This window comes from Eubalaena glacialis, chromosome 3, assembly GCF_028564815.1.
Source record: "Eubalaena glacialis isolate mEubGla1 chromosome 3, mEubGla1.1.hap2.+ XY, whole genome shotgun sequence".
Taxonomy (NCBI): Eukaryota; Metazoa; Chordata; class Mammalia; order Artiodactyla; family Balaenidae; genus Eubalaena; species Eubalaena glacialis.
The window spans coordinates 173,572,327-173,694,095 of record NC_083718.1 but is presented as its reverse complement, the minus strand read 5'-3'; the positions used below and the strand labels follow the sequence as shown (position 1 = coordinate 173,694,095).

At 55.5% G+C, this 121,769-nt stretch overlaps 2 protein-coding genes across 8 annotated transcripts; both read right to left on the bottom strand.

Annotated features, from left to right (window-relative positions):
- Positions 1 to 25,484: 25,484 nt before the first annotated feature.
- AHDC1 (AT-hook DNA binding motif containing 1) lies at positions 25,485 to 90,231 on the bottom strand. Of its 5 annotated transcripts, none has more exons than XM_061184665.1 (7): positions 90,207 to 90,231; positions 89,439 to 89,536; positions 46,936 to 47,113; positions 41,794 to 41,905; positions 41,611 to 41,648; positions 36,307 to 41,214; positions 25,485 to 26,092 (listed from the first exon to the last, which is right to left on the bottom strand). In XM_061184665.1, exon 6 carries the CDS (start codon positions 41,138 to 41,140, stop codon positions 36,350 to 36,352), a length of 4,791 nt encoding a protein of 1,596 aa, XP_061040648.1. In that variant the 5' UTR covers positions 41,141 to 41,214; positions 41,611 to 41,648; positions 41,794 to 41,905; positions 46,936 to 47,113; positions 89,439 to 89,536; positions 90,207 to 90,231; the 3' UTR covers positions 25,485 to 26,092; positions 36,307 to 36,349. The 5 variants fall into 5 exon arrangements, with proteins under 5 accessions (XP_061040648.1, XP_061040647.1, XP_061040646.1 ...); XM_061184664.1 differs by lacking the exon at positions 90,207 to 90,231 and adding an exon at positions 89,768 to 89,973 and having other exon boundaries at positions 41,794 to 42,024; XM_061184663.1 differs by lacking the exon at positions 90,207 to 90,231 and adding an exon at positions 89,768 to 89,973 and having other exon boundaries at positions 41,794 to 42,010.
- An 8,105-nt stretch (positions 90,232 to 98,336) lies between these two features.
- On the bottom strand, positions 98,337 to 115,917 carry FGR (FGR proto-oncogene, Src family tyrosine kinase). Of its 3 annotated transcripts, none has more exons than XM_061186916.1 (13): positions 115,730 to 115,917; positions 108,722 to 108,784; positions 107,479 to 107,711; positions 106,904 to 107,006; positions 105,986 to 106,084; positions 102,727 to 102,830; positions 102,333 to 102,482; positions 101,491 to 101,646; positions 101,215 to 101,394; positions 100,540 to 100,616; positions 100,150 to 100,303; positions 99,242 to 99,373; positions 98,337 to 99,133 (listed from the first exon to the last, which is right to left on the bottom strand). In XM_061186916.1, the coding sequence occupies exons 3-13, from the start codon at positions 107,696 to 107,698 to the stop codon at positions 98,925 to 98,927; spliced, it is 1,584 nt and encodes a 527-aa protein (XP_061042899.1). In that variant the 5' UTR covers positions 107,699 to 107,711; positions 108,722 to 108,784; positions 115,730 to 115,917; the 3' UTR covers positions 98,337 to 98,924. The 3 variants fall into 3 exon arrangements, with proteins under 3 accessions (XP_061042899.1, XP_061042901.1, XP_061042900.1); XM_061186918.1 differs by having other exon boundaries at positions 107,479 to 107,708; XM_061186917.1 differs by lacking the exon at positions 115,730 to 115,917 and adding an exon at positions 115,534 to 115,579.
- Between the last annotated feature and the right edge of the window lie 5,852 nt (positions 115,918 to 121,769).

The window sequence follows — 121,769 nt, the reverse complement described above, 5'->3', positions numbered from 1 at the left end:
GAGACATAGAATATGATGTATAGTGCAGACCCTGCAAGGGAGACTGAGTCAATAAAGGCTAGAGAATAACATGCTGGGGTCAGTTCTATGCCAGGTCTTGTACTGGGCGCTGCAGATACAGAGGTGGAAAGAAATTAACTGGGCCCCCAGGGAGCTTACAGACTTGGCGTCAGGGGATGGAAAGCAACAAGTAAAGCAAAAATAGCAATATTAAAGAAAAATCCAGAGGGGCTTTGGGACTACCAAAAAAGAGACCTAAACTTGTCAGTGGGTCAGTGAAGGCTTCCTGAAGGAGTAGTTGATGTCTAGGCTGAGATTTAAAGATCAGAGCCAGATTATGTCACCTACCACCACCCCAGCCCATACGTAAACTCAACATAAAAACAAAACCAACTGTAAAATGAGAGTAAGGAACTCCAATAAACTTCAGATTTTCCCCATGAATACTATTTAAATGTTTTTTAAATTATCAAACATCAAATTATTTTTTTTAAATAATGTTTTTAGTGCCCCTCCTTTGCTGGTGTTCTAAATACATGTTGCTCTCTCTGCTCATTGGGTAATCTGACGGGGTGACAGGCCAGAGGGAGTCAGCCAGGGGAGAGTTGGGGAGGGTGTGGCAGGCAGGGGGAATTTCGTGTAAGTACAAAGGCCCAGAGGCAAGAGAAAAGATGGCATGTTGGGGAAAAGAGGAAATCCTTTGATGAGAGCTGGCAAATGGGACGAGGTAGGGACGGAGAATCGGACTGGATTCTAAGGGTGCTGGCGAGGCACGGAAGGGTTTTAGCTGGATGTGCCATGATCAAATGTCCCTTTTGCAAGATCATTCTGAGTATTGCTAGAGACCTTTTTGTGGTTTGAATTCATTCATGCAAGAGACACCAAGTACCCACTATGTTTCAAGCACTGACCCAGATGCTGGGGCTGCAAGAGATAATTAATTAAGGGTTCTGCAGACAGAGCAAGATGTGGCAGGGACATTGAGTGCCGCTTCTACAGAGCAGTCTGAGTGTGAAAGGGTATGGCTTTCACAAAAAGAAAGCCAAGCCCTGTGCTGGACAACGAAGCAGTGAGATGGGAGATGGCACTCAGGGAACCTGCAGGGTACTTGCAGTGGAGAGACCGACGACTCCTAGGAGAGAAGAAGGAAGGAATGAAAGCAGGAGTAGAGGCAATGGGTTAGGGGTGGAAAATCCTGATCCTGTAACCTCCCTAGAAGGTGGCCAAGTGGGCAGAGGGGCAGAGGCCCTGGCCAACCCCGTCAGCACCCCCATGCTTTCTTAGCCCTGCTGAGCCTTGCAGCTTGTCTCCTCCTGGCTCCAGAAGTCAGACCAAACCCTGAAGGAGAACAGAGGCGAGTGAGGAGGGGGCGGGCGGGAAACAAGCCCAGGCCTCTCACCCCAGCAGGGCCTTCCTTCCCAGTGGCTGGAGCCAACCCTGCTGAGGAGCCAGAGGTTACAGGGGAGGATTAAGGAGTTGGTTGCTTTTTTACCCAAATTGTGGCTGCATTTCTCTCTCTTTCTTTCTCTCTCTCTCTCTTTTTTTTTTTTTTCAAGAAAGAAAAATGTTCCTGTACACGCACCCGGAGGCTTTTGCAGGAGGCGGCTATTGGAGAACCAGGAAAACAAGCCAAGAAACAAGAGAGAGGAAAAAGACCACGCCTCGCTTGGCAGATTCCTAATGGCCCAGGAGACCTGAGGCTTTACAGTGGGAGGCCGGTGGGGGCTGGCTCGGGTGGGAGGGAAGGGCAGGCCGAAGGACAGCCACTTGCTGGCCAGTGACCTTGGGCGGGATGCTGCCTGCTTCCCTCTGGTGAGAATGGGGAGGAGGGGGCAGGGGCAGGGCTGGCTGGCTGAGGTCACAGGAAGGCCTCTTCCAGCCTGAAACGCGATCTCGGGATGTGGGGCCTGCCAACCTGCAGCGACCCTGGGCCAGCAGAGATGAAAGGCTGCCTGTCCCCAGCTTCCGGACCCCCGAGGCCCCAGTGCCTCCAACTTGAAGGGCAGCAAAGCTGCTGCAGCTGGCTGAAGCCAGTTGCTGGGCTCTCCCCCCCCCCACCCCACCTGATGTCATCCAACCCTCCCTTCCCTGTTTTGCAGAGGACACTCAGGCCCAGAGAGGGCTGGTGGCCTGCCTGAGGTCACACAGCAAGTTGGAGGCTGAGCCAGGACTCGCCACAAAGTCTTTGGACTCCAAGTCCAGGCCTCATTCCCTTTCCCCGAAACTTGGCTGCCTGGGGGCTTACCCTGAGGAGTTGGAGAGACCCAGGGTTAGGGAGGACAGTTGGGAGCTGTGTCTGTTTGAAGTCACGACTTAATGTTGATTAAAGTGCCTTTTTTTTTTTTTTTAAAAAACAAAAAGAACGTTCCCAGCCCTTGCCATGAGCCTGGACTTGCTCTGCTGGCAGGGGAAGGAATGCAGCTCTGGCCGCCACAGCTGCTGGTGGCCAGCTGCGGCCTCAGCTCCTGCCGCTCCCACCCCAGCAGGCAAGGGGACAAAGGCCTCTTCTCAGCCTGTCCCCTCCAGCGCCCTGGATCAGTGGGGGCAGAGCAACAATCAGGAGGCTCTGTCACTGACCAGCTAAGTCACTGTTCCTCTCTGGGCCTTAGTGCCCTTTCTGGAAAATGGGGGCAGAGTATCTGCCTGACCTACTTCTCAGCACCATTTTGAGGTTTCAGAGAGGTAACGTTATAGAAATACAGACCTCTCAGCACCTTCTTCTGCCTGAGGGTCAGCCTACTCAGAGACCCCTCTGCCTCAAATGCCCCTCCCTACCTCACGCTTCACCTGGCCAGCCCCAGCTTGCTCAGCTCAGCTCAGCCGGACCATCCCTCGCTCTGGGGAGCCCTCCCTCACCTCCAGACCATGATGCTCCTTCAAGGTATTTATCACTGTTGTAATTAAATAATTAATTGTGTAATTGGATCTGTCTCCCCACTAAAATGCGAATTCTGTAATAACAATAGCTGACACAAAAGGCTTACCCAGTGCCGGAGACTTTCCATGTATTAACCCATTTAATCCCTGCGCCAGGTACGATTAGTTTTCCCATTTTACAGATGAGGAAACTAAGACAATGAGAGATTTAGTAAATAACCTGAAGTCACAGCAAGCTGGAGGCTGAGCCAGGACTCAAGACAAAGAAGTTGCAGAACCAGGATTCAAATCCAGACCCCAGGCTGCCCCACTAGTCAGGCAGATTCAGCTTGTTCCTTGTCCATCCCAGCTCCCAGAACATCTGGCATACAGTAAGTGCTCCATATACATTGGGTGAATGAGGACACAAATGGGTTATGAATATACACATGAGTATTTGGAGAAGACTAAAGCACCTTCCAAGAGAGAGTTTTGCAGGTGCCATGTGTAGAGCCATGGTGATGGGAGGGGGTACCCAATATATTGTTATAGACCAGTTATTGGGCTTCTTTCTCGAACATACAGGCCAAACACCTGAGACATCATCTCTGATTCCTCCTTCCCCTTCATCTGCCAGAGCCATTCAGTCCCCCGGTTCTGCTCGATGTCTCCCAGTGTACCCCTTCTTCTCCATCCTTCAACCCCCATCTTTTCCTTGGATTTTTATAGCAACTCTTACACAGGTCTCTAATTTCTCCTCCTTCAAGGTGGGTCTCTAAAAACAGAAAGCTAATTGTGGCTGCTACCCCTCTTTACCACCTCCCTCACTAATGAACCTTCCGTGGCTCCCCTTTGCTCTCTGGATAAAGCCCACCCTCCTCACCAAGGCTTCTACCACCCAACTCCTGCCTCCACCTGTCCAGTCTCACTTCCTGCCCCTCTCCTCCACGTGTCCTTTGCCCAAGCCACTCTATGCAGTAGAAGTTAAGAGCATGGAAGAGGACAGACCTGGGTTCGAGTCTGGATTTTGCCACTTACTAGATGTGGAAGTTTGTAAAGAAATCAGTTCCCTTCTATAAGCCTCAGTTCCCACATCTGGGAAAATGGGCATAATTATGATACCTCTTCATAGAGTCAGTGTAAGGATTAAATGAATACGTACAGTGCTGAGCACAGCACCCGACATGCCCAATAGTTCCTGTAATTCTTATCCTTTCCTCTGCTACAAAGAGCATTTCTTTTATTTTTTATTATTTGTTTATTTATTTATTTTTATTTATTTTTAATTTTTGGCTGCGTTGGGTCTTCGTTGCTGCACACGGGCTTTCTCTGGTTGCGGCGAGTGGGGGCTACTCTTCGTTTCGGTGCGCAGGCTTCTCACTGCGGTGGCTTCTCTTGTTGCGGAGCACGGGCTCTAGGCGTGCGGGCTTCAGTAGTTGTGGCACGTGGGCTCAGTAGTTGTGGCTTGTGGGCTCTAGAGCGCAGGCTCAGTAGTTGTGGTGCACAGGCTTAGTTGCTCCGCGGCATGTGGGATCTTCCCGGACCAGGGCTCAAACCCGTGTCCCCTTCATTAGCAGGCGGATTCTTAACCACTGTGCCACCAGGGAAGCCCAAGAGCATTTCTTACTGTCAGTCTTACTATTCTTTATGACCCAGCTCAAATGTCACCTCTCGGAGGAAATTTTTCTTGATATTCACACTCTGTTCCCTAAGTGAAATCAGTCGCACTTTCCAGACTCGCTTGCACTTTGCACCTCTGTAAAGCACTTGTAATATTGTTGTTGCACTCTTTCCCCCATTACCCCAAGAGTTCCAGGAGAGCAGGAACAATACATTCTTTTTTTTTTTTTTTATAAATTTATTTATTTTTATTTATTTATTTTTGGCTGCATTGGGTCTTCGTTGCTGTGCGCCGGCTTTCTCTAGTTGCGGCGAGCGGGGGCTACTCTTTGTTGCGGTGCACGAGCTTCTCATTGCGGTGGCTTCTCTTGTTGCAGAGCACGGGCTCTAGGTGCGCAGGCTTCAACATTTGTGGCTCACAGGCTCTAGAGCAAAGGCTCAGTAGTTGTGGCGCACGGGCTTAGTTGCTCCGTGGCATGTGGGATCTTCCCGGACCAGGGCTCGAACCCGTGTCCCGTGCATTTGCAGGCGGGTTCTTAACCACTGCGCCACCAGGGAAGCCCGGAACAATACATTCTTAACTCTAGCCCATGCCTGGCATGCAGCAGGTGCTCAAACAGTGTTGGTAGAATTGAATGGAGTCACCACTTTCAGTGCTTTTCTTGAGCGCCTTGCAGGGAGGAGGCCTGAGGGATGCTGGGACCTGGTTGCCTGAGTCCCACTCCAGCTCTGGTGTGGAGTGTGTTGGTATGTGTGTGGGAGTGGAAGTGGGTAGAAGAAACCCCTGACCTCTGGGCTCTTTCTTCTGGCCGGGACTCTTCAGTCCTCTGAGGGAGGAAGAGAAGGGAGAGGAGGTGAGGAGGTCCAGGTGCTGAGCAGGGGTGAGGTAGGGCTATAACAGGAGCTGGCGCGTGGGTGGGAGCTGGGAGACTCCAGCTGCTCTAAGACCAGGGCTGGGCCCGCCAGGACAGGGCCTCATAGCCCAAGTTGCCGCCTGCCATGCCCCGCCTCATCCTGGCACCTGGATTAAGTGACTTTTCAGGTTGTAAAACTACATCTTGATTTGCAAGGAAGCAGAATCCAAGCCTGGCCTTGTCTGGTTGCTGAGCAGGGAGGAAGGGGAGTGTTCCCTTTTATTCTCCTTTTTGTGTTGGCAACCCCTTGCAATCCTGGGCACATCGAAGAAGGTAGTACTCTTTGTAAACCCAGGTTAAGGTCACATTATCCCCAACTGTTGCTTCAGTTGCTGCTCCTGTCACTACCCCTATTTAAAACGCTTCTCTCACTGCTTAGTACCCTCAGGATAAAGTCCCGACTCCTAACACAACCCAGAAAGTCCTGGGTAGTCTGGGCCCTGCCTCCTCGTGGACTTTCTCTCGCTTCCCTCTCCCCCTGCCTCCACATCTTCTGGCCCTTTCTCAGTTTTCTCAAGCACACCTTGCCCCTTTCTCTGGGTCTTCACACACTGTTTTCTCTGTCTCAAATGCTTTTCCCCGTCACCTGATAATTATGTTTTATGTTGAGTGCTTTTGATGCCTAAGAAATCTTTGCCTATCCCAAGATCATGAAGATATTGCCATATGTGTTCTTCTAGAAGTTTATAGTGTTAGCTTTCACATTTAGGTCCATGATTCATCGTGGATTAATTTTTGTGCGTTGTCAGATAGAGGCTGAGACTCATTCCCGCTTTAATTCCTACTCATTCTTGACAGTTCAGCTTATCCCTCACCTCCTTTGAGAAGCCTTCCTTGACTGCTCCCAGACTAGATCAGTTCCTCCCACTCCACAGCCCATAGCACCCTGTACTTTATTGTAGCACTTGTCACAATTGTAATTAAACAATTATTTGTGTAATTAGTTGTTTAACATCTCATCTCCTCTTGTATACTGTAGCTCTCTGAACTTGTGACGGTCTCCTTAAAAAACTTTGTACTGAAATATACATTCAGAAAACTGCACATATCAAAATATATAGCTTGATGGATTTTCACAAACTGAACACACTATATAACTGGTACCCAGATCAAGATGCAGACCGTTATGATGCTAAACATTTACTGTACCCAGGAGTCCCCTCATGTCCCTTCCAGCTATGGCTGTCTTTTTTTACCCTTATATTCTTAGCACCCAGCACAGAGCTAGGCATTATTAAGCTCTCAGAAAAACCAAAAAATCCCAACTCTTTGTTGAATGAATGAATTAGTTGATGATGCTTAATTCTTCTTCAAAGAACTAGACATGGAATCCAATTTTGGCTCTAGGTCTAGCTCAGTGTGACCTTGAGGAGGTCCCTCTGCTTTCTGGGTCTCAGGTTGCTTGTTTACAAAATGGGTGGGGGGGGTGATGGAGGGAGTTTGGATAATAATCCCTTTGGGCCTTTTCCAGATATGGCATTTGGGGCAGAATTGGCCCCCTTAGGTTCTGACAATACATTGTCAGGAACTATTTTGGTTTCCTGCCTGGAAATGAGGACCTGGTAGGATTAGAAACTATATCCACGTAGAGCATCAGGAGCCTGGGCCTAAGAGTCAGAGGGCGTAGGTTTGAGTCTTGGCCTGGCCTCTGGGTGACCTTGGGCAAGTCCCTTCCCTTCCCTGGGTCTCCTTGGTTTCTTCCCTTAAAGTGCGGGGTAGGTTGACCTCAAAACATTGACGAACAGTGATGCTGGCTCCAGGCCTCTGAGCACCGAGTTTCTGTTCCTGGAGCACGGGAAACTGGCTCTGGGCTCCTCCCTGCCAGGCACTGTGCGGGGAGAGGAAAGCGCTCGATGTGATAACCACCCTGCAAAGGGAACTCGCAGTCGGGCCAGGGGGACCCAATGTTCAGCCAGGAACCGAATGGAAAATGGGCTGATGGTCCAAGTGATTCTCTACGTGTGGGGCTGAAGGGAGAGGAGCTGGAGTGTTCCAAGTAGGGGTAGGAGACCTGGCAGTGGGGGTTGGGAGAAGACAGAGATGGCTTCCTGGGGGAGAAGCCTTTGGAAATTGGCAGGGCAGCCCAGGGGCGCTTCCCAGAGATGGGAGGAGGCAGGAAGGAGGAAATTGGGTCCAGGTGACCACAGAGCAGCAACTTGGCCAGGGAGTAGGAGAGGCGGGAGCTTGGGCAGCCGCTGCACAGCTGAGCCTTGAAGGGGAAGCGGGGGCTGCTGCCTCTGCCTTGGCCTTGGGAAAGCGCCATCTTCTCAGGCCACAGGCTAGGAAGGAGGGCATTGTTGTGAGCTCAGGCTAGAGGGGCCTCTCTTGGAGCAGCCCCCCAGGGCCCTGCCCAGCTATTCTGAGGCTGCAGGACAGAGGGTGAGAAGCAGAGTCAAGCCCCAGCCCCCAGTTCCTTCCACAGGGCCCTCCCTTCAGCTTGGATCACATTTCTGACTCTTCCTGGCTTTACAACCAGGGGGCACTCAGAGCATCTTTACTGCATCCCATTCTTCAGACCGATGACTGAGGCAGAGTGGTCAGTGGCCAAGTTAAGGAGCTGAGTTACAACTATGCAGATGGTAATAGACAGCAGAGCCTAGAGTTAAGAGCTTGACTGCCAGGGTTCAACTCCCAGCTCTGCCACTTACGAGCTGTGTGACCTTAGGCAAATCCCCTAACCTTTCCGTGCCTCAGCTTCCTCACCTGTAAAGTAGGATGATAATATTACTTATATCATAGGGTTGTTGTGAGGATTAAATGAGGCAATAGATGTAAAGCATTAAGATATAAAGCATTGCCACCTCAGAGGCAGCAAAACGGACAGGCTTTGGAGTCACTCCTCTAGTCCAAGCCTTAGTTTCTTTATCTCTAAAATGGTGCTAATAATTCCTGCCTCTTGGGGCGTATGTGAAGATTACTAAGGACAAGCTGGCCCCTAATAGGAGTCCACTGGAGGCCTCTCTCTCGCATCCCTTCCCTGCCTCATCATTAGCATGTTCAAGCTCTATTCACCTGTCCCCAGCAAACAGCTGCCCCTTGGCAACCTTGCAGGCCTAGGAATCTACCCTGGCAGTGGGGTTTGGATTAGACAAGGGTCATTCAGGCTCTGGGACCTAGCTCAAGGGATTCTAGGATCTGGGTACCCAGAGGTGGTCTAGAGGGGGTGGAGGTGGGCTCCAGGTGGGCACGGCCTCTTGGCCTCTCTCTGACTCCTCATTCCATGGGGAAGGGTCCAGTAGAGGAAGCCTAGAGTGGGCCCTCTGAAAGGGGGGGTTCCTACCTCCCTGGTGGCCTGGGCCTAAGGGCCAAACTAATTAAGAATAAATGATAGTGAATTCCCTGGCGGTCCAGTGGTCAGGATTGCACGCTTCCACTGCAGGGGGCACAGGTTTGATCCCTGGTTGGGGAACTAAGATCCCACAAAAAACAACAACAACAAAAACTCTAAAAAACAAAAGAATAAATGACAAAGTGCATAGTAGACCCTTGGGAAATAGTAAGAATGGCTGCCATCCATTATCTTCACAACATTCCTGAAAAGCAGGCACTATTGAGCCCATTTTGAAGATGAAGAAACTGAGGCTCCGAGAGGTAAAGTCACTTGCTTGGGGGTCACACAGCTATATCTAAGAGCAGAGCTGAGATTCAAAGCTGGATCTGTCTGATACCAAAGGGGCTGCCAGCCAAAGGCTAGGAATCCCAAGGTCACCAGCAGACTCTTGTTAGGGCTGGACCAGAAGCCAGGTGCTGGACTGGGCATGGTGTGGTCCCAGGATGATGAGCAGATCCACTCAGGACAGAGGGGTTTAATGTACCCTCAGAAACCTGCCTGTGAACCCAGCTCCCAACCCTCTAGTAGCGTTCTTACTAAAGTTATTTATTCACTCTATACACATTTGCACACCCCTTCCCTAAGTGTAGCCATATGCTGGGCCCTGGGGACCCTGGATAAGTCAGACTTGGACATTGCCCTCTGAGTGCTGCTAGTCTGCTAGGGGAGACAGAGGCATGGCTAGAAACTGTACTATAGGGTGAGATGGACTAGAGAGTAAGCACATGAGCTGTGGCAACCAACTCCCTGGGCCCCAGCTCTATCACTTATTACCTTTAGAAATGGGGCCAGTTACTAAACCTTTCTGAGCCTCAGTTTCATGTGTGTAAAATGGGGATGATGATAAGATATTTTCTTTATTTTCTTTATTTTTTTTTTGGCCGTGCCACACGGCATGCAGCATCTTAGTTCCGGGACCAGGGATCTAACCCGTGCCCCCCTGCCATGGAAGCACGGAGCCCTAACCACTGGACCGCCAGGGAATTCCAAGATATTTTCTTTTAAGATAGCCATGAGGATTAAATAATATCATGAACATGAAATGCTTATATAAAGTCTAGCACATAGAAAGAAGCATCCAGGGGACTTCCCTGGTGGTCCAGTGGGTAAGACTCCACTCTCCCAATGCAGGGGGCCCAGGTGGGTTTGATCCCTGGTTGGGGAACTAGATCCCGCACGCATGCCGCAACTGAGAGTTTGCATGCCGCAACTAAGAGTCCGCATGCCGCAACTAAGAGTCCACATGCTGCAACTAAAAGATCCTGCATGCCGCAACTAAGACCCAGTGCAGCCAAAATAGATAAATAAATAAATATTAAAAAAAAAAGAAAGAAAGAAGTATCCAATGAGTATTAGCTGTCTGTAATTAAGTGTAATGGGGGCATAGAGGAGAAACCTATTTTTTGTTGGGCAACAGGGGTCAGGAGAGGCTTCTTGGAGGAAGGGACATCTGGATTGGGCCCTGAAGGATGAAGACTTCACCTGGAGAAGTGGGGGAGGGCACTCCAGGAGGATGTACCACAGGGACAAGGGCCCAGAGACCGGGAGGATATGACCTGTTTGGGTGTGGCTGAGCAGAGTCAGCTGGGAGGAGTGACTGGAAATGAGGCTGGAAAGCGGTTTCAAGGACCTCGAGTGCCTTGCTGCCCAGTCTGGACTTTAAAGGGCTGGGGACGGAGCAGGCCTTTAAGAGCTGGGAAGGGACATGATTGTGCCTATTTTAGGAAGATGACTCTCACTGTAGTGTGGAGAGTGAACCGGAAGGGGAGAGACTGGATGTCAGGGAGCGGATCTGAGTGTGTGCCCCCATGGGTTAAAGTCCCCCAGGGGCTCCCCAGCAGCCTGCAGATCAGGCTCTGACCTCTTACTTCCCACCTGCCCACAGGCTCTCTCCTTTGCATGTGACATCGACATCTTCCCCCTCGGTTCACCCACTAATTCCTGGTCCTCCCTCTGGTCTCCATCTAGCCATGCTTCCTCCTGGAAGCTGTTCTGGGCACCCCAGGTCTAGATTAGGTCTTCCTCCTCCTCCTCGGGACGTGTAAACTTGCCCAGACTGGACTCTGGCCGAGGGCAGGGACTGTGTTGTCCTGCTCAGGCCTGCGTCCACAAGGCCCAGCAGAGCGTGCCCAGCACATAGGGGGCGCTTATCCCGCGATTGGAGGAATGATTGAACCGCTGAGTAAAGGGACAAGCCCGTTAGGGGGCAGGTGTGATAGTCAAGTGAAAATGATGAGGCCTGCAGTGCCGTGAGGAGAGAGATCCAGTGGGTGAATTGACAGGGCACACGATTGATGAGAAGTGAGCACAGGGGGAAAAGAAAGAGTTGGCGATAACTCAGAGGTCTCTCCCTCTGATAGCCTGATGCCTTTAACCAAGATAGGAAACATGGGTGGGGGCGGAGGTGGGGAGGAGGAGAAGGCCTAGGCGGGAGATGGGGCCCCGGTGCAGGCTGTTCCCCGGAATGCCCTTCCTCCCTATCTCCCCACTGGTGGGTCCCCATCAATGTCTGTGACTCTGTCAAAATGTTGCCTCCTCAGGGAGGCCACTCTGACCACCCTAGGTAGGCTGGCCCCCTGTGGATCACTCTCTACCAACGTACCCTCTCCATTTCCTTCCCAGCCCTCTTCATAATTGTCATCGTGTATCTATTGATTTGTATTTTGTTTGTAGTGTGTCTTTCTCAATAGATGGGAAGTTCCACGAAGGCAGGGATCTTGCTTGTTTCATTGACCATGTATACCTGGCAGGTTTCGTGAAACACAGTAGGTGCTCAAAACAAGATTTATTGGTATGAATGAGTGAATGAAGGAAGGAAGGAAGGCCGTGAATGCCATGATAAGGAATTTGACTCTTAGCCTCAGAGGAACGGGGAGCCATGGAAAGTTCTTAAGGGAGGCAGTGTCAGGGTTCAGCTTGTGTTTTAGAAAGCTCACCCTGGGGGCTGTGTAGAGGATGAATTGGGGAGGGAGGCAGGGGGAATTGAGACAAAGACAGTACCTGGGGCCAGGCTTGGAAACCCCCTGTCTGTGGGGGCCTGGAGGCCCCTCCCTGTCCTTCCCCACCCCCGGCCAGGCCTGTTGTCTCAGACCCCAGCGGCGAGCAGGCGGTGGGAAGAGCAGGGCTGGCAAAGCTGACACTCACTAATCACGGCCCTCACCCCGGAGCCGCACTGACTGTCTGGTCTCCATGGAGACACGGCAACCTCCGGCCACTTGTTAATGGCAGCTCAACAAGGCTGCAGCAACGGGGACGGGCCTGACCAGCATGCCCCAGCCCGGCACCACCTGTCCCAGCCTGGGCCTCTGCAGCAAACCCCAGGGGCGCCTGAGCTGGGGGACAGGACTGGAGGTCTGGTGGCTGGGAGGCTCCCCCCACCCCTCCGGAGCCCCACCTCTCTTGGCACTGCCAAGCAGTGAGAGGGCAGAGGCAGCCTCTGCCCTGGCTGACTCCTCCGCGGGGCTGCTGGGAAGCTGAGCTCATGCAGGTCACCGAGGCAGGGCCAAAGGGCTGGAGGGGGATGGTGAGGAGAGTGTGGGGGGGGACCTGCCTGCATCCCACACACAAGAGGAATGGAGGAGAGGGCGCTTCGCCTGCCACGACAAACCTCTGCTCTGCTAGCCTGCGGCAGGGACCCGATTGGGAACCATCTGTCCAGAACTCTTCCCTAGTTTGCTGTCACTACATCTGAAATCTGAAATGCCACCATTAGCAATTCACTCCTTCGGGAGGCAGCGTGGCATAGCACAAAAACACTGGCTTTGCAGTCAGGCAGTCCTGGATGTAAGGCCTGGCTCTGTCTCACCACCTCTGAGCATTGATCTCCCCATCTGTAAAATGGGATAGTAATTGCACCCACACAGACACACATTCGAACATGCACACTTCTCTGGGCTTACTCTGAGTTATCCTAGGAGGCTGAGCTCAATACCTGTGACTCCTCCTCCCACAGGCCTTTCTTCACCCCCACAGCTGAGCTGGGCGTCTCCTCTATGGTCCCCAGGACAGCATTCACCCTCCTGCTGTAACTGTCTGTCCCACCTTTATCCTCCCCACAGACTGCCCTGTAGGGCAGGGCAAAGTGAGCAGCAGGAGAGGTTTGTCTAGTAAACAAAGGAGGCGGGTAGGGGGAGCCTCCCTCTGCCTTTTGTACTCCTTCCTCCGCAGGGGGTGCTCAACCCCTAGAGCACTGCTTGAGGGCCTCCTTTCCCTCTCTCCTTCATACCTTTGACCATCTGTCTGTCCACCCAGCCATCCTGCAAAGATGTGTGAGAGGGCCCAGACGTGACCCCTGCAAGCAGGTGAGGCAGAGACCAGATTCCTCGGGTCAGGCACCTGAGGCCCACCCACGGCCACCCCCAACCGTGTTTCTCCTCAGTCACTCCCTAGGCAACATTCCAAGCTGAGAGGGCCCTTGGAAATCAGCTAGTCTAATCCACTGCAGCCAGATGAAGAAACCAAGGCCCAGAGAGGACTGGGCCTTGCCCAAGATCCCACAGCAGCTCTGTTTTTGAGTTGACAGTGTACCAATTATGTGGGCCTGCTTGGGAGGTGGCTTTTGGCTCTCTTGGCCCTGCGGGCAGCCATGTTCCCAGTGGCAGCTGGAATGCTGGTGGGAGGCCTGTCTGGCCTTTGCACCCTGACTCCCCAGGGCAGAACCAGGTGGCTCTGAGGGGCTCAGGGCCTTGGGGGGTGGGGGGGGAGTGGGAGGATCTCAGAGGGGCAGCCCGGATACCAGCAGGGGCATGGGATGTCTGAAAGATAAAGGAGGCAACATTGATTTTAAAGACTAAATCAGAAGCCCTGAGCAGCTGTCCCAGCTCTGCCACACTCACTTGCTGGGCAACCTTGGGTACATCATTTGACCTCTCTGAACCTTAGTTTTCTTATCTGTAAAATGGTGCTACCTTTGTATTGTCAATGGTGACAGCAGTTCAGAGGTGAGGAGTTCTTAACTGTTGGACTGAAAAGCTAAGTCTCTGAAAGGGAAAGGGACTAGCTCGAGGCCACAGAGTGAACCCACATCTCCCTCCCATGAGGTCTTTGCACTGAATTGGATACAAGGTTTAGGAGCTGGAGGAAGCATCCAGACCAGGCTGTTTGCTTGCTGAAGGAGAAGGAAACAGGCTCAGAGAAGGGGAGCAAGTTCCCCAAGGTCACCCAGTGAGTCTGGGGCCAATGTGGGCCCAGAGCCCGGGCTGGGCACGAAGTCCCCTTGCCCAGCTGCCTCGCTTGCTCATCCAGCCCCCTTGGTTTTGTCTCCCCCAGTGAGTGGGCGCAGAACGGGCCCAGCTTCCTTCCTGCCGCCCTGCCCGCCGTCTGCCACGTTGGCAGCCGCCCGCAGCCTTCTCGCCCCTGCTGCTGCTGCTGATGCGCATCAGCCGAGACCAACCCGCCGAGAGTTTGCCCAGAACAGCCAGGGCTGCCGGAGCCGGGGCTGGGCTGGCTGACTCTGCCAGACAGGAAGGAGCGAGCCAGCCGGTGTAGGGAGGGAACAAGGGTTGAGCCAGCCCCCAACCTTCCCAGTCCTTCCCCACCCTCACCAGCCAAGAAAGGGAGGCAGGAGGCTTGGGTTGGGGGCCTGGGGCTGGGGTGTCTGTGTGTGAGGTTCAGATAGCCGGGTCTGTCTGTGGGAGCGTGCACACTTAGGTGTGCAGGGAGGGGCATGTTGGGGGTGATTCGTGAGTCTGTGTTTGCCTCAGTGTGCACAGGTGACTCTGTGTGTGAGTTTGTGCTGGTTTGTGATACACAGGGGCCACTGCGTGTTTGTGTAAGCACAAGGGAGGATGACAAGACGACGACTGTTAGTGATAAAGAATCTGTGTGCGTAAAAGGCTCAGCATGTGTGTCTGAGTCTGTGTACTCACCTCATGCCTGGGTGCGTTGGGGCCCCTGTGAATTTGTTATTGTGTGCAAGAGGATAATGACGTAACTGTGAGTTTGAGCTCCTCTGTGCGTGCCCAAGGGACGGCGATTGTATGTGCACAGCAGAGTCATGCGTGCAGCTGGGATTTTAGGCAGGTTTCCGTGCCCAGGAAGACACTGTGTAACAGAGCGGGCTGGTCCAAATGTCCAGGGCGTGGGCACGGGGTGTCTCTGTGCCCTGCGGGGTTTGTAAGCGTGGTTATCTCTGGTGATGCAGGGGATGACCGTGTGTGATTGTCGATGCTCGGCTGTGTGTGCAGACAACAGGCGGCACGGCTGTTGTGTTCCTGGGGTTGCATCCGCACGGGGCCAAAGCAGCCGTGGCGGAGGTGGCAGTTGCGCTACGCAGGGAGAGACAGTATGCTACGGGTTTGCACTTGTTTCTCTGCTCGGCAGGGCCCTGTGTGTGACTGTGTTTGTGCGTGTCTGTGAGCACCGCGTGCTGGAAACTGCGTGCTTCTGAGTCTGTGGTGAGCTGAGTGTAGGAAGGGGGAGTACATGGCCGTGTTGGTACTTGCCTGTGAGCCCCGGGTCAGATGCGCTCCATGTGCTGCCTCCTGTGTGCACAGGTGGCCGCTGTGTCCAACCGTGTCTTTGTGTGTTTCGGGTCGTCTGAATGTGCACAGGAGGAGGACATGGAGGGGGGGATTTGAGTGCGTGCCTGTGCAGGCCCCTTTAACGTGGCAAGTCGAAGAAATGTCGGCCTTCTTGGCAGCAAATCTGGGCTTGGTTCCACTGGGGGTGTCTGCAGAGAGGGGCTCTTAGAAGGGACGTGCTTGAGCGAGAGAGACAGGAAGGGAAGGGGGGGCCAGCCCCAGCTCGGGGTTTCCAGGAGGGAAAGCCAGACATTGGAACTTGTCAACGCTACCTCCTTCCCCGCCCCCACCTCCCCGACTGCTGCCTCCCCTCCTGGCGCCTGAAGGCTGCTGGCAGCCGGACAGACAGACAGACAGTGCACACATAGACTGGCTCACCGGCACAGAGCCCGAATGTGAGCCCCTAAATACATGAGCCTGGACGCCTAAGGTCCAGAGAGGGCAAAAGACGTGGGCACATGTGTTTATACGTACTGGGGGGGCAGGGGTGCTGTTGGCCTCTGGTGCTTCGACCCAGACTAGAGCCCAGGCCTAGAGGGGGGAGGAGGCTGTCGGGGAGCCTCTGAGGAGGGGGCTCTTGTTACTCTGATCAGACTCCCAAGGCTCCCAGGCCCCCGCCCTGTTTATACAACTGCTGCAGTGACTTTGAGAATCTCATTGCCTCAGAAATCACCAACTGCAGCTCTCTCTTTGTTAGAAGCAGAAGAGAGATCCAGAGAGGGGCAGCAGCTGATCCAGGGTAACACAGCAGTCGGAACTGGAAGCCAGGGCTGCTTCTTCCCCTAGCTGTGTCTGCTGTGCCCACTGGCCCGTGGCCCAGTCCGTCCTATCCTAGCCTTCCCATGGCCCATTGAGCTGGTTCTCCCTCCCAGTTCTTCATGATACGACAATGACCTCTGGCTTTTGCTTTTCCTTTCTTTTTTTTTGTCCCAAGTGATGTGTTTGTGTGCTTGATAGTCCATCCGTTTATCACAAGGGCTCCAACACCCTCTAGGGCAGCAGAACCTGGAAGAGAAAAGGAGAGTTTGGTTCTGGGCCGAGGGCTACTGGGGAGGTGGCGGTGGGATGGGGAGATAGAGAAAGAGAAGGAAAGGAACTCGAGAAGAGAGGGAGGAGGGGAGGAGAGCAAAGCGAGGAGGGGCCTGGTGGCGCCTCTGAGAAGCATAGACTCTCCTGGCTCCACCTCCAGTCTGGGCACCAGGGGCAAACTCTGAGCTTGGAGGGAGTCCTGCCCCTTGCTGGGTTTCTCTAGGGCCTGGCCTCAACCCCCAGTCCCTGGGGTCAGCAGGGTTGGAATCTTGGGGGCAGAATTTTGGGTGCACGTATGGTGTGCAGTGACTACACTCACCTTGAGAAAAGAGGGAAGGGGCTGGGGGTGGGAGGACGGGCGTGAACCTGGGTCTGTGGCCTCTTTGGAGCTCGGGAGTTAGGTGTGTCTGTGAAGTTGTGTGATAGGGCTCTGTGTGTATATCTGTGAACATAGGCAAACAGGCTTGGACTTCACTGGGTGGGGGGAGGATTGTGGGAATGTGTGCATGTGTGTGTCTGCTATAGGCAGGGAGAGGAATTTTACCCTGAGGGGATAGTTGTGAGCATGTGTGTGTGTGCACGCGGGCATGTAGAGGGGTGTGTGTGAACCTGCACTTACATGCTTTTGTAGAGGCTATATTCTGTGTACGAAGGTAAGTAAATTATATAGCTATGCACAGTGTGTGTGGGGTTGGATTTGTGCGTGTGTATCGTGTGTTTGGTTGCATGAGTATTTACACGTGAAGTGTATAACTGCATATGTGCACAGCTGTGTACACGTCTGTGATTGTTTTGAGGGACAAGGTGGAGTTGTCTGTATGAGTCCTGACTATGGGTGGTGTGTGCAGTTGTGTATATTTGTGGGACAGTGACTGTTCACACGTGTGGTTGTGTATTTGGGGGGATTGGATTAAATGGGTGGTTCTTGAAGCAATACTTTATTTATTTTTTGTTTATTGTCAAACATTCCCCCACCAGGATGTAAACTCTATGAGGGCTGGAATTTTGGTCTGTATGTTCACGGTACCCTTTGTGTCTAGAATAGTGCCCAACACACAGTAGGCACTGAATCATACTTCTCAGCTGAATGATGAGCGAGTGTGTGCCTGCTTGGCTAGGTGTGGGAAGTGTGTTATATGTCTGAATTGTGTGTGCGTGTATCTGGGTGTGTGAACAGGTACATTTCGTGTTGTCCGGGTGTGTGAGGTTTTAGGCATAAGTGGCACGTGGACCAAGTGTGTGCACAGGTGCATGTGTGTGTGTCTAGATCCGCACATAACTGTGTACCTGAAGCTGTGCCCCTTAGGTGAGCATTGCGAGTGTTGGGGGACGTGGCTGTGTGCGTGCACAGTTGTGTGTGCATGTGCAACGGGGGCGGGAAGGCGCTGGCGGCTTCTCCCAGCCTTCAGCACTCACTCAGCTTCACCCCAGGTCGCCTGCTGCGAAATGTCAGTGGCAGAGAAGCTAAAAATACCCGCTCTCCTCCTCCTGCTCACTGCTTGGGCTGACAGGGCTGTGGGGCCCCAGCAGGCCCCTTGGGCCCTGGCGGGAGGAGGAGCTGCTGGGTGAGGGGCGGGTGTGGGGTAAGATAAGGAGGCCCTCCTCGGCACACTCCCTCCCCCTTTCCTCCTGGGCTCCAAAACCAGGCCCCAGGCTCACCTCTGTCAGGAAGCCCTCCAGAACCCCCCAGGAGGTGCCACATGCTGGTGTGTGTGGATATGTGTCTGTAGTGTCCAGAGCTGCCTGGGAGGGAGATACGGCCTCCGTCAGACCGGAGCTCGTCTGGGCAGGACAGTGCCTCTTCTGTCAGTCCAGGCAGGGACTGGGGAGGACAGAGCTTCAGACAGGGCCTCCTGGGGATGGGCTGTATCTTTCCCCTCGGTCTGAGGGCTCCCGGGGAAAGAGCTGGTGCTGTTTCCTCCCTAGTGCTGAGGGTACAGCCCAGGCTGTATGGGTTCATCTGGAGCTGGTACTGAAGCCACTAGGGCTCTCTGACCTCAAGGCACATCTGCTGCTCCTCAGGGCTTGTGGGCAGGGAGGAGTCCCCGCTCCGCTCACACCCTAGGCCGGCATGTGTTTGTGCTACGGGTATTTGTGTGGGTGCGGGTGGGACATGTCAGGGCCCATGGTCCTTCAGGGACTTGTGTCTCTTCACATGTTGGGCTCCTGGGTGTGTCTTTGCTTACATCCGTGCTGTCAGCAACTGCCTGCCTTAAGCATTGTGGGCAATCAATAGAAGTTTGGGGAGTTGTGCGTTTCTCACTGTGCGTGTGGGTGACTCCATATGTGAGGCTGGGTTTCTTTCATAATGCAGACCTGCAAACTCTAGCTGGAATGAACTGTGTTAGTATGATAGCTGCTGGTGTTACCACATGGGGATTTTAGTGTGTCAGTGTTTTGGAGTGTGTGTCTCTTATCAGATGGTCAGTGCCTGTTTGTCCTCTGTATCAGGAGGTCTGTGCGTATGTCTGTGTGTTGGGGTTTCAATCACTTGATTACTGCACTTCTGTGTGTCTGTGTGTGTCTACCTGGATGTCATTATGTCAATGGGCATCTCTGTGCCTGTGTGTGTGCCTATGTCAGTTTGATTTCGTGGGTCTCTGTGTCCATGTGTCCCTGCAAATGCTGGAGTTGTCTGTGTGGGCTGAAATCTGTGCACAAACTGGGCACCCTCATCCCCCAGCCCTTTCTCAAGGAATTTTTTTTTTTCGGCCATGCCACACGGCTTGCAGGATCTCAGTTACCCCACCAGGGATGATTGAACCTGGGCCACGGCAGTGAAAGCCCAGAACCCTAACCACTAGGCCACCAGGGAACTCCCCCAACCCTTTCTTAGTCTCCCACCATTTCTGTGTTGAAGGCCTTGGGTTTTGTGTGTGTGTGTGTGTGTGTGTGTGTGTGTGTGTGTGTGTATCAACTGTCCCCAGCCCCAAAGCCTCCAGCTCTGCGCTCTGCCCTCCCACTCTCTCTCCAGTTGGACTTGAGGTAGGAGCTGAAGCAAATAGGGCAGGCAGATACCAGGCACGGAGCCCACCACAGCCAGGGGCTGGGACCAGGCTGCCACCAGGGCACTGCCTCAGCTTTCCTCCAAGCAAGCGGGTAAGCCAGAGCCTCGGTTACATGTAAACACCAGCTGTGTCAAGACAGCGCAGCTTCTTCTAGGTCAACAGACAGCTGTGGGGTTGCTAGGCAACCGCCTGGCTCCCCCCCATTAAGCCCCCCCACCCACTGCCTCTACCTGCAAACCCTCTGCTGGCTCCCCCCACCCCAGAATACCGCCACGCCCCTCCATGCCAATTAAAACAGCGGGCCTGAGTGGGTAGGGGGTCAAGGCTGTGTGAAAGGGGGGCTCTGGGACTGGGATTAAGGTACGGGGAGTTGTAACCCTTCTGGTGCCAATGCCCCCCTGCCCTCAGTCCTCAGCACACTCCTCCACACCCCCACCTCACCAGTCAGGCGAGCAGAACTGGAGTGATGGTAACTGATGCTCCCCCCCCCCCCCATAGGCCAAGCCAGAACTGGAGAGATGCTGGAAGCAGATGGAAAGTGAGGGGTGTAGATTGTATTAGTGCTTGGTCAAGTCTCCTCCCTCTCCGCAGCCAAGCCTGGGGAAGACTGGCTGGAGGGACCTCTGGCAACAAAAGGGTTAAATTCCCCCTTTATTTTCCCCCCTCCCAGGACTGCCACCCCGGTTTCCAAGACAGCACCTGCGCTCCCAGCTGCCGTGCCCGTTTGGTGCCCGTGCCCAGGCCGGGCAGCGCCCCAGGCCCTCGCCCCGCGCAGCCTTTCACCCGGCCTCCTCCGGGGGTCCCGCAGCCCCGGGCTTCCCGACCGCCCCAGGCCCCAGGCCGGCATGCGGGGGCGGGGGGAGGCTCTGGCCCTCTGAGTCGGGTGCGCGGGCCAAGCCGCGGGCCGGGGCGACTCGGGCTGGGCTGGAGGAAGGAGTGGGAGGAGGGAGCGGGGCGGACAAGGGGCAGCGCCAGTGTCCGCCCCATTAGTATGCGGCCGCGCTCTGCGCACCATGGCAACCGCTCCCCCAGCGCCGCGCCGGCCAGGCAGCCCCGGGTGCAGCGCGCACCTCTCCTCCCACAGGTGGCGGCGCGCGCGGGGCGGGCACGCTCGCACGGGTACGCACGCGCGGGCACGCACGCTCGGGGCGCCTGGGGCCGCCTGGGGGCGAGCCGAGGGCGCCAGGTGCGCCGGGCCGCCCGGGCCCCGCTCCCGCCGCCTGTGGGCGTGTCCCCAGGTGCTCCAGAGTGAGCCCCGAGGGGGGGTGTACCTGAGGATGTTCTTCCTGTGCCTGGGTGTGTCCCTCAGTGTGCCTGTTGTGCCTCTGTCTCTGGTTGTCCTTGAGGCTATTTGCCTGTCTGTGCTCATTTGCCTTCTTACTCCTGACTGTGTGTGGAACTGAGTGTGCCTGTGCCTCTGTATATTTGTGTTTCAGTGTGTGATTGTGTCTCCTATCTTTGTGCCTGTGTGTCTGTATGTTCCTTAGGGTGTGTGTACGGTTGTGTCCGTGTGCGTGCCCATGGCCCTGGGTTTTCCTCTGGAAGAATGCCCCGGGTGCCTGTGACTGTGTATCCCGGTGTGCCTAGATGAGTATTTGTCAGTGTGTGTGTGTGATTTCTTTGCATGTGACCCTCGGTGTTTGGCATCCGTGTGTTGTGGGGTGCAGCTGTGTGTTGAATTGTGTACGTGTACCTGTGTGTATGTCCCCGAGGACCCATCTCTCCATGTATGACACTGTGCGTTCCTGTGAGCTCCCTGAGTATGTGTCCTGGAGTGTGGCTGTGTGTCCAGGGGCTCCTGGCTCTGTGCCCTTCTCAACTTCACTCCCTGCTGCCTGAGTGAGCTGACACCTGCTCCCTGAGCACTGGGCCCCCTCCTCCCACCTGGCAAGGACAAGGAAGGACATGGAGACAGAGGCGGACATAGAGGCAGAGACAGACAGACTTGGAAGGGGACACAGAGAGCCAAGTAGGCTGGAGAGGTGGTGACCCAGAGTCATGTGATCAGCCTCAGAGCCCAAGACCCAGAAGAGAGAAACAGATCCAAGATCCAGACATTAGAGAGAGGGAGACCCAGAGTCACAGAGAGACCCAGAGCACTAAGTCCGGAACTGCTGAAACAGACCAGAGATCAAGGATGTGGCTCCCCAGCCTCCCTCCCTGTCTCTCCCTCCCTTCCTCCCACTCTAGAGTTTCCAGCCCCAGCTGTGCCTCCTCCACACACCCAAAGCAGAGTTCTCTTGGCCCTGGGAGTTTGTGCCCTGGGACTGGAACCCAGCCTCCTCTTTGCAGCAGCTGGCTGTGTGTGTGCACTTGAGTGTGCATGTGCCACCATCTGTGTGCTGTTCTAGGCTGGTGCCTACTTTGCACACAGCCCTCCCCCATCACCCCCTCCTCCACACACACACACACACACACACACACACACACACACACACACACACACACACTGTTGTCCACACTTTCACTGGCCCAGATCATGCACACCTTTATACACATGCCACATAGTCAGCCACACTCATTCAAACCCGGAAACATGCCTTGGGTCTCCCTCTCTCAAACACATCTGCACACAGGGCCAGAAGATCCACCCTGCACACAGCCAACCAGCAAGTCTCACCTTCCTAAGCCCTCCCAGCCAGCCATTCACCCCTTAGCAACCCCTGAGGGGTTCCCAACCCCTGCCACCCACAGGGAAAGACATAAGACCAAATTTGACAATACCATCAGACCATACACACAAAGGCAGGGACCCCATTTGTCTTGTTCACTGGTGTATCCCCAGGTGCCTGGGACAGTGCTTGGAACCTTATAGATGCTTAAGAAATATCGGTTGAATTAATGTGTTCAAACAGTGTCTCTAACAGTCACTGAGAAGAACCCATGGTAATTTACAACCAGCCACTCAGTGATAAACACTGATGGATACCACAGTGTACACACAAGAAAGCATCTTATGCACACCTAGGACAACTCATTAAATATAGGTGTGTGCACACAGGTGGCTGCTTGTGCGCACTCAGCACAGTAGCTAGATTAGAGGTTCTCAACTTTGGCTGCACATTAGAACCACCAGGGGAGCTTTTAAAAATCCCCATGCCCAGGCCCCACCCAGACCAATAAAATCTCTGGATTGAGAACCACCGATCTAGATGAATGGACTCGAAAATGTTGACACAAGGATTGTTACCAGGAATGGGGGTAGAGTGGGTTTTCACCTTGAACAGTATAGTGAAGCAGACTCCTGAAGGAGATTGCTTGGGTTTCAACCCTGGTGTCATTATTTACTCACTGAGTGGTCTTTGTAAATTACCTCTCTGCACTTGAGTTTCCTGTCTGTAAAATGGGAATGATAATCATTACAGTAAAGCCTCACGGGATTGTTGTGGGGATGGAATGAGTTTATATATATGGTTTACAATAGTAAGTAGTACATAGTGTTATATAATTATTTCTTACTCTTATTTCTATCATTTAAAAATTTTATTATAGACTAGATGAATTGGGGGATGAATTTTATAAGCAAGATTTTTTTCCTTTAAATTGTTATGAAAAAGCAAGGGCTCAGAGCCAGACTATGGGCCAACCTACTTCTGCCACCTCCTGTGGGATCTTGGACAGGTCACTTACTCTGTGTCTCTGAACCTGTCTTCCCATCTGTAAATGAGGTGAATATTTTTCTCTACCTCAAGGATTGTCTTGAGGAATAAAAACCTCAGGGAAGCGTTTAATAAATGGCGGCAAAACCCAAATATCTAGGAGCCACATTGCCTTGATGTATTCCGGGATCAGGTGTGGGATTGTGGCTGCGAAGGTCCTTCTCCCAGAAGCCCCAGGGCCCAAGGGCCAAGAGAAGCTTCCATCCCAAAGGCTGGGCCCTTGGCCATGGCAGATGTCCCTGAGCCTGCTCTCTAAATACACCTCGGCCCTCCTCAGCCCTCTTCAGCCCAGACTAAGCCACAGACCCTAGACTGAGACCCCTCCCCTTCCTGAGCTCCATTCTCTCCAGGAGCCCTCCCTTAACCTTTCAAGGAGCCCCAGTTCTCCTCACCAAGCCTCCCTCCCATCCCGGAAACCACAAGGCCTTCTCTGGGTTCCATCCCTCTCCAGGTGCCCCTCTCTTTTCAGTGAATCCCCACCCCTCCTACAAAGCCCTCTTCAAGTTACAGAGCCCCCTTGCTGGGCTATAATTTCCTCCCTAAACTCCCATTTCCTTCCTGGGTCACCCCTCTCCACCCCCACCCCAATTCCTGGGCACACAAGCCTTCACTGTTCCTCCTCCCCATCTTGCAGAGCCGCAACAATCCCTTCCACGGAATAATCCCCCCACTACCCCTTCCCCACTGCACCTCCATCTCCCAGCCCTCAACCCCCTCACCGGGGCCCCACCCTCTACCCAGCCTGCCCCACCTGGACAGCCTTCCCTGATCTCTTCCGCTTCCTCGGCAGCTGCCGAACACACTCATTTTCTCCCTGCGGGCGATTCTTGGGGCTGAAAACAAACTTCTCCTGGCCTCTCCCTCTTCTCCTGGTGCCTTTGAAGCCACCCACCCCTTCCAACCAGCCTCCCCCCTGCCCAGGGGTGACCTTGCCAAAGCCCTCTCCCCTCCCCAAACACACACACAGTGTCTACTCCAAACAGACCTAGCCACGTGCGGCTTCCACCCCCTGCCCTGCTCTTTCCTCCTCTGGGAACTCCCTCATTCTTCTGCCTCGCGCCCTGGTCTTGGCCTCCAGGAAACCCTCACCAGGTCTTACTGCCCCTGCCCTGACTCCCAGCCCCACCCCGGGCTGCAGCTTGAGTGCAGTGGATGCCTCCGCCCTCACCGCGCAGGAGGGTAGGAACAACGGCGTCTTCAGCTGAGTCTTGGGGCTGCACAGAGGGGGCTTGGTGGGAGGCTGAACCTTCACATCCAGCACAGAGAATGCAGTTTTAGGGACTGTTACCTGCCCCTGTCTGAACCCTCCAGCGTCCTCTTTCAGACAGGGGTGCCCAGAAGGTGGGGGGTCTGTCTCCCGCCTCAGGCGGAGGGTTCCTCTGACCCTCCCAAGGCCTGGGCCTTGCCGGTAGGGTCGGGGAGGGGGGCAGGTGATGCGGAGCTGTCCCTTGGGGTCTCCTTGAGCTTCAGCAGGGAGGGACATAGAGCAGAGCTTTAACATAAACTGGGTCTATGGGAAAAGCTGCTTGCTAAGGACCAGGCAGCCCAAAGTGGGCTTATTTGGTCAAGGGCAGCCAAGAGCTCCCCAAGGTCAGGGGGTGTGATGCAGTTCGGCCCTGCCAGGTCCACCAGAAATAGGCACAGGATTAGGAGTTTTCTTTTTCCAAAGTTTACAAAAGCTGGGAGGAAATACAGACCCGGCATTTGGGGTTCAGAGTGGAAAGAAAGGAGAAGGCAGATGGGTTTGGCCTAGTCAAACCCTGGAGTTTGCATAGGCAGAGGCAGGTGTGTTGGGATAAAAAAGAGGGGGGCCTGGAGACAAAGGAGACCCCCAGGCCCTGGGGTAGATGGGAGACACACAAACAGGGGATACTCCAGTCTTTGTGGGAAAGGGGGGTGTCCCACAAGGGTTCTTGCGCTCAGGATGGATTGAGTGTCTCAAAGACAGGTATCCTGAACCAGAGGACAACGGTGGGGCCCAAAGGCTGAGGGGACACAGGACAAAGGAAGGGGCTGGAGTCAGAGACCTGGGACTGAGGATGGAGTAAGGGGGTCTAGAAGCAGGGGAGACCCAAGACCGGATTTATAATGGGGGTTCCTCAGGGAGAGGAAACCTAGGGCTTGGGGGAGAACAGGGGTCTCAGAATCATGGGAGACCCAGGACATAGTGCAAAAGAAAGCTCTAAAAGGCAGACTCCTTGGACCTGGGACAGAATGCATGGACCAGGGGCCAGGAAACCCCAGGGGGCAGTCTGGGGAGCCCAGAGGCAGGGGAGACCCAGGGCCTGGGGTGTAAAGGGAGGGGCCCAGATGCAAAGGTGACTCAGATCTCAGGCAGAAGGGAGAGCTCTGAGGGAGGGAACACATGAAGGTATTTCAACTCCTCTGGGGACCCAGTGGCTGGTGACGACCCCCAGCTGTCATACCCCTTCCACTCTGTCCACCCTCACTCACCCCCTTTCACAAGACACGAGGTTGTTTTTTTGTTTTTGTTTTTGTTTTTTTTTTGCTTTTTTTCATTTCTTTTTAATACAAACTTGGATCTTTGGGTGTGTCCTGCCAACAGAAAACAACAACAACAACAGAAGAGAAAACCCAAAAGAGTGAAAAATAAGGAAAAAAAAAAAAAAAAAAAAAAAAAGCTCCCGCAAGAGGTTCTTCTCCCTCCCCCCCACCATGCGAATTTGCACACCACGGGACCACAGCAGGTTTACAGAATGCAATATACAATCCACGATTTATAATAAAACAGTATATACAATAAATAGGATATTGTTCATTTTTGTCAAACGACCTGTAGATAAATTTCTCAGTGCATACTTGCAGGGGCTCTGGACACCTTGAGGCCCCGCTCGCAACCTCTTGCACACGCTCGCGTTCTCTCTCTCTCTCTCTCTCTCTTTTTTTGTCTTTTTCTAAAACTGTGTTTTGTTTTTAAGTTTTGTACATTTTTAAAAAGTATTTACAATTGCTGGTTTTGTGCAGAAAGGGCTCACCTTCGGCTTCTGCGTGGAGGAGATGGGCAGGGAGGGGTGGGGGGGGGCGATGGGGCTGCAGGGGGTGCAGGGGAGGTGGGGCGGGAGGCAGAGGGGCAGGCGCCTGCCGGAGGACCGTGTGGACGCTGGGAGGGGTCTTGGCGTTGGTTTTCTGAAAGCTGCAGAGAAACACAAGAGAAGAGGCAGAAGTCAGCGGCAGGGACAGACCCTGAGCTCTGGGAACCAGGAGGCTAAAAGCGGGACCTCCACCCGGTTCCTACCAGGATTCTGAGAGAAGGGAACTGCATTGTTCCTTCTCCCAGAAAATTCCAAGTGGCCCCGTCCATGAGCCTCCGGACTGCTTCTGGCCTGCTCTGAGCTCACTTTCCCCATCTGTAAAATAGGTGTGCGTCCAAGGCCCACACCACTGAGAGGTAAAGGATGTGCTGGATGAGGAGCTGGGATTCCAGGCAGTGCAATCTGTTCAGAACTTGAGCTCCTGAGTCAGACACAGCTGAGTTCAAACGCTAGCACCACCGTTTAATAGCTCTATGACCTTGGGCAAGTCAGTGAATCTTTGTGAGCCTCAGTTTACTCATCTGTAAAAAGGGGATAACAGAACTGTCCCGTAAATTTGTTGGGAAGGTTCAGTGGTTTGAGGCAGATTAAGCCTGGTCCATAAATGTGTCATAAGTGATACTAATTAGTACTAGTCATTATCTTCATGGGGCCTGGGCCAGCTAGGCTCCCCAAGCCTCGGCTTCCTCATGTAACAGTTCGTTTAGTAATTCCTCCTACCTAGGCTGTGCTGAGGAATGACATAATGCGAAGACAGGGCCTTAGCACAGCACAGGTGTGAACCACTGCTTTAATTTCTTCCAAATCCAACCTTCTTCCCATTCCCTATCAATGTCATTCTGTTCCTTAGAGAGGTGAGGTGATGAGGAAGTCTGTCTGAATAAAGGAATAAAGAAATTGCCCAACACAATACCATCTGTGTTTGGCTGCACCCCGCCTTCCTGAAGCTCAGAAAATCTCGAGTCCCCAGTCTCTACAGTCACCAGACAATAGAGATCTCAAGTACCCCCTTTCCCTAGACGGTCGGTCCTAATTATGTTTGCAGGGCTCTGGGAACCTGACTCCCTATCCAGACCCCTAGCTTTGCTGGGGTGAGTGGGAAGATACCCAGTGGGAAAGGGGTGGGCTCAGTTATTCTCAAGACCTCCAGTCGTTAGCCTGGCTCTTTTAGAGCTCTGTCCTCTTCTCAGAGCCCTGAAATTCATGTCTCCTACATTGGGTGAGTGACCAACCCACCAAAATTAAGGGGCAGGCGTGGGGGTCCTAAAACCACCTTCTGAGACTCCTCAGCAAGCCATCCACCCTCCCCCACCCCTGCAGGAACCAGGCGGCCACAGAAAGCCTTCCCTCTCTTGTCCTCTTTCTTGGCTTCTCTTTCCAACAGGGCCACATTTAAATTCTGCTCAGCCTTGGCTGCTGTCTGCTGGGCAGTCAGCCCCCGGGAAGACTTTTGTCCCGAGGCTGGACTTGCCAGGACTCCCCTCAGGGAGCCAGGTGGGCTCCTGGGAGGCGGGACAGCACCCCATCCTGGTGCCTCAGCCCAGGTGGCACGCAGAGGCATGAGGGGGAGGGTAGGAGCTGCATCTTTGTTAAGCTGTCAGGTCTCCTGCTGGTGAGGGGAGGATGGAATATTAGCCGTAGGGGTAAGAGGTGTGCTTGTTAGGGCGACAGCTGTATTACAACTGGGGTGATGGGGAGAAAAGCTGTATTGCAACTGGGGTGATTGGGGCAGGGGATGCAGTTGGGGTGGGTGTCAGTTCTCCAGTTAGGGTGATAAACAGGGTGGGGGGACAGGTTCAGCTGGAGGGTGGGGGCATCTATCTGTAGGACAGCTTTACTGCAGTTGAAGAACAGCTGCCAAGCTAAGGAACCTCTGTTGGGGTGACAGATACGGTGTATTGGGGTGACAAGTGAGGGGGAGATTTAGGATGGGCAGCTCCAAACTACTTAGCAAGTGAACTGTGCTGAACCCCAGCCTCCCCTGCTCCCCCTAAGGGCCCCGGGGCAGGCTGGGAGCCTCTGCACAAATCCCTGTCACCCCCGCCCCCTCCAGCCCTTAGCCACTGCCAGTGACCCTCTCCAAGCCAGGTCTCCATGGTGATCTCAGCCCAGCAGGCAGCTTCTGCCAGAACCATTCCCGTGGTGCCGGCGGCCAGGCAGCAGGGAGGCTTTCTCACCCTCTGCTGAGCCACCGCTGTCTCACCTTCCTCCTCACACCGCCCTCCCCAGCTTTCATGACTTGGCCAGAATCTGGGGGGGACGGTGGGGGGTGGGGGATGGGGAGAGAATCAAAACCAGAGGTTCCTGAGCCAGGGAGAAAGCAGAATGCTATGGCCATGCAGAACCCTGACTTCACCAGGTTCAACTCGCCACGGAACAGAAGCAGTGCTGCTGGGCCAGGTGGCCCAGTGCTGGGCACTGGAGACAAAGCAGAGAGCAAGACGGATCTGGTCCCTGCCCTTGAGGGGCTCACAGAGCACAGAGAGAAGCAAAACGGACCCCAAACCAGGCGATCACACGCAGGGAGATGGGGGTGTGTCAAGAGGAGCCCTGGGGGACTCAGGGAGCACAGCGGGGGCATCTCACCCAGCTTTGGTGGGAGGGACTGTGGCTCTTCGGCGCCCAGCACATGCTGGGGTCAACAATGTGTGCCGACTGAATGACAGAGCCGTGACCGGTCTAAGTCCGATCGGCGAGTCAAGGTCCAGCTCAGGTGTTGCACATCTGCAGACGCCTCCTCAGACCGCCCTGTTACCATAGCTACTGGGGCACTTGTCATTCCCTTCCGTGCTCCTCCTGGGCAGAGACCTGCGTGGGGTACCTCCGTATCCCCGATGCCAGCATGTGGCTGGCGCCCCAGGACACCAGCCATTGTTCACGAGACTTAACCTTTTAGTGCCTCCATAACGAAGGACTGCACGTTCCAGAGTCTCATGCTCCAGCAGTTTTACCATCTGTGAGGCCAGGGCTTTAAGTGGTCTCTGCCTGTCAGTGGGCGCTGGCGCTGGGGGTGCCAAGGGAGAGCTGAGCAGGGATTTAAAATGCTACAGATCACATATAAATCAGGTTGTCCAAAGAGAGCTGCTCTCCCCGGCAAAAGGAGCATTCATTCAAGCAACCAGCAGACATGTATTCATAGCCACTAACTGCCAGGCCATGAGCTAAGCTCTAACCCCACCTTCTAGTCTCTACCCTCCAGAAAGGGGTCTCAGCATCAAACAAGGCAGTGGAGCAGAAGGCAAAGAGTGCATGAGGATTTGAGAGACGGATATGCTGTGTGACCTAGGGCAAGTCCTTTCCCTCTCTGGGCTTCAGTTTCTATGTAAAATAAGGGGGTTGAACAGGGAATGGCAGAGATCTTCAGGCACTGAGATAGAGCACCAAAGACAAGGGGTCAGAGACAAACCACAGCTGCCCAGGGAGGCTGATCCAGCCCTTCTGATGTCTTCAAGCAAAGTCAGGCTTTTGAGTCCCTTAAATGTGGAGAGGATACTGCTTCCCTGAGGCCCAGACCACACCTGACAGATGGAAATACCCTCTGGACCCAGAGTTCTCTGAGGGATGAAACTTCCAATTGGGGATGGGTAGTCTGTGGCGTGTGGGTGGGTGTGTGGCTCTCCTCCTCACTCCAGGGAAGTTTTTCAAAATCTGTCCACCAGTGACTAGAGGCGTTCCTTAAACTCTAGCTCTGCCAGTCATTCCCTCCTTAGAGATCTTCTCCTACCTCCCCCACTGCGGGGCATAGAGAGGGATGCTAGTGGGACCAAATGGGCTTTACATCCATGATTGCCCACCAAGCTTGTGTGACCTTGTGCGTATCTCTCACCTCTCAGAGCCTCACACTCCTTACCTGTCCTGGGAGGAGGCTATACACACCCTCACCCCGAACACCCACACTCTCCACCCTCCCGATCGGAGATGCCTATGTAAGGACAGGCATCTGTCCCACATCTGGGTATGTGTTGGGCATGCAACTGAGTGGAGGCTGAGGAAGCGGCAAGAACATGGAACTGGGTGATCCCCAAGGGACCTTCCTGGCTCTACCTTTCCGTGCTTCCCTGCCTGGGTGGCTCTGTGTCTTTGGGCGAGTCCCTCTTCCTCTCTGTAAACTGGGAGGCGCTGAATTTACAGAACTCCAAAAGCCCAGTTAGCCTGAGAGTTGGAACTGGTTTATTTATACACCCCTCCCCTGCCTCATCCTTAGGAGCGCGTCTGATAACAGTAGGGTTGAGAGAAACCAGCTCATGCCCCGTTCCCCGATGCCTAACCTTTTCTCTCACAATTCTCCCTAGTCTACATGCCCTTCTTTGACTCCAGGAAAAAAAAATTCCTGACCCTTGAAGTGTCCCCGGCATGACGAGACACTGGGGAGACAGGGACAGTGCACAGAGATGAGTAACCAGCCTAAAGGAGCTGATGGCATGGTGAGGAAGACATTCCCGGGAAGGGCTGTCATGGATGCATAAAGGGCTGGAGATTAATTGTGCCTGGGAAGGATCCTGGAACGCTTCTTGGAGGAGGCAGTGTCTGAGTGAAAGATAGGAAATGACAGGTGGGAGATGGATGATGACTAGGAAAGGGCGGCCCAGGCCAGGGAACAGCTAAAGCAAAGACACAGGGCACTCTGGGGAAAGGGCCTGGAAAGCTCCCTCCCGACCCCACAGTATAGAGCTAGAAGGGGAGGCTGTGTGAGCAGGAGGTCAGGGCTGAAGACGCAGCCTTGAATACCCAGAATACCAGGTTAGGAAGTCGGGCCCTTATTTTGGAGGCAAGGAGGCTGGCGAGGGGAGGATGCAATCAAAAGGTGTTAAGCAATGAAGTCACAAGAGCAGACATGTTTTAATCAATTCATCCAGTAAATATTCGGGGGGGGGGGTGGTTGCTCCAGACACCATGCATCCCAAAATGCTGAAAGACATTCAGCAGCCACAATGGGGGCTATGGGCTCAGGAAGCGGGGGCAGGTGTTGGGGCAGAGACCTGGCACGCACTGGTTGCGCTGACCCAGGTGGCTGAGCTAGGGCTATAGCTTCCGAAGCCTCAAATTTGTTCAAGACCCATTTTCTGCCCCCCCAACCTGGCCCCCCGCAGGAAGCTCTTGCTATCTGCCCTGCCCGTGGTTCAAGAGGGTGGTCCCTGGTATTTCCGGTGGGAGCATTTCAGTCCCTCCCCTGGAGAGTGATGCCCACATGGAGGCTTGTAATGAACACCTGTTTCAAGGCTGTGAACTCCATGAGGGCAGGACACTGCTCATCTTGTTCAGTGGTACCTTTAGTACCAGATGCAATGCCTGGCCCGGGGCAGGCGCCTGGTTCATGCTGGTTGAACACAGAATTAACCTACTTCCTCCTGCCCTCCAGCACAAACAGAGGGCACTATGGCAGCAAAAGTTAGGATGACAAGGAGGGCAAATCTGCTGGGAGAGAAATCATGATGTATTACAAAATCACAAGGCAATCTTCTTTCAGATTATCTGTACCAAAAGAGAGGACTGCTGTGGATAACTGTGTGTGGACCGAGTTTCTAGCTGACCTGGGTCATTTAGGAGTCTGGGTCCTGTTGCCCAACAGGCTTTAGGTCCCTTGGTGTGGGGTCTGTGACTTACCTTGTCTCTGGACCGCCCAGGGAGGACTCAGCCCCACTGTTAAGGCATATAACTAGGTGGTATTTCACAGCCTCCTGCCAAAGGCCCCAAACCCATACTAGAATACAAGCTCCTTCCTAGAAGGGAAGCAGGAAGAGCAGGTGAAGGAGTGCTGGCTATGGAGTCCTGAGCTTGGAGGAAAGGGTCAGAGGTGTGTGACGCGCACAGACGGTGGGGAGGTATTTTATTCACCCATCTACCAACCACTGATTATGTGCTTCCTGTGTGCCAGGGACAGGCTAAGTGCTTCACGGGTAATCTCATTTAATTCTCACAAGAGATGCAGTGAGGTGACGTGACTCACCAGGTCACACAGCTGGTAAGGGATGGAACCGGGCTCTGCACGGAGGCCTGTTTGTGCCCACAGGCATGCTCCTAGCCACCACCCTGCAGTTTCAGGGACTTGCTCCCTTGGGTTCTTCTGGGTCCACAGGGATGTGGGGAGATGGGAGAGGAGGAGCGTGAGAGGGCATGCTCATGGAGAGATTATATTTCCAGGAAATGAGGGCTCAGCACAAGAAGGCCTGGCCTGAAAATGGCTGCAGGAGAGGCAAGAGATAGGATTGGAGGGAGGATAGCCCCAGAGAGTGGGAAGAGGAGCCCAGGAGAGGCAGGGCAGGCCTGGCTGACCCCTGACGTGAGAGCCTCTTGCCTAGGGCCAGAGGCAAGATCAGGTGACCTCTTGAGGTTTCAAGACATGGAGAGACAAAGCCCAGAGCGGCCAGTGCCTGGTCCAGGTCTGGGCATGCCTGCTGACCCTGGCTGGTTGGTGGCCTTGGAAGCCGCCTTCTACTCCAGTGAGGCCCCAGCTGGTGTAACCTTGGAGGACCTGTGACATTTCTCTTGGCCTCAGGTCCAGGCCTGAGAGAGAATAGGGAGGAGAGGGGGGACTCGAGATCCCTAAACACCTTGGAGGGCCCTTCCCACCCTCCCACCTTTTCCCCAGGGTCTGGAAGGGCTGATCTTCAGCCGTGAGGGCCCAAGGCGGAGCCAGTCTGTCTGGCTCTGCATTCCATCTAAGGGACTAGAAGATGTTTGCAGGGCCCAAGTCTCCCTCACCCGCCCCCCCCAACCCCGGCCCCACTTCCCTCTCTGTCCCATCAACTCAGCTCCCAGACCATTCAGGTCCCACATTCCCCACTCTGGCTCCTCCAAGCTTTCTTCTTCTAATTCACATTGGGATGTGACCTGCCCTGGCTCACGGTTTCCTCAGCCTGGAATGCCCTTCCCCCCGTCTCCGTCTCCGTGTGTCCAAGTCTTGCCTATTCTTCAAGGACGGGCTCAGATGCAGCTTCTTTCACAGAACCTCAAAATCCATTTAAAATGTCAGACCCAGAAAGGGTTGTAGGGAGCATCCAACCAACCCGTCATTTTGCAGATGGGGAATCAGGGGCACAGAGTGGAGGGGGAGCAGAGCATCCAGGCTGGGAGGGGGTGCAGTACTGGGTTCAAATCATGACTCTGCCATGATTTACTACCTATGGATCCCCTGGGCAGGGTTCAGAGCTGTACCTGTTTCCTCAGCTCTCTGATGGGGGGTGAGGGTGAGGACCTGCACCTTCCAGGCTGCTGTGAAGGGTCAGTGAGGCAGTGTTGCACAAAGGGCCCAGCACGAATATATGTCCCTTTCCTCACCAAAGGGGCAGAGACGTGACTTCTGACCCCATGGCCCACCTTCCTAGTGCACGAGCTTTGCTTCTCCCTGCCACTTCCCACCAGGTGTTTGAGGCTCTCTGTGTGCTCGTTTTAGCTTTTTTTGGGGTGGATGGGCACTCTGAGGACAGGGGCCACGTCTGCTTTGTCTTCCCCGTGCCTGGTATCGGGACGGGCATGGAGGGGCTCAAGATGTGAGGCTAAGCTCAGTGACTGCTCCCCCTGTGCCCAGGGTCAAAAGGGCTCACTGCCTGTTGGTGAATGAGTGTGTCACTGTCCTCCCTGCTTAAGCCCTCTGTTGACAGTGACACTCCCTCTGTTAACTCTTTTTCCTCACTGTTCTCCTTCCCTATATCCCCAAGGCTTCTTCACTCCCACAATGATTGTAATCAGTCCTTGGGCGGGGTGGGGGGGCGGTTTGCCCTGGATGAGGGAGTGTTTGGATGAAGAAGGGGGACAGCCCTCCCACCACCATGGTCCAAGCCACCACCACTGCTTGCCTGGGCTACCGCAGCCGGTCTCCCTCCTTCAACACCGGCCCTGCTCCACTGTGGCCCAGGACATTCCAGCTGAGAACGCTTCAGTGGTTCCCCATTTGTCTTGGGACAAAGTTCAAACTCCTTCCAATGCCCTGCATGATCTGGCCCTGCCCCCTCACCCCCTCAGCGCTGTCCTCCCATCGGCTCCTCAAAGCTGAGCCGCTTCCTGCCTCAGGGCTTTACCCACTGCTGTTCCCTCTGCCCAGAATGCTCTTCCCACTCCCCATTTGGCTGACGCCCCCTCATCTTTCAGGCATCAGCCTCAGCATCTGGTCAGCTGGCTGCAAGCCCTCATGGCCTCCTAGCTTTTCTCCTCTTGCACAGTCCTTCCTACAGCGATAATTACCAAATGCTTTGTGTCATCCTGTTTACTGTCTTTCCCGCTAAACTGGAAGCCCCCTGAGGACCAGGACCTCGTTTGAGGTGTTCACTGCTGCGTCCCCAGTGCCTGGCATGCAGTGGGTGCTGGACAGACGTCTCTGGAACAACTGAATGCATCGGTTTGAGGACAGTGCTGTCAACTCCCAGCTCTGAGTGGGGAGCGGGGCCAGAATGTGGGGCTGGATGGCATCCCAGTTCCTCCTGCGTTCAGGCCTCACTGGGTGGTTCCATTATGTATCTCACTGAGCCGTGACCTGCCCAAACACCCAGCCCCCTCACCCGTTTATTTTCCCACCCAGAGCCCAGGAGGAAAGGTTTTCTGATTATTTCACATGTCTGGATTATCCATGAGACATCTCCCCTCCAGTGAGAAGGATCAGGAGTTTGACATTTTAAACCCTAAGCAGCTTCTCCCTGGCCTGCTTCAGATCTGCGGCTCTGCTGCTTGCAATGAGGTGCATGGGGAACGGAAGGCCATTTTAATCTTGGTCTGGTTTCATTAGGAGGAAAAATATGCTGCCCCCCAAGAAAGTCTGGTCCGCTGTCTATGCCATGCAGAGTTTTAAGAGCCCAAGAGATTATCAAAGTCAACTGCCTTCAACAGATGGGGAAACAGAGGCGGGGGGGTGGGTGGAGGAGGGGCAAGAGCTTGGTCAGGGGCATGTAGCAAGTTGGCCAGTTGGGGAATGGTCCTTCCCCAGGCCGCTTGACTCCCATGTGCTGCCCTTTGCCATCTTCAGGCACCAAGGGAGCTGAGGTCAGGCAGAGAGGGGGTAATAAGTTTCCACTGACATGACTTCAGGACCCTGAGTCACCCTGGCCTCGAATAGCGTTCCCAGAGCAGGGACGGGGCTTTCCAGGAGCCCCTGCTATTCATTCTCCAGGAAAAGGCACTCCCAGGAGGCTGTAGTAGTAGCAGAGGTGGGGGGGGGGAGTGAGGGGCTCAAACAGGCCCCCAGCCCACTCCATCACCACCCACCACGTCTGGGTCAATTTTTGTAACAGGTCTGTTCCAACAGTGGGATCTCATGGGCCAGTTATGGCTGCATTTCTGGAGCAGGTTGTTCATTAAGAAATGATTCCTCCAACTCCGTCCCGTTTTACCACTTTGGGGGCATTTCCCCTCTTTTATTTTCCTTTTCCTAAACACAAAATCTTAAGAAAACTCAAGGAGGTGACAGTACCTGATAAAACAATATCTGAATACCTAACAATATTTAACGGAATTCTTTTTTTTTTTTTGGCCGCGCAGTGCGGCTTGCAGGATCGCAGGATCTTTGTTCCCCAACCCAACCCGGGATCGAACCCACGCCCCCTGCAGTGGAAACGAGGAGTCCTAACCACTGGACTGCCAGGGAGTTCCCTGATGGAATTCTTAAGAAAAGCATTTGGCTTCAAGAAAGGGACTGGCTTTTTCTAGGTAGGAAACATCCTGCCTGGGGATAGACCCGCTGGTTACAGGTCCCCAGGCACAGGGAGATCCCAACACCCCTGTTGAAAAATAGCCTTTGGGGTACCCTGGGAGACCAGAAAAGGACATACTGGCCACACCCTCAGCCCGGCCCTTGCCAGACTGCATCTTGAACTAAATGAAGCTCCCAGGGAGACAAGGAAGCAGGCAGGGTCAGTATCCTGGATGGGCCTCGGCAGATAATTATCCAACCTGCTTCTTTCTCCATCTGTCACATGCAGGGCGATGCAAACGCCCTCCCTTGCAAGAGGTCAAGTGGTGAGTGCTTCCTGGGACTCAGGTGGTCCCTGCCCGGGACCCAGCATGGATGAGGGAAATGAACGCTTGACGAACCGAACTAGATGGCCCCATCCAGTCTATGGTCCTCCATCCATTTCAATAATGGGACCCCCTGAATGCCCAAGCCCCACACTGGGTTCCCCACCCAAGGCCCCATCTCCTCCCTAAGACTGTTCCCAACATCTAATGCCAGACTCCCTGAATCCCAACTCGGGTCCCCAATCTTGTCCTCAAATCCTTCCTGCTCATCGCTGTACTTCTTCCCCTTGCCCAAGCTCTAATGCCCTCATCCCCCCCACCCCCCCCACCCCCCGGCTTCTTCCCACTGCACCCACATCCTCAGACTCACCCAGGAACAAAACCTCGAGGTCCAGTCGGCACTTCAGTTGGCACTACAGGGAGGTGACGGTGAATGTGTCCTCAGGGTGAGGTTCCGCCATGGGCCCCAGGAAGCCGCTCTTGGGGCCCCCACCCAGGCCGGGATGCGCCTGCGGCATAAAGCCTGGATACCTGTAGGCGGTATCCTGCAGGGGCAGCAGCGAGTCCCTCGGCACGGGGGACAGGGTCAAGTCACTAAGGAGTGGGCAGCCATAGCCAGCAGCAGCTGCAGCGGGGCCACGGGGTGGGCCGGGCGGCCGGGCCATCTCCAGTGGCTCCTTGTCGGCCTTAGGTGTGGCCGGTGGGCTAGCCAGGTGTGGGGCACTGAGGCACGCGGCCTCCGTCCTGCCCAGGAAGTCAGCCAGCAGCCCTGAACCCACCTTGCCTTCATAGGGCGGGCTGCGGGCGGCCGAGCCTGGCGGGTACCAATAGGCCGTACCCTTGCAGCTGGGGGAGTCGTAGTGGGGCTGGCCCAGCGGCAGGTCCCGGCAGCTCAGGTGGGCCTGGGCTGCAGCTGCATGGCTCAGGCTGGCCCCCTGGAGCCCATGCTTGAGGGGCTCACAGGCAGCCAGCTTTGTGGGTGGCGGCCGCAGCTCTTCCTTGAAGCCCAGGGTCGGGGAGCAGGTGGGGGAGTAGGCCTTCTGCAGGCCAGCATCAAACACCGTGGGCGGGTGGGCCAGCGGCGGGAAATGCTTGCCATCCAGCTCAGGGGCACCCAGGCTGGGCGAGTCGCAGTGGAAGCCTTGGCCGAAGGTGCCGTCCGATGGCGTGGACGGGTTCATGGAGTAGGGTCCCATGAAGTCACAGGGATCTCGCTCGCCCACGCTGAAGGCCCTTGACTGCGAGGGCAGTGGTGACATGCTGCTGTCCCCGCTGTAGTAGTCCAGGCCGAGGTCTGGGCTGTCCTGGAACAGCGGGTTGACCGGCTGTGGCTTGGGGATGAACTTGGCTTTGGCCGCCGCACCGCCCCGCTCCTTCTTGGCTGAGCAGGCCCCGCCACCCCGTCCGCCCCGAGGCTGCCGGGGCCCGGTGCTCCGTTTGGATGGGTAGCCCGCGGCGCTGGCCGAGGCGGTTGACGGGAAGCCCAGATGTGAGGCCTCGAACAGGTCCACCTTCTTCCGCCGTCCGCGGCCTGGCTTGGAGCTGCTCTGGAAGAGGACGCTCTGGTTCCAGTTGTAACCGGGGGCGGACGATGCCTCGTTCCAGTCCATCATCAGCTTCTCCAGGCTGGACAGGCTCGACTGGCCCTCGCTGCTCGAGGCCTCGCTGTTGGCCCGCCGGAAACCGCCGCCGACGGGCTGATTGAACTGGGTGCTGTCGGAGGACGACTCGGAGAAGGTCTCGGACACGGACGTCTGCTGCTTCACCTTCTGCGGCGTGTAGTTGGAGATGTCCAGGATCACGTTGGGCTCGCTGACGTGGCAGTCGAAACCGGGATTGTAGAGCTGACTGAAGGCCTCCGAGGCCCAGTCCAGGCCTCCATAGCCCTGCCGGAAAGGCCACTGAGAAGCCCCCGCAAACTGCCGACAGTTCTCAGGCGAGGGCTGGAAGGAGGAGGACGACGAGGAGGCGGCAGAGGTGGCAGAGGCTGTGGTGCCCTTGGGTACCATGTAGCCGCCGGGTGAGACCGTGCTGGCCCGGCTGTCACAGCGCAGGGGTGTGGGGGCCGAACCAGAGAAGGGGCCCCCCTCAGAGCTGTTGAAGAAGGACGCCTTGCTCGGTGGCAGGCAGGGGCCACCGGTAGGCGGTGGGGCGTAGCCAGCGCTGTGGGCGCTGCTGGGTGAGGCAGGGAGGCTGTTGCCACTGCCGTAGGCGAAGCTGCAGTCCTTGCTATTAGCGCAGTCCTGGCCCGTAAAGGGCTTAGCGGGTGCGAATACACTTTGTCCAGCCCCGTAGCCCCCGTACTGCGGGGGGTAGGTGTTGGCGGGCGGGTGTGTGGTAGGTGAGCGGGCCACGGCAGAAGGCAGAGGAGCCAGCTTCGGGAAGGTCTCGGCTGCCCGGCAGTCTGAAGTGCCGGGGGTTAGCCCATAGCTTGCTGCCCGGCCCGGCGGGAAGGTCTGGCGAGTGGGCAGAACCGGCTGGAAGGAAGGGTCCGCCCCAGCCCCGCTGCTGCCCACCGCCACCGGGCTGGCCTTGGCTCCCCGGCTGGGGAAGGTGGCCAGGCCCCGCTGGGCGGGCAGGGCGCTGCTGGGGGGCCCTGTGTAGGTGCCTGATGCCTTCCGGGACTCGGGGCGAGAGGCTGAGAGGGCAAAGTCCAAGAGGTCGGAGGAGTCATCCGAGTCGAGCAGGGAGCGAAAATAGCCGGTGAAGAGGTTTTGGCGCTCCTGGCTGAGCTCCGTCTGGCCCGCCGGTGCGGCTGTGCTGTAGTAGCTGCCACGGCCCGAAGCCCCGCTCTCTAGCCCAGTGGAGGCAAAGGCCCGGGCCTCGGTCCCCTGGAACCCGCAGTTTCGGCCAGCTTGCCCGCCTGGGTGCCCATGGTGAGGGGCCCAGCCACCACCCTTGTCCCCGGCCCACTCGGTGCCCGCCTCCCCAAAGCCTGGGCCGCTGGGCACCTGTTCCGGGAACAGAGTCCCGTTCTTCCGGGACCGCCTCTTGCGTTTGGGCTTCCCAGTCACGGCGTCTACCTCCCCCCGGCCCCGTTTGCGTGGGTGCCCCAACTCAGTGAGGCCAGGGCCCCCGACCCCAGCGGCTGCCACGGCCACCACCTTCTTTTTCTTGCCGATGCCCTCAAAGAAGTCGCTGAAGGAGCATCGGGCCGCCTTGGCCGCGTGGCCCCCACCCCGGCCACCAAAACCGCCTGCTTTGCCACCTCGCCGTCGGAAGCCCTGCACACGGTGCAGGAAGTGGGAGATGCTCTGCGTGTCGGGCGCCTGGTGCACTGACTCGGGCTCACTGGGTGTCCAGCAGCGGGGCGGTGAGCACCGCCCAGCGCACTGGCTCTGGCGGTTCAGGAAGGCCAGCTTGGCGAGGACGTCTGAGTACTCGGCCTTGCTGTCGTTGGCATCCGCTGCGTAGGACGGCTGGGGAGATGCCAGCTTCTGCTTCCGCCGCCGCCGTTTCTTCACCTCCGGCATGGCCATGGTGGCTGCCGCCACAGTGGCTGCCTCGGCCGCCACCACCGCTGGCTCCTTGGGCTTGCCGGGGCCCAGGAGCAGGTTCTTAGGAGGGCGGCCGCGCTTCCGCTTGAGAATGATGGGCATCTCGCCGGGTGGGAAGACCACCACCACGTTCCGCCCATTGTTCTTCATCTTCAGCAGCGGGGTGGGCTCTGTGGACACGCGCAGGCCCAGCTCCTTGCCCTCCACGCTCAGGCTGCTGCTCAAAGACGACACCTTGTACGTGGTCTTGTTCCGCCGGCCCAGTGACACGGGGATCTTGGCCATCTTGACCACCATGCGCCGCACGCCCCGGCACTTGCCTCTGCGGGTAGGGACCACTGGGGTCTGGGAGGATTCAGGCTCCAGCTCTGGGACTGGGCCTGGGCCGGGCAGGCCGTGAGGTGGGGGCGGGGGCGGGGGCGGGGGCTCAGCCAGGGCAGCCGCCAGCCCTGTGGGCACAGGCAGGGGCAGCAGACGGCCCTCGGGGCCGGCGTCTGCCTTGCGTCCCCGTCCGGCTTTCCGTCGGCGACACAGGATCTTTGGCCTATCGGTGCGCCGCAAGGCGTATTTGGGGTGACCCTCAGGCCCAGGAGGGCCATGGGGTGAGCACAAGTCCAGGCGCAAGGGCTCAGCCAGCGGGCAGGGTCCCAGGGGCTGCTGGGGCTCCAGACGGCGGCTAGGGATGTCAAGCAACTTGGGCAAGGGGTCAAGTGCCTGAGGGTCGAGCAGCTGCGACTCCAGGGAGTCGGGCAGGGTATCTAGGGCCTGTAGAGCCAGGCCCGGCAACCCCAGAGGATCAGCAAGAGGTTGCAGGGGCGGCAGCTCCAAAGCTTCCCCGAGCGGCTCTAGTGCCTGCGGGTCCAGGAAGCGGGGCTGGGGGTCTAGGAGCTGAGGCTCTGGCTCAGGCGACGGTGGCTCGAGGGCCTGGGCCTCCAGCAGCTGGGCCTCGGGGCAAGTAAGGGAGGCCAGCTCACTCAGGATGTCGGCGTCAGCGAGTTCTGAGTAATCAGGGCCGTCTGGCTCGGGCTCTGGTGGCAGACCGGTGGCCGCGGCCGTGGCTCCGGGACTATGGCCTTGGCCGGGCTGGGGACTGTCCCTAGGCTCAGGCTCAGGCTCGTAGAGGGGGTGGCTGGACCGCTCAGACTTGGCGTGGGGGGTGGCCCGCTCCTCAGGGCTGCGGATGCTGTTGGCCAGGCTGGGTGAGGAGAAGAAGCTATACTGAAGGTCCCCGGGGGGCGGGGCAGGTGGGCGGCTGAGCCGGAGGCCACCGCAGTCCAGGTGCACACCGCTGTGCTGCAGGTCCTGGGAGAGCCGGGTCAGGTCCTTCATGATGTCAATCAGCTGGACCACTGGACGCAGGTTCACCCGCCCGTTGTCCCAGCGCCGTCGGGAGCTGCTGCCGTCTCCCGCGGGGGTGGGGCAGCGGGCCTGGGAGACAGGACGGGCCGCCCTCGGGGGCAGCGGGTCGTCCCCCTTGGCAAGAACTGGTGGGCGCCGGGTGCTGGGGTCCCGGCGTGGGGGTGGGCGCGGGTTCTCGGAGAAGGTGTGGGCGAAGGCCTTGTCGGGTGGGCTGGCAGGGGGCCGGGCGGGAAGCAAGGGCCGGGGGGTGGGGGGGCCGCCGGGGTAGTACTTGGGCTCCCGGAGGTAGTCAGGAGAGCTGCACACGGCACTGGAAGTCACCACCAGGCCCTGGGGCTTCACACGCATCCTGACCTTGTCCTCCGCGGGCCGCCGGGCGGGGCCGGGGCTGACATGAGGGTGCGAGAAGCCGGGACCAGGACCTGCCGGGCAGGACAGGCAGGAGGTCCCTCACCAAACGCCTAAGTCCTCATCAGCTTCCCATGCCCTCAGTGATCCCCTGCACCCCTCCCTTGAGTCCCCTCCCGAAGCCCAATCCCCTCGTTGACCCCCGGGTTTTCCTAAACCACCACACGCATCGTGAACCCCCATGGGCCCCAGTTCCACTTATTGACAGCTCACCCACTTTTGTCTAGACTCTGGCTAAGGGCTGGGGGAGAACAGTTCACCCGCTTTTGAGAGGGAAGCCCATCAGCAAGGTGGATCAAACGTCAGGAGAGGGCCAGGCCCCTGTCAGAGGGCCCAGAAGTTCTATCAAGGACATGGCCTCTTCCTTCTTGCCCCATCCCCAGGGCTCTAGGAGAACCCCGGCCACTCACCCTCGGCTCTGCCGCCTGGGTTGTCACACTGGAGATCTCTGTGGGCAACGAGACAGGCAAGAGGAGATCTCAGTGGTCTGCTAGCCACAGCCCAACCACTGCCCACCTGCCCACGGGGCCCGGTCTCCCCCACATACCAACCCCAGCTCCCCCAGTACTCCCTCCAGCGCACGCCCAGCTGACCTGAAAGAGAGAGGGCCCCCGTGCCTGGGGGCTCTGCCAGTCGCTGGCTGTCAGCTGGGGGTGCTGTGGAGCAGCTTCGGCCTGAGCCCAGGCCTCGGGGCGTGGACAGCGCCTGGAAAGGACCACCGCAGCTCAGGTTTAGTGAGCACCTACTGCGCGCCAGGCACTGGGCTGGAAGCTGTCCAGGCATCGTTTCATTTAATTCTTCATACCAATCCTGCGAGGTAGGGGCTATTAATAACCCCATTTTGCAGATGAGGAAATGGAGGCTCAGAGATGAAGTGACATCATTCACTCATTCATATGCTCATCATTTATGGAGTGCCTACTTTGCACAAGGACTGGGTAGACAAACACTTATCAGATTATTGTAAGTGACTTAATTATTAGCGGGATAAGAGCTGCAAAGAAAAACTGAAGAGGGCCTGAGGTCAGAGGCTTAACAATCATACCAGGGAGTCAACAACGACAAAAGCTCATATTCTGGGGACACTTTCTCTGCTGCCAAACGCTGGACTAGGCGCTTTATACGGATTGCCTCATCTAACCCCCCTGCAAACCAGAGATCAATACGATTATCATCCCCGCTTTCACAGTCGAGGAAACCATCCGCTGGAAGGTGGTAAGCACCATGAAGGCAAGGATTTCTGTCCTGCTGACTTCTGTGTGTATCTCCCAACCCCAGGATCAGCACATGGCCCACAAATGTGCTTCAAAAAATATTTACTGAACGAATGAATGAATGAGGCACACAGAACAATCAGCCCCACCTTTCCCCCTGAGGCTCTCTCTCTTTCCTCTCCAGACCCAAAAGTGGGACCCAAGTAGGATGTGGAAGGAGGGAAGGAGATTAAGAATGTGAAAAGGGACATTCTCCGCCCTCCATGACACCTCTAGCCTCGATCCGGCCCCTGCTACATATTTTTAGAGCCCTCTTTATTTCACCTTCACAGTATTTATCATGACTGCAGTCAATTACTTGTATGACTGGCTGTTCAGTGTGTCTCCTCCCCGAGTGTGGGCTCTTCAGGGGCAAGGACTGTGTCTGTCTTGTTTACCGTTGTATCCCCTGACCCCAGGGCCTGGGCTATGGATGCTACATAAATATTTACCGACTGACTCCCTGAGCTGGTCAGGGCAGAGTTGGGATTTAGATCCAGGCATGTCTGACACCCAAGGGAGCCTGGGGACTCAGGGCCCCGGCTGATCCCCAGGAGCTGGGGTTTGGGGGAGCAGGGAGCTGAATGGTCCATGACCACTGGGAGGATCGCTGCCCAGGGTTGTTAACTCCACAGGAAGACTGCAGAGCTGACTTGGGGACAGGAGAGTGTGGGCAGGGACACTCGTCCACTCCCCTTTGGTGGGCGGCAATTTGCAATCTATGAAGCACCTCCACATATATGACCCACTGAATCTTCACCGAACCTGGGAGACATGGTTTACTGTTTCCACGTTATAGAGGAAACAGGCTCAGAGCAGTTGTATAACTTGCCTGAAGTCACATAGCTGCTAAGTGGCAAATTCCTAATTCTGCCAAGTCCAAAGCCTCCTTCCACTCCCAGCTCCTGCAACTCTCCTTCAGCCACTCCTGAAAGTGCTCCTTCTAGAGCTGTGGTCTCACTTAAGGATGGAAGGAACCTTAAAATCATCTAACCCATTGGCTTCCAAACCCTGGGCCTGGGGAAGCTACGTAACCTTGCAGATACCCAGACCCTAGTCCAGGGGAGTCTGACTCATAAATCTGAAGGGACATCTGGGAATCTGTATTTTTAATCGGTTCCCCTAGTGGCTACACTGTTCTAGTGCCACCTCGTGCGCCTCCCATTTTACAGATGAGGAAACTGAGACCGCAAGAGGGAAAGAGACTTTGCCCAAGACCACAAAATGGCATGAGGAGGGCCTCTTTGTTGCTCATCCAGGCAAAACATCCCCTGTCCCTGCAGGTCCCAGGCCTCAGCTGTTCCTCACTGTCCCATTTACTCGATCACTCAGGGTTCTGTTCTCTCTCATGCCTGCCTGCAGACTGTGGCCTGGCCCCTTCTAGGCTAGGCTCTCTCTGCTTCAAGAATCTCACTGTTGCTCTTGCAGGAAGGACTGTGGGTAAGACACTCACAAAGGAGGGAAGGGGCTCAGACTCTGTGGAGTCTCCAGGTCAGATTTCCAACAGTACGGTTGATCCACAGTGCTGCCCTCTTTGAGATGCCTACCAGAAGCCATCATCCCTCCCTTACTGAGGGTGGGGCTCACCAACCCTCCCTGCTCTGAAGACCTCCCACTTGGGGCCTCAGGGTGTGATCTTGGCAGAAGAGAGAAACCTCCTCTCCAGTGGTTGCTTCTGTTCCACCCACCCGTGAAGACCTTTGGGCACATCGTCCTGCCAGACCTCCTGACTCTGTCCACTGCTCTCTCTCGAAGCCTCCAGGATCTGAGGGAAGCAGCTGGCACCCCTCCCCACCACACCCAGGCATCCATTTTCTTGGACCCCTCCCAAGGGCACCACCTATCCCACGTCTGTGAACAAAGTCGAAAAGGTTCTTCTGTCCATCTGTCTGCTTCTGGGTCAGTGTGTCTGAGCCTGCCTATGGGGACACCAGCTGGCTGGGAGGGAAGGGGGCTGGGGGCCCCAACCTGCTGTGCACAGTGCCGGGAAGGGCCAGCCCACATCCTTGAGTCCCCAGCCCCACCCTCCCCCGCTGCGGCTGTGACCACCCCACCCCTTCCCCAGGCAGCCTCCCCTCCCCCACCCACAGCCTCCCCAGGGGAGCCAGGCTGCCAGCCCCAGCTCTCACTTCCGGCCTCATGACCCTCTCTCTAGCCTGCATACTCCTCCCCACCCCCCCAACACCATTTCCCTCCCAGCCCGGACTGAAGGCTCAGGGATGTCCTCAAATGGAAAACTCTGCATCAAAGGGGCTATCACTGCTGCTGTGAAACTTCCCCCATCACCTCCCTTCAGGGCCTTTATCTCCCAGGATCTGCCCCTTCAGGAACTATGCATCACCCCTCTCAACTTCCTTCTCTTCAGCCCCCTCCCAGCCGCCCAATTGTACCTGAAGATCTTCTTCCAACCTGACTCCAGACCAAAATCATAACAAAAATAACAATGATGAAAAAAATAATGGCAGCTGTCACTTATTTGGCATGTAAATGGAGGCTCAGAGAAGTTAAGTAATGCCCTGAAGGACAAACAGCCATGACAGGGAAGAGCTGGAGTCTGCACTTAGGTTTGTTGGGCTCCTCTAAACCAAACTTCTTCACTGTCCACAGAGTCAGCCCCCTCCCCTGAAGCTTCCTCTAACTGTCCTAGTCCCAACCACCAGTTCTAATTTTTGACTTCTAATCTACCCCCACCCAGCTTCGGCACCCCTCCCACCTAGGTCATCCCATGCACTACCCTCCCTCACCACTAGGTGTCCCCTTAGAGCCACTGATGCCCCCGAGGGGAGCAAGCCCCGCCCCACCCCCTGGAATCATCAGGGCTCCCCACCACAGCACAGCACACCCCACCCCACGCTGCCCCCAGCCACACAGAGCTCCTTTGTGCAGCCCTTGTCCACCCCCTTCCTGCCCGGAGCGGGGCACCTGGCAAGCAGGTCTGCCCCAGACCCGCCCCCTGCCAGCCCCCAGCCCTGGGTGCCAGGTGTGTGGGCACCAGCGCCAGCTCTGGCTGAACCTGAGGGTCACACTGCCGGGCAGCCCTCCCTTCCTCTCTCCGAGGTCACCCAGGGACTGTGCTTCCCGCCCTGCTCCGCCCCCATCCCCTCCTGCCCTTGGCCCTTCCAGACTCCTGTCCTTGTCTTTCCTTCTGTCTACTGGAGGACTCCCCTCCTCCAGCCCCACCAGGCCCTCCCCACAGCCTCTCACCACCGCCCACCTCCTTCCCCTGAGAGCTCCTTGTTCTGCCCCCCCCTCCCCGCCCAGGTCTGAAGAACTCCTCCTCCTGGAAAGTTGCTGCTGGAAAGGAAGTGACTTCAGCAATTTGGCCACAAGGCTGGGCACTGCTGAGCCTAGCTCAGCTGAAGGCTTGCCCAGCCCACCTCCAAAGCACAAACGGAGCCACGTGCACACACCACCCCCAGTGTGCAGCCGGAACCCTGAACACACGCTTCCCCGGTGACACGCTGAAGGATCTTTGTGTACACACCCCACCCCACTGTACTCACATATCACCCCAGTGTGTTCAGATTCTTGTCTACACACCTTTCCAGTGTACACTAGCGCCCTGCACACAGACACCATCCAGCGTGGCACACACAACACTCCAGTCTCCCCACACCTGCCCAGGACACGCTCTGAATCCTGCACACTCACTCCGATGTACCACATACACAGCCTCTGAATGTCCCCCAGCCCAGTCCACTTACTCGTGTGCAGAACCCTGCACACCTACGGACAGAGTCCTGCATGTGCCTGATTGCACACAAGCCGGAGGACTTGCACATGAGATGCCTTGTACATATACAGTCAGGTACATCCAGCTCTGCATCCTCCCACAGCTGAACCTCCCCACCCTTACAATCCCAGGAGTCCCCGCCCCCAGACCTCAGGCCCCAGGAATGCTCTTTTGGAAGTTGGGTGGGGTCCCCAGGCAGGCTGGGCTCTAGGGAGCTTCCTGGAGCCCGAGGCTTGAGGCTTCATGTGTCAGTTCGGGGAGTTGCCTCTGCAGGGCAGGGCAGCCCCACCTGGCCTCTGTGGCTCTTGAGCCTGGGTGGGCTAATCCGGGCCCAGAGTCGGGAGGTGGGTCCTGCCCCCATCCCTGCCCCATTTCATCTCAGGAGGGCAGCCTAGCATACCCAGGTCCTCTCAGCTTCCACAGACTCTAGAAGAGAGGGGTCCTGCGGGGTCAGCTTCACACATCAGGCATTCTGGTCTCTACCTCTGTCCTGGGTTCTGGTCACTGTCACAACCCCTTTCCCTTCCCAGTTTTCCTTCTCCAGGGAACTGCCTGTATATCCATGGACCTCACCTTTCTGGATAATGGGGAGTCTGAGTAAGTTGGGTTAAAATATTTTGATTCTAAAGGGCCTCTTTTTGGCCTAAGCTGGGAGGCGGGAATCCCTGCTAGGACTGGGAAGGAAGTACCCCTGATTCCCACTTCCTGGGGTGGCCAGGCACAGACCCGGCTTCCCTATACACTGTTACCTGAGCAGGCTGTGCAGACAGGCCCAGCTCAGCAAGAAAGGCCTGTCTTCGCCAGTGACTCCAGGGTGGTCTCTTCGGCGGCCTGAGAGTCGCCCCGAAGCCGGGGCCCTCTGCACGCACTTAGCTGGGCAGGCTCTGGGGTCCAGGCCAATGGGCAGACAGGCAGGCAAGCTCCCATCTGTGGAAACAAAAACAGCACCCCAGACATAAGCATGGATACAGGATGAGCCAGACAGAGGGACCAGGAGGCCGTCCTAGATGGGGTCCACTCTTGCACAGGATGAAATTGGCTCCAACTTCATTTCACTGGGGAGTGTGAGCCTATCTCTTGAAACCCCAGGTAGTATCGTCGTGCGGGTAGGTACATGTACGTGTGAACATGAACACACGTGCTATGGTGAAAAGAACCTGGCCTTGGGAGTCAGAATGGTCCTTGGCTCAACTCTCACCATCTATGTGATCTTGGGCAAGTCAGTTAACCTCTTGGGCTCTCAGTTTTCTCATCTATAAAATGGGGAGAGCTTATGAATGGGGAGAAGCACTCTGGGGAAACTATAAATGCTAAGAGCTCACTTACAACGTAGGTGTGAGAATTGCTGTTCAAAGTGATGGTGAATGCAGATGTTCATGAGAGGTGTATACGCAGCTGGCATTTATCCTTCTCCATCAGCGACTGGTTATATGTATCTTGTTTTCTTTAATAACCATGGCCCTCCTTACCACCGCCCCCCCCTGCTTCCTGCCCATTTGTCTGCCTCCCTGAGGTCTGTACTGAAGCCGAGAGTGGGTCTGGGAACCAGGCCTCATGGACTGCTTATAGGTTTTGGTTGCCTGGGAATGTGTGTGTGTGTGTGTGTGTGTCAGAGATCCTGCCTGTACAGATGCACGTCTGTGAGCGTCAGCTGTCTGGGCAAATACACCTGTGTGTGGCTTCCTGGGTCTAGTTAGCCTTCTGTATGCTTCTCTGGGTGTATTTGTATGTCTATACGAGTATATGTGTAAGAGTGTACACGTATGGGACTGTGTGTATGTGTGTGTGTGAGTGAGCTGATACTTACTTGTGTTCGGTGTCTTTAATTATACGTGTGGGTGTGTGCATCTGGGTCTGTTCAGTTCTGTGTGTGTGTCCAGCTGAGCCTATGTTTGCACGCCTGTGGGGACACAGAGGTGTGAGTGTGTACCTAATGTGTGACGAGGTGTGCCCAGCTGTGGTCAGGGGGTGAGTGCCCGTGTGCACACAGCTCTCTGCATCTCACCATTGTCAGGAGCTGAACCGGCTTCTGCCCATCTCTGACTCTCTGGGCGTGTGTACTAGGGCGGCGGGGGGTGGGGGCACGGGGTGTGTGGTGGATCCTCTGCTGTCCCTGCAGGCTTCCAGTCTCGAGGCCTGTGACTGCGGGCACTGGTGTCACTGTGGATCAGTGTTGCCTCCCTCCTACCTCTGCCTTTCTCTGGGTTTTCAGGGTCACGGTGTGATGGCATGACTGGTCACAGTGTCCCTGTGGGTCTGTTTCACTGTGGGTCAGTATGTGCTCACGTGTGTAACTCTGCGTGTGTGTGCTGTTTGACTTTATCGTTGTGCATCTGTGTATGTCAGTGGGTCCTTGTGCCATGTCATTGTATGTCTGTGTCAATGTCAACATGTGTGAGTCTGTGTGCCATGGTATGCCTGTCAGTAAAACGGTGCCTCAGTGTCTGTGTGGTGCCTTTATGTAACTTGTCAGTGCGTGTGCGCGCGCGTGTGTGTGTGTGCATGGGAGACCCTTTGTGAGACAGCGTGTGTCTGTGTCACTGTGTTTGTATGCCTGCTTCCCTCCTCCCTCCCTATCTCCTGCGTTCTCTCTCTCTCTCTCTCTCTCTTTCTGTAGGAGCCAGACAACTCCCCAAGCCTGGATTAGGGACAATTTATCCACAGGCAGAGAAGGAGAATTCCAACCTGCCAGAGCCTCCCTCCTCTGATCCGTCCCCCCTTCCCCCGTGGTTGGGTGGGCAGAGAAATGCAGCCGGGCAGCTCCCAAGCCCTTAGGGAGCCCCCACCTCTGCAGCTCCCCAGAGGCCCAGGAGGGCGGAAAAGATGGAAATCTGGGTGGCCCCTGAGCCCTCCAGTGGGGGTGGATTGGCTGCCCCCCCCAAGGCCGCCACAGCTCAGCTCATCTTGGCCCTGTTCTCCTACATATGGTGGTGGTGGGTGGGGGGAGTCTGCATGAGGTCTGCCTGGCCCTGGGGGCTGGGGCGACCTAAGGAGTAAAGCTGCTCCCAACCCCTCCACAGCCTGATACTCCCCAACTGATAAACGCCAGCTCCGACACCCCCGGAAATGTAAATGACTGGGGAACTTGCGCCTGTGCCCGCACAGGCTGGGGGGATGCTGGGAGGCAGGGGACAGCATGGTGGGGGGAATGCAGCAAGGGGGGAGCAGGGGCTGAGCTGGGACTAAGGCTCCCTTCACGGTGCTCCAGGCGCAAGGCAGAATCACATGTTTCCCATTAGCTGCTCTGGCCTCCTTGTTCAGGGGGTGTTGGCTGGGGGAGATTTGTTCTGGTTGCAGACACCAGCCGAGACCACACAAGAGAGAGAGGAAAAGACAGAGAGAGAGAGAGGAAGAGAGAGAGAGAGAGAGAGAGAGAGAGGAGAGATTGAGCGCCAGAGGGAGAGGAAAAGACAGAGAGAGAGCGAGAAAGATACACAGAGACACACAGGGAGAGAGACAGAGACAGAGAGACATGAGAACAGAGACAGGCACACACAAACACAAAAGCAGAGGGACAGAGACGGGTGACGGGAGAGGCTAACAGAGTGGGGGACAGGGAGAGCGACAGGGAAGGCGACTGGGGTGGAGACACTAGTCAGAGGCTGAGGAGCGAGCGTGTCAGCGAGGCACAGAGTGCGAGTCAGGCCAGGAGGGACTGAGGGGGCGGAGGGCGGCACTGGGGCCGCAAGCCTGATGGAGGGGACCGGAGGGTGACAGAGCGGGAACCTGCCGCAGGGCCAGGGAGGGCAGGGGCGGTGGGTGGGGACGCGGGTGGGCAGGGGGAGTGGCTGCTCCACAGCCGCCGGGCGGGGTGGCCAGCGAGCCCGGAGCCTCCCGCCTCCTGACCCTCGAGCCTGGGAGAGATAACAGGCCAGAATAGTGCTGACTTGCGGTTCAGAAATCCAATATCCTCCGCGGCGCACTAATCGACTACCTGAGCTCCCGGCCCGTGCCGAGCTGCCCCGATTAATCCTGCGGCTCCACAGCCTTAATTAGTTTAACAGTTTCAGGGGCAGGAGAGGCAGGCAATAGGGTCTCCCAGACCTGCGGGGACACAGGCCCCCATGCCAGCCCTGCCTGGCGCCCCGCCTCCCCGGTCACACCTGCCCCAGCCCCAGAGGCCCCTTTCCACACCATCTGCAAAACACTGGGTCCTTCCTCCTGGGGAACAGTCCCAAGGGCTGGCACCTGGGTCAGAAGGTAGGTCTTGTGGAACAGAGACTCCCCCGTCCCAGCTTGTCCCTGTGCCCGTGGCCTGGGTGCTTGCTCTGGCCTGCCCTTTGGGGCCCTGCCAACTGTCAGCCCCATACCACTGGGCAACATGTCGTCTCTTTAGGGTGACAGACAAGCTCCCAAGTTACTGACAACCCCCCAACAGCATGAGATAATCACACATGTCACTCCCCACACCGGCATGAGATAGGCACATGGTGACATCTCACACATACCCAACAGTCAGAGAGACAGGAGTACGAGTGGGTGACTACCCTCCTAACAGGATGAGCTAAGCACAGAACCTGTCACTTCCCCCAAAGCCTGAGATGGGCACATCTGATACCCCCAGACAGTATGAGACAAGAACACAGGTTGTCACCCTCACAATGGTGTAACTGACATACAACCAGGCGCCCCCTCACCCACTGATAGTATGTGAAATGCACAGAGAACCTGTCTCTCACTCACTCTCTCTCTCTCTCTCTCTCACACACACACACACACACACACACACACACACACACACGCCTCACCTTCCAGGTGTGACAGAGGTACGGACCCCTCCCCCGAACACACAGAATATAAGCCAGGGACACAACCTCACCCCTTCCCCATCAGTCCTCCCTCCAGACTGCAGGATGGGTAAACGACATGTCACCCTGGCTGCTTTGGACGGGTGACAGCCCACCCCACCCCTCCCCCGTCACTGCCAGCCTGGTGGTGCCGTCCTCTGCCTGCAGAGGTGTCACAGCTCACAGGGCATGAATGTCACCCCAGCACTGCCAGAGCCGGGCCCAGCCACATGTTGCCCCAGTGACAAACACCACTGGCCCCAGGAGGTGGAGGTGCACAGGGCTCTGGGCGTGACCTTGGTCCCTGAACACCAGGAGGGGAGGTGCTGTGGCCTCCCTCCTGGGTAACCCACTGGCCCGGAGCTGGAGAAGATGAGTGCTGGGAAGAAAGCCGCCTGGGCACACAGACAACCTGAAAATGCCACCTCCCCAAGCAGCCACCCCCACCCCACTTCTAACTGAATGTAGCTGTTATCGAGGGAGGGGGCAGACTGCGTAGTGGAGGGAGGCTGTCAACGAGGCCTGAGCAGTTCCTACAAGACTTCTTAGAGGAGGGGGAGGGGAGGCAGGGTAGGGGTCGCTGCCACCATGCCCTCGGGGCCCAGGGCTGAGGGAGTGGGAGGATAGCTTCAGACTCCCATTGTGGCCAGGGGAGCCCCTCTTTCTTACAAGGGCCCCCTCTCCAAATTCAGGCCACAGAGCCTGACAAGGAGGCCAAAGTCCAGGGGCATGACTCACCCAGGGAACAGGCCCAGCCTGCTGGCCAGAAAGTGAGGGAGGACAGGAGCCAAGGGGCCTGGGTTCAAGTCTGAACTCCTCCCAGGCCAAGCGGAGTGACCTTGGAGCAGAGGCTCAGTCTCTTTGGCTTTGGGGAACGGGGGAAGAGGCAGCAGCCAGGGAAGCGCTGAGGCTGCAGACCAGCAAGCAGAGTACTGGGGGCCACGGGAAGGAGGACACAGCGGGTCCAACCCCTGGCTCCACCGCTTCCTCACCAGGAACCTCAGCTTTCTGTACCTCAGTTTCCTCAGCTGTAAAGCAGGAATGATAACGTCAGCCTCACGAGATAACGCAGCATGAAGGGGACAGGTGCTCAGGAAACAGGAGCTTCTTATTGAAGAGGGGAAAAGAGACTAAGAGAGGGCGGGAGACTTGCCCAAGCCACAGATCAAGCTAGTATCGGCTGAACTCAGCCTCCACATCCAGGCTTCCCACCTGAAGCTGTTTCTTAAGACTGCTTGGAGATTGATTGTGTGTGCACGTGTGTGTTAGGGTGTTGTTGCTTACAGAGCTGCCCTACTGTCCAGTGAAGATCAAGGAAATGGATAGGAGTCTGTCATATAGCCTGACCTTTACCCTAAACCCCGCTTGGCCCACCTTCAAACTCTGGACCAGAGGGCCAGCTCTATGGGAGGGAGGCAGCCCACACTCCAGCCCCCATGACCAGCACCAGCACCTGGTGCTTGGAAGGACTGGGGGACTGGGAGGTCAGTGTCTGGGGCCCTCTCGTTGTACAGGAGCTCAGAGAGGGACAGGCCTAGCCTGAGGTCACACAGCATGACAGCAGCAGAGCCCAGAGCCCTGGCCGGGGACAGCTTCAGAGCAGAGTTGTCTAGCCCCTAGGGTGGCTGGAGCTGGGGGGCCCTGGGGGACTGAGCAAAACGTGGCGACAGATGGCCTGCCGAGGCAGCGGCGATCTGGGCGGCTGGCAGGCATGCTCGCTCCCGCGCAGGGAAGCGGCTAATTTTAGCTGAGGCCTCGATGCCAGCTTTGTTCCCCCCACCCACCCGCCGAGGGGGCCCAGCATGCCTTGCGTGCAACCCGCCTCCCCCAGGCACCCCTACTCCCCCGCCTGGCCACTTGGTGAGTAGTGCCCAGACCCCAGGGTCCTAGAACTGTCTGTCTGGCCAGGTCTCATCACACCCAGAGGCAAGGGCTGGGCCCTGGAGGCCTGGCATCCCCACCCCAGGGCCTGTTTCCCATGACGCGAAGCTCATTCTGAAGAGGGACTGTGGGGAGAAGGGCTAGAGGCCACTGCCCAGACTGGGAGGGAGGGCCTGACAGCAGGGGTTGCCAGTCTTTGCGGGGGGGGGGGGGGGTGGGGGGGGTGGGGGGGGGCGGGGGGCGGCATTGTCCTCCACCAGATACTTAAGGAGACAGGACCCTTATTCTACCCCTGCCCTGAGCCAAACAAATTCTTCTGTGCTGGAGTCCCCCTCCAGCACAGAGTAGTGGTGAGCAAGGGGGTGGGAGTCACTTTACCCTTTCCCTGTTCTTTATAAGCCCGATTTTGCTCCAGGAACTCAAAGTACTTTAAAAAAGTCAGAGATAGAGCAAGGGTAGTACCCCCCCCAACTCCGCGCCACTGGGGGAAACTGAGGCACAGTCTGAAACAGCTGTCATTGTAGCAGGGGAGGAACAAATCCCAGGAATCAGTGAGGGAAGCCTAAACATGCTCTACTTTGAGTTCTTAGAGCCGGGGGCTTCTTGGGCCAGCTCAGCCCCTAGGACTACCCTCTGCCTCCACCTGGGCTGGCAGAAGGTAAGCTAGAGGGATGGAGCCCGTCCTCTGAAACCCTGGGAAGGGAGGCCTGGCACTCTTGGTTCCTGGTACCCCACCCCCTGTTGGCTCTTTGACCTTAGAACTTCCCCGCCTCATCTCAGGTTCAACTACATGTGCCCAACGGGGCGCCAGGACATCTGGCCCCCACTTGAAAAGGGACTCCTTCGGGGTGATTCTGGAGGGCCCCCCTCTCCCAGTTCCAACCCAGGGGCCGTGAGGGTAATGGCCAAATGGGAAATAGATACAGAAAGCTGGAAAGAAATCTATGTACTAGAAGGAGAGAGTCGGAAGAAGAGAGAGAGAGAGAATGAGAAACCAAGGCAAAGAATCAGATTCAGGAAGAGAGAGACGGAAAGAGGGAGAATGTGGGGGCAAGAGAAACGGGGCAGAATGAGGGTGAAGAGGCAGGAAGAGATGAGGAGGGAGGGGCTGCGGGAGAGACAGAGAAGAAGCCAGAGGAAGGAGAAGAGCGAAAAAGAGACTCAGGAAGAAGGGACAGAGGAGGAGGAAAAAGACAAAGAGACAGAGAGACAGGCAGGATGAGGCAGAGACAAAGACAGAGAGAGAGAGCAAGACACATGCAGAGGGGAAGGAGATGGAGAAGGAGTTGCCACAGACGGGGCAAGGCTCAGGGAACTGAAGACACCACAGGGAGCTGGAGACAGACAGAGGGACTGACACACCCAAAGACCAAAAGACACAGAGTGAAAGGGCGAGACGCACTCAAGAGACTGGGGAGGGAGGAAGGGGGAGACACTAAGTGATAAAGTGTGTGTGTGGGGGGGGGGCAGCAGGAGTAGACAGAGGCAAGGAGGGAGGGGGCCTGAAGAGGAGGAGGGGGAGATGTCGTCGCCAGAGCTGGGGGGGACAGGACAGAAATGGAATGTGGGTCTGGGCATGAGGCTCACAGATGCATCGGCTCCGGTTTCAGCTGGGGCAGTTGGCTGCTGGGGGTGGGGGGAGATTGTGGTGGCGGGGAGGGAGAAAGGAGCAGAGCTGACAAGGGAGGGGGGCCTGTTGCCATGGCTGCGGGCACGGCAGGGGCACAGTCTGCTGGCACTTGGAGTTCTGGGCATGGTAGGGGGCAGACTGAGGGGGAAAGAGGGCAGTGATGAAGAAGCCTGGCCCCTGCCCTCGGGGCTCTACCAGGAAGAAAGTTTCCAGAGAGAGGATGGGAGACCTTGGGAGCTGAGCAGAGCTCTGGGCCCTGCTCCACTCCATGGGGGACACCACTCTCTGGGGTGCCTGTGGGCATCCCTGGTTCCCACCCGTGCCTCAGGCTGGCCCCTGGGGATCCTCTTTCTCTGTCCCCTCCAGTCTAGCTGAAGATCCTGCATGCTGCTGCTGCTGCTGCTTCTGCTTGCAGGGGAGCAGCAAGATTGTGAATTCAGGATCTGTAATCCTAACGCAGAGCCCAGGCCTACCGGGCTCCAGTTGCCAAGGCGACGGAGGGTCAGAGGGCAGCGCAGGGCGCCCGCTCCTCCAAGTCAGAATCCCAATTGTTAAAGCCCAAGAATAAACAGCTGAAGCGGCCATGGGGGGGCCGGGAGGGGGGCTGAGGTCTGCATCGGCTCAGTGTGGTGTTGTCAAGCGAGATGTCACTAATTGTCTGAAGGAACGGGCTGAGGCAGCTCTTAACTGCTTCTGTGCCACCGGAGACACCTTGGCTGCCTGGCCCCATCCCCCGGGCCTCGCAGCATTCCACCGGGCCGGCTCGGTGGTGGGGGGAGTGCTGGCCCAGCACAATCCCTGCCTCCCTTGCACTGAACCCCTACATACTTTGGCTCCCAACCCTCCTCCCTGCCCCGCTTGGAACCTCCCACCTGCAAGCGAAATGCTTTATGTCCCCAGAACCAGTACCCCCCAATCACTGGAACCACACTACTCCTCATAGCCCAGAACTGCCACTCTGGCCTGCAAAAGCCCTCCCAGCTCCTCCAACATCTCTTCTTCCTCATCCTCTCAGAAGTCAGGGATTCTGGTACAAGGTGTGTGGACTGCGGAGGAAAACAGATTTCTGATCTTTGGTGGGGGGAGAAGCCCTCCTACGGGAAGAGGGAAGGTCTATGGCATCCCCTGTGCAACTCCCTACTCTAAGTCACACACCAGAACTAAAGACCTGAATGGAGCCTGGAAACCTGGTTTCTAGCTTTGATTGTTCTACCTACTTGCTGTGTGACTTTTGCCAGGATATTTTCCCTCCATGAGCCTATCTCCTCATTTACTATCCATCCTAAACATTTAGTAGTGCCTATTCTGAGCCATGCCATGTCTGGAACCCCTGCCCAGAGGAACTTCCAACCCAGTGGGTGAGAAAGGCTCATAAGACAAGGTAGAAAGCAATCAGAGATCCATCAGGTAAGATATTCAATGAAAAACACGGAGCAGTCTGGTAAATCGTTCAGTGGACGGCTGCTGCTGTTAGGAGCAGTCAGTACTGGTATCGCCGTTATGACGGAGGGTCGCTAAAAGGGTGTAGGTCATCAGAGAAAAGATTGGGGGGAGGTCGGTTCTGGAAGGCTTCCTGCAGAAAGAGGTATCTGGTAAGATTTGGACAGGTGGGCAAGAAGGTAGCGTGCACCAGGAGAGAGGAGGTCTTGTGAGCTGCTCTGTACACTCTCAGGGTCATGTGCTCAGCCCCGCCCAGAGCAGGAAGGGCGAGGCCTTCAATGGTCTCCCCGCCCCATGGGCCGGCGCTGCCTCCTCCTCCACCTACTGCGCCTCCAGATCTCCGGAGAGCGGAGCCTGGGAGGGGCGGGCCGCCCGTGGGCACGGCTCCCGGAGATTGGTAGCACCTGGAGTAATGTCATGGGGCGGGTCCAGGTCTTCGGACACGCCCCCTGCCCCAGACCCCGCCCCCCTGCTCCGGGCCGAAGCGTGGGTCCCGGGAGGGGTCGCTCAGGCAGCCTCGCGGCCCCCTCAGGTAGCAGGCGGGGCTGGGGCGCTGTCCGTAGGCAGGGAGCTGGGCGCGGAAACGGGGGATCCCCCAGAGAGGGCCTAGCCCAGCCCCGGGCTGGACTCGTACAAAAGGCGACTTGTTCTTTCTTGGGATGCCTGCGCCTTCTCAAACATACCTAGAGCCACACTCCGGGGAGAGCTACACCCACACATGGCTGCACAAACCCGCCGGGGTGGGGAACAGGGGGCTGTCGCCAGCCCCAGAGGTTGGCGTTAAGAAGAACTTTGCCCCAGCCACCCCTCGCCACAGACTAAACATCATTCACCTCACCCCATCCTAGCCCAAGTGACCTGGATACTCCCACAGTATCCTGCAGAGCCCTGGGGACACTGACCCAGTCACATTCTCATAACTATCCTCTCCCTCAGACCAACTCTAGCGGCTCACCAACTCCTCTGGAGCCGGACTGCCAGTTTTAATGCGGGTGCCACACTAGTGTGTGACTTTGGGACATAATGAGGCTCACTAAGGGTTACTTTTTACTGAGCACTTGTTCTGTGCCAATCCTTACAATTGCCCTTTATGGTGAGTACTATTAGTCCCATTTTGTAGCTGGGGAAACTGAGGCTTAGGTTAAATAGCTTGCCTAAGGCAGAGGCAAGGATTTGAACCCAGGTCAAACTTGACTTCATAGCCCATGTTCTTCCATGTATTCTCTCTGCCTCCCATCACATCATGCTACCCTCTAACGCCCCACCACACACAGCAAAGCCATCTCAGAGTTAGGGTGTAATTCTCCACCCCAAACACATCTCAGTGTCACCGTCTAGTATCAGGCAGCTTCTCTCACTAATCAGTGTGTGTTCTGGGGGGTAGTCTCCTACCTTTAAGCTTCCCCAATCCCCAATGTTGGCTACCAGAGTCATAAATGGGACACAGAGTAGGAGCAAGGCCAGAACAGGCTACCTCTAACCTTTCCAGCAAGCTCACCTCCACCTCCCCTGACCTTAGGATGAAAAAGCACTGCCATACTGGCTGGGGCTCCAGGCCTGCAGCTCTCCCTGACCCCTTGGGGCAGGACCTTCCCCTAGCCCCCAGTGCTTGCTGAGAACAAGTCCTTCAAACAAACTCCTTCCTGGGGATGTCAAAGCACCTTTCCTGGGGGAGGCGGCTCTATGATCCCCTGAGCAGGGTTAGGATCGGGTTACTCTTTCCCCAGCTGTGCCTGGACTCCTTGGGGCTGACCTTTCACCTCAACCAGGCCAGGACCCAAAGGGGGCTGGAGTCCAGCCTTCACCTCCTGTTAACCCTCTGCATTCCTCATCTTTCCATTCCAGAGCCCCCGCGGGGAGGGGGTGGTCTCAGGAAGCCCAGCCGGGCATGCCAACCTTTTCCCACCCTCCCATCCTGGGGTCTGGTTTCCCAGAGAGCTTTACAGAATGCTCCTCCCTGCCCCCTGCCCAAGCTGCCCTGCCCTGCTGGGATCAGATACCTCCGCCCAAGCAGCTGAAAATGACCTGGGCTATTTTCGCTCTGGGATCACGTTGCAAACTCCCCCTTGAGCTGGCAGCTTCCCACAATCCCTCCAGACCGTTGCCCCCCACTCCTCATCCCTCACCCAGAACCACTGACCAATAGGACAGGAGGGCTGTAAGAGACCACTGGCCTGAGCCCCTCAGATGGGGAGACTGAGACCATGAGGAGTCAAGTACAGGACTGGGCAGAGAACCAGGCTTCCTGGGTCCCCGCCCAGGTCTCTTTCTACTATCTAGCACAGCCTGCTCTGTACCCTAGATCTCAGAGCCTCTGACCCAGCCAAAAACCCAGCCGACCTCCTCCAAGCACCAGAAAGTCACACTGGAGGCTACCCACAAATCTCTGGGCCACCCTGCATGTCAGAAACTGCTTCTGCTACACTCTTTTCTTTGTTTAGAACTGGGACCAGATCTGTACCTGTGTCACAGCTATGTGGACCACGGGAATGTTTGGGGGGTTGCAAACTGGGAGGAAAGACAGGGAGACAGACCCAGAGGAATAGGAGGCTGATTCAGGCTTCCAGAGGTTTACATTGCACAATCCTTCCATGTTCCCAGCAGCCCCTTGCCCCACCTTCTCGGTACCCACCCCCCCCCACCCCGATTCCTACAAACCCAGCCCCCTCCAGGCCCCTGCCCCTCCACCTCAAGCCCCGGTCCTCCTGGGCAGGAATGTGACTGGTCAGGTCTGAGCTGACCACATGAGTGGCTATAAGGCGACAGACCCCCATCCTCCCATCCCCCCAGCCTGGGGGAGCTCACATACCAAGGTGAGGTGGGAGCTGCTTTAACCCTTTGCAGCCAGGCTTCCAGGGTGAAAAAGAGGGGTACTCTACTTCCAGTGGCCACTCCCAAACGAGTGCTGCCAGGCTGGGGAGTGCAGGCAGAACCTACTTCCCCCAGTGGGTGGAATGGGGGTACTTGCCCTGCTAGTCCCTGTTAAGAAAAATTATCCTTTGCCACACCAACTGTTCAGTCTCATCTCCCATGACACTTAGAAAAACAGTCATGAACTGGTGCTGAGGGAAGAGAAGGAAAGGAGGTATCATGAACCCCAACCTCGGGAGCCCCTGGTCTGATGGGAGAAATACAACCCTGCCCTGGGGAGTCTGATGGGGGAGACCAGGCACAGAAGCTGGGACAAAGAGCTGAGAGCAGAGAAGAGCATGGAGCCGCGCAGAAGTGGGAGGAAGCCAGGGCAGGAGCAGAACAAGCCAGGTGGGGTCAGATCGGGCAGGCTTCCCGGAGGCCCCTCTGCCCACACCCCTCCCCCCAGGCTCTGGAATCTCGGGGGTCAGGGCTGAGGGACAGCCCCGCCCCCTGCTCCCCTCGGGCTTAGGAATTCCACCAGCCAAGAGGGGGGGGCGGCTGCTTCGGCCTCAGTCCAAGTTGGCTCCCACTGGACCGGGAACTACAGCTCCTCCTCGGCGCCCCCCCCCCCAAGCCCCTGGGCTGGCCCCCGGCCCCCTCCCTCGCCCTCCCAGGCTGGCACGGTGTGTGCCAGGCGTTGGCAGAAAACAAACCCGCCGGGGTGGGTTTGCAGGGAGCGGGGTAACCTTGACACAGTTGCGGCAGTCGCTAATGGCAGACACACACTCCGCCTGTTCTGGGGGGACTGTTGCCGTTGCTAGGAAACCGGCAGCCGCGTGAATGGAAATGGGTCAGTAAACCTGGGGAGAGATAGTGTGACACTCGAACCACTGCAGCTGCTCCAGCCCACACCGAAATCCCTCCTCTTCAATATTTATCACTCCCGCCTGGGCCCTCGGCTCCTGCCAGGCCCTGCACCAGCCTGGCCCTCAGGCCCCCCGCAAGGCTCAAGAGAGATGGGGAAGAAAAGAGATGTGGGGGTTGCTTATCCGCTCCTTGGGTGGGGGGGAGCCCCAGGAGGGATGGAACTGGTTCTGGAGGAGATTGAACAGGAAACAGTCTAATCCCGTGGCAGGGAAGGGGTTAAAAGGTCAATTCACGCCTGTTCCTGATTTAGGCACCGTGGTAAAATTACTGCGAGTGTGAGCGGGTTGCGACTGCCTGCTTGCCTACCTGCGGAGGGACTGATTAAGACAGGAGACCTCTCTCCCAGTGTGTAAGAGATGGAGGGGGAAGAGGCACCCAAAACATGGCCAGGAATCCCTCACAGCCTGGCAATTCCCCCAATACAGCCCAAGGCTTCCTAACAGCCAGAACTGATGCCCCTCGTACAATCTGAGGGTACCCCAAACGGACAAAAGCTGCCTATTGCCTTACAATGTCGTCCTGTACAGACACTCCCCGCAAACAGCCAGACACTTGCTGTTCAGAAAACCTTGACAACACCCCTGCACAGATACCCCACAATAGAATGTGACAACTGCATTTCAGAACAGTGCAGTTCAGCACAGCACCTATAAACAAGCCGACAAACCTAGGCACAGGCAAAACTGTGTTTGACTGTGTTGAACCTTCTGTAACTTCCCCATAAGGCTGGAGCCTCCCCACACAGCCTGCCCTAACCCAAAGCCTGGCTCTGCGGTTCATCTATGTTTTTTTCCTCCCTCCCATTGTCAGCCTCCTTGTCTTGCACACACCCCAGTAAACTGCCCCTGTGTTTGCTCTTCTGGACACACCATCCCACAAGCTAGCTGCCTCATGCACCGCGCCCCCCATTCCCTGGAGGCTGGCTGGTCACTGACACACACATTCCCTTCCCCTAGAAGCAAGCAGAGTCTCACAGCACTGCCTGACACAAGCTCTTGTTCTTAGGCACAGGCCTCTCTACTGACAACAGGGACCCTGGGAATCAGCAGCACCACTTGGGTGATATGCCCCCTCCACCCATCACAATCACAGCCAGGATCCCTGGAGGGTGTGTCTTGGGAAGGGAGGCACTCCAGCTTTCTGGAGGAGGTGGGGGGGATACCTCAACAGGAATCTCCCAGCTGACTCGGTTCTGTGTGCTCCTATCTCCTAGGATACATCAGTCAACACAGGCTCCGAGCCTGTCAGAGCTGGAAGGTGCCTTAGGGAGTCACTAACCCAGCCTCCTCTGCTATGCAGGAGGAAACCGAGGCCCAGAGAGGGGAAGTGCCCTGCCCAAAGTCACACAGCCCAACTGCTGCTTCCAGCCCCTTTCTCTTCTACAGTCTCTGAGGGCCCTCCATGATAACTGGGGGTGGGGGACAGTCAGCCTAGGAAGGTTTCTCTGAGGCAGAGCGAGATGGGACTGGATTAGCTAGGAGAGGGAGAGCCTGTAGTCCTAGAGAGTTTATGAGAACTGCCCAGCGGTGTATTCAGACACATGGGCACCTGGCAGCCCTGGAATCTGGGCCACATAAGCTTCCTCGAATTTGTACTTCGCCAAATTTATCTGGTAGACACTCACCCCCAACCCACTTCCCATCCCAGGGCCCCAGAGAGCTGCCTCCCCAAACCAAAGGTAAAGGGAGGCTGCTCTGTTCCCTATACCTGGCCTAGAATGTACATTCTAGGGAATCCCTGCCTTTTATTATTATTATTACTTATTTATTATTATTATTTTTTGGCTGCGCCATGTGGCATGTGGGATCTTAGTTCCCTGACCAGGGATTGAACCCACGCCTCCTGCAGTGGAAGCGTGTGGAAGCATGATGTCTTAACCACTGGACTGCCAGGGAAGTCCCTGCCTTTTATTATTTAAATAGTTCTCTGCCAGGGAGCCTCTGGGATGCTGTGAAAGACGTTTTCTGCAAGGTAGTTTTAATTTCAACTCCATTTTGCCGAAAAGCAAAATGAGGCTCACAGAGGTGGTGTAGTTTGTTCAAGTTCACACAGACAACAAGTGGAGCCTTGAGTTCCTTCCAGTACACAAGGAAGGCCCATCCAACAGGAAACAGGGAGAACTGGGGGGAGGGTGGGATAGGAGGAGAGGGAAGGGTGGGAGTTGACACAGGCCCAGGCCCAACATCCTGGGCTGAAGGGGAGCCAATAAGCATTTGAATTTGAATCTGGGTATCTGGGTTCCACCCTCCACCCACTCTAGCAGAGGTGGAGTGAAAGGTCAGCAAGGAGATGGGAGGGAGAGGAAAGCAGAAGTCCACCAGCTTCTCAGCCTGCATGGGCAACGCCCCAGGGAGCTGGGCCGGGGGCTGCCCCAACTTCCCGGCCCCAGAGCTGTCTGCCAGCCTCCAACCCCACCTCCACCTCCACCCCGCAACAGCAGAAGGAGCGCTGTGAGGAGACCCTGCCTCCTCCCTGGGCCTCAGTTTCTCCATCTGTACTAAGAGCTAGCCTAGCAGGAAGGATTTCTTAAGGGCCCTTCCAACTTTAACATAATGTGGCGAACAGTCCTAATTCTCAGTCTCCAGCACAAATGTACGTCTCTCCCCCAGACTGGAACTAGCTGAGAACAACCTTAGATATGTGTTTAATGAATAAATGAACACTCAACAGAACCAATGTCTTTCCATCTTTCCCAGCCCAACTGAGAGGCACTACTTACCTTGGAAGGCCGAATTTCTCAAGGTTGTTGGAAGGGAAGGGGGATTCGAACACTTTGAAGGCTCTGAATGGGGCTGTCTTTATTTCCTGTCCTGACTATATGCAGACACTATGGTGATTGCTTTAAATGTTCTTCAACTTCAAGACCGTGGCCTACCTACTATCATCTAGCTTTTCAAAAGAGCAAAGGGACTAAGGAGTGAAGAGACTTGCTCAAGGTCACACAGCCAGTGAGTGGAGGAAAAGGTATTGGAACTGCACCTATCCCCTCTGCTTGTTTCACACGGTGAGGGTCTGCTGGGTTGGGGCAGGACACGAAGTTGAACAGGGACCACTGGCAAGGGGAGAGGGGGTCCACCCCAGGAGGGGTAGGTGCCTGCTGAGTTGCCAAAAGGTTCATCAGTTTGCAGAGCACCAAATGGTACTGGAACTAGCAAAGTGGTGGGAAAGCGTATCTTCCCCTCCCCCACAAAGGGCAGGGTAGACCTCTTTCCCTCCCGCAAGACACCGTGCCCAGAGTGAGCCCTAAGAGGTCACTTACCTACTCCCCTGGATCTCAGGGCTCCTGTAAAAGGAAGCCCCTCCCTCCCGGGAGCCCTTTTCTGGACTCTGGGACCTGCAAGGTGCAGAGCCGCCCCCAAAGAAAGTTGCCGCCGCCGTCGAGAAAACTGTCCAGGATTTTTCTGGCACATCCGACCACCACCGGGTCCGCAGTTGCGGGAGATGGGGGTTGGGGGGTGGTTGCTAGAAGGTGGCCTCAACTCCCTCCTAGAACCCCTTAGGCGCCTCCAGCTTGAGCAGGAGGCTCTGGTCCGCAGGCCCAGCCGTTCTCGGGCCCGAATGGTCCGTCTCCGACTTTTCCCGCCGCCGCCTCTCGGGCTACCTGGCAGGCCTGCACAGCCCCCTGATCCCTGCCACCCCCGCCCCCTCCCAGATGAGGCCGCAGAGCTTCTGACTCCTGGAGGAGGTGACGGGCCGAGAGGGAAACCAGGCGGCTGGGGGAGGGGCGCTGTCTGCACCTGGCCCCTCTCCGCCGCCCTGGCCGGGAGGGGCGGGTCTGGACCCCCGCCAGACCCGAAAAGCGCGGCGGGGGATGGGGGGGTGTGTGCCGCCTGCCTCGCGTGCAGTCTGGGGGGCGGGTCTGGAGATCTCCCCCCAGTACCCTCGCCGCGGGGGCGCCCCCTAGGGTCGGGTTGCAAGGCGCCCCTTCCCGAGCCGCGCGCTCAGCCCGCTCCCCCGGCCGGCCGCGCTCTCCAGCTGCAGGAAATTCCAGAAGCTCTCCATCATCCCGGCGCAGCGCGCAGCCCGGGCTGCCAAGGCTCCCCGAAGGAGAGCCACATGCCGGCCGGCCGCGCGGCCCGCCCTCGCCCCCCCTTCCAACCCGGCTGGGCAGCCACGTCGGGCCGGGCGGGGGCCCGGCCGGCCGCCCCTTCCCGCGCCCCGGGCCCAGCGGAATGCGTGGCAGCCCCGGCTGGGGGCTATTTTGAGCGGGAGGGGAGCGGCCCAGCCTCGGTGTTTTTGGCTTTTTCCTGGCCCCCGGCCCGCCAGCCCGGGCCTTCGGCTGCCCGCGGAGTAGGGGGGGGTCACGTGGCGGGGGGAAGGGGAGGGCCGCCGCGATCCGTCTGGGGCTCGGGCCCCGGCCCAGGCCCGGGAGGCGCCCGGCGGCGGTCCGGACCTGCGCTCTCGGCCGAGGCCGAGCCGGAGCGGCGGGATTATTAATAGCGCGCCTGGCTCCGGCTCCGGCTCCGGCTCCGGCTCCAGGGCGCCCGCTACCTGCACGCCCCTCCTCCGGTGAGCGCGGGCGGCCGGGGCACTCCCTCCCTAGCAGCGGACTCAGGCCTCACTGGATAGCGCCACTGGGCACCAGTAGCCAATCACCGGCCTCGACTTCCTTACCTGTAAATTGGGGGTGAGCTACCTGGCTTTATACGGTGGGTACCAAATAAAGGTTTTGCTTGCTGTGTGCCTCTCCTTGGCCAAAATGCCTTCTCTTTCGGGGGTCTCGGTTCTCCCGTTTATAAAATGAGGCAGTCCGAGAGGACTCTTAACAGGGGAAGAATCCCTCATATTCGAATAATGCATTTTCACTTACAACCCATTTGAACTTATGGTCTACCCAATGGCAAAAACCAACACTGGACACTTGCCCTGTATAATTAGCATGCATTAACTCACTTGATCATAAAGTTCCCATAAAGTAGGTAATGTTCCTTTTTTACTGATGAGGAAACTGAGGCTCAGGAAGGTTAAGTGACCCGCCAAAGGTCACACAGTGGCAGAGGCCAGAATTAGCAAAACTCTGGCTCCAGAGTCTGAGTAAACCACTGAACTATAGTGCCCTGAGATGAGCAGGACAAACACTGCCCCCTTTTCACAGAAGAGTAAACTGAGGCTCAAAGTGATTTGCCCAAAGTTGCCTTTGGCCAGTTAGTGGCAGAGCTGAGCATCTAACACAGATCTTCCAACTCCTAGTCTAATGCCCTGCTGCAGTCCTCTGAATCTGTTCAGCTCCTGCCCTGGGGCAGCTACTGGGGCCCCTAGGACGGGATCTAGAAATGGGCACAAAGCTGCGTCCAGGGCCCTGGAGGATCACCCTCTGCTCCCAAGGGTCAGACCCAGACTCCTGGGCCCCCAGGGTTCACTAATCCACCAAATTCTAGGCTTAGCCCAGCCTCAGAGCCATGGGGGTGAGGACACCTGGGGGTAAGGAGAGATGGCATGCAGGGGTAACAGCCTGGGAGAGGGCCGGGAGTTGCTTCCTGTCCCCCCAACCCCTTAGCAAGGAAGCGCAAAGGTTGGCAGGCCCCCCACTCCGCCCCGGAAACCTGGCAGTTTATTTCTGTCTCTGGGCCCCCTGTTTCCACAGAGTCAGTCCAGGAAGGCTGGCAGCAGCTAGCTTGGAGGGGTGGAGCTCCTGCTCCCTCAAGGGTCCAGCTGCTACCCCGCCCCACCCCCACCTGCCAGGCCAGACCAGACTCCAGAGTCAGAGGTGACATTGGGATGAGGGAGGGAGGAGCTGGAGGCCAGTTGGTCAGGACTCCAAGGAAGGGATCCCACCACCACCACTACCACTACCACCTCCCAACCCAGGGCCTAGATGCTCTCCCAGGAAAAGCCAGTCTATACCCAGTTCAAGTCTGCTAAGAATATAACCTCTGGTGTGTCCAACTCTATTTACTCCAGATCATCCTGGCTCATGACTCCTCTGGACCCTGGTCCCAAAGAAAAGCCTGCTTCCAAACTGCCCAATGCTGGTAGAATATGCTGCCCAATGTGGTAGAAACTAGCTATTGGGCACTGGGAATGTGGCTAGTTGCAACTGGGATGTGCTGTAAATATAAAATATATGCCAGATTTTGAAGTCTAAATATGAAAAAAGAATATAAAATATCTCAATGATTTTTACAATGGCTATATGTTTAAATGACTATATTTTGGGTATATTGGGTTACATAAGATATTATTAACACTAATTCATTTCTTTCTTTTTACTTTGTTTAATGTGCTACTAGAAAATTTAGATTACATATGTGGCTCCTATTACATTTCCATTGGACAGTGCTGTTCTAGATCATATGGTGTTCTGGCTTTGGACCAAGACTTTGCCTGCTCTAGATCAATATCTGTGTGGCTTTAGCTCACCCACTTCCCCATATCCAGACCACAGCCTTACGTGTGGGTCTAAATCTCACCATCCCACACCACCCCTCCCCAGCTTTCTGTGAATCTGGCTCAGCCAGAGATTATGGCTTAGTCTGCTTTAAACCACTCTCTAGAACATTTCTTGATCCCCAATTCCCAATATCTAGATCCAGCAAGAGTGTGGCTCTAGATCACCCAGCCTGGCTTGCTTAGATCACTGTCTAGCAATATTTAAGATCTAGACATCCGCAGGAAGAATAAGGTTCTAGATCAGGGATTGGCAAACTATGGCCAGAGGGCCAAATCTAGCCTGCTGTCTGTTTTTATGATTCAAGTTTGATTGGACCAGAGCCATGCTCATTCTTTTTTTTTTTTTGATGTGGACCACTTTAAAAGTCTTTGTTGAATTTGTTACAATATTGCTTCTGTTTTATATTTTGGTTTTTTGGCTCCAAGGCACATGGGATCTCAGCTTCCCGACCAGGGATTGAACCTGCACCCCCTGCACTGGAAGGCAAAGTCTTAACCACTGGAGTGCCAGGGAAGTCCCCGCCATGCTCATTCATTTTATGCACTGTCTATGAAGGCTTTCAAGGTGCAAGAGCTGAGTACTCATGACAGAGACCCAATGGTCTACAAAGCCTAAAATTTTTACTATCGGACTATTTACAGAAAGTTTCCAACCCCTATTCTAGATGACCAACAAGTCCAACCCACCATAAATCTAGATTCCAGCCTGAGACTATGGCCCAGTCTAATCTCAATCACCTCCTCCTAGATGGTACTGCTGATCAGGATCTCAACCAGAACCTAACATGTACCCAACGCTGTTTGGGTTCCAGATCCCACTCTGATCTCAGGACAAGGGCCCCAGTACTCTTCTCTGGGATGGAAAGGGTGTCCCCACTTCCAAACTCCCCTAGAGAGATCAAGGCCCACTGGCCCTTGTCAATGGCCTTGGGAAGGGGGAGGAAGGGTAGATTCCAGAGACAGCACTGGAGGCTGAGTCAAAGAGTCAGGGGTAAGCTCTTCCTGCCAAAGGGGCAGAACATAATCAAGCCAAGAAGACAGAGTAGCCCCACCCCTCCCCAGCAGGCTCCAGAGCAGGTCACTTAGCTGAGGGTCATGTGGGACAGATACCAATCTCCTGGAAGCTACACAAGGCACCTCCAAATGGAATCTTCACCTCCAACCACCTTGTGCCTATCACCTCAGGACTGAGCTGGCACCACTATCCGCCTTTCCCACAGTTTCTCTCTAGGTCTCTTTCTCCATGGCTTTCTTTGAAAATTCTCCCACATCTGCCCTCCTCCCTGCCATTTCTCCTTCCTCCATCCTGGAATCCTAGCCTTTAACCATAGCGGTTAAGATCTCAAGCTCTGGAGCTGACACACCCAGGTTTTGATTCCAGCTCTGACTTTGGGCAAGTCACTCTACCTCTCTAGACCTCCTCAGTTTCCTCAACTCTTAACAGAATAATAATAATGGTACCTACCTCATAGGGTTGTTGAGCGGACTGAACAGGATTATGATGTATAGCACTTTGCCCATAATAAGCACCTGGCCCATAATAAGCATGTAACGCTAGCTGCTATTTTTACTATTACTGATGATCTAGCTTGGTTCTATGAATGGACTTTGACAAGTCTGTAAACCTCACACGATTTTAACCAAAATGTATTTTAGTATTTTTCTGAAGAGAAGGCTCATCATCTTCTCAAAATGGATCCTTAGCCCAAAGAGTTAAAAAAAAGCAGGGGGAAGCCTTTAGTTCAATCCAAATGGGGAAACAGGCACAGAGGGGAAAGGACTACTAGCCTAAGGTCCCTCAGAAAATGCGAGGTAGGGAGTTCCCTGGTGGTCCAGTGGTTAGGACTCGGTGCTTTCACTGCCGTGGGCCCAGACTCAATCCCTGGTCGGGGAACTAAGATCCCACAAGCCGTGAGGTGCGCCCAAGGGAAAAAAAAAAAAAAAAAAAAGAAAGAAAGAAAAAAGAAAATTCGAGGCAGACCCAAGGGTAGCACCCAGGAGTACTGTCTCCTGGGCCCCACTCTTTCCACTAGTCCAAGCTGTCTCTCTGATCTGACCTCCTCATCATTTCTTGCCTGGTCAACTATGGTAGCCCCCCGGCAGGCTCCCCACTTCCAAATGCCTCCCCTAAATCTGCTCTACCTAGTGCTAGATTCATCTTCCTCACATCTCATTCTCATGACACCGTGTCCCTGCTCCAAAAACTTTAATAGCTCCCCACTGCTGACAACAACATCAAGGCCGAGGTCTTTACCCTGATATTCAAGAGCCTGCACAGCCAGCTCTGGCTCCACCAACCTCCTCACTGTTCCCTCTTGTCTGGTCAGTCCTCTCCTCAACCCCCTCCAATATTCTCCATACCACCCACACACTCACTCAGTTCTGGACAGATTCTGCCCCTTTGCTCAATCATGCAGTGTCTCAGGCCCAGCCTGCTGCCCCTGCTCTGCCCTCAGGGTTGCCCCTGGGTCCAGCCACTTCGAACCCACTCTGATCAGGCCACACTGAGGTATGCTGACCTGAGCTCTGGCTCCAGGAAGTAGGCCTCTGCCCCTGCTCTCCAGCTCAGCTCTATCCCGAGACACGGACCCACCTTAGCCACTTTCTATATCCTCCCCAATTAGCCTCTCTCTCCTTCTCTCCAGACTTTCAGGAACAACACTCGTCTTGTCACAGGGAGTCACAGGGAGTCAGCCAGTATAGCCTGTCCTCAAGAGTCATGACTCCAAGGTCAGAATCTTCTCTTTGAGCCTCAACGTCCTTATCTATAAAATGGGGACAGAAATACCTACACCTTGAGTGATTCTAATGAAGGATAAATGCCTCCTAAACTGGAAGGTGCTTTTTCTACTAAAACCTGTCATACAAATAATGCTATAATACAGCTATACAATAATTCTATACAATAGCCTCCATTTATAAGTTTACTTGAAATTGCAACCACCCTGTAACCTTGGCACTCCCCAAGCCCTTTCCATGTTTCATTTTTCTCCTTGGCATTTATCAGCATCTAACAAACCATATATTTTACTGATTTTTGTGTTAACTGTTTCACCCTCTAAATGTAAGCTCTTTGAGGGCAGGGATTTTTATCTACTTTGTTTTCTGCTGTGTGCCCTAAAAAAGTGCCCGACACCAAGTGTGCACTTGGTAGTTGAAGAATGAATGAATGAATCAAGCGCTTACTACGTGCCCGGCACTGCAGTACGCACTCCTCACAGATGGTCTCATCTTAGGAGAGAGGTACTTTCATTACCCCTCATTTTGAAAATGAGACATCAAGTGCCTTGCCCTGATCACACGGTAGGAAGCAGCCTGACTAGAATGTGACTCTAGAACCTGCCCTCTTGTTCACTGTGCTCTATTTCCTGTCCAGATGGGAGGTTATTTCTATTCCTACATTAGCTAGGCCTCTTGAATCTGTCATCCTCCCCATCTCCCTGGGGCTGTCTCTCTCTCTATGCCCCTGAGGCCACCAGCCCTCCCAACCCTCATTCTGACCTCCCTCAGCCATTTCCTCCCACTTCTCAGCCCTACACCAGGCTGCTCACTCACCTCAGGGCCTTTGCGGACGCTGTGCGCTCTGCCTGGAATGCACCGGCTCCCCATGTCTTTCAACTCTGCCTGTTTCTCAAGACCCACCTCTTCTGGGAAGCCTGGCCTCCAGTCTTCACTCGCTCCCTTCCCTGAGCTCATGCCTTGTTGTTTACTGCTGGGAAAACCCACTGGGGGAGCATATGCTGACTTGGTCCATTCCTCACTGTTTGCCGAGTTTGGAGGCTTTGCCCACCTCTGTCCCTCTCCTGGCCAGGTCTCTCCCTCCTTCCTCTGCTGGATCACTGCCCCCACCCCATGCCATCTCTTAATCAGGTTTAAAGCTTTGTAATCAAGAGCCTGGCTTTTGAGTCTCTCAAAACCCAGCTCCACCCCCTACTAGCTGTGTTCCTTTGGGCAGGTCACTACACCTCTCTCGACCTGTTTGCTACCTGCAAAAGGGGGATGACGTGAGCACCTCATAAGCCTCATAAGCTAACGTGCTGAGAACATGGTAAGCACTCACTAAATATCAGCCTGTGATCAGAATGTCGTTCATCCCCGTTTAGGCAAAGACCCTGAAAAGCCTCAGCCTCCTCTTTTCCTCCTCCCTGAACAGTCCCCTGCCTCCTGAAAATGACTGATGACGATAATAAGATCGCTAACATGTACTGACTATTTATTATCTGCAGTGAGTAGAAATATGTCTGGCACCCAGCAGGTGCTCAATATTGCTTATTTAATAAATGAATTAACTAGTTTAATCCTCACAACACCCAATGGTGGTGGTGGGGGTGCACTATTTTTATACCCATTTTACAGACAAGGAAATCAAGGCCAGAGAGGGTAAGCGACTCGTCATGGTTGGGATTTAAACCCAAGCAGTCTGACTCCAAAGCCGAGACCCTCACTGGCCTCCTCATCCTCACTATTCCCATTCTGATCTGCTCCAATGCCATCTTGATGGATGCTCACTGGGCCCCTGCTCCAGAGCTCAAACCCTTCACATTTTATCTCATTTGAGCCTCACAAAATCCTATGGAGTCAGAGCCATCATTATTTCCCCTTGAGAGGTGAGGAAACTGAGGCTGAGAGAGGAGTCAAACGGCCACAAAGGATTCCAAGCCCAAACTCTTTCAACGGCATCGGGTTTTGTGCTGTTTCTCTCCCGTCTTACGCAACTGTTGATAACTGTTCACACACACCTGCCTTGTTTTTCCAGTCAGTCAGAAGGCAAGCTCTCTGAGGGCTCAGTCTGAGGCAATGCTTCTGTCAACACTTCTGTGTCCCCGGCCCCCTACCATGGCCAGAACTGTGGCCACGGGCCGTGCTCTAAAGGCTTCCTAACTGCTGATCTGCGCCTCCCAGCCAGGCACACCCTGACACTCTGCCAGCTTCCCTCACAAAGCAGGTCTAGATTTGTGGGCTCTCTCTGCCCTATCAGACTTGGGTTTGGTGAGGGTGGGGCTGGAGCTCCCCTTCAACCAAGGCTAGAGGCTCCCCAAAGATGCAGTACGTCCTGGGAATTCAGGGCCCTATCTCCCACTTAGAGCATTAAGGGGGCAGGATGGTATGGTGGCTCAGAACTAGGACTCTGGATCCCGGTGTTCCAAGTTCAAAGGCTGCTCCACCAGGTACTGGCTGTGTGACCTTGGACAAGTTATCAATACTTAAACTTTCTAAGCCTCAGTTTTCTGATACGTAAAATAAAGACGATAATAAGAGGACTACTATGATGATTAAATGAATATCTATTTATAAAGTTAGAAGAGTATCTGGGACGTGGTAAATGCTATGTGTTTGTTAAATAAATAAAAGTAGAGTTCCACCTAGCCATGGAAGGGTCCCCCTGGTAAGGTATAGTGCAAGTGACAAAGCAAACCCCAGTTCCAAACAGACAACTGAAGGCACCGAGGGAAATGGAAACAGGTGGCAGAGACCTCACATCTCGGGAAGCCCCTTGTGGCAAGGACCCACTCCTCTCCTCTCCCCACATCCTCGAAAGCCAGAGGACCCCATCTCCTGGCCCCATCAGTCTTCTGACCTAATCCCCCTACCCTAAGCCCCAAGCCACGTCCCCTCCCTTCCCTCCAACTGTTAACTCCTTCTATGCAGCCAGATAGATTATAGCCAGAATCCAGACCCTGCTTTCCTTAGTTGCTGTGTGACCTTGGACAAGTCACTTAGCCTCTCTGAACCTCACTTCCTCCTCTCTACAGGGGATAATCCTCCCCTGGAGGTCTGTCCTAGAGATTAACTGATAACTGAAATCACGCCCATGGATGTGCTCACAGGTGTTTGAACATGCTAGTGTCCCATAGGCCTGACCACACCGATGGGCGTGCGGTTTGGGCACTGGGGTGGGGAAGGGAGCTGCCATTTAAAACTGACTCCCACTTTATAAGTTTTCCCAACAGTTCTTAAGCACCACTTCGGTTGCAAGCCAAGCTCCCTGTCCTTTAATCCACCACCTATGACATTAAAGTACAGTTTCTTGGGGGACAGGCAGGGGCCTCATGTTGGCCTCTCTTCACCAAGTTACTGCATCTGAGGCCCTGAGGCAGGCCTGAGGGGAGAAGAGGAAGAAGTAGGAGGGGCTACTAGTGAGGGGGGAGGAGAGGGCCCCTTTGGAGGAGAACCAGAGAGTGGAGAAGACCCTTGGATTGAGGGGCAAAGGGGAAGAGGGTCAGGCCCCCAAGGCCGTCCGTGCCCCCACTGCTAACTCGGCAATCACCTGGCCTGGCCTTCCACCCTTCTGAAAAGGAAGAGGAGCCAGCGGCAGCAAGTTACAATAGACCATTACCCGCCATTAATTAATTAAAATAAACAGCAAATTAAATACAGCAAAATTAAAATAGCACAGGAAATTAATTCTCTGCCAGCCCCACCTCACAGGTGAGATGCTTAAAGAGCCCTTTGCAGCCAGGATCCCGGGCAGCTGGGGTGTCACCAGGACTTGCCTTAGACCACAACTCCTGGCAACACCAAATATAAATGAACCCAGTTACCCATGGGCGTTTACCTGGCTCTGCCACCCTGAGATTGGCCTCCTGGCTCCTTAACCCCAGGGGACTCTAAGCCCTGGGCCACATTCTTGAACCCAAGCCCTGCTCCTCTGTCAGTGGGCAGGAATAGTCCTGATACCCCTTGGACCAGGCACTGGGCACATGGCCTACATCTGCCACCACACGGGTCAGGGCAAGAGGGAAGACGGACCTTGGCATTCTCTTCGGGTTTCCCTCTGAGGCTTGGAGTCAGATCCTGGCAAAGACCCCTCCCTTCCGTGTGGAGCTCCTGGCCCCTCATTTGCAGCGCCCAAAACCTGCCTCTGGGGAGCCCCTCATTTTGCTCCTTTCTTTGGCTGAGAGTGTTCAGGAAGGAAGCACTGCTGAGACCCAGAATCCCAGGCCAGAAGATGCCCAACAAAGTAGGCTAGACCAACCCCAGGACATGATACTGGAATTCCCTCCTAAACAAGACTAAACTCATCACACAGATGGGGAAACTGAGGTCGAAGAGGGCAAGGCATCTTGTTCACCGTCACCCAATGGCTAACTGGCGCAGCCTGGAGCAGTCTCTAGTGGACACATTCCACGTCACCACCAATAAATGGGATTTCTAGAGTGCAGCTCGGCCCGTGCTGACCCCCCCTCTTAGCCTGGCCACCAAGGTCTCGCCTCCATAATCCCATCCCACGGCACCCCCTTCCTGTGTCCCACACAACAGCTGGATTAGACTCCTTGCCCTCAGGCTGTCGTTCCCAGGGCTCCTTCTCCCCAAAGCTCCTTCTCCCACCTCTGCCTGCCCAAGTTCAACCAGCCTCTTTAGGGTCCGGCTCAATGCCAGCTCCTTCGTGAGCCACCCACAGCCCTCATGCTCCTCGAACCTTCCGAAGTGCTTTGCCTCCACCCTCACACCCCGCGCTCTGTTGTCCACGTGAGCTGTGGTTACGGTGTGTGAGCTTCCTGAAGCCGCAGACCACCTCCCCTCTGGGCCCCAGCACCTGGCACAGTACCCAGCACTCAGTAGGTGCTCTGTAAAATCTCCTCCTCATCTGATGCACTACCATGTCCTACCGATAACTGACAATAATGGCTATTGTTTATCGAGCATATACCATAAGCCCGGCTCCGGTACTGTCTCCCATCCTCACGTGATGGACCCAGGTCACAGAGGTTGTGTGACTTTCCTGAGGTCACAGCTCTGGAACTGGAACCCCACTGGTTCTTGTGCCTAAATGAGTCTCCTTTCCTTCCCACTCACCTCTTCTAGGTCAGACCACCATCATTTCCTCACCCTGTCCTGTCACTAAAGACTTCCCATGACTCCTTGTGGCCCACTAGACAAAATCTAAACCCCTGAGCATGGCATCTAAACTCTGTGACATCTGGCTTCTTCCCTCTTTGCAGCTTCTCCTCTAGTCTCTGAGCATCACCTCAGTTTCCAGCCTACTGTACCTTGCTTTACTTGTAGGCTCTGCATATGCTTTTCCCTCTGCCTAGAACACCCTTCCCCTACTTTTCCTCCTGTGAACTCCTACACATCTCTCAACATCCAAGATCAAGGGTTACCTTCCATTCTAGTCAGATGAGACAAGCAGCAAACAAATTGGCCACAAAATTGAGAGCTCTACGAGGGAAGGACCTCTGTCACCATAGTGTCCCCAACGCTTAACCCATAATCAGTGCTCAGTCAACATTTGTTGAATGAATAGATGAATACTCTATATATTCTTGTTGACTAAACGGAGAAATGGCAAAAGAATACAAGGCCACAGTATGCAGGGCTGGAGGTGGAAGGGAAGAGACTGAGGCCAGGAAGGCCAAGGACGTGGTGGAGTACAGTGACAAGTACTTCAGGGGCTGCTCTGCAGCAGAGCCACGCTCTTGGCAGAGGGAGTGTTTGTGAGAGACAGAGGAAGGAAAGTGATGGTGTGAGGGAGGCTCTGAAAGTATGTGTGTGTGTGCACGCACGCGCGCATGTGAGAAGGCGGTGGGGATGTATGCGGGGGAGTGTGCGTGTGTGTGTGTGTGTGTGTGTGTGTGTGCTGCATTTGTGAATCAGTCTGTGCGAGCGGCGCTGAGGAAGCATGTGAAGGAGCGCGTGTACGTGGCTTGTGGGTCTGTGGCGGAGAGCCCGTGCGTTATATCTGTGCATGGGGGTCTGCGTGAGAAGGCGAGGGTGTGGGCCACGAAGGCTGTGCCGGAGGCTGTGCGTGTCTGCGGGGCGAGGGGGTGGGGACAGTGATTGAGAAAGACAACAAGTGGGGGACACCTGAGGGGGGTGTGAGGGAGAAACCGTAAGTGTGCGGGCGTGGAGGGTGTCGTGAGCACGTGCAGGAGGAGACGGTGTGCCCGTGAGTGTGCACAGCGCGGAGGGTAAGGTAGGATGTCAGGGCGCTGCTGAGGGTGTGGCTGCCATGGCCTCGGCCACGGGCCGGGAGCCAGAGGTGGGGGCTGGCCCTGGGCCCAGGGTGGGGGGCTCTGACCGAGCAGAAGGTTCCTCAGAGTTCTCCCTGGAGCCACCGGCGCCAGATCACCACGTCCCCAGGCAGAGAGGTCGAGCAGGAGGCCCAGATGTGTGTGCGCCTCACATTTTGTCCACAGCGAAACCTCTGGGCATTTATTTGTCTTTGTCTGTGTCCGGGTGTGCACGCCTGTGCTTGTGTGCATGCTGCCGGCTGTGTGTCTGTGCCTGTCTTTGTCTCTGTATGTATCTGAGCCTTTGTCTCAGTGTGTGTGGCGGTTGGTCTAGGCTTGTCCACAAGACTGTGTCTGGAGTTGTGTGTGTCTACGTGTATCTGTGCCTGTGGGGCACCGGGCGTCCTTGATCTGTGCATGTCTAAGTAGGGCTGCGAGCATCCCCCTGGACCGTCTGTTTGTATCTCTGTCTGTGTGGCCTTAGTGTGAGTGGGAGAACGTTGTGCTTTGGAGACTGTGGGTCTAGATCTCGGCGTATCTTTAAGTGTGAGTGTGTGCTTGTGTATCTGCATGTGAGAGTCTGCCATGTGTTGTAGTATGGAAATGCTTATGTGTGTCTGTGGAAGGTGCATTTGTGAGACCAAGGATCTCCGTGTGTCTCTGTGCCTCTGTGTGTGTATGTGTGTGCTGGGTGTGAGGGGTTTGTCACAGACTGGTGAGCAAGTTAATCTCAGACTCCGTGACACGTGGAACAAAATCACGCTCCCATAATGGGATCATTCGTCTTCCTGTCCAAGGAGAGAACCAACTCTTCACCCTCCGCCCTGGGGGAGCCAGTGGGGCCAGGGCCAGGCTTAGGCCCCTATGCAGGCCCCCCTGTGGCCTCAGCACCCTACCCCCACCTCTCCTCTGCCACACCAGGCCCGTTCGGCCTCCAGAGTGCCCCAGTGCCCACTGCTGGCTGGGCTAGGCTCCAGGACATGTGACGGAGCCTTAGAGGCCTGTCCTGGGCCCCCCAGCCCCACCCACTGCTGAGGAGGGCCCTGCCCCAGATGGGAGGGCGGGTGCAGGAAGGAATCTTTGGGCCCCTCCTCCTCCCGGAGGGGAGGGATGAGCTGCAGGCCCGGCCGGGATTTTCCATCTCTCAGCAACAAGATTCCTGGTGAGCAGGCTGCGAGGCTTGGCAGGGCGCCTGCCGGAGACCCGCCCTCACCCGCCAGGACGCCTGGGTCCCCAGGGCCGGGCAGCAGCGGGTTCCCTGGGGAGCTAGGAGGGCCCCAGAACTTCAGGCTACAGCTGCCCGGGACTATGGGAAAGCCAGACCCTTCCAGGCTCCCACCTCCAACCACAGACGGCTCCTCAGCCCCCCAGGCAAACCGCCACCCTTCTTCTGGCCTCTCCCCAGCCTCAGCCTTTGCTTCCGAAAGCCATCGCAGACCAGCCACCCAGCACCACCCGCTCCCTACCTGAGCCTCAGCACACACCCAGCCTGAGTTCAAGACTCACCTCTGGGTTTGAGGGCTCTCAAGGCCAGGACTGTGCTGCTTATCTCAGAATGGGGCTTCTGAGGACAGGGCCATGTGTCCCGCAGCTGTGAAATCCCTCTTGGTCTTAGCACTCCTTCCTGACTGAGCAGTCAGGCACCAGGAGAGGATTTCAAACCCGAGGCTGGGGAAACTGAGGCAGTGAAGCTCTCTGCCCTGCCTACCGTTATGAATCAGAGGCCAAATCCAGTAGTCTAGACGCACAAGTTCTTAATTCTGTCCAGCGGCAGTGGCTGCAACTCGTTCTTCCCCATAGGGGGTGCAATTTGGGGGGGGGGCATCATTTGGAGGGAGAGGGGAATGGGCAGGTGGACCCCCCCCTCAACCCTCAGTCTTGGATGAGCAGCCGGAGAGCAGGTTTGGTAAGAGATTAAGGTCGAGGAGAAGAGAACCGAGACGCTCCAAGATTTATGAGCCTAATTCTTCTCCCTTAAATTCCCCTCCAAGCCCCCCAGCCCTAGCCTGGTCCCTCCAGGGTCATGCTGTGGCCCCAGGCCAATGTCAAGGCCTTAACCCATCCATCAGCTGTTGCCAGGGAGTTTCCACCCCAATGGGTCCCAAAGGGAGGAGCTCAACTGACACTAGGGGCCCAGACTGACGGGGAAGGGGCATGGCCCTAAAGAGGCAGCCAACGGCCCCCTGCACCCTCCCAGGATGTAGGGGCTCACAACCTCCAGGGAAGAAGCTAGGCTGGTAGGTGGGGTCCAGGAGGAGGTGACCTCCCAGCTCTGGCACCACTCCCAGCCCCGCCCTTCCAACAGGCCAGGAGACCTGGGATCCCATGGGGCCCTACAGCTCACAGGGTGTGTGACCTTGGGCCGTTGCTGCTCCTCTCCAGGCCTCAGCCTCCCCACCACACAATGCAGGAAGTGGTTTGGATACCCCAGGCGTCCCCCCTTCAGCTCCGCTCCTTCAGCGCTAAGCCCTGCCCTCTCTCCAGTCCAGGGGTGTCACCTAGAATCTGGGCCAGATGGGGTGAGGCTTTGGCAGGTAACTGGAGGAGTCCCTGAAGCCACCCAAGTCAGAGCTGAGGAGCGTATGGTGCTCACTCCTCCACCGCACATCCATTTTCCAGAAGAGTGAAACTGAGGCCCTGAGAGAAGGTCGGGGTCTGCACCAAGACCTGAGTTTTACTGGTGGGATGGTTAAGAGCACGGGCTCTGGGGACAGAGAGACTTAAGACTAAAATGTCAGCTGCAACAGAAACTTGTTATGTGAAGTCCCTTGCCTTCTCAGCCTCAGATTCCTCATCTATAAAATGGGCAATAGTGCCTCCTTCCTACGACTGCTGAGTTGAAATAAGAAAACGCATGTAAAGGGCTGGGCCAGCGTAGCAAACGCTTGGACAACGGTAGCTATCATGACTGTGGGTAGTATTAACACAAAGCCAAGTGGCCGGGGGGAAGGGTAGGTGGGGTCCCGACCTGGCTCATCCTCCAGACCAGGAGGGCCAGCCAAATTCCTCGAAGCCCCCCAGCTGTCTCCCCTCTTCGTTAAAGGCCTCTCATTAGTGAGCCTGGGCACCTGCCCCTCCACACGTAATAAGCCTCATTAGTATCTTAGCCCCAAGCTCTGAGCCCAGAGTCTGTGCATGTGCACACGCATGAGGGTGGGGGGCTGCGACAGGCCACCAGCCAGGAGACAGCATCCCCGCCAACCACACCCCCTGCCTGTCATCAGCAGGGCCCGTCACCACCCAGCTTGTCACCTGCCTGCCTCGCACCCGCGCCACCTGTCACCCACCCAGCTCGTCACCCACCCAGCCCATCACCTGCACCACCTGTCACCCACCCAGCTTGTCACCCACCCAGCCCATCACCTGCACCACCTGTCACCCACCCAGCTCGTCACCCACCCAGCCCATCACCTGCACCACCTGTCACCCACCCAGCCTGTCACCGGAGCTGCCTGACAGGCCTCTGGGTGGGGGACAGGAGATGGGGAGGAGAAGACCACAGGGGTGTGGAGCTGGGGGCCCCAGAGACCCTGTAGGACCCCCACTTCAGCTCGGCATCCTGCAGCATCGCCATGGCAACGTCTCAGCCGCAACCACTTTCCCAAACATCCCCGCCCCCCCCCCCCCCCAGGCCTTGCTCTTAGCTGAGCTGAGGCTGAGAAGAGCCTTGAGTGACAGCAGAACGGGACAGGAAGGAGGTGCTCATCAGCTGGCTGGCCTTGGCCATCCCTGCCCTCTCTGGACTTGGTTACTCCATCTGCAAAATGGAGGGGCTGGAACTGGGGAGGTCCCTGTACAGCGGGTCATCCCTTCCCAGCCTGGATTTGCTGAGCCAGTGGCCAGTTAACCTGTGAAGGCTGGCGGGGGCTGGGTACAAAAGGCCAGGGGGTTCTGCGTTCTTCCACACTCCTTTGCCCTGGCCCAGCTCACACAGGCTGGGCCTCTGGCCCAAGCTCACATAGCAAAAGAAGAGGAGCAGGCTGGAAGGGAGAGGGGCTCTGCCACAGGACTGCCAGCTGGAGATGATGCCACAGTGGGTGACCCAAGGCTGAGTTGGCCCCCACCTCCAAGCTGCATTATTTATAAAACCCAGAGCTCCTAGCCGAGCATCAGCTGCAGTGCCGCCCCTCCAGGGGGCACAGGCAGTGGTGGAAGGGTGGTGCCTCCCCGGGGGAGCCCCCTGGGGTCCCGAGCTCCCTCCACAGCTGGCCGGGGCAGGGGCTGAGGTGGGAAAGGGGCGGCTGCGCCATCCTTCCCCTCCCAGCCCCCTCTCCTCTCCTCTCCTCCAGGCAGGCGGCGATAGGATTACTTCTGCATGACTGCCCGCTCCACAGGGTTCCAGAGACCCTCCTGCCTGCAGCAATCTTTAAAATTCCTGTAGCCCGGCCTCGCTCCCTTTCTCCCCACAGTGAATGCTCCAGCTTCTACCGCAGTGTGCCCGCGGCCGCCACCACCACCAGCGAGCTGGCCGGGGGCCCAGGTCCCCGGAGCCACGGGCAAAGGTAGACCCATCCTCGGGGTGTCCCTCAGAACCCTCTGAGGCCCAGGCCCTGGCCCATCCCCTCTGGCCCCTGGTGCCCGTCCAGCCCCACAGGGCAAGGCTCAACCTGGGGTCGGGCCTGCCAGCTGCGCCAAGGAGGACTGGCACATACGTGCAAACACACCTGGTGGGTCTTGGCGTGCCTGGCCACATCCTCTGCTGCCAAAACCTGGATGCCCCCACCTCTGCTCTAACTGCCCCCTCCCTAACCTCACTAATCCTTGCTACCCCTGGGGTGGGCAGACAGCTGGGCCAGGCCAGCGCCTGTGGCTCCCCAGGGCACAAGAAGCAGGCAGGAGATCGATCCACTGAATTTTTTAAGGCTCTAATGGAGCCTGCCTCCCCAGACTTGGGGCCTGGGACACAGGCGATCTCTCAGGGACCCCTCCCTCAGCATTGCAGTTGCTTCCTCTTTCAGGTCTAGGGGGTCGGAGCACCTTTCTAGGAGCCTTCTCCCCAGCAAGAGAAGAGGCACGAGGGGCCCCTGGGAAAGAGATGGGATTGGGGGGCTGTGAGCAATACCCAGAGGCCCCCCCAGTCTCCCCAGCCCTAATGCAGGCAGAAGCAGCTCAGCCTCTAAATCACTCCCCTCATGCTGCCCTCTGAGGCGGATTCTGTGCATCTGTAATTAGGGGGTGGAACAGATGGTGGAGATTCCGTTTAAAATCATGCATCTAGTAAAGTAACCTTCACTGTCGGAACTGACTCCCAGGGAGACCAAGCCCCAAGCCCGGATCTGGGGGGGTGGGGGTGGGAGGGGAAGCATGTCAAGCCAGCACGTTCTGCATCTTTTTTTCTGAAGCTCCAGGCCCAATGTCCCCCTCAGGTGAGCCCAAGAAGAGGGGGATTTGGCAAGCACCTGAGAAAGCGCAGGCTGCGGGTAAATCCCCCTGTCCAGGCCCCCCCCCTCACCCCTACACGCCAGAGTCAGGGCAGGGCTGGGTACTCAGAGTTCTTGGCTGACACATCAGGATGACCAGGTGCCAAGAGCCCCCAAAGAGGCCCCAAACCCCCAAAAGCCCAGGCCAGGGTGCCCAGAGCACAGGGTCTTGGGTGGGGCAGCTTTGAACCAGATGTACAGCCTCACTGTCCAGGAATGAAAGGCCTGGGGCAATGAGGGGGGGTGGAGATGCCTCCCCAGGCAGAGGAGGCTCTGGGAAGTGGGGGAGGACCAGGCAGCCGAGAACGAGAGAGAGAGCACAGAAGAGTGGGCCAGTGTGTCTGCAAGGCTGAGGCTATGGGGGGGGGTTTGGGGGGAGGGAGGCTATGGGGGGGTTTGGGGGAGGGAGGCTGGGGAGGACAAGGTGGGGTGGGGGAGCGGTGATGGAGAGCGCTGAGGAGGGAGGCTGTGCTGGAACGTGTGATGGTGGGAGTGCGGGCTGCAGGGTGAGGTGTGGGCGCAGGGCAGAGCTGCTCTGAGGGGTGACTGGGCTGGGGCTGTGTGTGTTTGTGTATGAGTTCGGGACTGGTGTTTGGAGAGGGCTGGGGGCTGTCCCTGGGCCCTTGGATGGCTGAGGAAAGTACTGGAGCTGGAGCTTGCTGGGGAACGCACAGAGGACTGCTTGTTTGCGGAGGTGCTGGGATCTGGGGTGTGTGTGTGCGTATGCATGTGCGTGTGCGGGGTGTGCATGCACGTGCACGGCCTGGAAAGTATGAGAAGCTGAGGGGACATTACTGTTCAAAGACGCACTATGTCTGTGTGTTTGAGGTAAACGGTGTGGCCGCAGGGGTGTCCCCCTCTGAGTGGGTGTCGAGGCGGTGTGTGTACGTGTATGTCGCGGGGAGAGTTTGGAAGGGTGTAGGGGGCTGTATCGGTGTGTCTGGGGACGTGCTGAGCTGCAGCGGAGGGAAACGCTGGGGCCATCGGGAGAGTCTGTGGGTGTCTGGTTAGGTGCTGGGGCTCAGAGAGCCTGAGTGTGTGGAAGGTATCAGGGCTACAGTAGGGTCCCGGGTGTATCTGGGGAGGTGCTGGGGTTGGAGGAGGAGATGATCTGTTTGAGGATGTGGTAGAAGCCTTGTGTGTGTGTTGGGGTGTCTGGGGGTATATTGGGGGTCATAAACATCTGGGTTTTGGTTAAGTACTGGGGCTGTAATATGTGTTTGGGTGGGTAGGCATGTGGTGGTTGTGCGTTTGGGGGCGTGCTGGGGCTGTGTGTTTAGGGGTGCTGGAGCTGTGAGTGGGGAAGCGGTTGTGTATTTAGGAGGTGCGAGGGGCTGGAGTTGGGTCCCTGTGCCCAGACAGGTGATGGGGCTGCGGGGTGAGGGCGGGTGCCCCTCTGAGGAGGTGAAGGGCAGAGTCCTGGCCTTTGCTCAGGGGCCCACCTGGGGGCTGCCCGCTAGAACCCCTCTGCTGGGGGTGCCCGCCCACCCCCAGACCCCATGTCCGGGTGTTGAGACAGGCAGTCCATCTGTCTCTTCCTGCGCCCAGGCCGGAGGAGCAGAGCCGCCTCCTCGCTCCCTGGGGGGCGGCAGCGGATCCCAGCCCACCCATCTGCCTTCAGATGGTCGAGGCAGGAGCCTCCACAAAGCTGCCTGGAGGGCATCCCTGTGTTTGAAGAGGCACGGGCTGGGGGGTGGGGGGAACTGCACAGCAAACGGTCCTCACGGAGGCTCCTTTGAAAACCACTGACGCCAGGAGAGACGAAGAGGGAGGACAGGGGTGGGTATGTCTGTCCTTGTGCGTCTGTGCGGGTCAGCGCCCAACTGTGTGCCTTGGAGCCCCTTCGCATGTGTTCATGCCGGTGGCCTCTGTTCAAGCAGCATCCTTGCCTTGGAAAACAGCCCTCCAACCCAGGCTACGAGCTCACAGCCTCACACAGGCAGCTACCCCCTCATCCATGCACCCTGCCTACACTACACTCACACGCAAACACCCCCCACACCTTCACATCTGCAGAATACTGCACCCTGGTACACATGTCCCTCAGCCCCAGGGTCCTAGTCCTTCACATGTGTACGCCCATCACACACACCCGCTCACTGCAAAGCCAGGTACAGCCACATGCACCTGTCACATATACATGCCTCCACACAGACATACCCGACAAGTAGCTGTCACACCCACACCCACACACTCCACACACCTTGGGGAGTGGATCTCCCTGTCACACCCATATCCCACCTCATACGCACTCAGTCTCTCTCACACACATTGTAACAGACACTCACCATCCCTTATACCTGTACATATGTGCACATGTTTGTACATGTGCACACACACTCTCACCAGCTCTCAGCTCTTTCACACCAGCCCATTTCTCTGTGTCCAGGCCAGGCCCTGCAGGAGGGCTGCCACCAGCTGAAAGTGTCTCCTGCCTCCCTGCCCTGCCAGCTAGGTCAGAGTGGGGGGCATACCTCCCCACCCCACCATGACACCATGGCTCCCTGGGAACCCTGATCTTCCCCTCCAGAGGGAAAGAGTCCTCTCTCTGCTCTGGGGTGACTGCCACTGTTGTGTGAGAGTGTGACTGTGTATGTGTGTGTATCAACATGTTTTGAGAAGCCACGGTGAGGCCTGTGTGTCACTGCCTGTATGGGTAAGAAAGCATAGGGACAGGTTCACTAGTTATGTTTGTGAGATTCAAGATGAGTGTGAGAGCAGAGACATGTATGCCACAAAATGTGTATTTGTGAGTGTGTGTGAGGCCAGGCCCCTGTGGACAGGTGTTGAGTGTGGGGGGTGCACTTACACGAGGAGACACACAGTGAGTGTGAGTGGGGAGTGAGTGGGGAGTATTCTGAGATATTTTCTGAGACAAGAGATACGTACATTTGTGAGTAGGGGTCAGGGCTAGGAGAGGCACCCTCCGCAACTCCCTCCCCCTACAAAGAGATCAGGGGAGAGGGGTCTCTGGGATCTGGGGGGAGTGTGTGTGTGTGTGTGTGTGTGTGTGTGTGTGTGTGTGTGTGTCTTCCTCTCTCTCTTTCTCCCTGACCTCTTTAGCAGCTGGAAACTGAGCCGGGGGTGGAAGGAATGGAGACTTGGCTGGCCTGGGGGTTTGGGGAGGGAAGCAGGAGAAAACACCTTCCAGATTCTCATCAAATCCTTGTTTGTGGTTTGTAGCCTTCAGTCTCTCCTCTCTCTTTCTCTCGGTCTGGGTTTCCCCCTTTCTTTATCTCTTCCTGCCCCTCCCTCTCTCCCCCATATCTCTCCTTCTCCCATCTCAGTCACCTTGTCTCCCCCCTTGGATCTCCCTGTCTCCAAGTCTCTGTCTCTCTCTGTCTGTCTCTCTCTCCCCAGGCCCTTCCGTTTTTCTGACTCCTGTCTCTGCCAGCACCTCTGTATGTCCGTCTCTCCCAGTCCTGGTCCATCTGTCCGTCTCTCTCCGTCTGCCTGTGCGTGGGTGTCTCTGTCCATCTGCTCCGCCACCCATCTGTCTGGTTGTCTGTGCTAGTCCTTCTAAGGGTGCCCACTCGCTCACCAAGACACCCTCCCCCAGGTCAGCAAAGGCCTCTCCTGGCTCAGGGGGCGGGGAGGGGGTGCAGAGCTGCAGCTTCTGGAAGCTTCAGTAGCAGCTGGGCTGAGCTGGGAGTTCGGGGCCAGCCAGCTGCAGAAGTGGTCCCTCCCCTGGGCTCCTAAGCCAAGGACCCCAGAGCAGAGAGAGGAGAAAGCAGGGCCTCACTGCAGCTGAGTCCGTGTGTGTGCGCGTAGGGGGAGGCAGGGGGCCTCACTTTGCCTTCGCTTCACCGTTCCCCCCCAAAGCCAGGCCCTGCAGGAGAGGAAGCTTCAGTGCCCACCTCCCTCATCCCCTCACCAATGGAAGAGACGCTGGGGATCCAGGAGGGAAGGGCTGGGGGATGCCAGGCCTTGGGCGAAGCCATAGCTTCCTGTCAGATGGGTGGGAGGGGGGCTCCTTCCCTCCTCCCTCCCAGGCAGTCCCTGGGGATCCCTCCAGTTCTGGTCCCAGCTCCAGACACGAGGGGCCGCAAAGGCAGTTCTCACCAGCTCCCACAGGGCCATTCCTACCTCCCAGCTGCCCCAGAGCCTCTGACCCACAGGGATAAGGCGGAGGCGGGTGGATCACACGGGTGTCTCCTCCCTCCCCAAATGGAGGTTGGCTCTGGACATCTGGAGTTCGTGGCCCTGTCTACGCCCCAGCCATCCTGAGAGGCCCCTGGCAGTCCACCTACCATTGCCAGCCCAGCACCACACACACACACTGCACCCCAGCACTCGTGGACCACCATCGCCACTCCCTGGCCCAGCAACTCTGAGGGCTCAAGAGGAGCCCTACCGCGGAGACCTGCACCCTACGCTGACTGGTGGCAGCCTCCAGCAGGGCCCCCGGCACAAAGCCAGCAGCTGGAGGAGGTACCCCTCAACACTCCCCAGGAGGCTCTGTTCCTCCCTAAGAAGAGCTCACAGTCCAAATCCCACAATAGATGGGGAAACTGAGGAAGGGATGGGATGACACAGTCAGTCATTCTTCCTGAGACCCTGGGGTGGGATCATAAATGAGGAATAGGGAATGAAAAGGACGCCGCAGGGGCAGAATCTGGCTCTTTCCTGACCTGCCACGGGCAAAGTCCATGTTGGCTGCACAGCCCTGCACAGCCCTACCGCTGGGCCAGGGCCAGGGGCTGGCTCCCTCCCTCTAGAGCTCTCCTTGCCCCTGGCTGGGCCCCCTCCCTCTCCTCGCTTCTGAGCAGCCCTCCCTGCCCTCTCCCTCCCAGCTCTGGCTCTCTCATCCTCAGCTCTTGGAAGCCTGACTCACTGTTTCCCCTCCTCTCTCCCCTCCCTCCCCTCCCTCCCTCTCTCTCCCGGCAGCGGCGCCTCCCCCTCCCCTGGGGGGGCTCTGGCCACAAGGGTGCCCGCCTGCTCCTCTCCCCAGGCTCTGGCCCCCTCCGCACCCAGGAGGCCCCCTGCAGCTGTTCCAGCTCTCTAACTACAGAGAGGTGGACGGAAAGAGCCTAGGTCCCAGGCAAGCAAGGGGAGGGGGCCCCCTCTAGACTGGATTTCCTCCTGTCAGACAAGGTGGGGGGGATCCAACCGGATGACACCCCTGGTGTCTCTAACGATCCTAATGTTCCCCGCTTTTAAAAGCCCGGTGCCTCCTGACACAGAGCGCCCACAACCTGTGGGGCGCTGTACCTGCCTCAGGCTCCGCCCCCAGGTCCAAAGAAGAGCTCGGCTCTGTTCCCAGACATTTAGGGAGTGGGGAGACGCTGCCCTGGGGCAGGAGCATTAGTCAAGTGACCCCTGGAATCCCCCTGTCTCCCCGTTCTCCCTCCTTCTGTGGGAGAGCTTCCTTCTCTCTCTCTCCCACCTGTCCTCCTCCCTCTTCCCAGAGACATTTGCTTGTCTCTCCTCCAGATACAATCCTAGCAGCATTTGATCTTGGGTGAGAGGCTCTCAGTGCCCGCGCATTTTGGGCTGTGGGGTGGGGAGTGGCACATGCCTAGGCCTTCTTGGTCCCCTGGATGCCATCTCCAGGGGCTGTGATCCTGGCTCTTCTCCTTGACCGTTTTCTCTCTCACCCCCTCATCACTGGCTTCTGTCACCATCTTTTCCTCTTTCCACCTCATGTGGGGCTGTCTGGGTCTCTTTCCTCCCCACCTCCCCCAGCTCTCTCCCTGGTGGGCCCATCTGCTGACATTAGCAACAATGTTACCCTTGCTCCCCCCCTTCAGTTCCCAGCTCCACCCCATCCTGGCTTCCCCCTCCCCGTCTCTGTCCCAAGAGACCCAGGGGACCTAGAGGCAGAGCTGGGCTCCATCCCATAATGGTGAGTCTGCTTGACCTCACTAATCACGCCAGAAGTGCCTGGGCATCTGGTATGAAGGCATGGCACCCTGTGGTCTTGGGTGGCTGGCCTGAGGCACAGAGCTCTGTATTCCACAAACCAAAAAAAAAAAAAAAAAAAAAAAGAAGTTGACTTGGGGTGGGGCAGAGCAGAGAAGAGGGGAAGTGAGGGGGATCAGGTTTGCCTGGAGGAAGCCCCTGTCCAATGGGGAACAGAGGCAAGAGGAGGTAGTGGCTGGAGCCAGCGCTCCAGGCTGATTGAGAATAAGTAATGTCCCTCTGGGGCTCTGCCGGTCCAGATCAGCCCCCCCTAAAAAAAAAGGTCTTCTGCCAGGGACAGTTTGCCCCCCAAGCCTCCAGCACAGCCACACCAAGCAGGTAAAGATCCCGTCTCTTAATCTCCTTTAGAATCCAAATCCATCCTCCCTACAGTACACCTCCACTTAGCTCAGCAGGGGGTTCCATAAGCCTCCCTGCCCAAATCTAACCAGGTGGAATGGGAGGGGACAAAGCCCCCCAGCTCCCACGTCCCTTCACCAAAGGCCCCATCAAGGGCTGGGGAGCAATGCAAAATAATCCTGGAACCCACACATCTCCAAACTGAGAAGCAACGCTGTCCATCCACAGCACCTGGGGGTGCTGGGGCTCCCTGCCCCCACGACCCTGTTCCAGACCCCCCAGCCCAGCAACCATAATAAACAGCAAGCTCTTTTTCTTTATGACACCAAATTCCTCCAAGCCGAACAGCTCCTTCCATCACTACCTCAGCCATAGATCACATTAAAAACTCACAGAGGGCAACTTAAACACATCACATTTGTTTCTCTCTATATTATTTCAAAAGTAACGGCATTAAAAATGGATTTTACTACAGAAAATAAATATCAGCACGTGGGCCGGGAGCCCAGGCAGGGGGAGAGAGCCCACCAGGAGAAGGTCCCTGAGGGCTTGGGCACAGCTCAGGCACTGACCAAGGAGGTGGCTGAGAGGACAGACTACACCCGGGGTGGGGTGGGGTGTGGGGGGAATGCCTGGGGAGGGGGCAATGCCCGCCCACCTGGGCACCTGCCCCAATGCCAGACCAAGAGGGACGAGTCACTGGTTTGAACTGGTCCCCCAAAGCTCATGCCCTCACTGATCTTTGCAACCTCTGGAGGGTGGGAGCTCTGGGGCAAGAAGTTCACTAGTCTCTGGGGGTTATTCCAACTATTGACACAGCAGAAGAAAAAAATGAATTCAACTTACTATCCAGTTTGATTTTCCATTACTATAAAAATAAATATACATCGCTCAAAGGAGGGAGATGGCAAGCTGCAGGCACATGCCACCTGGGGGGTCCCCCCGCAGCTCACCACCACAACCCAGCCTGCCCCTCCAGGCGGCAGGGGTGGGGGCTGTGTGTGGGTGGGGGACGGACCAACTGGTAATCTGTCACCTACAGCCCCAGCTCACACAGCTACACACACCGGGCCACACGGAACAGGAACAAGCCAACAATAGAAACACCCCAAATGCTCCTGGCAGGACTCTGCCCAGGCCCGGGCGCATGCCCCCGCCCCGCCGGCGGCAGCAGCGGACAAAATGTGGCCACCCTGACCCGGAGGCAAAGCTTGTCCTCACACCCTGAGCTCTGCCCAGGGAGCTGGGGCCAAGTCCCGCCTGACACCAACTGGTCCGGCGGGAAACGCCTGCCCAGCCAGACAGGCACAGGCCCCCCAAGGGTCCCTCCTTGTGCTCAGGGGCCAGGCTGGTGCAGCCTGGCCCTACCTCCCAGGGTGACGCCTGGGCCCAAATTCAGCTGGCCCTGCCAGTCAGGCACTGGTGCAGAACGGAGGGCACCAGGCTCAGCCCCTCCCAGCCCAGCCCCAGGGCCCCCAAGCTAGGAGGGAGGGGGGACTCCCCACCCCTCCACATCTGGCCCTGGCCCCCAGGGTCTGCGGTAGAGAATTCCCGCCCCCGCTTCTCTCTCTCTCTCTCCTCCCTCTCAGTGCCCGCTGCCCGCCTCAGGGACGGCCCCAGCTCCCGCCTCCGGCCAGCAAGGCCCACATCCTTCCTCCCTCAGCTGGCCCCTTCGCCTGGCAGGAGGCTGGGGGGTCAGGCTGCTGGGGAACCCCTCCAGCTCCCATCAGTCTTCATCCCCAGCCCCCAAACTCTGGGTTGCTGTCCCTTTTCCTGTAGAACAGGAAACAAGGTTATTTCCTAGACTCAGAGCCAGCCCCCTGCCCCTCTGGCTCTGCCTGGGGACCAGGACCCAGCAGGGGAATGCGCCCTTAGCCAGAAAGCAGAGAGATTCTGCAATTCACCCCCAGCTACCGGCCCAGGGGGCTGACAGCTGTCACTCAGCACCCCACCCCCTGGGGAAGAGGGGGCCGATTCAATCAGAGCCTCAGAGGAAACGCATTGATAGGCGATTATTTATTTATTTATGCAAAAGTGAGCCGACTTTGTTCACCAGGTAACCGGGCACGCGGCCCAACCCCTACGGCCCTGGCCGCCCCCAAATCCCTCCTCCGCCCCACACCCCCTCCGGGTCATTAGGTCCCCGCCCCTCAACTCCCAGAGCACCAGCAGAACCTTGGGATTTGGGGGTTGAAGGGGAGGGGCTCCTCCCTCCGCAGTCTCCCCCTTTCCCAGGGCCGTTCCTAAAATCCAGCCTTGTTCTCCGCTCCCACGGTCCCCCCCTTCACCCACCCCCCCCACATTCTCAGCAAGCTGGAGAGCAAATTGCAGTTTTAAATCCAAAGACGGAGGGAGGGGGAAGGAGGAGGGGGCGCGCGGCAGCGCTGGGCGCGCACCTCGCCCCCGAGCCGGGGGAGCCGCCGGGCGGCCAGGAAACCCGAGAACCCCCCCTCCCCGCCCCCCCTTCTCGTCCACCTCCCCCTCCCCCTTCCCGGCGCTGCCTGCCAGGCTTCGAGCCGAGCCCAGCCGAGCCGCGGGCCCCGGTGGAAACAAAGACCGATCGCACCGCGGGCACCGCAGCCACGGGGTCCGGCGGACCGGACCCGGGCGCGCGGAGGGGGCGCGGAGCCCCCCCGGTGCGCTGCACAAAAGAGCCCGGCCGGCCGGTCCCCAGCGGGGGTCTAGAGCTGGGGAGGAGGCGCCACTCACCGGAGTGCTGGGCTGCCGGCTCCGTTGGTCCGAGCCAGGCGAGGGGCTTTGGGGGGCGTCTGTCTTCCGGCCGCGGCAGCGACGCGGGCGCTCGGCAGCTGGGGAGAGCAGTCGTGGTGGAGCCCTGAGCCGCCCGCCGTTGCTGACAGCATGGCTCGCGCCTCGGCTCACATTCTCCGCCGCTAACTCCGCTGGACACGGCCCCCCGCTCCCGCGGCGCCCCCCACCACGATCACTCCTTCGCTCTCTGTGCCCACCTCGCTCCCCCCACCGCGCACACACTCTCACAGCCCTGGACACCCCCGCCCCCACCCCCCCCAATTGCAAACCTGGGAGGGAACGCGCCCCGCGTAGTCCTCCTCCTGCTCCTCCTCCTCCGCCCTCCTCCCTCCTGCTCTCTCTGGCTGTCTGTCTGTCTCTCTGACTGTCTCTATCTCTCGCTCCCTCTGCCTTTCTCTGCTCTCAGAGCTGGGTGGGAAAAGGAAATGAGGACAGAAAGCAGACGCTGGCTTTGGGTGGTGGTAGCTGGATTCCCTCTCTCCCTCCCTCCCCCTCCTCCCCTCCCTCCTCCTGCCTTCTGCTCTCTCCGCTGCGAGCGGGGCTGAGCGCAGCCTGGCGGGTGGCTCGCTTTGCCCGCCCGCCCGCCTGTCTGTCTGTCTGGTCTGCCTCGCTCGCTCCCTCCCTCCGTCTCTCGCCCTCGCCCTGCCTGCCTGCCTGCCTCTCTCCGTCTCCGCCGCCGCCGCCGCTGCCTCTGCGAGCTCGCCTTACCTTCGCCGCTCACCATCCGGAACCCCAGGGGGGAGCGCGCGCGCGGCACGCCGGGACTTGTAGTCCCCGCCTCGGCCGCTCGGCGCGCGGGGCGAGCGGGGCGGCGCCAGCAGCTCCGACGGCGCGGCCGGGACCCTGCAGGGACCCCAGCGCCCGGGCCCCTGCGGCCGGGGCGAGTCCTCTTTTACCAAGGGGTGCTGGTTCTCCCCAAGGATTGGGAACGTTTCCCACGTTCCTAGTCCCCCGCGGGGGCTCTGGCTTGAGCGGAGGTTACGGGCGGGAGCGAAGGGGCGGGGTCTGCGAAGGGACTGAGAGTAGAACAGGGAATCGAGGGATTAGCTAAAGGGCCTGCTACTTTCTGGGGCATCCCAATTAAATGAGAGGAAGAGGAAAGAGGAGAGGACGGGCTCCCTGAATTTGGGGGCGTTCTCCCTTTATGAAAAGGTTTCCTACTGAGTAAAGCACAAGGGTTTATGGCAAGAGGGCTGCTCTAGAAACCTCAAAGCCCACCAGCACCTCCTCCTCACTCAGTGACCCCGTCTCAAGTTCTGAGCTCTGGGTTTAGCGACCCCTACCAAAGCTTAGTTTTTCTAGAAGTCCAAGGGCGGCGAGGGCACAAATTCCTGGATAATCCACAGATCTCTCTCTCTCTCTCTCTCTCTCTCACACACACACAGACACAGACACACACACACACACACACACACACACACACACACACACACACACACCCCACTTGCCTTCCTGAATTCGACTGAGATTTTTCCTTGTGTCAGGAAGCAACATTCAGATTCAACAGTTCAGAGCCCCTGCTGTGCCCAGGGGGCTGGACTCAGCACTTTCACCTACCTCCTCTTCAGGTCACATCTGTTATCCAGCCCCTCGCTCTGGGCCCCCTGCCTGGCCTATCCCCACAGATGGAAATGTGCACTGCCAGGGCCTGGTTACCAAGGGAAGATATCTGGACAGCCCAGAAAGGAAAACTGCTGCTGCTGCCATTTACTGAACACCGCAGGGCTCTTGAGTCCTGCAAAGACCTGGTGAAATGGTACTGTTATCATTTCCATTTTAGAGATGAGGGCACTGAGGCCCATGACACCCACTGAAGAAGTGGTAGAGCCCAGCCAGACCAGGATCCCTTTCATTCCAAAGCCCACTGCTTAACCTCTGGGCCGTGGCAGGGAGCTTTGACTCCGTCTGACCTTCTCTCCCAGTGTCTGTGTGTCCTCCCTTGGCACTTCAATTAGACAATTTTTAACTGAGGTGTGCAGGGCTCACAGGGGACACGGAGATGAATAATGCATGGTGGCTGTCCAGTCCTCGGTGTCTACCAGCACCAGCCCTGACTGGTCCTGCGCTGGTCCCACTTCATCTGTGTGTCTGACATTCCTTTGTCCAGTGTCTGCTGGCTTTTTTCTGTCTTGCCCCATGTCTGAAGTTTCTTCAGCGGTGCCTTTGTCCTTGGCCCACCTGTTTCTGACTCTTCCTTTGGCCCTGCGGGGTGTTGCGAGGTGATGACCAGCATGTGACAAAGGCAGGTGGTGTCATTTTGCCAACTGTAGCTCCCCGTCACCACCTTCCCTACACCGCCACCCCTCCCAAGCCCCTCCTCTAGACAGTCTGGAACCCCCAGAGGGCAAAAGAGGGGATCTAGGGGGCACTCTCTGTTGGCCCTTTGCGGGGACTGGGGGCACAGCAGCCATGGGAGAGGTTTAAGGTCTAAATAGTACACCTATTGATCTGGCATCATGGGGCTGGCATGGCCAGCTGCAGAGGCCCCCCTTTGGGAGCAGCTTCTCCTTGCAGGCAAGCCCTGGGTTCAAAGATTTATTCACTGAATGGGAACAATTATAAGGTCAGATATTAATGAAAGCAGTGGTTAAAGTCGTTAGGGGCCCTTTGCACCTCCAAAGCCTGAGTCTAAAGTTATCACAAATAGATGGGACTTTGGCATCTTGCACCAGCTGGTCCCCCACCAGCGAGACTTGTCACTGGGGAGCGTAGGAGAGGCCCAGGTTCCCCTTTCTTTTACCCCCTCACAACATCCTTACCTATTAGGCTCTGCCCAAGGGCATGAAGATCCCTCCTAAGCTGAATCAGATTTGGGGAGGGAATTGGGTGGGCATACAGGATAGCTTCTGGGAAATAGGGAGCCCCAGGTAGATTGGGATGAAAAGGCATTTGGGAAAGGCATGGGAGGGGAGAGGTTAGGTCATAAGGTGCAAGGTTAGTAGGGCCCATGGCTCCAAGAGTGAGAGGGGAATAGAAGTTAGGTGGGGTTGTCCATGCATTCCCCTCCCACTCCAGGCTGCTTCAGCGGCCCCCTCCCCAGACAGGGTGGGTGCTCTTAGTCCCCAAGGTGTTGGGCATAGCTGGAAACCAAGCATTACAGGGTTTCCCAGTCATTTGGGGGCTGGTCTTTCTCTTGGAACCTCTTAAAATTGTGCTGGGTGAGGGGGGGTGGTCTCCCCAAACTCAAGCCGAGTCTTCCTGTAGGTGGCTGCTGCCACCTAGTGTCTAATTGCCATCTCTGCTTCACCAGCCTAGTCTAAAAGGGGGCTACCCAGTCCTCAAAAACAGCATCTGGGGTCACCTCAGGCTGGGCAGGGTAGCTATAAGCTCCCAGAGAAAGCGGACTTGAAGGAGGGGACCCAGGTTCTGGAAGAACCTGCATCATCCCTTTCTGGGTTCCGCTCAGTCCAACCATTTTTGATTCAACGTAAGCAGAAGGTGGTATAGCTAGACCCTAGGAAATAGAGGTGAGAGTCCAGAGGTAAAGTTGTGGGGCCTAAGGGTTTGGAGGCCATGTGGAATAGGGGCCAGACAGACCTGGTTCTTTTTTTTCAGCTGTGCCAAGCGGCATGCAGGATCTTAGTTCCCCGTCCAGGGATCGAACCTGGGCCCCCTGCAGTGGAAGCGAGTCCTAACCCCTGGACCGCCGGGGAATTCCCCAGACCTGGTTCTGATTCTGCTTTTACTTGTGTGTCCTTAAACTCTCTGAGTCTCAATTTCCACATGTGTGAAATTGAGGAGTAATCCTTTCTCTGTGTTACAGGCAAAGCTGTTGAGAAGATTTACTGAACACATGGATGTGAAAGCACTTTGGAAACTGGCACGGGCATGCTGAGGGATTAAGTCATGATAATAATAATGACAGTAACTGAGAGGTCACAGCAGCCTGGAACCAGGCCCCTGGAGCTCCTGGAAAGGGCAGAGTGAAGGGAGCCTTGCCTTCCCTGACTACAGAAGTTCTGGGGTTGGTCCCACTCTTGGAGCTACCTCAGGAAAGGTCTGGATTGCTGGAGAGGGATTCATCCCAGTCCACAGAAGGAGAAACTGGGCCAAAAGAGGTTGAGGGCCTGTCCTGAGCCACTGAGCTACAGATCCAGGAACAAGAGGCCCGTTGGACTGGAGCCATTATGGCCTTGGTTTTCCCCTCCTCTGGATGGGAACGGCTCAGAGCTGGGGCCCAAGAGACCATGGAAGCAGGAAGCCCTCCTTCACTGTGGTACAGTGGGAACCAAGGCCCCCAGGTCCCCATTATCCCTCCTCGTGGGCTAGCCTCCCTGCACTCGCCCCTCCCTGAAAGTCCTCCCACATTCCTCCAGGCAACAGGAAACCCCAGCTGCAGCCCAGACTTCAAACGGCTCCTCCCTCTGGGCAGGGGGTGTGGGAGGAGAGGCCAGAGGCCAGAGGGCAAAGGTCAGCTTTGTTCCTGCCCGAGGTGGTGAGGGACCCAGGGGGAGAGAGAGGGGGGCAGGGTAGAGCCCTTGACAGCCACACTGCGTGTGTGTGTGTGTGTGTGTGTGTGTGAATTCCTGTGTCCATCAGGGTGTGCATGGTTCTGTCAGCCTGTGTCTGGGGGTAAATGTGTGTCCTTGGTTTCCTTTTGGCTCGAGGACCTGAGTTATATGTCTGAGTGTATGTCAGTATGTGTTTGTCTGGGTGCTCAGCCTGGGGTCCCACTGACATGTCTGTAGGTGTCATCACGTGTGTTGATATGTCTGGTTCACAGGCCTGCCCAAAGCTCTGTGTGACCTGGTGTGGTTCTTTGTGTCCAAGAAGGGTGTTCCTCTCCCACCTCTTCCCCTCCCATCCTTCCTCCGTGTTGGTCACCACTGGGCTCCTTCTGGAAAATGAATCTGACTCTGTTATTACCCTGCTCAAAACCATTCAGTGGCTTCTGTGGCCCAAGGTTTGGAATCCTAGCCCGAGGGCAATGGCAGACAAGACCCCCTGCCTACCTCGTCATCTTCATCTTTAGCCACTGATGCCCCTCAAATTTTTCACTCCAGTCACACCTACTTAATTGTAACTCTCTGCACGGTCCCATTTCCTGCCTCTGAGCTACTTAATTCTGTCAAGTCTGGAATACCCCTCTCTTGCTTGCTTCTTTCTTGCTAGCAAACTTTCACTCCTTTTTCAGGTCTCCGGTGGTGAAGCAACACCTCCACTGAGAAGACTTCCCCCTGCCCAATTGAGTTAGGACCCTCCCCTGTTCTCCTACATCTTCTGCCTGTGTCTGTCCCCTTCACCCTCACCATCATTAAATTGTGAGATTTCTGAGAGCAGGAACTGTACTGAATTACTGTCTCTTCCATTCTGATGGATGGGGAGGCTCTGAAGGGACCTGGTCCTCCCGTCTCGGAGGAAAGTTTCCTGCAGTTTTGGATGTAGTGCCCAGAATGACCACTAGAGGGAGTATGGACACCACTGCAAGACCATCCAGGCTCTGTGTATGTGTGTGTATGTGTGTGTGTGTGTGTGTGTGTTCCACTGCAAGACCATCCACGGGGTGTGTGTGTGTGTGTGTGTGTGTGGTGTAATGGATGTGGATGGCCGGGTGGGAGGGAGACTTTGATACTGTACCTGGGAGAGAACTCCTGGAGTGGACAGTGGGTCCATCCAGCTCAGAACTGGAGCAGTGGGATCCAGAATAGACTCATCCCAATAGGTCCTGGGGCACCGAGATTTTTTCTCTCTGACTTTTCTCCACAACTCAGGGACCATAACCCTTGGTTTTCTGACCCTCCTACCTCTTGCCTCTGACCTTCCAACCATCTTCTTATATGCCTCATCTTTTCCCTCAACCCTCCCATACATAATTATTTGCTCTTGCCTGACTTGGCCTTGCTCTCCCATACCTCTGGACCTTTGCACATGCCATTCCCTCAGTGGGAGATGATCTCACCCTCTGGCTGCTTCATCAAGCAGACTCTTCTTTCACCTCCTCCAAGAAGTCTCCCTTGGCCTCCAGACTGACCTTGCCCCTAATTGTTGTAATTGTTTACTGTTCTGTCTCCTGGACAGGACCAGCCTACAGGAGACATCAGTAGATGTGTGTGAAATTAATAAATGACTTGGCTCTTTTATGAAAACAATCCTCAGCACATATGGGGCTACCCCCACCCCCTATCCTCCCTGGCCCTGACTCTGGTTTAGTATTATACTTTCCCATGCTGCTCCATCAAATAAGGCAATGTGACACAGAGGGATGCATAAGACTTTGAAGTCACACAAACCTGCATTCAAATCCTGACTCTATCATCCAGCTGGATGACCTTGAGCAAGCGTTGTAGTCTTTCAGAGTCTTTGTTTCTACTTTTGTAAAACGGGACTAATCATACTTCTGCACTGCCTCATGGCAAGGCTCAAATTAGACGAGGCATGTGAAACACCCAGCATTAGTCAATTAAGTGTCCTCCTCCCCCACCATGAACTTGGAAATAAAATTGCCCTCTGAGTCTTAAGCCAGTAAAATCATGCATCACAGAGGAGAAGAGCCAGGTGGGGGAGTGAATGAGGCGAGAGATGGTTTTGTAAATGACTGAAGAGTTTTGTGAACGGTGGAAACCGCAATCAAGGTGACCCGCCTGTAATCTCAGGGAGGCAGGGCGAGGATGTGATTGAAATTGAGAAAACAGAGGCCTAATCAATTGCATTGTGCTCTATCTGAAGGGAACAGAAGGATGCACAGAAAAAGGGGTGCAAGGGAGAATTCACTTGGCTGCACCAGAGGGAGGGACAGGGAACCAGTAGACATAGGGATTCCAGGCTCAGGTGGCTCTGGTTTCTGCTGAGGAGTCATGGGGGCCTGGTGGACTCCAGGTGGCTCACTGCCCTGCTGGGCCTCCATTTAAACTAAATGGACATCCAGGTGCCAGGCAGAGCCCCTTTGGGCAGACAGGAATAGTTTGGTCCCAGGAAAAGACTCTAGAGACTGAGAGCACTGATTTTGGAGTCAGAGGACCGGGTTCAAGCCCCTGCTCTGCCATTATGTCCTATAATCTATTTACTTCACTGTGCTTCAGTTTCCTTATTAGTAAAATCAAGATATAATAGCCCTCACCTTATAGGGCTCTGTGCACTTAGTAGGCTGCATGCACTTAGTAGGATGTCTGGCATAGAATAAATGATTTGTAAGTGGTAGTGACAAAGACAGCTAACATGTATTGTGCATTTATTTCCATTTCAAAGATGAAGAAATTGAGGCTTGGAGAGATTAATAGCTTGCACTAAATGGCACAGCTAGCAAGTGGTAGAGGCAAGAGTCACAATACTACACTACAGCTCCAGAACTGTGCTCTTATCTGCTTACTCCATGGCAGGTGGAAACACTAGGCTTCTGGTTTATACATCAGGCTCTTGTGAGTTTGGTTGGCCAGAGACCATGGCCTTCTGGAAGCCTTGGCCCGTGAGAGTTGGAATGTACAGAGCTAAGGCTCCCACTCCTGTGACCACTTCTCTAAGCAGCCACTTGGCTTCTACCCATCTTATCGCTCCTGTTCAGCCATCCCCAGCACAGGGCTGAGCACAGGGAATGCTCCATCTGCATTGGCCACCTCATCCACTTTCCTTTAAGTCACTCAGCTTGGGGGGTTTCCAGGGACTCCTTCTACCAATATTTCGAGAGAGAAGGATCACCCAGACATCCACCTGGGGCAGATAGGATCTTTTCCCAAGGCCCAGAGGCAGCAAGGTCTGGTAGAAAGATCATGGGCCTTGGTGTGAGACCTGGGTTCAAATCCCAGCTCTGTCACGTATATCTGTGTGACCTTGGTACATCATGTAACCCCTGGGCCTCAGTTTCCTCATCTGTAAACGGGGGGGGGGGGAGCTAATCATAGAACCAGATTCAGGAATGGGTTAAATGAAAAGATGGATGTAAACACATCTGGCATTCAGCTGACACTTAATAAATGAGTGATTATTACTATTATTTCTCCCCAGCCTGACTGTGAACTCTTCTAGGACAGGGACAGGTCTTGTTCATTTCTGTGTTCCCAGGGTCCTGCCTAGCAAAGGGCCCTTCACAGAGTCAATGCTTAGTCATTGTCTGCCAAGCGTAGCAGTGATTGCCAGCCCCCAGACTCTTTCCCCTGGCCATTCCCTTAGTAAGTCAGGGGTCAACAACTTCCTGATGGGAGAGGTGGGAATCCTTATTCCCTGTTCGTCTTGTTTCCACCCGGAGGCACATCAGCTGCTGGAGTCTCTCAATGGGGGAGCCAGGGGGCGGGACAAATCTTCATTGCAGGGTACATGGCAGGCTGTTAAGCACCGCCCTCCCTGTCCACTACATGCCAGTAGGAGCCCCCAGTCATTGTGACTAACAAAACTGCCTCCAAACCTCTCCAAAAGCCCTCTGGAGGCACAGTTGCCCCAAGTGAAATCCAATGAGCTAGACTCTCAGGCCTCTCCCCACCCACCCCTTGTCCCTTCTGGGGAGCTGCAGAGGGTCCACTGTGGTCTTCCCCCTGCCCCACTGGGGGAGGCCTGAGGGTCTGCTGTGGTGCCTGTGATGAACAGTAAATCTGCTGAAATCAAGTAAAGAATTAGCAAAACCACTGCATGCAGATTGAAAGCCACATCAGTAATGAAGGAGATATTTTGATCTGCAGTTACCTGTCTTCTATATCCATCTCTCAACTCGCCCTAAACTCACATGAGGATGAGCTTCAGGACTTTGGGGTGTCCTAGAACACACCTTGGGTGCCCTGTGCTTAGTAGGCATTAGGGTGCTCTCTTACCTCCCCTGCCTCCCAGCAGCCAAAGCAACCCCACTCACCTCCCACCGACCACCATCCCTCCCACAGGAAGGGATTTGCACAGCTCAAGGATTCATATTGTCACTTTTCTTATTTACAAAATCAGTAAACACACACATGATTCAGAGAGGTGATGAGCCCTCAGCAACACTCTCCTTCACCCTGGGCTTGGACCTCAGTCCTGGACTACAGAATCCACCCAGCAGGAAAGAGATCCGGCAAAGACTTTCCCTCTCTTTGTAACATACAGACATGAGAGAATTGAGTAGGAGGTGAATTCTGGGGGCCAGGACCAGGGTGGGATGACAGGGTAGGAAAGCAGGGACAGGAGATAAGTGAGGGAAAGGATATACAGTTTTATAAATAACTAGACAAGATCTGAGCATTTCTTTTGTGGGGGAGTGCAGACAGGAAGACTAGAGGCATGCAGAGGCAGAAGTGGGAAGGGGAGAAATAGAGCTTGGGGCCACAGTTGGTGAGGGATTATCTCTGAGCCTTGATTTGCCCCATCTTTAAAATGAATGAGTTGCCCTAGATGATGCCAAAGCAACTTGCTTGCTCTGACATGCTAGGACTCTATAGGGTTCTAGGCCTGGGGGGCTTTGGGACCAGAGCCCTGGGGATTGGAAGGGCTGGTGAGCACCCCCAGAGAGGTGGTTCATGCCCAAACAGGCTATGTCTCATCCCCAGGCTGGTACTGGGGTTCTGTGGAGGTGAAGTAGTCCTCCAGGAAGGACTGCAGGTACTCGAAGGTAGGCCTCTCCTCCGGGTCCAGACGCCAGGTCTGTTCCATGACCTCGTACAGGGATGCTGGGCAGCCTGGGGGGCACGGCATGTGGTAGCCATGCTCCACCTGTTCCAGCACTTCCCGTTTATTCATGCCTGGAGGGTGGGGCTCCGTCAGTCAGGGGGCCTAGCCCCTCCTGAAGAGGCAACCAGGAAGAAGCCCTTCCCATGACCACCCTTTCACCTCCCCACCTCCCAGCAAACCTGGGTAGGGGACTCGGCCCTTGGTGATGAGTTCAGTGAGCAGGATCCCAAAGGACCACACATCTGACTTGATGGTGAATCTGCCAAAGAGGGCAGCCTCTGGAGCTGTCCACTTGATGGGGAACTTGGTCCCTGGAGAGATTGGGGGAGAAGGGAAAGTTAGTGCAGAAATCCCTGGGAACAGCTGGATTAAGAGAATGGCATCTTTAGGACTGGGGCCCCTAAGCACAGAGGTCTCTGGGCATAACAGAAAAGACCTGGTATCTAGCCAGCACTTGCTACTGTGTCTAGTATAGTACCGGGCACTTTACAAACATTGTAATAATTCTCATCATAATAATAGCTAACACTTGTATAGCCTTTACCACGTGCCAGGCACCATTTTAAGCGATCTACGTGCATTAATTCAATTAACTTTCATGAAAACCCTGTGAGTTTTATTACTATTTTTTTTACTATTACTATTATTATCCCCATTGTACAGAAGAGGAAAAGGTGGCACTGAGTAGTTAATAACTTGCCCAAATCACACAGCATGTAAGTGTCTAGGATTCATACCCAGGCATTCTGGCTACAGCATTTTCCCTATTACACTCTATGGTCTTTCACTTGAGATTTATAGCAGTGCCTTGCACATAGTAGGTGCTTGATAAATATCTGTTAACTTAACTGTTGTCTGAATATTTTCATTGCGAATTTTATTGTGAGAAAAGACAGCTCCCAGAGAGGTTAGGTGACTTGCCCAAGGCCACAGGGTTGGTAAGTGGAGGAGCTGGGTTTGAACCCAGAGTTGCCTCTTACACTACATCAGAGTGGGAATGTCCCGGATGGTCTGCGGGGAGGTGGGGCCCCATGGCAGCCCCTTGGTGCACTGGGGAGCTCTTGGAAGGTGGGGTGAGGCAGGGCACCTTGCTGGGGGTTGTACTCATCATCCTCGATGAGACGGGCCAGCCCAAAGTCAGCAATCTTGCACAGCAGCCGCTCCCCCACAAGGATGTTGGCTGCCCTCAGGTCTCGGTGGATGTAGTTCATGTGCTCCATGTAGGCCATGCCCTCAGCTACCTGGGGGCGAAGGTATAGAGAGATGGGAACACCATGGTTTGCGTGAGGGATCATTTGAAAAACCCACTTTCCAGACTGGGGCTCAAAGAGAGGGGCAGTGCCCTGCCTCAGGTCGCACAGATTATCCAGGGGCTGGGGCTGCACTTCCAGGGGTAGGCTAGGCGTTTGAGGACACAGGGATTTGTGGAAGATAATAGGAGGGGCTCTGAGAGATAAAGGCTGTTGTCCCAGTTTACCTGGGCTGCCATGTCCACCAATTGGGGCAGCCTCAAACCCTGGCCCTCCCGGTCCTTGAGGAACTCCAGCAAGCTACCTGGGGAGGAGAACTCAAAAAATCAGCATCAACACACTACTCCCAGCTCCAGGCTTGCCTTCTCTCGCTTGGCCTCGCCCCTCTCCATGACTCCTCTCACATAGTTTGACCCCACCCCCTTGCTCCCAGGCCTCTCACCCTAGATCCGCCCCCACTCAGGATTCTGCCAGGTGCCTCAACCCCTCACAGATCTCGCCCAGGCCCTACTCTCACAGACACCCTGATTCTGCCCACGTCTCGTTTCTTCTCTTCCTCCATCCTCCCTAGACAAGCCCCACTAAGACTCTGCCCCAGATCCTTTCTCATCACAGATCCCGCCTTCACTCGCCCAAGCTCCACCCACCAGCTGACCACCCACGAGGCTCCGCCCCGAGGCAAAGGCTCCGCCCCCAGGTCGGCCCCGCCCCGTCTAACTTGGCCCCGCCCCCACTCCCAGCACTCCTGTGTTTTCACTCATTCCGGCCCCTCACTCGGACTCTGCCCATTGTTCCTCGTCCCATCCCAAGTCGCCACCCAAGTTCCTCCCCCAGAGACACGCACCTTAACTTCGCCCCAAATCCCGCCCTCTCAGACTCCGCCTCATGACCCCGCCCCTCACCGTGGCACAGGAATTCTGTCACGATGTAGATGGGCTCCTCCGACACCACTGCGTACAGCTGCACCAGCTTGTCATGGCGCAGCAGCTTCATGATCTGCGCCTCCGCCAGGAAGGCCTTCGGGGACATGGTGCCCGGCTTCAGCGTCTTCACCGCCACCTTCGTGCTGCCGTTCCACATGCCTGTCGGGCAGAAAGGCTTGTCAGGACCGGCTCGCCGCCGTCCCAAGCCCTCGCCCCTGCCTCGGGCCCCGGCCCCCGCTCCCAGGACCTCCGTACCCAGCCACACATCCCCGAAGCAGCCGGTACCCAGCCGCCGCTCGAGCGCGATGGAGCTGCGGCTGATCTCCCAGGCGTCCTTGGCTAGGCCCAGCGTCTGCGGCTTCACGGTGGTGCAGGCCGCCGTGAGCAGGTGGCACAGCCCATCGTTCACCTCTGGGCAGTGGGGGATTGGGAGGTTGGAGGTCAAAGGCAGGCCAGAATGGCCCACACATTCCTCATCCCACCCCAGCCCCCAAGATCAGTTATAAGGAACTAGGACACAGCTGAGGTCACAGGCCAGGGCAGAAGGCAACCTGATCCACTGAGTAGGTGAACATGTTAGTGCCCAGGGAAGGAGGTAGCACCAGAGGGAGAGATGATCCCTGAAAGAACTGGGAGCCTTCGCATAAGAGGTGGCGTCCATCTGGGCCTTCCCATAAGAGGTGGCCTCCAGCTGGGCCTGACAGGTAGAAATGGATTTGGGAATTCCAGACAATGGTGTGGACATGAAGCCCTCACCCTTACCACAGACCTATCCTTGGCCTAACCAACCAAAGCAGAAACCAGGCACGGATGCTAACCTTCCCCTCAACCCCACAGCCCATCCTCCAAGTCAGGTCCACTCAGTCTCCTACCCAGCTCAGACATTAGAGGGCATCCTTTGGCCATGGACAGCTTCATGCCTCAGTTTCCTCTGGAAACCTACAGAGCAGGATCTTGGGCTGGGAGCCCAGATATTTGGGTTCTAGTTCTGGTCCAGCCACTACTGCTTTGGGAGCCCCTTCCCTTGTCTGGGCCTCAGTCTCAGCCGATTGGTTCAGGAATCTGAAGCACACTCCAGCCTTGAGGGCTGCCCTCACCAAGGTAGTGCTGCACCAGCTCCTGTACCGAGTCGAACTGAGCCCTCGTGGTGATGTAGTAGCCACCTGTGTCCAGCTTGCGGATCTTGTAATGCTTCACGTGATCGCCTCTGGCCTGGTCCCAATCCCGGATGGATAGGGAGTAGGCGCCTGTGGGCAAGGGTTACCTTTGGGCCTGCTTTCCTCCTCATCCCCAGTCTGGGAGCCCAGAGAGGCCCAAAAGGCTGGGGACTCTGAGGTTGGATGGCCACATCCCTTGAACCCAGTCCCAGTTTTAGCTCTGCCCCTCCAACCCTGTCCCAGTCGTGGCCCTGTCCCAAGTCCCACCCCACTGCTCCTAGCCTCCCCCTAATGGCTAGGCTTCCCTGTTGGATGGGCAGTGGCACAGCCCCACCTTTGGTGGTCTCGCTCTCTCGAATGAGAAAGGCCCCCCGGGGGTTCCCCAGGGAGAGCAGCTGCCTCTCCGCGTCCTTCCTCCCGATCTTTCCAAAGTACCACCTGTTGGGAAGGGCAGGCAAGAGTCAGATACACCCAGTTCAACCCCCAACTCAGCCTCCTGGGAAAAGTCACCTCACTAGCCAAGATTCAGCCTGATTAGGAGGATCACAGAGAAGGCGAATGTAGAATGCCTGGTACACAGAAGGTGCCCAATAAAGGTTCGACTTCTCTTCACTCTCTGGGTTTCTCTTGAATTTAAATTGCTAGAACCCCAGTCATCAGTGACCTCATCAGGGTCCATCTCACTACCGCTCCTTCCATAGGCTCATTTACAGATGAGGAACTTGAGGCACAGAGAGGGGAACTGACCTGCCCACAGGGCTGGCTACCTGAAATCCTTCGCCACCGACCCTACTTCTTTTCCCACCATCGCAGGCAATCGCTCAGATTCCTCTCCCTGCACACATCTCAAACCCTTTCCTCATCTGGCGTCCAGAACGACACCCTTCCCTGCTTCTCTTCCCCTCCTTTTTTTTTCCCCCTTCGCCACACCTCGTGGCTTGTGGGATCTTAATTCCCTGACCAGGGATTGAACTCGGGCCACGACAGCGAAAGCGCCGAGTCCTAACCACTGGACTGACAGGGAACTCCCTCTTCCCCTCTTTTTGACTGCTCCTGCCCAGCTCTGACTGCTGCTTTTCCTCCACTCTCTTAAATTTGGATGTTGTTCTAAGTCTCTACTTCAAGCTCAGACCTCAAGCATTCCTGCTGTCTCTTGGATATTCTTCCTGGGACTGAACTGTAGCCTGAAACCAACTGTGAGAGTACACTGGGAGAGTCGAGGTGACCGTAGGTGTCATAGAAGACTCAGATGTCATTTGATCACTAAATTGGCCTGTGACCGTCTTGGGCTGAATTAAAAGGAGCATAGTTTTCAAATCAAGGGAGGTGGCAGTCTCAGTGAACTCTGGGACTGTCAATCCATACCTGGGTACTACGCACAGTTTGGGGAACAGGGGAAGGCATTGGCGAATAGCGTGTCCAGGAGGGCAGGCAGGGTGGGAAAGGAGAAACTGTTGAAGAACTATGCAGACAGAACACATTCCCAAGTTTTTTCAATGCTCTGCCCCCACTCACACCCATGACATTAGCTACTTCCTTAATAATTGACATAATCATAACAGCACTTATTTTGTGTCAGGCTCTGCTGTCATACATATATGTATTCATTTAATTCTTATAACAACACTGTGAAGTAAGTACTATTATTAACCCCCATTAGACAGATGAGAAAATTGAAATGCCTAGTGGTTAAGCAACTTACCCACAGCCACTCGACTCTTAAGCTGTGCTGCCAGAATAGGAACCCAAGCTGTCTGCTCTAAGGCATGCGCTCTTGACCATGACACTGTTCTTAACCATGACACTGCACGGAGTGCCTCTCTGAACTTCACAACACTGCCGCCGAGATGTGGACCCCCAAACCTCTCACCTTCTGCCTCATCACCTCTCCTTTCCTCCATGCCTCCTACCACCCTCTCCAGATGAAGGCCTCATCCCATTTGAGCTCAGGACCCCGTTCACTCCCATCTGCTCAAGGACACCTCTCCCCCACCGACCAGCCCCCATCTGCAGCCTCTCCATCCCACCACCAGCCTCTACATATGCCCACATTTCTTCCTTCCCCAAAGGAAACCGTTCTAAGCTCTATCTTGCCATCAACATTCTGCTATATCTCTCACCTTCCTTCACTTGAAAAAGCACTTCACACTTGGGTCTCTACTTCCTCACCTCCCACTCCCTCCCAGGCTCTGCTGTCTGGCCTCCACCCCCACTTCATGTGGAGAGATCTCTCACCAAGGTCACCCCCATTGCCAAATCCAGTGGCAGCCTCTGACACTCCCTCTCTTGTTTCCTGAAACCTCCCCTCCGCCCTCTTGGCTGTTCTGACTTAGCCTGGCCTGGTTTTCCAACAGCTCTTTCCAAAGTTGGGTCCTAGGGCCAGTCTCTTTCTCACTCTTCTCCCTCTTCCTTCACTCCCCTGTGCAGCTCTAATTATCATCTCCACTCTGAAGAGTCCTGCCACCCCAGCCCAGGTGTGCCCTCTGCAGGAGCCACAGCAAACAAACTAAGGAGCCTTAGTTCCAATGAGAATAAGATGCCCCTTCCTCTGGGCTAATTCAGGGGCATGGCTTAGCATGGGCTGGGCACCTCGCATACAAAGCACAACCTAATCTAATTGCTGGCCGTCTCTTCCACGTGGGTGTTCCTTTCCATGAATTCAAGCTAACAAGCCCGCTCATGTATCTGTACCTGCTCCTGTGTTCCCCACTTTAGCAAATGGCACCCACTCAGTTCCTCAAGAAGGTTTTGGGTCACCCTGGATTCCTCCCACTCCCCATAGCCCAATGGCAAATCAGTCACCAAGTCCTGGTGACTCCCATTCTGCAGTCTCTCCAATCTTTACTTTTCCCATATATGTATGTATACGTGAGGCTAGATAAAGAGTTTTTATGAGCCTCAGTTTCCTCATCTGTAAAATGGGACAATAATAATATCCATAGTGTTACTGTGAGAATTAAATGAATCTAGGTAGGTAAAGTATCTGTCATAGTATCTCAATTACATCAAGATACTCCATAAATGATACTTCCCTGATTCCTTAATAGAATTAATTCTAAGTAATGCTCCCTTCCATCTGTTTAGCACTTTACAATTTTTTTTTAAAGCTCATACACTGTTGTTATCTCCGAGAGGCCATATATATATATATATATATGTGTGTGTGTGTGTGTATATATATATATATATATATATATATATATATATATATATATATAATGCTTAGCAAATGTAGCCAGACTATCTGGGTTCAAATACCAGCTCCACCTACTTACTAGCCATGTGAACTGGGCAGGATATTTAATTTCTCTGTGCCTCAGTTTCCTCATTTGTAAAATAGGATTCTATTAGTTTCTAACTTTGTTAATGCACAGGAAGCACTTTGAATAGTGTCCAGAACATAGTACGTGCTAGATAATATTTACCTACTCTTAGTGTCATCATTATTATCTTTTTATCCTCACAAAGATCTTACAGAATTACAGGTAAGGAGACAGGCTCAGAGTGGAGCTGTGACTTGCCCAAGAGGTGGCCTTGAGTCTGGACTCCAGGGTCCTGTCTGTAAGGCTGGCCTCCCCCCAACCCCTACTTACTCTTCAGCCTGGATGGAGTCCACAGGGGCCACGTAGTTGCTGGGAATGTAGCCAGTCTGTCCAGAGCTGAGGGACCGAGCCTCCCACCAGTCACCCTCGCTGAAGGCACAGAACAGGCGGCGGCGTTGGCAACCCAGCCCCTGGGGCACCATGGGGCCAGGCAGGGTCACACCGAGGGTCAGGTGGACACTGGCCCTGCCAACCCCTCACCTTGGGTACACACCCTCCCCAAGGCTTTCGTCTGTTCTGCCCCCAGCCACTGCAGCTGCCCCGGGAGCTTTTCCCCGCTGAAGGAATATGTTTGGGGACATCTGGGCCTCCTGGCTTTCTTTTCTGGCACTTCAGCTGGGCTGGGCTTTGGGCGGGCAGTGGACAGCTAACTAGGTCACTTCTCCATTAAAAACCCCTCCAATGGCTATATTTCCTTCTTGATAAAATCCAGACTCCTCAAGATGGCTTAAAAAGCCCTGCAGAATCTGCTCCCACCCACCTCTTCAGGATCTGCTCTCTCTGTTCTGCACTTCATACTTTATGGCCCACCTATACTGAACCACTTGGTGGTTTCCAGAAGTCATCATTTAGTTTCATTCTCTCTAGTTTCATTCTCTCTCCCTCTCTCTTCCTTTTTTCTCACCCCTTCTTTCAATGTCTATTCATTTTTCTAGTCTCAGCTTAGAAATCACTTCCAGAAAGCCTGCCCTGATCACTACTACCCTGGAGACCATGGTTGGTATTCTTTCTGTGCCCATAGTTCCTCAGGCTTCCCCTACATAGTAGCAATCACCCCGGCTTGTGATTGTCAAGTATCCCTCCCCAACTAGGCTAGAGCTTTCTGAGGACAAGGACCAGGTAGGATTCCTCTCTGGGTCCTGCTCCCCATCCAGGCCATGTCCTGAGCTGGGTGGCCTGGTCACTTACATGTTGTTCAGGATGTGGAACTTCTCGCCCTTGGCGAAGGTGAGGTCATCCTCTGTTCGGGCCTCATAGTCATAAAGGGCGGTGAACAGGGTCACCCCAGTCCCTGCAGAGTCAGGGCTACTCATCAGGGGGCACCACAGGGGCTGCACCCCCAGAGTCCTGTTCCACAGCCAGGCACTATGCCTCCCCACTGCTGCAGTGCACTGGATCGCAAAGGTCTTTGGAATCCAGTGGATTTCTGCTTTGGACATGGATTCAGGACACACACCTTCAAGCCCATCTCTCCCCCCTTGGGGACTCCTTGGGGAGTTGCTTCTGCTCTCCCCCACCAAGCAGACTTCCCACTGGCATCTGTCATCAGAATCCTTCTCTCAGACTGGGAACAGAACTATGTCTCCCCCTCAGACTAGGGTTTCTGAGGGTAGAGCTGTACATACTCCCTCAGACTGTGCGCTAAAAGCAGGGCCGTGTCTCCCAAATCATAATGGAGGCTCCTAAGGACAAGTCCAAGTCTCTCCTTCCCCTAGGTCCTACCAGGGTCCAGTCATTGCCTGACTCCAGCCCATTGGACTCACCTGAGATGCCCCTGATGGTGCCCCCATTGAGGAAGGCGGGGTTGGCGGGCTGAGGGGAGAAGTTGTTGTAGTTGGGGATATGGGCGAAGGAGGATGCAGGCCGGCCCTGAGTAGGGGCAGGGCCATAGCGGTCTGCAGCCCCGTAGCCCCTGAAGTCCTCTTCCAGGCCACCATCCTCCTTGGGCCCCGGCTCCAACTTCTTGCAGAACACACAGCCCATTCCACGTGCCCTGCTACGGAACGGGGGCATGCTTCACGTGGGGCCCCTGCCAGATATGCCACCCTAGGCACACATGCACGCACGCTTGCACACACACACTCACGCAGGCATGCAGCTTCCTCTCTCAGGCCTGGAGTAGGGGGTGTCCTCCCTAGTGAGGGATAAAGGTGGGGCAGGGCCACCATTGCGTCCATCCCCCCAGCTGCATTAGTGTGTGTGGAGAGAGTATGTGTCTCCTCCACGGGGCTGGTTTTCTGCTTCACGATGTTGCTGTGTTCATTTACATATTTTTGCCTCCTAGTGCTTCAGTGTGTTGGGTTTCTGTGACTCCGTCAGAGTGCTTGTGTGTGCATCTCTGAGTATTTGTGAGTTTGCTGGTGTGTGTGTGTGTGTGTGTGTATGTGCAGCCTTTTGTGAATGTCTGCGTCTGTGTGTGTATGTGAGTGTGTGTATGAGTGTGTGTATGTTTATTGCATGTGATGACTCTGTGTGTTCATGTCTGTATGAGTATTACGTATGCGTGTGTTTCTGTGTGAGCGTGCGTGTGTGTGCCTGTGTGTGTGTGTGTGACTGTGCATGCAGGTGGGTGGGTGTGAGTGGGTGCCTCTGTATCTGTGTGTCACGACTGTGTGCATAGCCCTGAGTGGGAGTATTTGTGCCTGTCTGCGTGTGTGTATCTGTGTGTGTAGGTCTGTGTAAGTAGGTGTGCATGTCTCTGTGGGTATGTGTGTGTCTCTGTGTGTGTGTGCATGTCTATGTATCAATGCATGTTTGTGTGTAAGTGTGTGTGAGGGCTGTGTGCCTGCGCCTGGAGCTTCCCTGCAGAGGGGGATCAAGGCCATTTCCTGTCGTGGGTCCAGCCTCTGGCCTTTCAAGCTGCCTCATTCCGGCTCCCCCATCTGTTACCTAGCAACAGGGTCCTTGTAGGAGGAGGGGGCTGTGAGGAACTGTGGGGCCCAGAAAGGCCACCCCTACCCCATTTCCTGACCCTGAGAGCCCTCAGTCCCCATTCCTCCCACTCACCCTTCAGGCCCCTACTCCTGGGTCAGTGGGGCTGCGGCATGGTCCTTGGGAGGGGCCAGAGACCTGAAGGCGAGACAGAGGACACGGAAGGTGAAGTCTCTGCCAGTGTTTCTGCAGCCAGATGCCAGCGCCTGTCCTCTCCAGGAAGCCAGGGGGCCTGGGCTCGGCCCTAGCGTGCCTTCTGCCTTCATTTTCCTTCCCACAGCCCCAGCTCATTTAGACATCCACCCCCAGACAGGACACACCATCACACCAGCCCTCTCGCACTCACATCCACCTGACACACCAACACATAGAGTAGCATCCACAGCAGCACACAGTCACACACCAGTACTCACAGCGCACACTTGCATGAGCGTGCTCACCAGCACTGCCACACACCAACACAACTAACTCTCACACGAGCCCAGGCTCTGATGCATGGTAGCACACACAGGCACACACACGCCACAGGCTGCCTCTCAGGCTAACAGACTCGTACACTCACACACTCGTATCTTTGGGTTAGACCCATGTCTGTAATAGGATTTCTGTTCCCACCCTGGGCTGGGTAAACCCCGGCAACCCCAGGACTATACCTGGTAGCTGAGTGCAGGTGGACACCTACCTCCAGAGCTTTTTCTTATCCCCACATGAGGGAAAGGCCCAGGTCAGAAGCCAGAGCCACCAGGGTCCCTTGGGGAGTCCCTAAGTGAGCCAAGCCTTTCTTAGTAGCTGTGTCCTCTGAGTGACACGGCAGGCAGGTCATTGAGCAAGGGCTCTCCACGCCCCTCCAGAAACTCTGCCATTGCAACACTCAGAGAGGAACTGCTGGGGAGAGGGCTCGGTTTTCTCAGATATGAGAGGAATGGAGAGTTCTAGGGTGGGACCAACCCAGTGAACCCTGATTTCTCCCAGAGGGGCCCAAGGATCCTTGGGACAGGTGCCCGGTCTTGCCTTTCTCAACTCCCAAGTCCAGTTCCCTTTATGGATAGCCTCCCCCCTCTTCTCTATGGGTCCTGCCCCTCCTACCCAGCACTACTCACCTCTTCCAGGAAGCCCTCCTGGATCCACTGGATCCAGCTGCTTAGCCGATGGCTCTGTCACATCAGTGCCCTGACCCCCACTCTAGACCCACCAGCCTGTCTCATGCTCCACTGTAACCGTTCTCCCGTGTGTGTGTGTGTGGGGGGGTGACACCCATGTGGTGAACTGTGAGGCAGGCTGTGGTTTGAGCCCCAAAATAGGCCCTGTTCACCAAGCCATTGCCGAGATCTTCACCTCAGGACCCCTCCCCTGGGGTGAAGCCACTGTCCGAAGGGCTACAGGGCTGGTTAGACTCAGGGAGAGAATAGACGTGGAGGTGGGGGGCATCTAGAGCCAAGGGAGGGGATTTCAGGCACTGAGGAAACAGATGGGGGTAAGATGAAAACAAAGGTTATAGGGTGAGAATGGAGGTCTTCTCACAGGAAGACACATTGCACATCTCAAACAACACAGAGCCCTACACGCAGGTCCACACGGCCCTCCCGACACCTTCTCAGACGCACACACGTCACCTCAGCTACACGTAGCACCTCACACAGAGACTATGAGCTCCTCTGTACAGATTCACAGATGCAGACATCTGTGAATATACACACACCTTCAGCCCTCACCCATCTACACACACACACACACACACACACACACACACACACAGCCTCTCCCAAAGAATAGCATATGGAGGATTTATAGCACTTCCTCTGTGCCAGCCACTGCATTAAACACTTTATATATATTACCTCATTTTATTCTCATGACAACTCTACGAGGTAAGTATTATAATTATTGATAAGGCAACTGAGGCACAGAGAGGTTTAGAAACTTGCCCAAGGTCACACAGATGATGTATCCTGGCGTTTGTTTCCAGGATCTGAACCACTTCTCTCCATTGCCTGGTCACAGACACAGATGATTACAGCCATTCCTGCAAGCATGCACAGGTGCATGGAGCCTCCAGAGGGAAACCCAGAGATATATGTAGCTCCCCCATCCCTGAGTCACAGACCCACACAGAGCTCCCCTCTGTAAGAGATACAAACTTATACAACCTCTTGGGTCCCCACTTAGATACAATGCGGCCACTTCCAACAATACACAGGTACCTGTTACCACAATGTTTTCAAATCAGCCTAAGGGGAGCCCAGAATTCTGCATGCCTGGAGTGGAACGTGGGTTCAGAAACTGTCAGTTTCCGAGAAGGAGGCGGAAGGCTCTGTGGGCTTAGGGAGAGCCCTGGCAAGGCAGCAGGGGCAGGGGTGAGCGTATCCTGGTATACTGACTCTTAAAAGAAAAGGGGGAAAAAGGGCCCTGATTTGTAGCAGTTGCTGATTTCCATGGTGTAAATATTCCCACCATGGCTGATTTCAAGTTACCGAAGTGACTTCCTGAACGCTGGGCTGGAAAGAGATTCGCAGAATCAGCTCCCAAGAGCCAGTACCAGCTAGCTAGCTCCAGCATATCACTGCCAGAAAGAAACAAAGAGAAGAGACAAATAGACAGAAATGAGAGGTAGAGAGACAGAGAGGGACAGAGACGGAGAAAGAGAGAGGCAAAGACAGAGAACTAAAGAGCTAAAGATAGGAAAAAGAGAAAGGGAGCTGGTAGGGTTCTCTCTGCTTGGCATCTGCATGAAAATAGCCCCCCAGGACTCTTTGTCCTCGCCTAGCTCTGATCTCAACTACCAGCCACCAATTCCTAGGAGGGTAATTTGACTTCCTAGAAGTCTGGTGGGGGGGCAATAACTATTAGTTTTAAAATGCTAATTTATTAAACACCTACTCAGTGCCTGACACTGTGCCAAGCAATTCCCATGATTGATCTCATTTAGTGACCCTATAAGGTAGGTTTTATTATTACCCCTATTTTACAGATAAGGAAGCTGAGTCACAAAGGTGTTAAATAACTTCCCTAAGATTAGCTACATAGCAAGTAAGGGGAAGCTAAAATGCAACCCCAATCAATTTGGCTCCAAAGCCCATCATAAGCAATGTTGTATTTTGAAGTCCTTGTGAAAGCAATAATGTATGTACCTTATTGAGCACCTACAGTGTGCCAGGCCCTGTGCTACATGCCCTGAATTCTCACTACAGCCCAGCGAGGGGAAGTGACCTGCCCAGGGTCTCTCAGGCAATCACTGATTTTCATAGCTCTTAGAATCTGAATCCAGGTCTCTCTTTTCTCAGCGCTGATCTAGGCTGCCTGCTAACACCAGAAAGGCACTAGCTCAGAGAACGGCTACAAGTGTTCTGGTCACTGCAGGGAGTTGAGTCTGTTAATAAACATGCCTCTTGAACATCTGGTTGACAGGAGTTGGCTTCCAAAGTCTGATCTGGATCAAAATCAGGTTGTGGATGTCAGAGCTGAGGTCCAGTCCTGGACCATGTTGTTCCCATCTTCAGCATCTCCCTCTGTGTGGTCCTACCCAGCTCTGGGGTCTTGGGTGAATAACATGAGCCCTCTGAGCCTCAGTTTTTGCATCTGTACCTTCTGTGCAGTTGTTGGGAAGGCTCTTGCCCAGTGTGGCTGAGTGAGGCTGAGAACCGCATGCTAGAATGGCCCCCAGGGACCATTTATCAGTCTACCTCTCTCTTGTGTGTAGGGGGGAAGTGACTTGCTGGAGGTCAAACAGCCAGACAGGGGATTCAAAGCCAGGATTATTAATTTGGGTCCAGAGTTCTGTTCCCGGCTATGCTCTCCAAAGCCTGAGCAGTAGGTCATGCTGTCCCTGACTGGTGAATGTCATATTTCCTACCCAGCTCTGGGCCAGCTGATCACACCACCCCTGCCATATGGCAGCTGGCCACCCAGCAGGGAACCTGCCATCCTCCCACCCCTACTCTTGGACATAGGAGCCCCAGGCTCACCCATCTTTCTTGAGGTCCATACTTGCCAACGCCACATCAGGGCTTTGATGTAGACACAGGACGTCCTGTGGGATCTGAAGACAGATTTCACCTCAAATTCTACCCTGCCTGACAACTAGCTTGAGACACTGGGCAAGTCAGTTCACTTCTCTCTGAGCTGCAGTTTCTTCGCCTAGAAAATAGGAATCCTAAGTCTCTACCTCGTGGGGTTGCTTCTGCGCATCAACTGCGGTCAAGCCCCTGAAAGCACATGGCGCTCAGTAGTTGCTCAGTGAATTTTCACTTCTGTTCCCTTCCCTTGAAGAAGCCCCCTCCAAGGCTGAGGGAGGAGGAGTGGCAAGGCTGAGAAGAAAGAGAAGTGCTCTGGGTGAGGCGGGAGGGCTGAGCTGGCCCAGCTGCCTGGGGGATTTCACCAAAAGGGAACTGGGACTGAACAGCAGCAGGAAACCACCATCCAGCAAGAGTTCCGGCTCCTCCTCAGGGCTCTGGGCTGGCCAGGGGCAGGCCCAAGTCTCAGCCCCGCCGCACCCCATCACTCACCAAGGCCTGACACCCCTGATGAAGGCTTCCACCCCTCACTGGGAACCTCCACCCCTCACTGGCTCTAGTGCCCTTACTGAGCCCCCATCTCCCTCACTGAGACCCTCACCTCTCATAGAACCTCCAACCATCTCGCACCATTCCTGCTTGAGGCCTAACCACCCCTAGCCCTGAACACCCAGGGGCTAAGAGGACATACCAGAGTCTGACTCTGCCACCCCGGTAGGGCCAGGTGCGTGGAGGTGGGAGAGGGGCCACACTCACTTTACCCTCCACATGGCCCTGAGGGCATCAGCTGAATTTTCTCCATTTCTTGTGGGTAAAAGTGGTTTCTCATCTGTTGCTGAAAACCTACCCATTAGCCTCTAAAATAGGGGTCTTGAGGGAATTGAGATTCTTGGGGCATGAGAGCCATGGGCGGTCCAGGGGGAGCTGAGGGAACAGGAGCCTAGATTCCACTGTGTGGCCAGACTTCCCCGGAGTCCCATGGTAGCCCAGCCTGGTCTGCTCTGTGCAGAAAGGGCCCTGGCTCCTCCTTCTCCAGTTCTGGGGTCTCCCTACCCATCCTCCCAAAAGTCTGGCCACTTCCTTTGCCACGTCAGCCCCAGGTGGCTGCAGAGAACACCCAAACACCCACACATATGCTCACATGTTCATGCTCATTCACTCAAAGCCCAAAGCATACTCACACACACTCTCCACCCTCACTCACCGCTTCATACCCACTGGGGAGCAGGAGCCAGCCATGAAGCCCAGGAGCCCCATACCTTCTTCCATCACTCCCCTCCTCACCCGCTCCCCTCTCCAGAGGGCTACGTGGGATTTGGTAAGGTTGAGGGGGGAACGCAGGCCTCATCTCTGGCTACTTCCTTCACCACATCAGGGACGGGATGCCCTGGACTCTGGGTCCCTACTGCTGGCCTGTCAGTCCTTCACTCCCAAACCTCCACCTTCCCATCTTAGAAGTGGGAACAGAGCCCTGCTCTCCCACCACCACGCACAGATGGAAGGATGCCAAAGGACTCAGGGATCACTGGTTTCAATAAAATGAAGTTTCAATAAAACTCATATTCTTGAACTTTGTATTATTTGGAATTGAGAACGGCAAAACTTTCTGGCAAACCAGTGTTTATACCATGAACATAAACACAAAAAATAGCAAAAAAAAAAGGGTGGGGTGTGGGGGACAGATCTCAAACCTGCTGACTTTCCCAGTATGGGGCCTCAACAGACCCACAAACATTTATTTCACTAGAAGTCAGCTGTGTGCTGGTTCCTGGAGGCCCTGTCAGGCTTTTTGGTCCCGCTCCATGCTTTTGAGAAAGTGAAGGAGTGATAAGTCTTAACCCCTCCAGCACACTGGGCAAAAACTGCTTTTTGCACCTGGTTCTCATGACTGGGGATAAGGTGGGGGATGGGAGCTGGGTAGGGGCAGAGATAATGTCCTACATAATTCAAATGAGGAACATGAGGCCCAGAGAAGCCCCATAACTTGCCTAAAGTCACACAGCAATCAAGGTCCCAGTCTGGCTAAGTCCCTGAGACTGCAAATTCCCCACCTCAGGATCCCTGAACACTGAGCATCATTGCCTTACTCCTCTATCCCGCAGGCCGCCCCCGACTGAGGACCCAAAATGGGCGGGGGGGAGGGGACCAAAGGGGGAACCGCGGGCGTTGAGCCCTGCTGCAGCCAAGCGCTGGGCTCGGTCTCTCCGCCCTCTTGTTGCCATGGAGACAGCCCCTCCCTGCAATCGCGGTCAAAGGCAGGATTTCCGTCGGGGCGGCCAGCAATTCCCGGATCCCGAGAGGAACGTGGACCGAGACCGCCACCGCGGGCGGGGAGGGGGCACCCAGAGAGGCCCATCCCTGCCGAGGGCGGGGACTTCCCCAGGAAACGGGAACCCACGCCTCCAGCAAGTTGAAGGAGTCCCCTAGCCAACCGGGACCCGCCCACCTGTGCTGGGCGGGAGAGTCTAGGGGGCTGCAGCGTGGCAGCCTCCCCTCCCTTCCCAGCTACAGACTTCGCCCCCAACTTCTGCCGATTCCGGATAGGGGGACTTTCTGGACCCCCGGAATTGCGCCCCACGTTCTGCGTCCTCCACAAATGGTTCTCCTTGACCCCTTTCTGGCAGACTCCCTCACCTGATTCTCCCAGGCCCGCCACCTAGTAGTTCCTCTATTCCAGACCTCTCAGCTTCTCCCCAAATTCTCGCTTTCAAGGTTCCCAGGCCCTTGTGTGCGTCCCCTCAGTTTCCCTTCCCCGACTCAGCCCCCTTCCCAAATTCTATCTCTACAGGTTCCCTCCGTTTTCCCCACCAGACCATTTTTGGGGGTCCTTTTAGTTTACTTTCCCCATATTCCCTCATCCCCCTCCCCAAATTTTACCAGTTTCACGCTCCAGGTCTCCTCAGTTTTCCTTTTTAGGCTCTTTTCAGAGTGGGGTCGCTTTGGCCTTCAACTCCCTCAGCAATCCTCCCCAAGTTCACGTCCCCCCACTCTCCCACAACCCGGACCCTGGGGCCTAGGGCGGGCTGGGGGCGGGGCACCGCCTGCCCATCCAGCCCCACCTGACTGCACCTACCTGGTCCCAGGGGACACCGCTTCTGACCGACCCCGGGGCTAGCCAGCCGGGGCTCCCAGCAGCCACAAGTAGCGACGGGGGTGGGGGCGAGAAAACTGGGGTGCTGCCTGCCTCTGACCGCCGCCCCCTCTGGGCAGGGAGGAGGAAGCAGCCTCGGACTTCTCTTATTGCAGCCGCAGCGGCGCGATGGCGGTGGCGACGGGGAGAACTTGCAGTCACGCCCCAGCCCCAAGCCAGCTGCCCGCAGCGGGGAGGGGCCCTCAAATCCTAGGCCCTCCCGCCCCCATTTCCCACCTCCCCCCCGGGTTACCGCGGCTCGGCTTTCCCAGGCCTCCCCCTGCACCCTGGCTCCTGTCCCCAGACCTGAACCCCTAGCACAACCTTCCCAAGACCCCCTCCAAAGGGGCAGGTTCCTCACACCCAGAAGCACCTGCTCTTTTAGAATCATGGCATTTGAGGTTAAGAGGGGCTTTTCTCTATCACTGCCCCACCCCACTTCTGCAGCTGAGAAAACTGAGGACCAGATACGGACAGACCTTAACCCAAATTCTCACACTGCTGTCACCAGGGCCACTTCGGATCCAGTCACCACACCTTGCCATCCTTGGGGACTGAGCGCTGGGGAGGCAGGGATCTAGGACGGTGGGGAGCAGCAGAAGACCCTTCTCTTAGGAAACTGCTTTTCAGAGGATCAGTCACTGGGCTACACTGAGGAAGCAGGGAGGTGTCAAGCCTCCCCCACACACCCAAGTTTTAGAAAAACTGAGTAGCATCTTCTATCACAGTTCCAGCCTTTCCAACGATCAGGGGTCCCTGACCTCCCCTCAACCTGGGGTTCAATCCCCCCTCCCACCACTGTTACTTCTTCAGCCTTCAGCCAGGACCAGGAGAATCCCTCCTGTCTGGGGAGGAAGAGGTGATAGTGGGAGGGCTGTTTGGTGGAGAAGTATGTGTGTTGGGATATAGTGGGGAGGCAGGGAGCGTGTGTAAGAACAGGTGTGTGTGTGTGTGTGTGAGTGTGTGACTGGAGGCAATGAATGTGATGACTGCAATTTTGGAATCAACAACTGGGACACATTATGCAGGCACATGTGCTTCTGTGTATGAGCAGGGATGCGTTTGAATGCCTGTGTGTGTCTGTGCACACGCATGTGCTCATGTGTGTCTCAATATGCTTGCGGGGTGGCAGAGAACAGTGGGGTGCAGGTAAGAATGCCTTTCTCTTAGGATAATGGGAGGAAGGACGGGGGGAGGAAGGCACAGGGGAGGAGGTGGAGGTGCAGGGACTTGGGAAGGGTGGCGTCACCCTGGCTGGACATCATCACCTCCTCCATCAAGCACTCCCTGACTGGCTATTGTCCCACCTGTTCAGTTAACAAACAAACATTTATCATTGCCTGTCAGGTGTCAGGCTTCGGGAGCACAGACAGGAAAGAGACTGGTCCCATCCCTGGGGATCCCCCAATCTATCAGGCTCTGTCATCCTTCAAGGGCTGGCTTCTTATCCCCAGCTGAGCACTCAGCATCATTTTCCTGGGGTGTGGGGTGTGGTATATGTTTTCCTCAAGGCCAAGGACTAGACCTGGCTGTTGGCAATGCCCCTGGAGCCCAGGCAGGGTCTGGCACAGAGAGGCAGGTTGTCTGGGTACAGGAGTGCATGAATCAATCAAGGGGCAAAGGAATTAACAGGTAAACAAATGAAAGCCCAATGAAAAAATAAATGACTGAATGTAAGAATTAAAGAATGAATGAAAATATTCAAGAATCAATGAATAAGCAAATGAACAGAACAGAACTGCTTCTGCTTTTATTTTTTTTTATTTTTTATTTTTTTTTTAAATAGGGATTTTGACTAATTCAAAATTAATTTTGTAAGTGAAATAGGGAGCATTTTCTTTTTTCTTTTTTTAAATTTTATTTATTTATTTTATTTATGGCTTTGTTGGGTCTTTGTTTCTGTGCGAGGGCTCTCTCCAGTTGTGGCAAGCGGGGGCCACTCTTCATCGTGGTGCGCGGGCCTCTCACCATCGCGGCCTCTCTTGTTGCGGAGCACAGGCTCCAGACGCACAGGCTCCAGACGCACAGGCTCCAGACGCACAGGCTCAGTAATTGTGGCTCACGGGCCCAGCCGCTCCGCAGCATGTGGGATCTTCCCAGACCAGGGCTCGAACCCGCATCCCCTGCATTGGCAGGCAGATTCTCAACCACTGCGCCACCAGGGAAGCCCCTGCTTCTGCTTTTAAAATACAAATCAGACCACATAAGTTCCTTGCTCAAAACTCTCTCACGGCTTACCTCCCATTTTGCTTGGAATAACAAAAATACAATTCAGTAATAGGGAAGAATAATAAAATCCAAATGCCTTGCCATGACCTCCCAAGCCTTGCGTACCTGGCCCGTGCCCACCTCTTCAGTCCCATTTGGGCCATCCTCCTCTTCAGCCACACTGGAATCCTTTTCAGTTCCTAGACTACATTGACTTTTTGCCTCAGGATCTTCTCACATGCAGTTCCCTCTTCCTAGGACACCCTTTCCCTGGCTTTTCACAGTACTGGCTCCTTTCTATCCTTAACCTGAATTGCTGCCTTTTCAGAGAAGCCTTCCCTGACCACCTCATCTAAGGAGGTCCCTTTATTCTTGCCCTTGGCACCCAGTTTGTCTCCTTCATGGCAGTTGTCACAATCTAGAACTGAGTATTTCTCAGTTCATTGTTGATCGTCTCGGGGTCTCTCTTGACCAGATCGGGGCTCTGACCTCAGGATAAACCTGGTTTCACCCAGGACAGAGATAGGCCGAGTCTATGACTCTCATTCATCCATTCAGAATAACCTGGTGGTTAGGAGCACAGACTCTGGGATCAGACTGCCTGGTTTGCAGTCCAACTCTGCCTCTTCCTAGCTCTGTGACTTTGGACAAATTATTTTACCTTTCCATGCTTCAGTTTCTTCATCTGTAAAATGGGGAGTCTCTACCTTACAGAAGTCTTGGGAGAAATCAATAAGCTGTTAGACTAGTGCTTGGTACACAGTAAGTGCCGTATAAGTGTTTGCTATCATTCATTCATTCGTTCAATCATACTCAGACTTCCCTGTCACTAGTCTGTGGCAGGCTGGGTGGTGGAGGCTCGAATAGGAGTCAGGTCCAGTCCTTGCCCTCCGTGTGGCACGTGCTCCCCATATGACACAGGAGACAATGGGCACAGGGCAAAGAGGCCACAGGGGGGCCTCCCCCACTATCCTTAGTGCTCACAGTTCCCCCGCTCGCTCATGTGTTCCTTTAAATCAATTCTGAAAACTGATACCAAAACCAAAAATCAAGGCCCAGCAAGCTGCTGAGACCTCCCATCCATTTCCCATCCAGCCATCACTCTCCTGCTCTCACTTCTGTTTTCAACTATCTTGGATTCTGTGGTCAGTCGTTATGGTGCCCCTTTGCCAAGCCCCTGCCCTGCCTTGCCGCCCTCCAGTGTGCTTGCCTGGAAAGCCCCAGGCCTGCAGCAATCCAACCATTCACCTTCTCGGGGTGAGGAGGAGAAAGCCACCTGCCAGACAGACAAGAGTTACAGCTCCCAGATTCAAAGGGCGCTAACCAGGCCCAGCAACCCTCCGGTGCGTTTCTTAGTAAGCTGGCCCTGTATGTCTGCCCAGATGACCAGTTCACACCCTCTCTTCTGCCCTCCCCCTTCCCACCCTTTTTCCCCCTTCCCCACTTGCACTCTACATCCTCCTACCTTTTTAGGACTTCACGCCTTCTGTAACCTCCTCTCCTGCACCATGTCTTTCCCTCTCCAAAGAATTATCCTCTCAGCATACAAACAGGTTCTAGAATTTCCCATTAAAAAAGAAAAAAAACCCAAAAACTTTCCCTTAGAGAATTTAACATTTATTCTGTCTTTTTAAGAGGAGCTGCGGTTCATTCCTACTTGATGAAGGAAAGCTTTTCTTTGTAGAAGAATGCCAGCTAATATACTAGGGGGAATGTGAGAACTAGAAAAACTCCATTTTGTAGCCTCAATTAGATAATCAATTTAGGCAAGAATCGTCAATGATGTGTTAGTCACGTCGGGCTGCCATACCAAAAGCCATAGAGTGGGTGGCTCAAACAACAAACATTTATTTCTTACAGTTCTGGAAGCTAGAAGTCCCAGATCAAGGTCTGGCAGGGTGGGTTTCTTGTGGGAGCTCTCTTCCTGGCTTGCAGACGGCTGCCTTCTCAATATGTCCTCACATGGCAGAGAAAGAAGGAACTCTGGTGTATTTTTCTTTCTTTCTTTCTTTCTTTCTCTCTCTCTCTCTCTCTCTCCCTCCCTCCCTCCCTCCCTCCCTCCCTCCCTCTCTCTCTCTTTCTTTTTTTCTTTCTTTCTTTCCTTATGGCTGTGTTGGGTCTTCATTGCTGTGTGCGGGCTTTCTCTAGTTGCAGGGAGCGGGAGCTACTCTTCGCTGCGGTGCACGGGCTTCTCACTGCGGTGGCTTCTCTTGTTGGGGAGCATGGGCTGTAGGCACGCAGGCTTCAGTAGTTGCAGCACTTGGCCTCAGTAGTTGTGGCTCGCGGGCTCTAGAGCGCAGGCTCAGTAGTTGTGGCGCACAGGCTTAGTTGCTCCGCGGCATGTGGGATCTTCCCGGACCAGGGATCGAACTCGTGTCCCCTGCATTGGCAGGCGGATTTTAACCACTGCGCCCCCAGGGAAGCCCTCTGGTGTATCTTCTTATCCTTGACACCTGTCTGATTGGATTTGAGCCCCACCCTTATGACCTTATTTAACCTTAACTACTTCCATAAGGGCCCTATCTCCAAATACAGTCACACTGGAGTTTGGGCTTCAACATATGAATTTGTGGGGGGGGGGGACACAATTCAGTGCATAGCTGGTGCTAAAAACACTAGTTGAAAGGTTCTAAAGAACACAACGTTCACATAATGCTGAAGGAGCCCCGCACAGCTGACCTGGCATTTGCAAAGAGGATCTCTCTTTTCAATGGAGAGGTCTAGTGGACATCCCGCAACTCACCCCGTAACTGGCATAAGCTGGCAGTACGTGCTTCCTCACGCGATGACTATTAGGTATACACCATCACTATGAAGAATTCTTGCTACAGATGCTTAACCTAAATCCAATCAGGGGTTAGCAAACCATGGGTCAAAGATGGCCCTCTGCCTGTTTTTGTGCAGCCCCTGAAGTAAGAATGGTTTTTACATTTTTAAATTGTTCTAAAAAATCAAAGAAAGAATAATATTGCGTGACATATGAAAATTACGTTAAATCCCAATTTCAATATCCTTGAATAAAGTTGTAACTGAAACACAGCCACGCTCCATTTGCGTACTGTGTATGGCTACTCTCATGCTACGACGACGGTGCTGAGTACTTGCAACAGAGACGGTATGAGCTGCAGAGTCCAAAATATTTACTTTCTGCCCCTTCACAGAGAAAGTTTGCCATCCTGTGGTCTCCACCTAACTTCCAGTTACAAGCGATACCGGGTTTAGAGGAATACGGTAAACGACACTAGAGGGAACCTTCACACTCACCTATAATGTGGAACATTCTGAAAGACAACTGACTAGGTCATTTAAAAGTTGTTGTCTTTAAAAAAAAAAAAGGCAGGATGGGGTCACTGTTCTCTATTAAAGGAGACCAAAGAGACATCATTGCCAAATATAATGTATAAAATTTGGCTAGATAGCTTTGGGGAAAAAAACAGCTATCAGGGTATGTATTAGTCAATGTGTTTTTCTCCCTCCCGCCTAGGCTTTCGGCTCCACTAGGGCAGGGCTTTGGTCACCAGATCTACCCAGCACATCGATAGTGCCTGGCACCTAGTAGGTGCTTGATAGTCGTTGGTTGAAAACAGGAGTGAAGAAAGGAATGAACTTTGCTTGGGGGAGAGGGATGACTCCCCAGAGGAGAGAGTATCTAGTGGGTTCTGAAGGAGAAATAGGAGATTGCCCACAGGTGAAAGCTCTGATAGAGTCCCTCCCCCGACTTCCACCCCCCGAGGCTCCGGGATGATACTCCTTCTGGGGACCCAGACAGCAGAAA

Coding starts and splice junctions, on each gene's coding strand:
- FGR (XM_061186916.1), bottom strand. CDS start 107,698: ATGGGCTGTGTGTTCTGCAAGAAGTTGGAGCCGGGGCCCAAGGAGGAT. Junction 99,374..100,149: donor TGAGTACAACCCCCAGCAAG/GTGCCCTGCCTC, acceptor CAATCTCTCCAG/GGACCAAGTTCCCCATCAAG. Junction 99,134..99,241: donor GGGCCGAGTCCCCTACCCAG/GTTTGCTGGGAG, acceptor CCCACCCTCCAG/GCATGAATAAACGGGAAGTG.
- AHDC1 (XM_061184665.1), bottom strand. CDS start 41,140: ATGCGTGTGAAGCCCCAGGGCCTGGTGGTGACTTCCAGTGCCGTGTGC.